This window comes from Sturnira hondurensis, unplaced genomic scaffold (assembly GCF_014824575.4).
Source record: "Sturnira hondurensis isolate 20B ecotype Veracruz unplaced genomic scaffold, ASM1482457v3 Scaffold0003874, whole genome shotgun sequence".
Lineage (NCBI taxonomy): Eukaryota > Metazoa > Chordata > Mammalia > Chiroptera > Phyllostomidae > Sturnira > Sturnira hondurensis.
Window position 1 is genome coordinate 3711125 of NW_028076505.1, and position 122866 is coordinate 3833990.

Genomic DNA, 122866 nt, shown 5'->3' on the forward strand with positions numbered 1-122866 from the left:
TTCTTTTTAGAATTTTTAAGATTGTTTTTAGAGAGGCAGGGAGGGAGATTAACATCAATGTGTGGTTGCCTTTGGAGCGCTTCCTACTGGGGACCTGGCCCATAAGCCAAGCATATGCCCTGACTGGGAATTGAAGCAGTGACCTTTTGGTTTGCAGGCCAGTGCTTAGTCCACTGAGCTGCACCAGCCGGGGCCCGTGTTTAAGTTTGAAGAGCTGCCAGACTGTCACAGCGGTCACAGAATTTCATGTTCCCACTGGGGGGGGTGGGGGCCCCTCTCCAAGGGTGACCTGCTTGTGGCACAGCTTCAGGCCTTTTCAGGGGTGTCCTTCTCAGCCAGCCCTTCCCCCATTAGGAATCACCTGCCTGTGGGTTTCAGGTCTTCAGCCGCCTTCCACCTGGACCCATTCCTCTCTGTGCTTAACACCAGGTACCATACAGCGGTCACATGTCGGGTTAATAATGTTGCAGCATGTTCCCTGCTGTGGGTTCCAAGGATGCCCCTTGTATGGATGCAGGTGACACCTTGGCAGAAGCGACATTGTTGGTCCCCATGTCCCCAGTGTTTTGGGGAGCTCCAACAAACTGCCTTACAAAACTAGCCTCTTCATCACGTAGGCCCCAGCAGCGGAGACTGTCTCCTCATCCTTTGCGCAGAAGTTAAGTGGTCAGCAAGACAGGGGACTCAGCCTCCAGGTGGTCAGTGTTGGGGCCTAGGTTATGGTGGAAGCCGGGGAGGGGCACAGGGAGAGAGACCCCCTGCATTTACTCCAGAGTGCCAGGAGGAGGGAGAGCGGGGCCCCAGTGGGAATTCATGTCACGTGGCCAGCCCCAGCCTGCCCTCTGGAAGGGTCAAGTAAACCTTGAATGGGCATGGTCCCCTAAGCAGACTTCTGTAGAAAGGACAGGCTGGTCAGGTATGGAGACAAAATTGTCAGGGGCCACTCAGCCTGTAAACTAGGCCAACTATTTCCCACACCGCTTTGGCCGGAAGGGGCTGTGTCCGGGGGAGCTGGGTCTCCTTCCCGCTGTCCTAGGGTTCAGAAGCTTCCTTCTGAGGCCCAGCCTCTTGGTGCTGGGGTTTCATCTGGCACCATTCCTTTCCGAGCTGGCGACCAGCCAGATGTGTTCACTCAGGTGGTGGTACACATAGTCTGTCCACTAAGTGCTGCCTGGGGGCCAGTTTGCAAACGGACACAGTGATGTGGCTCTGTCCATTTCATCCTCTGTTGTAGCTGCCCACCTGCTTCCCTGTCATCTCCACCCATCACTCACCTGTTGTCTGCCTCCCTTCCTCCCTCCTCCCACCCCCTTCCTCTTGTCCCTTAGAGATGACCGAGAGTCAGGGTGGCTATTTGAAAGGAGCCCATTCCCACCCAGCAATGACGCTTCTTCCATGGGTGCCCTCTCTCCCTTCCCGAGTGGTACCCCCCCCCACTCGCTTCCTCTGTGAGGTGCCTTGATTGTGTGGAGCCCTCCTCCCTTGTGGTGGATGGGGTGGGATGGAGATCCAGGGATGTTGCTGCTCCTCACCCCTCCCCTTGTCACCTCCCTGGTCCACTCCCATCTGGGCCTGACCCCAGGGAGCAGGTACGGTCCCGCCATCAGCCTCTGGGGAGCGCCTTGGGCATTTCCAGTCCCTCTTCCCTGTGGTGTCAACATGCTGTCCCTCCCTTGCCTAGGTGCCCCAGTGGCCAGCTCCACTCTGCATTCCCCTCCCATCTTACTCTTCTTGGAGTGGGGACTGCAAAGGCACCTTGCAGCTCTGTCCATCCCTGTGTCCTGGGTGAGTGACCAGGGCGAGTGACCAGGGCTCTGAGTGTTCTGTGGGGTCACACTTCTTGGTCGCTCATGCAGCTTGGCCAGCCCAGCAGCCCGTCTTATCATTCCCAGATGGGACACAGGCCTGGAGACCCTTGGGGCCAGGCTTGCCTGTCAGGGAGCCCATGTCCGTACGACTGGCTCAGAGGACTCAGCTGCTCACCACCAGCCTGGCTGGCCCATGGGTGAGGCCCATGTGGGGGGGCTTCCTTCCCAAGGGTTCTCGGGGGCACAGGGTCCCCACCCTGGCTGCGCAGGCCCTGGAGGACACCTCTGGCGTCTCCCTCCAGGGGCCCCAGGGGAGTCTGGGAGAGCTCCAGGAGGCTGTGCTCTACCCCCCAAGTTCCTCACTCCCCACTGCTGGGGAGACAGGCCCCAGAAGACTGCACCCCTGTCCTTAGGCCAGGTAGGCCCAGCCCCAGCTGCCCGGGCCACTCAACCACTGCCCCCACCTGCGGCTCCTGCACGAAGTTTGGTGGGGGTTGGGCCTGAGGGCTAGGTCCCATGCACTAGGTCCCATGCAGACAAGCCCCCGTCTCCCTCAGGACCTGGCACACACACAGTGACGTGGATCCCCTCAGCACACCTGTCACATGTCTCAGTAATTGGAAGTACAGGATTCTCAATCATGACAGCCAGCTGTTGGTGGTACCCGGTCAGATCCTGGGCCTTCAGGTGCTCCCCGCCCCTCCCCACAGTCACCCCTCCTCCTTCTGGGTCCCTCCCCCATCCCCTCCAACCCTCATTGTTGACTCAGCCCCGTGTTAGATGTCTCTGCTGCTGCGTACCTGATGACCGGGCACTGGTGGTCAAGAGTCAGTGCCCGGCCCAGAGCAGTCGCATGTGAGGCTGAGTGTCCTCAGCCCACTTGTCAGAATGCATTTCTNTGCAGGTGCTCCCCGCCCCTCCCCACAGTCACCCCTCCTCCTTCTGGGTCCCTCCCCCATCCCCTCCAACCCTCATTGTTGACTCAGCCCCGTGTTAGATGTCTCTGCTGCTGCGTACCTGATGGCCGGGCACTGGTGGTCAAGAGTCAGTGCCCGGCCCAGAGCAGTCGCATGTGAGGCTGAGTGTCCTCAGCCCACTTGTTATCAGAATGCATTTCTCCGCAGCTGTGGGTCTACAGTCCCTTTTTCTTGCTGGCTATCCCCCAGGGTCACTCTGAGCTCCCCTGGCTGCCCATAATTCCCTGCCCTCTCCCAAGGCTTCTGGAGGAACCCTGTGCTTCCGTGCCCTGTGTCTCTGAGCTGTCCGGTCAGGTCTGGCCCACCCGGGCAGGGAGGGAGTCATGGGGCTGTCCCAGGGGTAGGCACCTTTGGGCACCCCTGAGAGTCCTGCCCCAACTCCCTATGTCTGGGCCTATTTCCTGGGTCTCATGCCTCCAAACTTGACCCAGAGCAGAAGACCCAGGGGCCCCTCCCCTCTTCTGCTCCTGGACAGTGCCCTGCTCTGGAGGGTTTGCCAGAGAGTGAAAGGGGTAGAAAACATTGGAATGTTGAAGGTTCATCAACAAAGCCAGAAAGCGGACACGAACTCCCTGGGTGCCCACGCCGGTCCCTTGCCTGGCTGTGCCGCTGATCCCTCCACCAGGGTCCAGGGTGCTGGGGTCCAGCCTTGGCAGGGTTCAGAGTCCCCGAAGGAGGGACGGTGCAGACGACGAATGACAAGTCAGACACCCGATTGGATGCCGGAGAACAGCCAGCCTCTGAGAGTCTGACCGAGAGCTCTCAAAGTCAGAGTTACACTTTATTTTTATAGGGATTGTTACATGTCATTAAGGAAACAGGTGCATGGCATGATCAGTTAAGTGGAAAAATCAATCAGAGGTAATTAGGGAAAATACAAGAAATTCCACACTCTCTCATGTTACACAAAAGTCATTTTGACCAGGAGAGTCATCAGTCAGATAACTAGGAATAGCTGTTTGTACAAAGCTTCAGATGTCTCATTGATGAGCAGATGTTTATGTACAATTTGGCATGGGTCACAAGGATACGCTAGGCTGGATGGCAGTTATAGGAAACTCACTACGAGGCCTTTGTGGTGTCTAACTTGACTATCTTTCTGTCTAACATGTTGCTTTATGTGCTATGGTTCTGACTCTTTGGTGATTGTTTCTTCCTGCTCAGTTTGTAGCAGCTAACCAGCGTCTCCTGTTTCTTTGTCTAATTGTAATTAGCATATATTCCTGTCTAAGGCAGAGGAGGGGCTGTTGCTCATCAACTTGTGAACATTCAGGGGCTGTCTCGTTAGGGGGGACTTTGTTCTCTGGCCGAGAAATCACTTTGTACAACTTAATTGGAATTGTGTGAATCATTGGGCCTGAAACACTGGTGTCTGAAAATTCCACCACCTGTTAATCTCAACAACAAACCTGCAAGGAGAGACAGACAGGAAATCCAACCTCAGTTGCCTCTGCTGTGCAGACGCATCTCCATCCCGGGAGTGTCAAGGGGCAAATGCGGATTGGCTCCTGACACCAGGGAGTGGGGAGGGACATTGAGGTCACCTCCCCTTTACCCACAACCCCTAGGCCCTCATCTGAGTCAGCACTTCCCTGCTTACACTTTGCAACATCTCAGACTGCCTGTCCTGCCGGCGGTCTCCAGGGCTGGGGTGGGGCAGGGCGGGGCACGCATGGCCCCACAGTGTTGTCTCCTGGGTGTGGGCCCATGTCACCAGGAGGAAAGCCTGTGGCCACAATGCTGGGGGCCGGCCCTGTTTTCTCCCTAGAGTGTGCTGGGTGGGCTCTTGTGCTGGACCCTCCCATCCCTGACCTTGACCTGAGCTTCCCGGGGTGGATCCTACCTGCAGGCTGGAGGGCCAGGCCTGTGTCCCCACCCCTGTGCCCTGGCACCCCTCAGTCTTCATCTGCCCCGCCTCTGTGGCCCCAGGGCTGTAGCATGGGGTGGTGGTGTGTTGGTGGGCCCCCATACTGCCCGGCACCCCATTTAATTTGAGACACTAGCGTTGCCTGCGCCTCGTCCTGGGGTATTTCCCTGGGTGGGAGTAGGGGTAGACGGTCTGGTCAGTGTCCATCCTGGCAGCCCTCACACTCTGAGGACAATGTCCCACTGTCCCCTGAGGCCTTAATGTCCCACAGCTCTGTCCTAGGGCACCCATGGGGAGCAGGGCTTCCCACCCACCAGCCAGGTTCCCCTTTCCCTCACTGCTCTCAGCTTCCTGGTTCTCAGGCCGACAGCTTCCTCACAGCCCCTTCACTTTGTACCAATCAAAATGCTGCTTCAGCCCTGGCTGGTGTGGCTCAGTGGACTGAGCACCAGCTTGCAAATCGAAAGGCTGCTGGTTGGATTCCACGTCAGGGCTTGTGCCTGGGTTACGGGCCAGGTCCCCTGTTGGGGCCGTGTGAGAGGCAACCACACACTGATGTTTCTCTAGCTCTTTGGTGTTTCTCTCCCTCTCTTTCTCCCTTCTCTGTAAAAATAAATAGAATCTTTTCTAAAAAATGCTGCTCCGCTCCGACTGACCTGAAACCCCCCGCTCCTCCCCACCCTGTGATTCACTCCTCGTTCTCCCTCCCTGGGGGGCAAGGGGCAGACTCCGCTATTCTCAGTGGTGACAGGGGTGGTAGCCTTTTAGTGTCATCCTTTTTGTGTCCTTTGTTCAAATATGCAGGCATCCAGGGAGGGGAGGAGCTGCCCTGCCCTCTGCTTCGCAGTCATACCTCTACGGCCTCCTGCTGGACAGCTGGTTTGTTCTCATGACGATAATAGTTGTAATAAGCTGTCCTGGTGCAAATCCAAGATTTGCTTGAATTTCAAAGGTGGGACCTGTGAGTCTGCTTCAGTGAGCAGCCCAGACACAAACAGGCCTAAACCGGACAGAATGAACGGGCTCTCAGCCCCAGAGAGTTCTGGAAGCCTGGCCTCAGGTGAGGTCACCGACAGTCAAGTCCCTTTCTCGCCTGCTGAGCGGCAGCTCTGGGGCTCCTAGCCCTCGGTCAGTTCCACCGGGAGGCTCACCTGGACGGGGGCCACGCTGCTCTGAGCCGCCCTGGTCAGAAGTGGCCCAAGACGTGTGAATGGAGGCGTTGGGCGGCTGAGTGTGGCATCTGCTCCACCTCTCCCACCTGGGCTTTTCCAAGCAGGAAACACAAGCCTTCACCTTTTCTTGGGGTAAAACTTCTAACAAAGTGGAGACACCTGTTAATACTAAGCAGCACCCACCTCCGACAGGGAAGGTGGGCAACTGATGACTAAATTGGGGGCTCGCTATGTCCGGCTCTCCCAAAATGCCCCCTAGTCGCAGGGCACCGACTGCCCGCCTCTCCTCCCAGCGTGCGGGCAGCCAGCCGTGGTCGCAGTGGGGCACCTGTCACGTCAGGCACCTGTGCCTGTTCCAAGGGTTGGGGGGTGAGCCTTCGCGTGGTTTCATGCAACAACTGAAAGTCTGGTGAGATTTTATACTTTGTTGTTTTTCCTTCGGAAATAATTTGTTTTAGAAAGTTCTGGTCAGTGCTCACCTTTCTCTGTATCTAGAAGCTAGGAGCAGCATCCTGCCAGTCCCTCGGAGCGAGGCGTCTGGGCACGTTCCAGCCCGTAGCTGTCTCTGAGGGAGCTGGCGCTGTCTGGGCCTTCGCACCTTCCAGGGGGAGCATGAACCTGTGCGGAGGGTGCACTGTGTAAAGACCTTTAATCACTACCGTGACGGCAGTGATTCGAGTCAACCATAAATGAATGAGACAGACTGAGCTGGAAGCAGCAGGGACGAGGAAAGGCACTGGGAACAGCAATGAGCCCACAGAGTGACCCGAGTGAGAGGCGATGGATTGCTGCTGGAGGGCGGGGGGCAGGCCACTTGGGTCCCTCCCGCTCCAGCTCCTGCAGGGATCGGGTACCACCAGCCCGGCAGCTGGGGTGGCTGACCCAGCGTGCATGCTTCTCGGGTGCCTTTGCCTTCTAGACCCTCCCTGCCCTGGGGCTGGAGGGGACGCAGTTCTGGTCCCAGAGCCCACCTGCCCTCTCCACGGCCTGGAAGAGCAAGGGACCAAGCCCTGTGCCAGACCATGGCCCACCCAACAGCATGGGTGTCCCAGGGACAGATGCACAGCAAAGGGATGCCCCCCGGTTGGACCAGGCTGGGGCTGGGGCATCCTGGTGTGCCCTGGGCTGCCTCAGCGGGGTCTGCTGGGAGACTGGGGTGGAAGGCTGACTGCAGAGAACCCTGACCTCCCTAGGGAGNGGGCGGGGGGCAGGCCACTTGGGTCCCTCCCGCTCCAGCTCCTGCAGGGATCGGGTACCACCAGCCCGGCAGCTGCAGTGGCTGACCCAGCGTGCATGCTTCTCGGGTGCCTTTGCCTTCTAGACCTTCCCTGCCCTGGGGCTGGAGGGGACGCAGTTCTGGTCCCAGAGCCCACCTGCCCTCTCCACGGCCAGGAAGAGCAAGAGACCAAGCCCTGTGCCAGACCATGGCCCACCCAACAGCATGGGTGTCCCAGGGACAGATGCACAGCAAAGGGATGCCCCCCGTTGGACCAGGCTGGGGCTGGGGCATCCTGGTGTGCCTTGGGCTGCCTCAGCGGGGTCTGCTGGGAGACTGGGGTGGAAGGCTGACTGCAGAGAACCCTGACCTCCCTAGGGAGCCCTGGCCCCTCCTTTTCCCCTGCTTTGGGGGTCAAGCTGCCCATGGGTGGGGCAGGGGTCAGGAGAAGGTGACTGAGATGCATTGGCAAGGTCAAGGCCAGATTTTGTGTTTATTTAAGAGTTTGGTATTTTGTTTATTGTTGGTTTCTTTTAAATCCTCACCTGAGGACATTATTTCATTGCTTCAGAGAGAGAGAGGAATGGGGGTGGGGGTGGAGAAAGAGAGAAGCATCAGTTGGTTGCTGCCCATATGTACCCCAACCGGGGATCAAACCTGCAACCTGGGTGTATGCCCTGACTGGGAATGGCACCCACGACCCTTTGGTACATGGGACTATGCTCCAACCAGCTGAGCAACGCCAGCTGGGGCTGTTTATTGTTGATGTTTTGGCATCAATTTTGATTTGTTAAAATATTGTGTTCAAGTATTATTTATCTCCATTGCTGAGTTTTTAGTGCATCTTAAGTTTTTTGCCCAAATGAGCAATGCTCTCCTGCCCAGGCCCACCTCTCCCACACCTGGCCCTGGAGGACTCCAGCCCAGCCAGCCCTCCCTCCCTGGCATCAAAATTTTGGTCTTTTCTACATACAGTTTGTGAGCTGGCCACACCCTTGGGCTTAGTAGATGGCAGGGGCCAGAAGAGAGGACTGAGAAGAGAGGACCCCGCAGTCACCCCCACCCTGTGGTGAAGGGTGAGGACTCCTGCTGTCCCCAGGTGAGCCCAGCACTGCAGCTGGCTCTTGGCCGCAGTGCTGGGCTAATCAGTTCTCTCTCCTAAGCAGCAGAAATGAAACAAGCACTGGGTGAATGAATGCCTTGTCAGGAGACCAGCAGAAGCAGTGAAGATTAATCAGGTAAACTGCAGGCAGAGAACAGACTTCCTTTTCTTTCTTTTTTTCCTGCCTTGAGCTCATCTTTGAGTATCAAAGCCAAGGAGCATAAAGGGGTCAGAGTGTGAGCTCAGCTCCTGAGTATGAGTGTGTGAGTATGAGCATGTGCGAGTGTGTTGGAGCGTGTGAGTACATTATTTATCTCCATTGCTGAGTTTTTAGTGCGTCTTAATTTTTTTGCCCAAATGAGCAATGCTCTCCTGCCCAGGCCCACCTCCTCTACACCTGGCCCTGGAGGACTCCAGCCCAGCCAGCCCTCCCTCCCCGGCAGGGAGTGTGAGTGTGAATTAGCGAGCATGTGAGTGTGAGCATATTTGAGTATGAGTGTATGGATAAGTGTGAGTGAGCATGTGTGTGAGTGTGAGTGTGTGCTGGGGAGGGAAAGAGGACAGTGGGGAGGAGCCCCGAGGGAACGGCGGTGAGGTGCTGTCTCCTTGAGGAGCGTTCCTCTGTCTGTAACAGCCCAGCAGCCAAATTCCAGGTCCCACACTGAACAGAAACGGTGCCTTGATGGGCACTGGCTGTGGTGGGACGTGTGTTGTCTTAACTCGGCCGAGGAGACCTGCCAGATGGGGCATGCCCCCTCCCACAGCTGGGCGGACTCCCTGCTCTGTGTTCTCTCCGCTGAGCCTCTCCACCCCCACCCTGGGGGCTTGGGACCTGACACCCTGGCTGACCTCTGGAGAAGCACGTACACCAGTTGGGGTCCTCAGGTGACAGCACTGGAAGCTCACTAGTTCAGTCTGAAGGGAGTGCAGGGCCCATGGGAAGGCCAGAGAAGCTTCCAGAAGTAACCCCTAACCTTGCTGAGACTTGGCCCACCAGGACCCCCCACTGCAGAACACTGAACCAGGAAGGTCCCTGACTGTGTGTCCACCCTCCCTGACCCTGGATGCTGTGCCCCTAGAAGCAGCCCGAGTCCAGCTGCACCCACAAACTCGAAGGCCACAGGCTGAGCCCAGTCCTCCAGGCTCCCGCCCCAATCAGGACTGGAGCCTGGGCCTGCACCTGGTGGCAGGGGGTGGGGATGACTGGAGCTGTGGCTCCTACCCGGGCACGCCCCCAAAGGCAGACAGGCCTTTCCAAAGACGTGGGCGACAAAAGGAGATTTGACGCACACAGCCAGCTGGACAGGTCTCCAGACATTTTGCTGAGAGAAAAGGCCAACCCACAAGGTTATGTGTGTGTGGTTCCTTTTAGAAAACGTCCTGAAAATGACAAACTGTGGAGCCAGAGGAGGGATTGGTGGTTGGAGGGGCGATGGAGTGGAGTGAATGGGGTCATCGGGCCGCTCAGGGACCCTGGGGGAAGGGGTGTTCTCTATCCCATCTGTATCAAGGTCAGCACCCAGCTTACACCGCTGTCCTGCTGCCCTGCAAGGTGTCATCATCGGGGGAACTGGGTAGGGTGTCCCTCTGTGTCACTTTCTACAACTGCATGTGAATCTGCTCTCAAGATTAAAGTTTAATATCACAACAAAGAGCCCACAGCCAGCCTGGGAAAGACGCCGTGCATGCTGGGTGACCTCCATCTCTCCTGGCTCTTTGCCCGGAAATTTGCAGACTGGGGGCACCAGCTCTATTGCTTGAGACTTGCCCCCACCTCGTCATCTCTTAGCCAGAGAATAGGGGGTGTCACCGGGAAGGCAAGCCCATGCATGTGATGCTGCCTTGATGTCCTAGCTTGCTCTGTGTCATCTGCCATCCCTTCTGGTGGATTCCAGAGTTGCCGTCTTCTGTGTGGCAGAACGCCACCATCAACAGCAAATTGCAGCTGTGCCTCCTTCGCGTGTTGGAGAAGTCTGGCAGCTCCGGAGGCCATGCACCGGCTCTTTCCTTTTTAACCTTCGGTTTGCTGGGGCTTCATGTCTGCTGTGTGTGCAAAGGAGAGTGAGCATCCGGTTCCCAGGGGCAGCGAGGTAGCGAGGCACTACGGGAGGGGAATGCACATCCCTTTGCTGACGCTGGCCATGGACCTAGGGTTCTGTTGCCCCCTTGCTCAGGGAGGAGCTCCCTGGGGGCCCCTGTCTGCGGGGCCCTGCCCACGTCCTCTCTGCAGGAATGTGGTGTCTGCCAAATGCAGACCATCAAATGACTCTGTGTCCCCTGATTTGTGTCCAGCTGTATGGACTCAGCGTCCCAAGCGGATGTCACAGTGCAGGTGAGATTTCAGAGCCTGATGCTCTGCGTTTTTGTAACAGTGGGGAGTTAGTTGTAACCTGCCCTGCCAGTCTTTTGACACTGTTTCCTTAAGTGCTGACTCTGACTAATATGCAGCTTGTAGATGAACAGCTTGCTTGTGTGAGCATCCTAGGAACTAGTTTCAAAAGATACAACCCCGACCCTCAGGCATCCCAGCTCTGGGAGGTTTGCTGACCTTTGACCATGGAGCCAGGATGACGGGGAGGAAGGATGACTAACCCAGGATGACGCACACTGACCGGTCCATCACCTGCCTTGTCAGAGTGGACCGAGCCTGTGTGCACGTAGAGAACCTTTCAACCCCCTCCCTTGACCTCTTTGTTCTGTTCCCCTCTCCCTCCTTATAAAACCTCTCCCTCCATTGAGAGGTGGAGATGGGCTTTCAGACCTGAGTCCCCCATCTTCCAGGTGGCTGGCATCTGCAAATAAACCACTTCCCTTTCCATCAGCACCTGCCTCACTGACTTTTGCAGCGGCAGGCAGCCAGTCCTGTGCTCGGGTGCATTCGCACCTCGAGTTCAGCTGATGTGAGACAGGGACGGAGCCAGAGGCTCACCAGGGACCACAGGGCAGATGTCAGCACAGAGATTTCCAGCCACTGAGCTGGTGAAGAAATGAACAAAAAAAGCCCAGCAAAGCAGTTCCACCCTCTGTTTTCTTCTGGTAGTTTACAGCTTAATCTGCTCATTTTCCCCCATTTATTTTTTTCTATTTATAAGTTTGCTGGCACTGTGTAATTTTATCTGGTTGCAGTCACAAAGAAGAACTGAGGGTTTGATTTTAGAACCATCGGTAGAACAAGAGTCACTGTCATCTGGTGTGTCTGTTCCCTCCGCTTGGGGCCAAGCACACGTGGGCAAGAAGCTTCCCTGCATTCATAGGGGCCTCCCATCCCTGGAGAAGCCCTCGGAACATGAAAAGGCTCTCCTTGTCTTTCATCTTAGTTCTGTGTGTGTGTGTGTGTGTAGAGAGGGTAGAGTTTGGAGAGGGTGAGGAATATAGGTTTTAGAATCAAAAGTCCAATGCTTGACTTTACAATTTACCTGCTATTTAAACTTTTGGGTTCCTAAACACTGTTTGGGAAGGTCACTTCATGTCACAAAATGGCCACTGGAGCTCCAGCCATCATAAGCATATCCCAGGCAGGAAGAAAGAGAATGAATGGGGGAAGAGCATGTTTCTCAGCTGAGGCAGTCCTCTTTAAGGAACTTTTCTAGAGTCTCAGGCCATTATTTACATCTCGTTAGCAAAGCCCATTGTAAGGGGAGCTGAGAAGCATTTTCAAAGCTGGGCTCATGGCTGCATCACCAATACTGAGATTGTGTGGCAAGGGAGATGGGAAGAATGGATGTCGGACAGGGCGCCCCTGGAAGGAGCCCCCACAGGAGTGCAGTGTGTTTGCTGAAGGAGGGGCTCTGAGCCTGCCTTGTGGGGACAGGTGGGTGGAGACCTGGAGCAGCGGGGACTAAGACCTCCCTCCCCCTTCTGGTCCTTGTTCCCAGCTGGGATCAAATCTCTGGCCCTGGCTGGTGTAGCTCAGTGGATTGAGTGCGGGCCTGCGAACCAAAGGATCGCGGTTCGATTCCCAGTTAGGGCACATGCCTGGGTTGTAGGCCAGTTCCCAGCAGGGGACTCACGAGAGGCAACCATACACTGATGTTTCTCTCCCTCTCCCCTTCCCTTCCCCTCTGAAGATAAATAAATAAAATCTTAAAAAAAAAACAACCCAAATCTCTGGCTATTGTGTCAGGGTGAAGGTGAGCAGGACTCACCCAAACCCTCTGACCCGGCATGTGCTTGGATAACAACTTGGGTGTGGCCCCAGCTGTCACTGCTGTTAAGAAGGAGGTAGAATAAAGTGGGGGTCCACCAGCCCTGACCAGCTTAGGCTGGGACCCTTCTGGGGTATGGGGGACTTGGCCTCCGGTGTGCACAGTCTGGAAGTAAGCCGCCATCGGCTACAGCTTAGATTTGTTTTCAGTCCAGAAATTTCACTTCATTTCAAGTAATGTCAGTGGGAGGCACGCGGGGTTTCATTTTTAGTTTCTATTATTAACCCATGCTCATTGAAAACAAAAGCCGCATTTGTTCTCAGGAGTAACCACCATTTTTTTAATAGACTTTAATGATTTTGCTTTAATCACTCACTTGTCCACTGTGGTCTGAGCGTTGAGCTGGCTGGGTGCAGAATGCAGATCCATCTGCAGGGGCAGATGCTGCTGGGGCCAGTGGGGGAGGTGGGAGGGGGTGAGGAAAGGGTTGTGGGGCCAGAGGAGAAAGGGGGAGGGGCAGAGGGAAGGCCCAGCTGGACCTGCGCAGGCAGGCAGTGCCTGCAGGGGGCCGGAACTAGGGGAACCCGACACCCCCAGCAGACCCCAAGGGAGCGTTTCCACTTCCCTAGCACAGGCTCCCGGTGACGGCGGGGCCCCTGTGGGTGCGGCCCCTGTTCCTCCGGTGCTGAGTGGCTGTGGCCCCAGGCTTCTGGCCATCGGCACACCCCTGGTCCCCACCAGGCAGGCATCTTTGGGGAGCCCCAGGGATGAAAACGCAGCCCTGAGAAACAGAAAAGGCCAAGGCTGGCAGGGCGGCTGTCCCTGCTCTGAGAAGACAGGCTTCCAGACCCTCCCGGCGACAGTGTCCGGCAGAGCGTGGAGACTGACCTCGTGGCACAGAAGTCCTCGTCTGACTCGAGGTCCCAGTCTGCCCTCCTGCCTCAGGGGCCTGCTGGCTCCCCATCTGGTGGGCTGCCCGTGCTGAGCTGTTGCGCGTGGGCCTGAGAACGGGTTCCCCAGAAGCAGCTTTCAGGCTGTGGAAGGGGTACCGACCAGGCACCCCTCCCTGGCTGTTCTGTTTTTAGGTTGTTGGGGTGGAATGAGCTCTTCTGTGACCTGGCACTTGGGTGCTGGGGAAAGACTTGCTCTCTAATTACAGGGAGGGTATGAGATTAGGACCCATGCAGAAGCTGCAGGGCCTGGCCCCCCCAGACACAGGTCTTAGTCGGGTTCTTTTCAGGCTCCCAGACTCAGTCCCTGTTTCTGCCCCCTTCATGCAGAAGGTAACCCAGAGAGAGACGTGGGTTAGGGCCCAGGGCCCAGGGCTCTGTCCCAGGGCCCTCAGTCATTGGGCACTGTCGGCCAGATTCCAGGCTGTGTCCCTACCCAAGAGGCCTAGTGGGTCCTCTGCTTTCTGAGGCCCCCTGACTCTGTCTGTCCCCAGGCAACCTTGGCGAACACCCTGGGGTCTGCTGAGAGGGCTGCACAGACCCCCGAACAGAGGGCAGAGCTTTCGAAGCTCGGTCCTTCCCCATCAGGGCCCTGTCCCTCTCAGGACCCTCTCTCAGCTGTGTCGGGAGATGGACAACACGGGCCTGCCTGAGGGGGCTGAGCTAGGGGCCTCTGACTTGGGGACCCGCCCCTCCTAGCAGCCTCACGGGGCAGTGCTCACAGGGACCACCTGCCCCAGTGGGCATCTGGCTCTCCCCACAGCCCTGAGGATTTGGAAGGAAGGCTGGCCCTGCTCTGACCCTCCTGAGCGCCGGCCCTTGGGGTCTTTCCTCTTCCTCTGTGTCTGTGACAGCCTAGTCAGACTCCTCTTTAGAAACTGCTTTCCAAAGGAACCCAAAATATCCATTTCTAGAAGTTCTGGCATTCAGAGCTAAGGATGACTCACAGCCCAGCCAGCGCCTCCCTCCTCCGGGCCCACACGGAGGGCCTATTTCCAGCCAGCTCAGCGCTTGCAGTGTGGAGGAAGCCTGGACTGGCCAGCACTACCTCCTGACCAGCCCGCTTCTCCTGTGGTTTGTCCCAAGTGCAAGGGGGCTGACGGCCGACGTTCTTTCTTTGCTTTTTTTCCTTTCCTTTTTTTCCCTCTCTTTCTCTTGCTTTCTTCCTCACCTGAAGATGTATATATTTATTTTCACTGATTTTAGAAAGGAAAGGAGAAAGAGAGGAAGAGAGAAGCATTGATCGGTTGCCTTTTATATGGGGATTGAACCTGCAGCCTAGGTATGTGCCCCGACCAGGCACTGAACCCACGAACTCTGAGCGTGTGGGATGATGCTCCAACCAACCGGGCCACCTGGCCAGGGCCCAGTGTGCTCTCTGGGTGATCAAAGAAGAGTCTTCAGCATTCAGTGCCCTCTGCCCATGTGTCGTAAGTGTGTTCATGTCCCACAGAGTTTTGTGAAACGGGCGACTGGAGTGTGGACATAGTCACGACAGCCTCACGTTGCGTCTGTGCGCTGTTGCGTCTGTGTGCTGTTTCGCTGTGCGCTGAAGCTGTGCACATTCTGGGCCCTGGCACCTTCCGGGGGCCACGGCGGTTGTCAGCATCCCTGCCCTAGAGATGAGGAAACTGAGGGTCAGAGTCCTCACCTGCTTAGGTAGCAAGGGGCCTGCCAGCTCTTTCATCCAACCGAACCCACTTTTCTCATCAACACAGTGAAAAATAATCCTTGAAAATAATAATGCTTATCTTTTGGAATTGTTTTGAAGAGACGCTTTAGTGGTGACTCACCGGGTGACACAATAGGCACTTAATGTGTGCAGACCCCTCTTCTTCCCCTGTGTGTGGCAGTGCCCCCCATGTGGACTTGGCTGGGGTTTCAGCTTCCTGCTCTGCTCTTCGGAACCTACAGGGCCAGCAGGACAGGGGCTGCTGGTGGCTCACACCGGCCCGGGCAGGGACTGGGCATGGGGAGGAAGGACGTCCAGCCTGAGCTGGAGGTCGGGCTGAAGCCATGGGATCGTTTGAGGTGACCTTCCCGGCCAGCAGTTGCTGGGCTATGCATGCTTTGGCCACAGGGAGGGGAAGCCGGTGCTCCCAGGGGCCCTCTGGGGGGCTTGCCAGTAAGAGACACCCGTCGGGGAGGTTGGGGAGGAAGTGCAGGGTTCCCTGTTAGAGGAGAACCTCGGACAACCCAAGAAACTTCGTGGGAGCAGCGCGTCCCATGTGACATCTGAGACATACTTGTGCTAAAAGTTTATTTGTGGTTTTCCTGGAATTCCGGTTGAACAAGGTGTCCCGTGTTTTCGTTTGTTAAACCCTGGGCAGGTGGGGCTGTGCAGGGGAAGCCAGACACAGAAGGACAAATACCGAACAATTCCCTGCCAAGGAAATGCCCAGACAGGCAAATTCGCCAAGAGAGGAGCAGGAGGGCAGCGGCCAAGCATGGCAGTCAGGAGGCGGGGTGACTGCCCAGTAGAAAAGTTCCGGAAGCAGATGGCGACCAGGGTAACACAACACTGCAGGCTTTTCGCGCACTGCCTCATGCACCTTGAAAGGCGTCTTGCTGCTCTCCCCGCCCAACTGTGGCAGTGCGCAGAGACTCCCGTCCTTGGGAGCGGGAGAGGGCCAGGCTGCTCCGCTCTCGCCAGACCACCGAGGGTGAGAGACCTGGCACACCTCCCGAGGCGGGGAGAGCCCCCTCTCAGCCCCTCTCAGCTGTCAGAGCCGCCCCAGCCGCCATCCTCTCACCCCCTGTGGGTGTGGATTTGCTCCTTCAGGATCCTCCTCGTTACAGCTGGGCCACCCGGGGGCAGAGCCCTGGCCCTCGTCTTCCATCTGGGGTGAGAGTCTTCCTTTCCCTGCAGGATGTAGGTCACTGCCGTGGATCTGAACCCATGAACACTGCTTGGGTGTCTGTCATGAGCTGGCCCCGGTGTAGACACAGTGGCCAAGGGCAAGGTCGGTTCTACCTTTCCGAGTCTGCAGTCTGATGGGGCGCCCTGGAGGGGAGGCCCCCCGACCCCAAGGAGTAATCCCCCGGCAGCCCTGTGATCACCGAGCCCAGGGAGCGGAGGAGAAAGCAATGAGCGTGCATGTAAGCGGAAGGTGCATCCCTGGTCACACGGCCGGGGCCCAAATCGTCCTGCTTCTGTTGGCCCCAGCGAGGCTTTAGACAAGTTATGTCGGCTTCTGAGCCTCCGTTTTCCTCACTTGGAAAATGGGAGTAGGACAGTGGAGATCAAGAGATGAGACCTACTCGTAGAGTTTGTGTGAGGTGTGTGCTCACATCCGCGCCTCACAGCCCAAGCTGCCTGTGTGTGTATTTGGATGACCAGTCCTGTCCTCATGCAGGAAAGGCCTGGGGTCTGACAGGCACTCCCGCCTGCTCCCAGCCTTGGTGTCCCCAAGCCTCCTGCTGTCACAGAGCACTGACGGGACCTGGGGCTGAAACTGGTCCCAGCCACTAGAGTAGAGGGGTCCTCACCTTACAGACGGACTGACGCCTGGCGTCACATGTCTCTTCTCCAAGGGCCCATGTGTGAGTTCCTGCCGATTTTGTTACAGGAGAGAAACATGTTTTTGTTTGGACAAATGTGTTTCCCTTCGGGTGGTGGAAGCCGGAGTCTGTGCGGCTGCTGGCATCTCTGCCTCAGCCGCTGGCAGCCACACCGCAGAGGTCACGAGGGCCACTTCAGCTCGGGTTCCCGGCCTTTCTCTGATGGAAACACTTGCTTTATAGGCTTCTTTTCCACCTTTCCATTTTGGTTTTGTGATTGGTTTGCTTTCACTTTTAAAAATAATTCTTGTCCTGGCTGCTGTAGCTCAGTGGATTGAGCGTGGGCCTGTGAAGCAAAGGGTTGCCAGTTCGATTCCCAGTCAGGGCACATGCCTGGGTCGCAGGCCAGGTCTCCAGCAGGGGACTCATGAGAGGCAACCACACACTGATGTTTCTCTCCCATTCTTTCTCCTTCCCTTCCCCTCTCTCTAAAAATAAATAAATATTTAAAAAATAGTTCTTAACTAGTTTTACAGACACTGTCCTTGTGAAAATTTAACAGTGAAGAAATGATAGATCAGGGAGCTCCTGGGGTGGCGGAGCATACGGATGCTGGGGGGCAGCATCCCAGGTCCACAGGAGCAGAAAGCCCCCACCAGAGCTTCCTGGGGACCTCACTGAGGGCCTCCCCTCTGGCGGGTCATTTGTATCCTTTTCAATGAGTGGGTCACGTGACCCATCGATTGCCGAGCAGGGCTGTCCCAGTCCCCGTCTCTATTCCCTCTGACCTGGGAGGCTCAGGGTGAATCTTCCCAGCTCTTTCAGAGGCATTGGTGTAGAGAAAGATGTAGGCAGAGCAGGTGTGCGTTATGCAGACAGGGCTTTTCCCCCCATAAATGATGTCATACACATGTGTCATTTGGATGCTTGCTTTCTGTGTTAACTCCCTTCCTGCCTTGGAAGTCTTCCCAAATGTCAGGTAACAAGTGACGTTTGGAGTGATGCCGACAGAGTTAACTCAGGGTCGGGCCCCCTCCAGGCCGCCCCACTCTGTGCTAGTATACGGGGAAGGTCTCTGGGGAGTGACACAATCTTGCTGGCACCTCTGCTTCACCTGGTGTCCCGAGTGTGTCCCCGTGAGGCCATGTTCTCTGCGGACCGAATTGTGCCTGCATCCGACCCTCTCCTTGACGCTGAAAGGAACATTTGGTCAAAACAAGCTGCAGGAACCAGGTGACATGGTGAAGTGCGTGATTGGACTCAGAGGGCCTCTCTGGTTCCTGTCCAGCCTCGTGCTGTGTCCCTGCTGGGCAGGGGGACCCTAGAGTCCTGTGTCACAGGGCAAGGCCTGCTGGCATGCTCTGTTCACAAAATCTGTGTCTGAGGATGGCTTGGAAAGCCCAAGCTCCAGGGATTTGAGTCTACTCGTGGGGTGGGGGGGGGCATGAGCTCACAGGCAGGTCCTGGGGGCTGGAGTCAGAGACTCGAGGGCTGTGGGTGGCCTCCAAGAATGCTGGACACAGGTGACAGGGCTGTCCAGTCACAGGACCAGGGGAGGCGGGCAGGAAGACCTCTCCCCCCCTAGGCATGGGGATGGTGCCAGAGCCTGGTATGGATAGCAGGAGGCCAGCTGGGTGGAAGAGGAGGAAGCTGGGGCTGGATATAGGATTCTCATTTTTCAGGGAAGCTCAATAAAAAGCCTCTGTCCTGAGAGTGCACTGGCCTGCGTGGGTTCTCACTTGGTGTCTGTCGTGGGTGAGCTGTGGGAGGGTCTGCTAAACTGGGCCCCACCCAGCCCCTCCCCCACTGAGCACAGGTTCCACTGCTCGGCCAGGAATCTAGCACAGAGGAGCCGGCGAGTAACCCCGTCTCTCAGGGCCGAAGCCCTGGGCTCCCGGTCCCTCGTGTATTCTCGGAGGCCTACGGGCTGAGGCTGCCCCTGGATAACAGAGCCAGACCTGGGGTAGGGCCCAGATCACGCCAGACCCATGACTTGTCAGGTGTGGCTGCAGAAGGAATTAGTTCAGGTGAGGTCGGGCTAGAGCAGGGTGGGCTCTGGTCCAGGGACTGGTGTCCCTCTGTGGAGGCTGAGCCGTGGCACAGACCCCGGGAGATGTGACAACGGAGGTGGAGATGGGGTGACACAGCTACTGCCAGGGACGTCTGGAGCCACCAGAAGCTGGAGGAGGCAGGAAGGAGCCTCCGGGGAGCACAGCTGGCCACGCCTTGTCCTGGTGCAGGGACCTGCTCTCGGGCCCCCGGCCTCCAGGACTGGGAGAAGCCAAGGTCAGTTGTGGTGAGCCGCCCGGGGTGTGGTGCTTTGTGGCAGCCACTCCAGGTAATGTATTGGGTGGCAGTGACATCCCTGGCTTCTCCAGACCTCGTCTACACCCCTGAACGTTCCTGGAGATGGAGAAGGACCGAATAAAGCTTTCCCCGTAACCTGTCCCTTTACCTCAAGGCCACCAGACTCACAACAGAGCAAACCAGAAGCAGCCAAGCAAACAGGAAGCCGGGGGGTGGGGTGGGCGCAGAGGCAAACTCGTTTCCAAAAGAACTCACCCTATGGGTGCCTTCTTTCTTCATCTGGCCACAGCGCTCCAGGGAGGCCTGCAGCTTGGTGACTCTCTTGGGCCGTGGGTGGGCCTGGACCTGTCCCTGCAACTCCTTGAAGTTTGGAGCTCCCACTTATCTGCCCTGGGGGAAGGGGGAGATCACAGCTTTCTCCTTATCTGGGCCTCACCTCCGTCTGCATTGGGGCTACCATCTTTCCTTCTGGCTTCCTTGGTGCCCCATGCAGGCCAAGCCACTGGCCATGCGCTCTGTGGCTTCTCAGCTGGGTCCTGGCAGCCCTCTGCTCCCCACCCCCATCAGCACAAAGCTGGGGCTTTGCTGGTTCACCTCTGTCTTGTCAGAAGTTGTCCTTGTCCATGACATGAATGTGCCACTGGACCCATGTTACCACGAGGACAGCGGGGGGCCGCAGAGATGGAGCAGGCCCCTCAGAGGCCTGTCAGGTTGGTGCCCAGGCTCCAGCCCCTCAGGGTGGCCCTGGAGGGGATTCTGGGGGCACAAGTAGCCCACCAGGCAAGGGGGCGGGAAGGGAGGAGCCAACGTGAAGCAGAGAGGAAGGGTCTCTTCCAGGAACCGTGCCCCAGCTGAGGGGGTGCCCTTGACCGGAGGGTCTGAGTCAGCCCCTTTCCCCGGGGAGTTGGCGGATGCTGCTCTCTCCTTCCAGAACAAGACCCCCGGGTGGAGCACGCAACTCAACCCCCCAGGGGCTTTGGTGGCCCTCAGGCTCCTGAGCAGCTCTGACTGAGAGCCGGTGCCGGGAATGGCCGCCTGGAGTCCGAGACCTCACTCCCCTTCGGAAACGGCCCTTCACGCCCGTGGCTGCCACGGATGCACACACGTGTGGGGCGAGGGCATCTTCACTCTAAGAAAGCGGCTTCACCTGGACCTGGCTGTGAAGTGGCCGCAGGAAGTGTGCACGAGTTCCTGTGCTTTGCCACAAATAACCCGCGTTTCTGGCCCAAACCTTCAGGAAAAAAATCTTTTGTTGCATTTTTAATTTGATTATTTATTTCTATTTAGATACTTGTTTTGAGTGTTATTAAGAAATTTTAGCATTTATTTTTGAGCCTATTATGGTACCAGAAATTTTATTTGACCAATCACTACAAAACACAAGAACACAAGGTACAAGATACTTTAGGTGCTGGGAACAGATTGACGGCACTTGCTTATCGTAGAAGGCCAAGAACCCTTTGGTGGTACTGCCCGTGTCTAACATCCTTATTTTCCCCTCAAAAATCTGGGCAAAACAGTGCACATTATACACAGCAACACACGGTACTTCCCTGCCCAGGTCCTTCTCTAGCTTTCCAGTGGCACTAATTACTTTAGAAGTAACGATGTTCGTGAGAGCAGATACTAAACAGACACCAGCAATCTCACGTCGCTAAAGGCAGTTTGTGCTTTGTGTTGCAAATTCTCTAAAATAAACGCCATTTCATACTCAGTGCCTGACAAAATGTAACGTGCTGCCCCCCAGTGGCTCTTGCGAAGCTGTGCAGCAAGAATCCAGTGCAGGTGGCTTCTGAGTCAGGCAGCCTTCAGAGGGGGTCGGCGGGAGTGCTGTCAGCTGCTCACAGGAGCACCAGGAGGGGTTGGGGGTCAGGTCACTCACGAGCCATGTGCATGGGTGGCGCTGAGGGGCCTCGTCTCCCACCCAGGCCAGGCCCAGGAGAGCATCCTTTCTCCGCAGGTGGCACTCTCCTCCTGCTCAGCTCGGGGTCAGAGAGTGTCACCCAGCACCTGTGTTGTGTCCGCATCTCCAGCTCAGAAATCCTGGGCACCTCCCCCAGAGGGCGAGGGGCCCGTGTGATGTCTCCATCTAGACAGTCAGAAGGCTGGCTGTTCCTGGGTGCTCGGGGCTGAACTGTGCCCTCCTGCAGGCCAGATGTTGAAGTCCCAGCCCCCCCCATGCGACCTTATTTGGAAATAGGGTGGCTGCAGGCATCGTCGGTCAGCACAAGGTCTTACTGGAACAGGGTGGCTCCTAATCCAACATGACTGTCCTTAGAAAAACAGGACCTTCGGACACAGACACACAGCGAGATGAGGCCGTGTGAAGACAGAGGCAGGGTTTGGGGTGATGCTTCTACAAGCCAGGGAACCCCCAGAACTGCTGGGCGAGAGGCTTGGAATAAATCCTTTACTAGCACCTACTGGTGGAACCAGCCCTTCGACACCTTGACCTGGGCTTCTAGCCTCCGGGACCATGAGAAAACAAGTTGTTGCTGCCTGTGTCCCGCAGCCTGTGTCCCGCAGCCCATGTCACTGGTCGTGGCAGTCACGGGGCACACACCCAGGACTCAGCTGGGGCTCGGCATCAGAGCGGGCGATAAAGAGCCCCTCATGTTTAGCATAGGAAGAGAAAGGACGGGAACTTCCGTTTCCTTTCCTTCTGCAACTGAGGTGGCTGAGCGTATTTATATTTTTAAAATAGAGCCGTGGCCCTCTGGAGGGCTTATCAAAACAGAGCGAGGTGCCCCTCCAGAGTTCCCGATGCCACAGGCCTGGGGAGGCCGGGGATTGGCTTTCCGGTGCCCAGGTTTTGCTCTGGGGGTCAGTCTAGGGCCCACCCTTTTAGAACGACTACTTTATAGAGTTGGTCAGGTAAATCTATCAATATTAATATGATAAAACTGACCCCTGACATGCCGTAATGAATGGGGGGTGGAAGAACAGAGAGAGATGGTCGTCGACCCTGCCCTGTGTCACCCGTGCGTTGCCCACCCCTGGGGTCGATGTGGCGGCTCCCCCACACCAGATGCTCCGCCCCACCCTGTTGACGTGAACTCTTTTGGTCCTCACAACACTCCTAAGTGGTAGATACTTTGATTATTCCCGTTTGAAATTAGAAAACTGGGGTGCAGAGAGGTTAAGAAACCTGCCTAAAGTCACACAGCTGTAAGTTTCAGAGCCAGGATTCAAAGCTGGGGCCCCGGCCCTGGAAGGGTGGAAGCAGGTTGTCGAAGCTCTCGGGAGCCCATTTCAGGGCGGGACACGTGAATTCTTGTGGAAGCCAGGAGGGAGGAGAGGGCCGAGGGTCTACGCTACCTGGGGTGCCCCGAGGTGCCCTGTGTAACTGAAACCCCAGCTGATTCACCTGCTGGGCAGTGTCTGCATTTTTCCTGTTTCAGTCACGGGCACCTGCCAGTTCCGGCCAGTGTAATAGCGTTGATTGTCTTAGTAGATTGTAATTATTTATAATTAGCATTTCAATTCCTGTGAGTAGACTGCTTCTAAATTGCTTGAAAATAGTCCTTGAGTGTCTTAAATTCCCTCCACAATTCTGTTTACTCTGTAATTTTCAGTAAGCTGCAGCACCATGCCGAGAAGTGTATGTGCAGTGTGTCGACCCCGTACCTGGGGGGGAGGGCAGAGCCCTGAGCCACCCAGCCCTGGCCATTGGGTTTGCTGGGATGTTGAACTGTGGAGGGGGGTTTCCATCGCAGAGAGCATTTGGGGGTCTCTCCACAACCACAAGGTCACAGAGCGAGGATCACACAGAGTGGAACGATCCCATGCCTCAGCCGACCCTGGGCTGGGGGCCTGAGCGGCTGCTGGCTGCATCCTCACCCTTTAGGGTGCTCAGTAAAGGCATGCTCAGCAGGGAAATGAGGGGACCACTGGAGTGGGGGACGTTGCCCATTGACCACAGTGAAGGGAAGGCAGGTGTGAAGCTGGTGGACAGAGCCATTCAAAGGGGCAGGAGACAGAGGTTTGGAGAGGACAGTGTCACCACATTGAGCAGCGTGACACAACAACACCACAACCAGGAGGGTTGAACACAGGCAGCTCTGGAGGCTGGACGTCCAAGACCAAGGTGTGGGCAGGGTGGCCCCTCCTCAGGCCTCTCCTCGGTGTGCAGACGCCATCTTCTCCCCGCGTCCTCACGTGGCCGAGCCTCCGTGTGAGTCTGTCCTGACTGCCTCTTCTCGTAAGGACACCTGAGACCTGACCCAGCAACCTAGCCACAGCAGCCAGCATGGACTGTACCCACATCCCTCCTGTCCCCTCCTGGCCTCACTTCCTTTTCCCTCCCTCCAGCTGCCCTGGGATGGGACCTGCCAGTTGGAGCACTGTGGGCAAGCCTCCCTCAGTTTCCTCACTCTGGGACCCCAAGCCTGGACTGCTGGTGTGAGGGGTTTCACCTGCCCCTGCATGGGGGCTCACTGCAGGCTTCTGGGTGTGAGGGGATCTAGCTGGCCCTCGGGAAGGCTACTCCAGCCACGGAGCATGGGCTGGGCCTGGATGGGCTGGAGTGAAAGGTGCGGGGAGGCCCAAGTGGCCATCGCAGAAACTGAGATCTGCGTGATGGGGGCAGGAGGGGACAGAGGGGCAGGGGAGGGCGAGGCTGCAGAAGGAGGCGCCCTGTGACTCAGCACTGGAGACAGAACCCAGGACTGCGTTTAGACCCACTGCCAGCTGGGCTGCTCAAGCCATCCTGGTGCCCGACACTCCCCGTGTGGATCGGCGCGGCATGTGCACCCCCCCGGACCTCCTTGTCCCCAGCTCCTGGCCAGCTGCACACACAGCATGTGGGCACTGAGCGTGCACTCCAGGCTTCACACTCAGTATCGTGTTGGGTGGCAGCATGTCTGTCTACAGCTGCTGAGGAAGGGGCCAGTGAGGGCTAGAAGGGAGTCTGGGGCCCATTGCATTCTACAGCGAAGAGACACCCCTCCCCAATTCCCAATTTGATAATTTCTAACGCAAAACTGGACTAGGCTTGTGGAAAACTGAGTTCAGCAGGTTTGAAAACAGCGCAGTCAGACTCTCTCTACCTCATGTTTCTACAAGATTACAACCCTCGCAGCCCTGACTCCAGCAGCGCCCCCTGGTGGGTTAGGGTAAACGGTTCCATCTCTCTTAGATTAACAAACAGGAAGGTAGCACAAATGCCTGTCGCAGTTGGAAACGTAGCAGCTCTTCGCCGCTACAGAATAACGAAGATGTTTATTCACGGAAACATTCGGTACTGGTTATGGCTTCCCCGTGGATTTCGGAAGAAGGATGTGCTGAGGACTGTCTGGGTTTGAGCTGGCAGAGACAGTCATTTGCTGGGTATCAGTTAATCTATAGCCGTGTGACAAACCAGCATGAATTTTAGCATTGATAGCTTAAAATAACCTTTTCTTTGGCACTTGATTCCAGGCATTGGTAGTTAGTCTGGGCTCAGCTGAGTGGCTGTTCTGCTGGTTTTGGCTGGGTGGCCAGCGCCTGGAGTCAGCTGGTGTCAGTGGCCTCCCTCTCAAGACTGGTGGTTGGCTGGGGTGACAGGTGACTTGCTGTATGCCTCGCAGTGTCCACCGACTGTCCGTTCATTTGATGGGATCCTGGCTTGCAAAGAGCAACAAGACCACAAACCCTAACCACATGCAAGATCTTTTAAAGTTACTCCTTTAAAAAAATCCATTTATTTGTTTTTTTAGTCATACATAACATAAATGTATCATTTTGGTCACTTCTAAGTGTATAGTGCAGTGGCTTTGTTCAGAGCCGTGTCTTCCACTATCTTTGCTGAAGTCCCGTCGGCCAGAGCACATTGCAAGAGCATCCCAGGGTCCAGGTCTTGGGGGAGAAGTCCACCCCTTGATGGTAGGAGCTGAGCGTCATTGGGGCTACTTGTGCCTGCTCCCATGGCGGGGGCGGCAGACGCTAAAGGCCACCTTGGAGGGAATGTGGCACGAGGTGGCCCTCACTGTGTGGCTTGCACAGCAAAGATGTCTGACAGAAACGGGGCAGCAGGGGCCTCGGGCGTGGCAGGGAGATGACAGGCATTTGGATACAGAAATAGAGCCCACGCCGGAGGCACGACCCCTGGTCCGCTGTCCTGAGGAACAGGCCCACCCACCCCGGCCAGTGGCCAGGGTGCCATCGACTGGCCTGGTGCTTGGAAAGGTGCTGCAGCCTGTTTAGGAGCAGGTGTTTTTCATAGACACTCGCCGGATGCTGGTTCTTGTTTTCATTTTTTAAAAGATTTTATTTATTTTTAGAGAGAGGGGAGTGGAGGGAGAAAGGGAGAGAAACATCAATCAGCTACGTAGGCCCCCAACTGGGGACCTGGCCTGCAACTCAGGCATGTGCCTTGACTGGGAATCGAACCAGTGGCCTTTTGGTTGGCAGGTGAGTGCTCAACCCCCTGGGCCACACCAGCCAGGGCCAGTTCTTGTTTTCTTGAGTAATGACAGTCAAAGGCAGAGCACAGCCCAGTCGTGTGCATGGTAATGGAAGAAGACGGGCAGGAGGCAGCTGCTGAGCAGATACGAGCCCAAGCCCAGGAGGGGGCAGTGTGGGGAATGAGTGTGTTCCCCGAGGCATCTGGTACCTGTGGAGGGGGCACAGGGGGACCTTAGAAATCCAAACCTTGTGTTTGTCAGGGCAAAATGGCATTGGAAGCAGGACCTCTCCATCAGGCAGGTTATAAAACAGGACTGCCAGCCTTGCTATCAGATAGCTTGACTCCAGGTAGGCACCTGCTGTTTTGTTCATTGGGGTTTGATCACAGACCGCCTCGTGTTTGTGCCCAGCAGGGGGCGTGCTCACAGGAACAAGGGTGCACACCTGGGGCCTGCTGGACCCCAGGGAGGGAGCCGCCTCTGCCCACAGCACAGCCCATGGCCCACTCTCATTCCGAGTTTGGGAAGTCCACAGCCTCTCTGTGTTACCTGAGATACATGTGCATTGCAAAATAAAAAATAAAAATAAGGAGAGAGAGGGAGAGATAGGAAAAATATACACATCATGCGCCAAGCATTTGGGGGGCTGTGCCACCCCAAGTGTGCATGGCGAGGCCTGCACTTAACATGTGTTGAGTGGGACATGTGTTCTTTGGAGCTGGTGAGGGCCGATTAAAGTAGTAACTAAGGTTAATTGAGGCCATGGGTGGGTCCTTACAAGGAGAGGAGACCGGGAGGCAGACACCCACGGAGGGGAGAAGACGGCCATGTACACACCGAGGTGAGAGGCCTCAGGCAACCAGCCCTGCCCACAGCCCGCAAGCCGGCCGCAGACCTCTGGTCCATGTGACTGGTCCGTGTGACTGTTCCTGTTGTTAGGCCGCCCAGCCTGTGGCCCTAACAGACCAAGACGTGAAGCCGAGAGAGTGCTGCCCCCTGCAGACCCGCTGCCCAGAGGTCCCCAGGGATGCCCTTGGCTGCACAGCCTTCCAGGGGCGAGAGCCTGTTGCACAGATGGTGGTGGGCACCTTGCAGCAGCCAGGTGCTGCTCAGGGGCCAGGTGGGCACCATCCTCATGGAGCGCCCATGCTGGGGTGCTGGTGGGGCCACAGGCTAGGAGACAGTCCACAAGGAAACAAGCAGGCTGGCTCGGATAACTACGGAACCTTTGGTGGAAGGATGATACTGGGGAGACTGAGAAGGGGGCAGGGCCGGAAGGTGCCTGGGTGGTGGGGGGCAGGTGAGAGATGGGGGCCGGGGTTTCAGAGAAACCTCAAGCCTTTCCCTGTGTGGACTCACCCGGGGCTCCCAGAGACCTTACGAGGCAGGGAGGGGTTTCACTAGTGCTCTTTGAACATGCAGTAAACTGAGGCCCAGAGCAGCAGGGCGACCAGCTTCACCCGGAAGAACCCTGTCCCTGTCCCTGGAGTGAACCAGTTGAGCCACAGTAAGTTCCAGGGGCCTCCTGGGATGCCCATGCTGCACCCCCCCCCCCATCACTCTGTGTCTGGAGGCAAAACCTCAAAGCCCTGACTTGCCCTGCGGAAAAAAAGAGGAACCATGGATTTATTTTGCAACTATGAGGTTCAGTCTTCAGCCCATCCTGATGCTAATGAATGAGGGTTTGGTGGTTGGTTGGTTTGTGTTTGTTTGTTTGGTGTAATGATGAGAACAACGAGGCTAGGAAGCCAGCCAGATGAGAACTGAAGCTGAAAGGGAAGAAGCTGGTGGTCCTGTCTCCTAAGTCTCCATGTGACGCTGGCCCTGTGTCCAGGGCCCTGGGGGTTGGCAGCCCAGCTTCGTCACCGGGGCCGGAGCAGGAGTTGTGTGGTCCAAGGGGGCTTATGCATGCACGCTTCCCTTTTCCCCCCAAAACAACGCTTCTTCTGTTATTCTGAGTATTGGGGTTTTACCCATTTTATTTCCAGTCCAATCATGTGAGGATCTTGCACCTGGGTCTGAATCTCCATGCCCGAGGCGTTCGGTGTCCCCCTGCTCCCCTGAAAAGCCATGGAGCCACCCCTCCCCTTTGTGCTAACCCGCTGGGCTATGTTTCCTGGGAGCCTTTCCTTGATCCCACGAAGAACAGTCCTGAGAAACGCCTCTTCCTATTTCTCAGGAATTTGACGGCCCTGTGGGCCCATGGGCAGGGTCAGCCTTTTCCTGCCCGTATGAGCAACACTGAGGTGGAACAGGTGGATTTTTAGAAAGAGCGTGTACTTTTTTTCAATCCCAGAGAACATTTGAAAAAAAATTATGCTAAGAAAAAAATTAGTGTTTGCTTGCTGTGTGCATGCATGTGTGAGGTGGGGTGGGTGCGGCAGGGAGAGACTTTCTTTTGAGAGGTCGCATGTGCTGCGAGTCTCTGGCCCACGGCTCTGTGGACAAAAGCCCGCCCAGGGCAGCTGCTCCCTCCTTTACAAGGAGCCTGGAGCACGTCAGAGATTGGCAGACCCACGACCAGAGGGACATGCAGGTGCTCAGAGGCCCGCCTCTATCTGCAGTCGGGGTGCAGTCCTGGGGCCGGGAGGGCAGTGTAAGGCCTGTGAAAGACTCAGGGGGCAGGACTGGGTGGGTGAAGCCCCGAGCCGGATGCAGCCGGCAGAGGCTCAGAGCACGATTGCCTGTTTGGGGTGTCCAGCCCCAGCACCCTGCCTGCTCCGACCAGCTGGGGTGTGGGGTGGGGCTCAGGTTGCACCCCACAGCCCTGTTCTGGCCCCGCTGCCGCTGCCTCTCAGCCTGCCCTCTGGGCCTGCTGCCCTTGCTCTTGGGCAACCCTGACTCCTCCGTGGGACTCACTTCAAAGGATGCTGATGATGGCTCAGTGGCTCTGGGTGAAGCAGGCTCTGTGCTCAGGTCACAGGTCCTCAGGCCCCACGAGGGGACAGCTGCCTACAGCAGTGACTGTGTGCAGAGCAAGCTGGGCACTGGCACTGTAAGGCACACCTGCCCTCACAGCCAGTGCAAGGGCACCAGGTTCGAGTCCTGTGTGCATGGCTTCCCCACGTGCCGCATGTCTGTCCGCCATCTGTCCTCGGCAGGGCACTGGCTCCTCCTGCTCTCGTGACCTTGACTGGGACCTCCAGGCTAATCAGGCCAGGCTTCTCTCCAGAACCCTTCTGCACCAGGTCCCTGTATTCTTGGCTGACAGAGCTGAAGGATTTCTCAACACACTGTGTCTCCTGAACTCCTGTTACGTATTCATCAAAAGCATGTAACATCTCTCCACTTGAGATTAGTGTTCACGTGTCGGACTTAGAACTCTCCGGCAAAGTTATCTTTAGTTATGGTATATTTTTATATCTTGGGTAAATGTAAAGTTCACTTTAGACTGTTAAAAATGCCCAAAGTGGCCCCAGGGTCATGGCTGTCTTGGCCTATTCTCAGGAATCCGAAAAGTCCCAAAGGGGAACTTCCTTGTTTTACAGAAAAGGAAACCAAGACCTGAAGGGGTAATGACTTCGTCCAAGGTCACAGTTCAGCTGGAAGCTGGCTGTAAGTTCCCTGGGCAGTGGGAACAGCTCGATGTCTGTGCCCAGCTGCCCTAGGAAGCCTTCCCTGGGGTCATCCGCCAGCCGGTGTGCTCTCCTGGGACACAGCCAGAACCACACCTCTGTGCCCCTGAATGAGCCTTATGGGGAAGGCTCTCCAATGAGGGTCTCAGACCTGGAGGAGCCCCCATGGGCTCGGGGATGGGCAGCTGCCTGCCATTTGACCTTGGCATCACCTCTGGGGCTCTTACCTGAGAAACGGGAGCCTGGCAAGCTTGCTCTAAGAGTTAGAAATCTCAAACCAGGTGTCCCTTCCCCAAGGCCCAGCTCACACGATGGCACTAAAATGCTACTCTCCTTCTCATTCACCGCAGAAACCCCCTCACTCTACAAATCTGTGTGGCCAACACTCCAGGCAAGAATTGCCCTTTCCCCATTTTAACTTAGGAAACTGAGGGCCCAAGTTTCTTTCCTAATAAGAAAGCATCAGTCACTACTGGGGTCAGAAGAAGCTCCGGTCCTGTGGTCGAGTCAGGGGGCCCTGCTGCCAGCTGTATTCCGCTGGGAAAGCTAGGCAGCTTTGCTGTGCCTCAGTTTCCACAACTGTAAAATGGGTGCCTACAGTCTCTGCCTGAGGCCTTGTTTCCAGAAGGAGCTGAAATGCACACACATAATAGGCTCTCAGCACACCTGAGTGATGACCCCATTCCCGTTGCTCCGAGCACCGAGGGGCCCGGCCAGCAGCTGAGGGCTGGCTGGCGGACTTTCAAGTTCCGCCGCAGTGTTTACTCGGTTCCTGTGCTCAGACAAGCTTTTCCAAAGGCCAGTTCCTGCTCGGGTCCAGTGTGAGTGATCATAGATTCTGACTGAATAGAGATTGGCTCTTACTGATGGCACTTTACACTGTGGAGACCAAGGCAGTGTTTTGGGGTGGTTTTTTTTTGCTGATATAAAAGCTCCAAGTAACTATAAAGAGGCCATCAAATATCTAAATGATGAGGTGCTTCTAAATTAGCTTTAACAAGTAATTATAAAAATGTGTGCATGTGATAAACTTGACCTGACATCACCGCCTAGCACATGGCTAAGGCTCCTTCCGTCTGCCTGGGCGGACACACGTGGGTGGGCAGGGCTCCCCCCTCGCGAAGTTTGCTGCGAATGTGAACACGTGTCCTGCTTTCTCATACAGGAAAGGGGTCACAGCGCCCCCATCGCTCTGTGTCTTTAGTTTTAACTTGCATCCTGGAGATTATATAATAGTATGCACAGGGTTGCCGCATTAAATTTGTGTAGTGTTTTAAATTAAAAATACTACTCAACGACTCTTCTGGAGTGTATTTAACCAGGTCTCCGAGTCTGTGCTGTCAGAAGGCTCCCCTGCACACGCCTTCTGGAGCTGGCGGGGTCCGTCTGCAGCAGGAGTGACTGGAAGTGGCTGGGCAGGGCCCGAGGTTGTACCAACGTTCCATTTCCACGAACATTACCAACCACAGCTTTCTATTTCAACGACAAGGGGCTTGTGAGGCGAGCAGGCGCATGCACGTTTATTTCAGTCTGGGTGTTTCATGAACTAATTCGAGGAGGCTCCAAACCAGGCACAGCCAGCAGTAACTCCGGCACCGGGGGCTTTTAAATAGCTCTCGGGTGGAACTTGTTCCAGCTCCAGAGGAAGAGGTGGCCCTGTGGCCCTGAGCAGGCGTCAGGTCACGTCCAGGACTCAAGTAGAGAAAGCCACATGGAGATGACCCTCTGCAGTAGTCATCGGTGGACAAGGCCGTCTGGGGACAGTCCCGTTAGCTGCTCCCTCTACTGGCTCAGCTGCAGAGCAGGAGCCCTGCTGGGATGCAGAAACCTCCCCCTCCCCCTTCCTCGGCCAGGCCAGGAGAGGACAGGGGTCAGTGACCACATACAAGCAGCTGGGCTAGCGAGGCCAGTTCAGGGCCATTGCCACCCCTCTCCCCAGTGGGGGAACTTCCGCTAGGGTCAAAAACCAATACAACGTTGCAAGCCGGTGTCAACTATAAGTCAGAGGACACCGCGCACACGTGGGTCAGAAAGTCGATCCTTCAGCGGAGCCAAGGCTCCCAGGACGCTCCGCACCGGGCCACCACCCGCGCGGTGGACCTCAGACTGCCACCTGCATTCGGGAGGGGGAGCTCATGCCCAGAAACAACCCCCTGCCCTCAGGCGATTTTCCCAGGGAGGTAGGGGGAGTCTAGGTGGGGTCGCAGGGCCTAGGGTGCTGTCTTCCTCCCCCGCCCCCCCCTCTGCCCGACCGTCCCCACCACGCTGTGCCCCTGGCCCTAGGTCAAGTAACGGCGCCTGTGCCCCCGCGGGCTCGCGTCCCTGCGCCCCTACTCAGGCCGCTCCGCGGACCTCGCTAGTCCCACACCCCACGTGGCCCTCCTCCCGGATCCCGTCGTCACCCCTGCCCGCGTGTCCGTTACAGGGCCCAGCGGGTCCCTTCCCAGCCGGCGCCCGCCCTGCCCCCACCCCACGCCGTGCCCCTCCGCGATTCCTGCCCCGCGTGCTCCCCAGGACTCTAGGCCCCTGTCCCCCTGAACGCCCCCCTGTCCCCGGCGTGACGCCCCTGCGTGTCTCCTGTCCCCCCACGGCGTGTCCCGTGTCGCCCCCCCGCCGCGTGTCCCCCGCCCCGCGCGCCGGCGGAACTGTGGGATCGGCGCGCACAGGAAGTGTCGGGGCGGCGCGGCCGAGGGCGGAGGGCGGCGGGCCGGGCGGGGGGATGGGGGCCGGGGGCGGCGGGCGCCGCACTCGCTGAGGCCCGACGCAGGGCCGGGCGCCCAGGGCCGGAGCGCAGGCCGGAGCGGCCCGGAGGCTACGCCGGGGCCACCCGCGCGACGAGCAGGTGAGCGGCGCGGCCGCTGCGGAGGTCGGGTCCCCATTCGGCCGCCCGAGGTCGGCCCCCAGCCCCGCCGCCTGAGGTCGCCCCCTCCCGCCCCGGCCCCGCCGCAGTGGGCCAGCTGCGCGCCACCGGGCGTGGGGCCTTCGGGACGACGGGGCTGAGGGGTCCGCGGCCCGGGTCCCTCCCCGGCCCCACCACCCGGTCCTCCCCGGGGCCTTGCCCAGCGGAGGCCCAGGCCACTTTCCCACCTGCCTGCGGTGGCTGCTGCACCCAGTGCGCTGGGCCCGGGGAGGGGGCACCCCAGGCGGGCCTGGCAGCTGGCCAGAGGGCGCGCCACCCCCTTCCCTCCCCTCACCCCGGACTAAGAGGGGTGGAGGCTACGCTCTGTCGAGAATGCCACGCGCCCCCCACCCCTTCCCGTGTGGACGAAGCTGGTGACCCGGGACCCGCGGGGTGCACCCCTCCTCTGAGACCCAGCACGCGGCGTCTGGGGTTGGTTTCACTCTTTGCCGGCTGGCCGGCGGGGGGAGGGGTGGGGGAGGGCCGCAGGTGTACTGCAAGGGAGGGACGCGCTGAGTTTCCGTTTGGACCAAAGGCAGACTATGAATTTCCAGGGTTCCAGTCAGGCGGTGGGTCCATAACCTCAGAGCCCTGGGGAGGAAGCCACCCCCATCCCAGGGCCACCCAGAGCACTGGGGACCCGTGGAGCTCCAGATCCCCGGGACCGGAGGATTATTAGCAGTGGATGCTACCTTGAAAAAATTGTGCAGTTTTTTTAAAACTTTGAGAGAAGTTCAGTGAAATAGGAAAAATGCTTTTCTAATAAATGGCTTCCCAGGCCTTAAAAAAAAAAGCATAATGTTAAGTCTTGTCTAAGGGAATACATGAGCAGTTGGGTGTCCTTTCATAGGGAGTATCATGTATGAGAAGGAAAAATGAGGACTGTTGGCCTTGAGACAGGTTGGAAGGAGACGTGGCCACTACATTAAAAGTGAAAATCATCCCAGAGAGGGCCCGGATCAGTGAGGGGGGGGCTGGTGCTGATGGGCCGAGCGGTCACCTCTAACCCAGAAGGCCCCCTGCATGCTCAGTTACAGCCCTGCAGACAGGCCCTGCTCATCTGGGGGTTGCTCAGCAACGTTCTTCCTTTAAGAGCTTCCTAAGAGGTCTTGGTCAGACCCTGGACATTCTCTAAGTTGATCACTTGCTTTCTGTTCCCTGCCCCCTTCTCTGTCCCTCCCTTTCCCCCCAGCCCCACCCCAAAGGTTCAGAGTTAGCCTGTTACAGCTCACTTCTGTATCCATTTCTTGTGACCCCTCACAAATTGTCTGGATTACATTGTTTGAAAAGGAAGCCGCGTGTGACTGACATTCAGCGTGCACAGGGCCTCTCCTTGGCCTTGGGAGGTGTAGGTGCCTTGATGTTTGGAACCAAACTTCATGTGCTTGGCTGGAGCCCCTGGTCACCCGACCTGCAGGGGCCCTGCCTGGCATCTCTGCGGAGAAGCCTGCTTCTCCGCAGTCACCTGCAGTGTTTGCGAGAGCAGGGCCCAAGTCAGCACTGTGGACGGTGCAGGTGGACTCAGGAGGGGTCCTTGAATTGCAGAGTTCTGGTTCTAGAAGTGGCTCAGGGCTTTGGGGGGGGGCGTGCTGCGGCCACCCCTGGGCCGGCAGGGTCCTTCCCATGTCTGTGCTCCCACTGGTGTGCCAGGGCTGCGGAGGCAAACTGGATGTTGTTTTATTTTGGAAGTTAGAAAGAGAGCGTCCACTTGAGTGACCATTGTCACTCCTCCTTCCCCATTAACTAGCAGGCAGTCTTGATACCCTGGGTTAGCCCCTGGCATGGGCTACCTCTGGTCAGCCGTTGATCTTGTACAGAGTGGTCTGTGAAAACAGGGACGGTCAGTTACCTGCTGGAGGTCACAGATCAGCTCGGTGAGAATTTAATCTAGGCTGCACAGACTCTCGTCTTGTCAGACCCATTAGTCTGCTAGAAGTCGGTGACTTTTGTCTCTGGTTATATCCGGAGGGGGGGGGGGTACGACTGTGGAAATCCCTCCAAACACGGGAAATGAAAAACATGTGTTTGAGAGGAGCCAGATTTACTGGGGTTTTGGCAGGGAGGGTCTGGGTGATTTGGTTGCATTTGACCCCCAAACACACACCTTCCTTTGACCTTCAACCCGATTTCACCGGAGACCCGGGAGGGGGCCGGCCCCTCACTGTAGCAATTCCCCCCTTGTCACTCTCCGAGCACACCTGTGGCAAAAGTGGTGGCTTCTGCTCCCATCCTTGTCTCCGCTCTCTGGCCTTGTCAAATACTCTTAATGTATTTACCGTTACAAGGTGCTGCTGACTGATGTCGGATTGATGTTGAGAGAGCAAAGCATTGGACAGATTGGTTACATTTGTTTTCTGTTTGAATGGTTTGTGTAACTGAGATCTTTATTACTTAGTCTTCTCATTAAGAAAATTTATAGTGCAGTAAATTTTGTAAGATGGTTGCAAAGAAATTTATGGGTTTTACTTTGGTAAATTATTCTTTGGTCAACCGAAGAATGCTTGACGTTTTAAATGGGTTGTTTCCTGTTGAAAGGCGGAAGGATCGTGACTGACCTATTGTTCCTAAAACCATTTGACAATCGGTTTAAAATTAGCCCTAAGTTACTAATTTTAAAATGCTGCATTTTAGGCAAACACATTAGTGGTTCATCCTCTGACAGTCTTTTGTCTAGTTACTTGGAAGAATTCGCCGTGTTTGGTTGTCTTTATAAAGCAATGCGCAGGAGCCCCAAACACAGATAACCTCGGGGGCTGTCCGTGTGTTTGTCTGCAGGTGGGAGCGGAGCGGAGGGAAAGCTGGCTAAGTGCTTACTGCAGGGACGAGGGCCCTGAGTGGCCCTGGGCCCTGCGGTGGCCCTAGCCAGGTGTTTTCCCTGGGAGCCAGGAGGGTTGCAGAGATGTGTTCGAGGGTAGTGTCACCAGACTGAAAGAAAAATGGGTCCTTGGACGTGTGACAGGCAGAGTTCCTCCTGGCCAAGCGCTTCACGTTGTGGAGGAACAGCAGCCGAAGCTAGGCGTCCCTGCCTGGGCAGCGTGGCCATAGTGGGAGGCCTGTCCCTGGGCGACTTGGCCAGCCATGCATCATTCATGTGCGGCGTCTGGACTCCTCCCTGAAAGTGGGAGGATGGAGTCAGTCATGAAGAACAGCAGTGCCGGCTTCCAGCACAAGCGGCAATGAACTCTGCTGCCGGGGGGGGGGGTGGGGGCGGGGGGCCCTCGCCCAGACCTGTGCTCACAAGGACCCGCTCCCCTGTGGTCGCCAGCCAGGCAAGGGGCTGGGTCCCCGAGCACCAGGGGTGGCAGCTTTCTCCCTTCATCATGTGGTTTGTTGACCTGAAAACTTTCCAAGTATGTGCTGCCGTGAAATGTGTCCCCTCCTGCGTAATTTAGGCTTCATGTGTTGTGTTCGTAACAATAGCTACAGTTCTTGCAACTGTGAGGTGTTTTATGTGCTCATTTTGTTGTTTAATTTCAAAACAGCACTGTAAGGACAGTGGTGTTGCCCCATTACACGGATGAGAAGCTGAGGTGGGTGAGCTGGGCCAGGGCCGCTGAAAGAGCAAGCGGTGAATCTAGATCGCAAATGGAGGTGTGATTGAATCAAATCTCCCCGATGCTCAGGAAACTCAATGTCTGAAAAACCTGTGTTTCAGAAACCAAGACTGAGCAACTGGCCTCAGAAGCATTCCTTCACGGACTCCTCACTTGCAGAGGGCTGTATGTGAGGAGGGGGGTGGGGGGGTCAGGAAAGCCTGTCTGAGATGATAGAGACAGACAAGCGCCAGATGTTGCATCGGGAAGAATAGACATTCACTTTTATGCAAATTCATAGTGCTCAGCTTTTCATTAGATAGCAGGTAGGATGGAAATGAGGACCTGTCCATTGACAAAAGTTGCCGGGGAGTGCGTGAACCTCTCCATAGAGGTTTCACTTTGAATATAGACGATTGGCCTAGTCTAATTGGAGTGATCGATTGAACGAATGAAGGAATGTATCTTTGATTAGGAGGATGCGCATAATCCTTATGTTCAGAGAGAAATCCCTTACGTGGTAGACTTTGCAAAATACGGTCCAACAGTAGGAATTTTTGCCAAATTTTCTTATGAGAAGGTTGCCTCAGTGTGGGTTCTTCAGGAGGCAGATGTCAAGGAGGGAAGGACCAGGTTTATGGGGCGTCTGCTGTGGAGGCTGAAGGGGGAGAATGGGAGGAGGCGGGGAGCCCTGGCCCGCCATGCTGCTGTGACCCCTTAAGGGGACCAGGAAGGGTGGGGGCCTGGGGAGGGGCCTCCGCCTGGGGTCCTTAGGCCAGGATGCAGCCCACCCCACGAGCCCCACACCCCTCAGGCCCAGCCCTGCAGGAGTGCCCCCTTTCTGAGCTCCCTGTGGGGGTCCTGGAGGCTGGAGGCTCCCCTCCCACCGTGTGCTGGGGTCTGAGTGACAGAGCTCTGTGGCTTCCTCAGAGACAAGGTTTAGTGACTCAGTAATCCACAGAAACGGATGGGCACGGTGGAAATAATCTCAGCTGTTAGCAGTCGCATGGCATCGTGACGTTCGGTCGGCTTTCAGAGAAAGCCCGTGGTTAGGGCTGGTCTCCTTAAGCTGACACTTGGCCCCTTCCTGCTCTGTTTGAGTGTCCCGGCGAAAGAAGCAGGTGCTTCCAGACAGGTGACAGAGATCGGCACGCACGTGTCGCCGTGTGAACGTCGTTTGCAGTTTTCTACACGGAGGCCCGTGCCACCATAATGGAAGTTCTAGAACGTCTGGGTGCAGATGTGCCCAGACCAGCATGGCCTTGTCCTGAGGCCACGCCCGCTTTGCCCCTTTCCCTTGTTCCCTTCACATTTGAGAGAGTTACTGGGTGTAGCGGTTTCTCTTTTTGGTGAACAAAGCTAGTATATGTGAAAGTCGTGAACGCAGATCCCAACCAGCTGGGCAGGAAGGTGAGCCAGTGACGTGGCAAAGATGGCCGCCCGGACTCGAGAGGTGGCCGAGCGCCTCTCCTCGGGCCCACTGCCTAGCCCCAGCCCTGACCCCCGCCAACATGACCGGGCAGGCACAGGCCCAGAGCTAACGGGTCTCTGGCTGCCGCGACAAGCCAGAAATTTGGGTTTTATATGCAAGTATTTTTAACAGACTGTGCAGGCAAATAAAAAATGTTCCTGTTTGAATCCAGCCTGTAGGCCTCTATTTTTACAACCTCTGGTCTAAAATATTTGCTTCATTTTTTGAAACAAAGTAACTGGGCTAATTGATGAGGATAAAACTGTCACGTCCCAGATACATCAAGAGGCGCAGGAAACAAATAGCAGAAACCTGCGCCTTTACCTGCAGATGAAAACCAAAGAGCTGTCCGACCCCATCACACTCGGCAGCTGGAAACAGGATGGGGTTCTGGGGTGACAGGTGGAGGAGAGAGAGGATGGTGCCGAGAGCAGGTTGGCCAGGAAACAAGGGGCCGCCAGGTTTCTAGGAGCGCCTCCTGCTCGGTCTTGGTTGGTTTCAGCTCCCACCTGTCAGTGCACGTGGAGCGTCCTATGTACTGGGCAGCAGTGCAGACACGCTAGAATTCACACGGTGGTGCCGGGCTGTTTCCTGGCTGCCTGTCGTGAGCTCCACAGCCCCCCACGGTGTGCATGGTGGGCCCTCGGGCTCTTCAGCACCTGCTGTTGTCCCTGATTTTCTCCAATAGAATGAATGCGCACATCGTGCCTTAGTTGTGGCTTTGATTCCCCCGGAGGATGCTGAGCATCTGTTTTAGCTGCGAGCCATGTGTGTTTCCTCCTCTGTGCTTCCTTCACCCACTCCCACTGGGTCATGTGTTGTCGTTTGCATTCCTGACCTACAGTTCTGCTTGCCATGCTTCCTCATACAGTTGTGATACTAATCCTGTGTTGTAACGTGTGCATCACATGCCTTTTCCCAGTTGTGTCTTTTTTTACTTTATTCTGATGAACAGAAATTCTTAATTCAGTTCAGAGTTAAATCTTTCTGTAATGGTAACGCCTTGTGGGTGTTGCTAAGAAGTTCTTCCCAACCCTGGGGTCTCCCGTATTTTCTTGTAGAAGTTTTCGAGTTTGCCTTCCACGCTGAAGTACTCTCGCCCCTGGAGTGGACCTTGTGTGGTAGAAGTGGGCAGCCCAGCTCTGTCCTGTCCTCACACCAGTCCTTAGCTGGTGGGTCCCCCTCCCCTGCTGACCCATGGTGTCCAGGCTGCCTCCGCCTGGTTGTCCATCCCACTGGTCAGTGCATTTGTGTGGGCAGCACCCTGCTGCCCAGCTCGCCACCCGCCCCACTGTCTGGACGCCCTCCCCTGGGTCTCCAGAGCCTGGCTGTTCTTGCTCTTTGCTTTCCGGCGTGAGTGTTAAAATCGGCTTGTCAAGTGTTGTGGAAAATTGTGTCAGCATTTTGATTGAGATGGCATTGACTCTGTAGATCTGTTTGGGGGCGTTTTTCATCCTTACGCTCTTCAGCCGTCCTGCAGTGAACAGGAGGACGTGTGTCTCCATAATAAAGACCTTACGTGACTTGCAGTTAGGATCTGTGACAGTCCACACACTGTCTTAGACTCTATGGAGATTCTGTGCCCCCCAGGCACCCTTATTGTTTTTGTTGCTTTTGTAAGTAGTATTTTTAAAGTTTATTTTTATTTATTTAACTAATTATGCATTTATTTATTTTCAGAGAAGGGGAGTGAGGAAGAAAGGGAGGGAAATATCAATGTGTGGTTGCCGCTTGTGCACCCCCTACTGGGGACTTGGCTCACAACCCAGGCATGTGCCCTGACTGGGAATTGAACCGGCAATCCTTTGGTTTGCAGGCCAGCACTCAATGCACTAAGTCATATCAGCCAGGGCTAAAGCTTATTTTTAATGAAAAACTTTTCCAGCTCCTTGTTAGTGTTATATAGACAGTCCCCTTACCAGTGTCAGTTTCTCGTCATTGGTTTGTACATTTCTGGGGTTTTCTGTGCAGACATCTGTACCGTCTGGGAGTCAGGGTGGCTCTGTTTTGTCCTTGTGCCTTTAATGTCCTTCCTTCCCATTTTACTGCCCGGGCCTTTCCAATGATGGGAAGCATGACAGGGAATTCTTGTCTTGTTCCCCTTGTTGTGCTGGTGTAAACACAGGTGTTTGGCTCTGAATTGCCCCATTGCTCCGCTCTGGCTGAGAGGCGGATGGATGGAGAGAAACACAAAGAGATTAAAGACTTACCTCCATGGGTCACCAGGGACATGCCAGAGTACAGCCACAGGGAGGCGCTGGCCTGCCCACCAGGGTGGCCCAGCACTTCAGAGACTTTGCAGCTGGATCTGCAGAAGAGGCCATCTTGAGAGCAGGCCCAACCTGGGGCACATGTCAGGACCCTGGGCAGGATGGCCACCTGGCTCTTTACAGTGGCCGTGTCCTGGGGAAGAACAACTTGGTCCGTGAGCTCTGTCCGGAAAATGTGCAGCCACTGTTAATGTAACGAGAATGGTTTGTGCAACTAAGGCAGCTAAGGTGAGTGGACTGGATACACATGTGTGAACCAGGATGACTTCACTGTACTAGTCAGTGGGGGCGGTAGACGCCATTGAATGAGCATGTGTATGGTGTGGCCATCACATTCAAAATGACCGAGTGAATAGAGCAACGAATCTGCATCAAATTTTGCATTGAGCATGGATATTCCTCTGCAGAAACTATTCGGACAATTTAGAAGGCCACAGCTATGGGCAACTGGTGATTGGCACCTTCATTACGGTAATGCATCTATTCACACATCTTGTCTCATGCAGAGTTTTTTGGTGAAACATCAAATCACCCAGGTGACTCAGCTCCCCTACAGCCCAGATTTGGTGCCCTGTGACTTCTGGCTTTTCCCAAAACTAGAATCACCTTTGAAAAGGAAGAGATTTCAGACTGTTGATGAGATTCAGGAAAATGCGATGAGGCAGCTGATGGTGATTGGGAGAAGTGTGTGAGGTCCCAAGGTGCCTTCTTTGAAGGGGACTGAGGCGTCATTGTTTTATGTACAACGTTTCTTGTATCTTCTTCAATAAATGTCTCTATTTTTCATAGTACATGGCTGGATACCTTCTGGACAGACCTTGTATACACACAGTGGAATGTTATTTCAAATAAAATCCACACGATGGGAAGGAGACGAAGTAGCTGCAACTGTAGGCAGCAGACATCTGTGGATCTTACAGGTGTGCTGAGCGAAGGCTGTGAGGCAGAGATGTGTGCACAGCCTGATCTGTGGATGCGAAGCACAGAAGCAGGCGAAACCGGGGCGTGCTGCCCGGGGTAGGGGTGGGCCCAGGGGGACACTGGGGACAGGAAGGGAGCACGCCAGGCCTTGTAGTAGGGGTGCTGGGAGTGCTGTCTGTCCTGACCCAGGAATTGGTTACGTGGGTGTGTTTGGTTTGTGAAAGTCTGAGCTGTGCACTTAAGGTGTGTGCACTCTTCTGTGTGTGTATTATGCTTGAAAGTCTTGAAAAAAGTGTTAAAGAAACAACGGCAGACATGGCAGAAGGCAGGAGTCCAACGTCTGTGCCAATAACCTCTTGAACCACATGCGCGCAATCAGGAAACCTGGAGAATGTGGCCGGCAGTGATTGAGGCCGCCGCCCCGGGAGGCTGTGCTCAGGCGGAAGAGCCCGTCCGATGGGTGCAGACGGGCCCTGTGCCACCTGGGATGGCGACCCAGATAGAGAGACCCCTCCTAGCAAATGTGGGCGGCCGAGAGGGGGTCACCCCTCAAGGAAAGAAAAGCAGGTGGCCAGCGACTCGCTTACAACACGTCGAATGCCCGTTACACCCAGAAGAGCCTCGGGAAAGAAAGAGGAGGCTGCAGACTTTGTGTCCGGCCAGGCTGTCCCTCCAGTGCCCATCGGAGTTCAGGGAATGGGTTGGTAAGGGTCCTTCCAGGGACCTTCTAAGGGATGAGTGCCAGTCTACCTCGAGATGACAGTGAGTCTGGCAACATGCCGGTGGTGGTGATGGGAGGCAGGCCTCTCTTGCTGTGCACAGGTGCCAGGTAGGTGGCAAAGGGCTGTGAAGGTGGCAGGTGCTGTCCTGTGGGCACAGCCGATGTGGGAAGGGAGGGGTCAGGAGAGTGGGCCTGGCTGTGTGGCTGGGAATTGGGGCTGACAGAGCACGCCATGGCAGCGGGGTTTTTTTTTGGGGGGGGGCTTCCTGAAAGAGAAAGAGAAAGTGACAGTGTTTTTAACTTCATCCCGGAGGTGAGCTTTCATTCCTTGTGCTGAGAGCCAGGCGGGGACCACACAGGGTGCGACCCAGGGGCATCACCTCAGAGCTGCCTCCCACGGTCAGCTCCCGCACCTGACAGTGAGCCTCCTTTTCATTCCCAGGTGGCTGTTGCCCCTCTTTCTCCCTGCCTCGCCCCAGCAGAGGTTGGGCTGCTGTGTTGCCAGGGCAGCGCCCACTGCTGGCTCTGCGGACCGGCTCCTTCCTACCCCCAGCCTCCGCGTCGTTGAAGTCTGCTCTCGTGGCCTTATTGCTGTCCATGCCCCTTGAGTTTATCCTGTTCTCTCTCTGGGCTATTGAATTGAAAGCTTCACCTCTTTTTTATTTTCCCCCAGCAGAGACCCTTAGTTGTCAGACTGCACTTCTATAGTAAGCCTGCAAGGCTGCACCTGCCCTTCTGGGTCCCGGTGAACTGGGGGCCTGCGCCTTTAGTGGGAGGTGACTTCGTTGTTCAGTTCTCGGCACTTAGAACTTTCTGACGTGGTTCTTCTGTGACCCATGAGGGCAGTAGAGGACATTTTTATTTTCTGAGTGAGTGGGGATTTCAGGTTATTTTTTAACTCTAGCTGCCTCGTGGGCACAGGCCACGGGCTGTGTGGCACTGGCTCTGTTTTCGAGACTTGAACTGTATCTGGTTACTGTGTCCGCGCTTCGTCCTGGTGCTGTTGGAGCCGGTGGTTTGCTCCCCTGCCCCCCCCCCCCGGCTGCTCCGGGAGCCTCTCTGTCCCGGGGTTCTTCCATCTTAGTGTGTCTGGCATCTTGGAGTGGATTTCTTTTAATTTTTTTTTTATTTTTTTATCCTCACCTGAGCACATTTAAAAAAATTGCTTTTAGAGAGAGAGAAAGGGAGGGAGAGGGAGAAACATCGATTACTTGTCTCCCCCCCCACCCCATACATGCACTTTCTGGGGTCACAGGCACCTGCGCCCGGACCAGGGATGGAACCTGCAACCTAGGAGTCTGCCTTGACTGGGAATTGAACCCGCGACCTTTCAGTCACGGGACAGTGCTCCAACCAACTGAGCCACGCTGGTGCCGGCAAGAGTGGGTTTTATTTGTTTTGCTTTGGATTCGTTGTGCTTCTTGAAGACACACTGTGTGTCTGTCAGCGGTTCTGGAAAACTCTGGGGCACTGTTCTGCTGCCTTTTGCTCCTGCCTTGCATTTGACTTACACCACCCTCCCAGCCTCTCAAACTTTTTTCCTTGTGGTTTAGTCATTTTCTTTTGCTGCATTCTCAGTAATTTCCTTGGCTTTCTTTTCCAGTTTTCCAGCCCTCTCTTCATCTCTGTCTAATCTGGGATTTACCCGTGCTCATTCAACTTTTCATGTCGATGATTATCTTTTTCTTTCTTAAAAGTTCTCTTTGGTTCTTTCCAAATCCACCTTTTATTCTGCTTCATGTTCTTTGCTTTGCATGTATTTCAATTTCCTCTTTTATCTCTAAATGTACTTATACACTGCAACTGATGATACCAAAATAATAATAATACCAAATGTAATACCAAAGTCTAAATTTCTGGGGGCTTGCATTCCATTGCTTGTTCAGCTTCCCGTCACTCCCCGAAGCTAGTCTCCCATGTGCTCTGCAACTTCGGGCTGCAGAGTGTAAGTCTGGGGGGGCTTGAGGTTCCCGTGGGGCTCGTGGAGCAAAGCCGCCCTGGAGAGGCTGAGCTTCTGTGAGGAGCCCAGGAGAGGGACTGAGCTGGAACCACTTTAGGTTAATTTTCTGGAGTCACAAAGGGACTTCTAAAGATGCAATTGACAGAGCAGGAAAGAGACCCCCCCCAAAAAAACTCCTAGAGTGAAGAAATGGCTAGTGGTTGGGTGAACCTATAGAAATCGTGACGAATAAAGCAGCAGTGAGAGTTGAGGGAATGTCGTAGACTTAGGTCTAAATGACTAAAGTGAGTGACTAACTTGGGGGAAGCACCCTGACCTAAAACTGCCAGGTGTGGGAGACAAATGTGACACCCCGGCGTTGGAAGCTGGAAGACCCTTGCACACCCGGGACATCAGGATAACTGCTTTAACCTGCTTGGGACCCAGTTGCAAAACGTGCCTCAGACTTCGTCCTCAGTGAACTTAGCTTTCTGTTAGCTTCTCTCCCATCCGCACAACAGGTGATTCCTGCCCTCTCAGCACAGAGAGGCCACCTCACTATTTAAAGAGTTTTCTTCAAATAACTTTGATTTTTTTTATCTTTTTTTAAAATATATTTTATGATTATACCATTACAGTTGTTCTATTCCCCCCCTTCATTCCCCTCCACCCGCACACTCCCTCCCCCACCATTCTCCCCACCTTAGTTTATAACCACGTGTCTCAAGTCCTTTAGATTCTATATTTCCCCCATTATTCTTGCCCTCCCCCTTATCTATTTTCTACCTACCATCTATGCTATTTTCTGTGCCTTCTCCCCCCTTCTCCTCCTCCCACCCCCCTGTTGCTAACCCTCCATGTGTTCTTCATTTCTATGGTTCCACTGCTGATCTAGCTGTCCTCTTGGTTTGCTTTTGTTTTAGGTGTGGTTGTTAATACCTGTGAGTTTGCTGTCCTTTCACTGTTAATATTATTCATCATCTTTTCCTTATATAAGTCCCTTTAGCATTTCATATAATAAGGGCTTGGTGATGATGAACTCCTTGAACTTGACCTTATCTGAGAAGCACTTTATCTGTCCTTCCATTCTAAATGAAAGTTTTGCTGGATAAAGCAATCTTGGCTGTAGGTCTTTGAATTTCATGACTTGGAATACTTCTTTCCAGCCCCTTCTTGCCTGTAAGGTCTCTTTTGAGAAATCTGCTGACAGTCTGATGGGTACTCCTTTGTAGGTGACTGTCCCCTTATCTCTTGCTGCTTCTAGGATTCTCTCCTTCATTTTGGTCTTGGCTAATGTAATTATGATGTGCCTTGGTGTGTTCCTTCTTGGGTCCAACTTCTTTGGGACTCTCTGAGCTTCCTGGATTTCCTGGAAGTCTATTTCCTTTGCCAGACTGGGGAAGTTCTCCTTTATTATTTGTTCAAATAAGTGTTCCACTCGTGGCTGTTTCTTTCCCCCTTCTGGTACCCCTCTAATCCGGATGTTGGAACGTTTAAAGATGTCCTGGAGGTTCCTAAGCCTCTCCTCATTGTTTTGAATTCTCATTTCTTCATTCGTTTCTGGTGGGATGTTTTGTTCTTCCTTCTGGTCCATTCCATTGATTTGAGTCCCAGTTTCCTTTCCATCGCTATTGGTTTCCTGGACATCTCCCTTCATTTCAATTAGTTTAGCCTTCATGTGTTTCTCTAATTTGTGACTGTAGTCTACCAATTCTGTGAGCATCCTGATAAATAGTGTCTTAAATTGGGCTTCTGAGAGGCTGGCAATTTCCTGGTCGCTTAGGGTTATTGGCTCTGGGACTTTGAGTTCCTCTTGCGCCATCTTTTGGGCTGGTCGTGCCTGTTAAGTAGCAGGATCGGAGCCCTAGGTTTTCACCGGAGCAGGGCAACTCAGTCGCTGGGTTGTGACGTTTTATGTGGGGGCGGGGTCAAAGAGGGATGATGGCTTCCCTCCGCCGTGACCCCCACCGGCACCGCAGCCACCACTGTCACTGGGCCCATGTGTTTCGTTCCACTGCACACGAGTGTGCGCTGTCGGCCCTCCACCACTGGGTTTGCCCCCTGGGGCTTGCGTGGTCTGTCTCACTGTGCGCGAATGTGCGACCTTGGTTAGTCTGCCCCGCACCCCGACTGGCTTTGGGCTGCCCATGCGCCTAGCGCCTAGGTCGGGGGATCTGTCCTGCCCCACCCAGCTCCGTTGCTGGTTCCGCCTCTCTTACCGTCCCTGTTGAACGGTTCGTAGCTGTCGGACTTCCGTATAACTCCGTGTTCTGGTCTTTGGGTGTGTTCTAGTTCTCCAAAACTTTTGTTGTAGTCAAACTTGGTTGTGGGAGAAGGCACAGTGTTTCCACCTATGCCTCCATCTTGGCGGAAGTCAAATAACTTTTCTTTTGCAGCTGAAAAACAACTGTATGTATGGGACATGCAGTGCGTAGCAGTAACAAAGAGCGTGACTTTTTAAAACAGTGGTTCATAGTAATGAGTTAGAGAGTATGATTTTGCAGGGGGAAGATGGTTATGACATCTTAGTATGTCAGATTTCAAAATTGGAAAGTAAACGTGAAGGAAATGACGATTGGGCACCAGATGGTGTTACTCGTGGGGCTCCATCTGTCCAAGGTTGTTGTCCTGCTGGGGGCCTCCTATCCCCACCCTGTTATTTGATTTTCTGCAGGGTGGTGGTCCCAATTCTGCCTCCCTGCTTGGTTCTGATTCTTCAACCCCAGGCCCGCAGACTCCACGGCACCTTTTGTGAGGCCCCCGTTCGCAGCAGGCACTCTCCTGCCCTTCCCACTGGCCTTCCTCCCATCCTCCTGTCTCCTGCAGCGAGGTCACTGTCCACTGGAGTCCACGTCAGACCCCTGGGCTGTGCCTGTGACCCCCTTTCCTCTGTGTCCCCCACTCTCACCCCCCCATCCACTCACGGGCTGAACCTCGCTGATTCCACTTCCCACGTCATGTACTTAAGCCCCGCCCTCGGCCCCCAGATGGGCTGCACTTGGTGACTCCAGTCCCCACCGAAGGCCTCTGTGCCCCAGTTCCGCTCCCATCAAATGTGTCCCCTGCCGTGAATCGGAAGTTGTATTTCAACAGCCCAGGTTTGGTCCCTGCCACCCTGGCTCTAATCCCCTGTGGTGACGTTCCACGGATGCCCTCTTCTTCCTCATGGGCCATGCTCCCGCCACAGCCGGACCTCAGGCTTCGCCCCCAGCCGAGTCTGCCCTGGACCTTGACACGCCTTTCTCCAAACACTCTTTCCCCCTTTGCCGGGTGAATTCCTGCTCATCTTCCACCTCGGCTGTCACCTTGCTGGGAGGCGTTTCCCTGTCCTGAGTGTGAGGATGCACACACACACACACACACACACATGCACACGCTGTTTAACGCAGAGATGGACTCACTTCCTGAGTGCTCTCTTTGCAGCTGGATTTCTTCAGTTTGTGGTGCGCAGCTGAGCTGTGCCACTTGCCCTTGTCCCTGGGTGAAGGCCATGGGGGTTACCCTTGACTCCCTGTCTGGCGGTTGGTGTGTGCAGCCAGTCCTGCTCATGGTCACTGAAGCTCTGTCCCTCCCCATTACCAACAGGGCAGCCGTCCTTGTCCAGTGCAGCTCTGGTCAGCCCGCCCAGGGCAGTTCTGCAGGTGGACTGCTGAGCAGTCTGCACGTCTAGAAGACTCGAGGCCCACGTTACTGACTTACCCTCTGAAAGGCTCATGCTGTCTCCACTCATCCCAGTAGCACTAGAAAGAGTGATGCTCTTCTAGGTGCTTAGTACTTCTTTTTGTTCTGTTTACTTTCTCGTGTTTAAATCCAGCACACTACGATGTCATGTTGCCGCATCTCTCTGGGAAACGTGACAGTGTCACAATCGATTCTGTTAAGGCCAGCTGTGCAAATAGGTGGCGGTGGCTGATCCCTCCCCTCTGGGTGATCATCACATTCCTCTGGGTGTGGAGGTGCTGGGGTGCGCCATAGGCTTGAGGCCAAGGTCACAGGTGACAGTGGCTCCGGCCGGTGACTTCCCTGCTCCAGGTCATGGCCGCTGCTGATGTTCCCCCAGAGCCTGTGAGGCTGGGCAAGGTCACATGTGAAAGTGCTCTGTGAAGAGGTGTGTGCACATGACACACCTCATGCATGTCAGAGGTGGGACAGAGAGTGGGCGTCACACGTGGTGGTGTGTGGTGAGTCCCAGCCAGCTTGCCCTGGGACGGCAGCACTTGGGCAAAACGTGGCCCAGATTGGCACGTGCTGCAGTGAGCAGGGCACAAGCCCAGAAACAGGACAGGGCTCCACGCGGGTGGCCGGGAGCCCTTGGACACCTGACAGGGGTCCCACTTGCCCCTCATGCTCACTGATCTTGGCTCTCCTAGTCTTCCCTTGGGTGCAGACAAAGGGGACCGTGGGTTTGTCCACCCCTAACATGGTTTGCTCTGGATGGAGCGTGGGGGCATTACAGCCGGTGTCTTGGTGTCTGGTGCAGCTCTGGGGCACGGCAGTGGCCGGTGTGTTGGCATTAGCTGTGCTACCCACCTGCACCCACACTGGGTGTCGGCCTGTCTTTACTGCACGGTGCTGCGTTTCTGTGCCAGCTTTGGACTGCCTTGTTGCTGAATCATTTCATGGCTCAGCATATCTGAGAGTAGCATCTCTTCCTCCCACTAAAGCGAGCAGTCCGAGAGTGGCCGCGGTTACTGGGTATTGAGTTCCCTTTGTGGCAGCTGGGTGACTGGCTGGCGGGAACAGGTAAGGCTCCTTGTCCCTCTGGTCTCCTGTCCTTTCCTCTGGGTGTGAGGGCTGTGTCCCTGGAAGAAAGCTACACTCTGGACTGTGCAGGGTGTGACTTCATGTTCAGGCTCCCTGTGCGGTGGGCCTGCCTCACTTTGCTGTCTGGGAGGCGATGGGCTCAGAGTGGGTAATCGTTCCTTCTCTGCCATTTTGTTCATTGCCACCCGCCTGTGGGGGAGGGGGCCACATATATGTCCATGGCTTTTTTGAAAATTACTCTTAAAATCTGCCATCACATTTAGGGTAGGACAGGTTTATTTAACAACAGCGGTTTTGCCAGTCACTCTTTTTATTCCTACTCTCACACACGTGCCAGAAAATGACACAGCCGGCAAGTGGAGAGGGGCCCCGGGCCTCCCCTGAGCACAGCACGGAGTCAGCAGTGGCCCCCTGAGCTTTTCAGATAAGCTTTGTTTGACATGGTGTTTGACTCGACACTTGTGACAAGTAGTATGTTCACTGTGCATGGCGTGTGACTGGGCCAGTGGCTTGATGACAGAGCTGACCCTTCCTAATTGTGGGGTGGGGGGAACTTGGCATGGGAGACAGAGAGAGAGACAGGCTAGAGTGATAGACAGAGAGAATCTAAATAAGAGAGAGGCTTCATATAAATAAGAACCATTTTTAGGAAAAGAAGAAAAAGGAAAAGGAAGTGAGGGTAATTACTGCTGTTTGTACTTGGTCTTTCATTGGTCGTTTATACTTCTGGAAAGGGTTCAGCTTCTTCTTCCAAAGTTTACAGAAGAAATAGGAAGTTGAGAGCCTTTAATAATGTTGCCATTGTTTATTTTGTAACTTGTTATTATATTGTATTTCTGGGAATGGGTTAGCCTCTCTTTTTTAAAAAAAATGAAGAACTGTAAAAACATAAATTATTGAATTCCCCTACCTACCATACAGTGGAAGAATTAACCACTGTAGAATCATTTGAGGCCAAAGCGGTGGTAAAACTAAAAACTTCTAAAATTCTTTTTTTTTTTAAGATTTTATTTATTTATTTATTTATTTATTTATCTTTAGAGGAGAGAGGGAGAGAAACATCAATGTATGGTTGCCTTTTGTGCGTCTCCCTGCTGGGAGTTGGCCTGCCCGGAACTGGCCTGCAACCCAGGCATGTGCCCTGACTGGGAATTGAACCGTGATCCTCTGGTTCATAGGCCTGTGCTCAATCCACTGAGCTATACCAGCCAGGGTAAAAACTTCTAAAATTTTTAACTTGTAAATGGAAAAGGGAGGTGGGAGGGAAATAAGCATCAGAGGGGGTGTCAGGCCCGAGTTGTGCTGCCCCATGGTGGGGCTGGGGGTGGGGCTGGGGGAGCCGGGCGCTGTGGTGGCTGGTCCCGGTTAGAGGCGCTGTCGCTGGGACACACGCACGCATGATGTTGGGGAGCACACACTCTGTGACCTTGGGCACGTCCCCCAGCTTCTCGCCACTTTTATCCAACACTGTGCTAGAAAAGTAAGACAGGAAAAGGAAGTAAGACGCATACACAATCGGAAGGAGAAGTGAAGTTGTCTTTATTCACAGATGTAGAAAATCCTAAGAAATCTGCGTTAAGCTACTAGAATTAATAGGTGAGCTTAGCATATTTACAGGATGCAGGTAAATATAACAAAATAAGTCTGATTTCTGTATACCAGCACTGGACAATTAAAATCTCTAATAAAACACCATTCATGGTGGCATAGAGAATAGGAAATTCTTAGGGATCAGTACAGCCAAAACAACACGCCAAGAGAAACTAAAGAAGACCTATGTACAGGGGGAGCTTTACTATGTTCATGAGCTGGAAGACTCAGTGTTACCAATATGTCAGTTCTACCCAAACCGACATGCAGATTCAGTGCAATCGCATCACAATCCTGACATGTTTTTTTAAAAAAGAAACTCACATGCTTAATCTAAAATTTAGATGGAAATCTGAAGACCTAGAATAGCTGAATAATTTTGAGGAGACAGACAAAAGATGACCTGGTTTTAAGACTTTCTCTCTTGCTTCTGTAATCTGGACGTTGTGGAAAGGTGAACCTGGAGGGGATGGTCCCAGACCCAAACCCACACGCTCCTAGTCAGCCAGTTTCCAACAGAAGTGCCAGCGTAATTCAGTGAGGAAGCGATATAAAGGGTGGCAGGATTTTTGGGCACTGACTTGCAAAAACACTGAACTTTGTCCTACTTCCTCCCACTTCATAAAAATGACCTCAGAACAGGTCACCACCTAAATGTGAAAGCTAAAACTGGAGGATTTATAGAAGAACAGTGTGGCGTATACATAGAATGGAGTATGATTCAGCCTTAAAAACAAATATGCTTAAACGTGGATGACCCTGGAGGACACCAGGCCAAGTGAAGCGAGCGAGCCACAAAAGGTCACACTCTGTGTGGTTCCGCTTATATGTGGTCCCTGGAGTCATGAGATTCCCAGAGGCAGAAAGCGGGTGGTGGTGCCAGGCGCTGGGGGTGGGGGGGGTGGGGAGTGAGTGTTTAACGTGGGTGGGGTTTCAGTTTGGGAGGATAGAAAGTTCTGGAGATGGAAGGTGGTGACCGCTGTGCGACAGCGTAAGTGTGCTCAATGCCCCTGAGCTGTGCACTCAGACATGGTTAAAATGGTGAATTGTATGTATATTTTTACCACAATTTAAAACAAACTAAAACACGGGCTAAAAGTGGCCAGTGGACTTGAGGTTTTGCTTTGTGGGCCACAAGCCGAGGCCGGGCTGGAGGGAGGGCCGGCTGTTCCGGAGGGGGCGGGGCGGTTTCCAGGGGTTTGGGAGGGAGGAGAATGCAAATGAGGAGGTGGAGCTGCTGTCCTGGGAAGGGCAGAGCCGGCTTCCTGAGGGTCAGAGGCCTGGGGGCTCTTCTGTTCCGGGCGGTGCAGAGCTTGGCGGGAGGAGCCCACCCTCAGCTGCTCCCAGAGCCTGCGGGAGGTTGAAGTTTCTTTGCTGCCCTTCCTGGGGTGTGTTCATTTGTGAGCCATCTGTGGGGCCTCCTTATCAGGCCGTTGCAAGTAACAGCACAGTAAGGCCCTGTCTAGGCCACGTCCCTGGTGTTTGCTGAAGGTAGTGGACTGTTCCGTTCATGGGGAAATAGAGGTCATTCGGAATGGTCAGTTTCCCTGGTGTGCAGGGGTGTGGTCACCATGTGTCTTCCCGCATAAGTACACATGTCTGTGCCTTTCACTTCCAGGCCTCCAAGGTGGGACCCTCTGAGGACGATTGTGTCCACTGGCTGCGCTGACCCCGGGCCTCGGTGAGTTGGGAGAAGGAGGCATCTGACCTCAGGTGGCCTGTGTGCCCATGTGTGGGCTCCTGTGTTTTCCCTGGAGCAGCCCTGGGGTAGGTCATGCCCCATGACATGGTCCTAGCTCTTGCTGGCAGACACAGAAGTCCACCTGTCTTGAGAGCCAGACTTGCCAAGCTAGCTTTAGTGACACCAAGGACACCTTGTGGGGCACAGCTGGGCTTTCCTGCGCATTGACTGATTTTCTTAAAGGGGTATATATTTGGAAGTTTTCTTACAACCAAGAGAGATTTATTGATCAGTTCCCGTTTGTCCAAAATCCAAATGAAAAAGTTCAGGTATATGGTCTCCCCTTCTGTTCTGTCCTGGAGGGATGTGCTGAGGGGCCAGGGGGAAGATGCTGCTGGGTCCCGGGGTGTCCACGGGGGTGCAGCCATGGGAGCCACCCCAGCAGAGCTGGACGTGGCTTTTGTTAGCAGACCCCGAAGTCTGAGAGTCTCTTTGAGAAGGACGTAGCTGTCCAGTTTAGATGCCCAGGGGTGACATGTGACCCGAGGTCTGTGCATGTCTGTCCAGAGCTGGGCCCAGCCAGCCGAGGGGCGGCCTCCAGTCACCCCAGCCCCCTCTCTTGTCCTCTGTGTCCTGGCTCTGAGCAGTCTGGTTCCTCCTTTTAGGGTCCGTGCTGACCAGCTCCTTTTTGCGCCCACACTCATTCTCAGGATCTATTGCTACTGGGCGAGTGAGCAATAGGTCTCTCTATATGAATCACGCCTTGGCCAGATGGCCTCTTGCCACTTGTTCTTTGGGCCTGGCGTCTTCTCTCTTTTAAAGAGCCCTCTGTGAAGAGCGGGTCCCCGTCTGCACCTTTGACTCGTAGTTGCCAGTCCTCCTCAGGCTGACGATGTAAGCTCCTGTGTGATGGTCACAACACACAGTGTGCTCGTAACTCTTCGGTAAAAACGAACAACTTCCGGGGTGCAAGGAGGGCTGATGCAACCCGGTGCCGACGCCACGCTTTTTCTATTCATAGTCACGACTTGTTTAAAACAATGCTCCTGAAGTACATGAACTGAGCACTGCCTTCGTCTTCAAATTAAAACCACTTTGTCGAGTGTTGCTTTAGAATTAAGTATTTTCTCACACGTGCCTACTTGGCAACTGTTAACATAAATGTGATGTGAGCGGCACTTTCCAATACTCTGAGCTCTCATCTCCAATGTTCTGAGTCAAAAGTGTATTTGCTTTGTTTGCCCATTACTGATTTAATAGACAGCTTATGGTTTGGACTGCTAAATTGTTGCGAGCTGCTACTGTGTGCAAAAGAATGTCAGTTACATTGTGTCCTAGGGCTGAGCTCTGAATGCCTTCCTTTCTTTCCCTGTCTTATCACCTGGCAATGGCTGGAGGATGCCTGGGGCGGAGAGGATTCTCTCTCGCACAGCTACCAGGGGTGCTGGAGCCCCCGGCGCAGCCTGCCATGCTGCAGGGGTTGTGGGTGCCGCCCGAGTGTGATCTGTGAGGCACACTGCATGGTTCACAGCAGGCGTGAGTCCTCCACCACGGTTTGTTTCTGTGGGAGAGTGGCCTAGGGTCACTAGTCATGGGCCAGACATCTCCCAGGAAGATGGAATTTGGGCAGATTGGAGATGGAAATCAGTCTGGTTTCCCTGGTTTTAGGGGCTGGAGCCCTCGCTGTTCTGTAACAGTTCGAGGGTTGGGAAGGAGGAGGGGGAGAAAGGAATGTCAAGTTGGAGACGTCGTGCTTTTTAGGGACAGGAACAGTCACGGGGTGACCCTCAAATCAAATTTGTAACCGAGCATCTGGTGAAGTGAACTCACATTCACACGGCGGACTGCCTTCGGTTGTACGTATACATACAGCTTCTTTGCAGAGGCAGGAAAGAGACAGCGAGACTGACCAGCAGCCCCCACCCTGCCAAGCCAGTAATCGTCGGTACTGAAGTAGAGCCTAACACCCATTTATGGCTGGAACTGGTGCCGCTCAGAAGATGTCCGAATGTCTAGTGAAATCTGAACAGGTGTGCAACTTAGTCATTAGATAAGTGACAATTAAAAGCCATGGGGTTGGCTACAGTGAAAAAACAGACAGTGGGGAACTCACACTGTGGTGGCTGTGTCTTGGTCCAGTCGCTTTGGACAACCATTATTATGATCACGATGGTGATGCTGCAGCATGTAGGCTCTGGGCGGGCACTCTCAGAGTCCCTCACCAATCATTCGGTTCTCTTCTCATCTTCATGGAGCAGATCTGATTATCTGTGTTTTTCAGATGAGGACATAGGCTCAGGATCAGCATTTCAGGATAAGCTGTGCTTACACCCCAAGGGGTCACTCTGGGCTTCGGAGCCCCTGTGCTCTGCCCTGTCCCTGCCGGACCCTGGTGCCCTAGTGGGCCCTGCGCATGCCGTCATGTGGTGTGCCAGCCTGCCCACCAGCAGGGAGAAGCTGCTGCCCGGGGCAGGAGGGCCTCAGCCGGGCAGAGCTCGTCCGTGGCCTCATGGAGGACCTGGGACTCCACTCAGTGTCACAACCTCTCGGGTGGCCAGTGTACGTCATCCCTGTGCTTGTGGTCCCTTCACTGACAAGTGATGGGATAGATTGTGTCACTGTTACAGCAACTTCAGCTCACACTTGTTTTCCACTAATTTTTCCTACAAGGTTTAGGATGACTATAAGGTTCTCCTGAGTCTTAGGCACTAACACTGGAACGGGGCCTGCCCTGCGTGCTTATTTCACAAGCTCCTCTCCCCATTCTCTGCCCGTGTTCGGGAGCTGGGCTTCCCACCTGCCTGTCTGGCTGTGGTCTGTGTTTCCAGAGCTTCCTGGCTGGCCCTGGACCTTGCTCGGTGCAGCCGGAGGGGTGATGGGGCAGGGAGCAGGGGACCCCTCTCCTTCAGGCAGTGTGAGGGTGGAGAGAGAGCCCCAGGGAGACCTGAACACTCCCTGAGGAAGGCGAAGCTGGGACATGATGCTTTGGCCTCACGACTGAGACAGGCAGTGCTCCCTGCTGCCGGGGCCCCACTGTTCTGTGAGTCCTAGAGTGAGGGGAAGCCCTGGGACGTAAGGGAGGCAGGGTCTGTGCCCCCAGACCCTCTCTCCCAGGTTTGGTCCGTGGCCAGGGCGGGCGTTTGTGCCAGGTGTTGGAGGCCAGGCTGGTCCTGCCCCCATCCCGTGTGTGCTGTGAGCCCCAGGACAGTGCAGGCGCCACACATGGCTCACACCTGACGTAGCCTCAGCCCCAGAGCCCTCTCAGCCAGGGCCTGGGTGGGCCGGGGTGTGTGTCTCCCCTGCTTACCTGGCAGCCCATGTTGTTGCGTTTGAGCTTCTACTTGCTCTCTGAACCTGGGACAAAGGGCTTGGGCTTCGGCCGGGCAGCTTGAGTCTAGAGGATGCACATCTCTGGCAATGTAAGCTTTTTTCCTTAAAAAACAAACACAAACAATCAATCAAACAATCTGCCCTGGCCGGTGTGGCTCAGTGGATTGAGTGCCAGCCTGTGAACCAAAGGGTCACTGGTTTGATTCCCAGTCAGGGCACATGCCTGGGTTGCGGACCAGGTCCCCAGTAGGGGGGTATGGGAGAGGCAACCACACATTGCTGTTTCTCTCCATCTCCCTCCTTCCCTTCCCTTCTCTCTAAAAATAAATAAATACAAAACTTAAAAACAATCCAATCTTTTCAGTGTTCAGGATAACTGGTTAAGCTGTCCTGATCGCCGTCCAGACAGAAGGGGCGGCCTTAATCAGCAAACAAGGTAATTTTTTCTTAACACTTACATTTTAATTATAAAAGCGGTATGTGCTTGTAAAAGTTAAATGCAGAACCAAATTTAATGCACAGTCAAAATTTCATTGTCTGGTTCATCCCAGATCCCACTCCTTCTCCCAGAGGGAACGCCTACAGACGGTGTGTGGCTCACCCCTCCAGGGGGTGTAAAAACACACTGGGGGACAGGCGTGCCTACTACGCAGAGCTTCTAAAAACGCACTCATGTCATAATGCTCACCTGGGCAACTTGGCGTAACGTGTCTGGAGGACTTTGTAATCGGCCTACCTCGTTTTCTGTGCGTGCCCCGGAAAGCATGTGTGGCTGTGCCTGCAGATGCACACACGTGTCGTGAGACATGCCTGGGGGACGGTCTCAGAGCACGGCTCCCTGGCAGCCCCTTTCCGAGGACAGGGTATGTTTTCAAGGCCGGGTGTGTGTGTGGCTTGGCAAGGTGGTGAGACTGGCACACTCGTTCCCATACTGGAGGGCTGGCTGACACCTTGGTGACAGTGTCCACAGAGAGGGTGATGACGGCCCTGGTAAGTGCCCCCTGGCCCAGGCTCTCGACCCCTGGACGGCAGACTTTGACTCCTGCTGCCATGGAACTCAATGTCCCTTTCTGCCCTGGCCAATACTGTTGATGAGTTGGCAGGGTGCCAGGAGTCTTTTTGGGAACATCGACTTTGACCAGGTTCCTTTCCCAGGGAGGAGCATCTGGTTTCTGGAACATTCCACAGTGTTCTCCCGGAACCCACATAAAGCACTGTTGTTGTCAGAGACATGAGTGCGCGTGGGCAGAGCTGCCCTCGTCTACGCATCTAACATGCAGGTGCAGCAGAGGTCCCCTTGTCAGGGCACTGTCTGGTCTCACAGAAACCGCGTGCCTGGCAGCTCCTTATCTCTTGGGGCCTGGAACTAAAAACGGAAGCACACCTCGAGTGGCCGTGCCTGGGAGCACCGGAACCTCCTGTGCTGTTGGCTTGGCTCTGTGCCGGGGGGTTCTAGTTGGACAGGGTGGTGGAGCAGGGCATGGGGGCCACGTCACAGGCAGCCCGAGTGGTCTCAGCCGCCTCCTTGACTCAGCTCTTGGAACCGTCTGAGCTTTTCTGCCGCTCGCTTTCACGTGAGCTGAAAAGAGGAGATGGGACCCTGGGCCACCAGGGCTGAGCCAGGAGGGCTGGTCCAGCCCCAGCCGTGGAAGGAGGGAGCCAAGCAGCCTGGCACACTAGTAAATGCCACGTATGTGTGGCCCCCTCTCATTGTTAGTGCCACTTTGCTGTCTTCCCTGTCCCTCCAAAATGAACCTCCATCCAGGAAGTGTGCTGGCCGCCGGCAGACCTGGAGGAGGGCAGGCAGCTGCCACGGGTGGAGTGATGTGTTCCACCTGCAACCTGTGTGACTCATCCCCCTCTGAAATTCGCCTCGAGCCCTTGGGCTCCCAGTGTCTGCAATCACGGACGGCATCTGGGAATGACTGGAGCCCTGTGGTCCTGGTTTCTCTTGTTCTTCCCTTGTCCTTCCACGGCGGCTGCAGTGACCCTCAGTGGGGGACGGGAGCTTAGAGGGCGACATCCTCAGTCCTGGGCCGGGCTGGACTCCCTCGTCTGCCTTTCCTGAGTCCAGTGAAGTAGGCTTGTTCTCTTTTCTCCTCTTGTCAACAATTAGAGTAATTGATTTTCTGCAGTAAACTGTTTCTGTGCCCTGGTGTGAACCTAATTTAGTCAGCGTGACTTTTTTTTAACTGCGGGGCTAATGAGCCTGCTCACGGACACATGCTGTGAGGGCCCACCTGTGTCCGTGCCCGCACTGGCTCAGTCGTGGGCCCTTCAGGTTGCCTCTGCGGCCTCTGGGAATGCCTCCTGAGTTCCTCCTTCAGGAAATGCTGACTCGGCGCTGGACATTGTCACCTCCCAGGCAGGCAAGTCTGTAGTGGGTGTGTCACCATCAGGGGACACATATCATGAGCGTATCTAGTCTTTTAAATTGCCTCTACTTTACGGAGTGTTTTTTTAAAATCAGGAAGTGAGGTTGGATTTTGTTAAATTACCTGACCAGTCTTCTCTTTAAAGAAGTACAGTGAGTTTTATTAGTAGGTATTTTCCCCCCCAAAACCATCCTTGTATTCCTGGAACAGTGTGTGTGTTGTCTTTCGAATGTGCTGTTAGGTCCTGTTGGCTGGTTTTTAGAGGAATGTCTGTGTTTGGCTCCTATGTGAGGAGCAGGGGTTCTCAAGCCTTGGCTCTTCCCACACTTAAAACATTACTGAGGGCCCCAGAGAGCTTTCGGCTTTGTGTTGTGTCTGTGTGGGTCTCGGCCGGGGGATGTCTGGCCATGCCAGGAGATGTTTTGGCTGGTACAGCTGGTGGTGGTGGTAGTGGGGGGGTTGCTACTGGCCACCACCAGTGGGAGCCAGGGAGCTGCCTCACCTTCTGCGGTGTGCAGGATGGCCCCCACCACCAGGCGTCGGGTCCAGAGTGTCAGCGGTGCCTGGCAGAGAGTCCCTGCTGCCTGTCTGTGTAGTTTCGGGAGTAACACTGAGGACGTGTGGAAATATTTAACAATGCATTAAAATAGCAGCAATAGCTCTCTCCCGTCTTTTCCGGGGTGAGGAGCCGTGAGCAGCAAAGCCCCTCGGGGGTGACGCCCTGTGCGAGGTGGCGCAGGAAGTCCTGAATGGGAAGCAGCTTGAGCGCAGGATGCATTGGGAGCCGGCGGAGCTGCGGGTCGTCTTGAAGAATTGCGGCTGCAGCAGGACAGATGCTCCTCGGTTGTCGCCAGGCTTAAGTCCACTCCCCAGCCCGAGTTCTCCGGTGTGTTATGCAGGACCAGCTGCACTGTGATGAGGCCAAGGCTGTGGGCGTCCCCCACGTGGCCATGGAGGCACCAAAGAAACTCAGCAAGAATGAGAAGCTGACTAGGAAGCGGGAGCCTCTGGCTTCAGAGCCTCTGGTGAAGCAGACGCCCCGACTGCCGGGCCTAGGCCTGAACGGGGTTGGCGAGGTCCCTTCCTTGCTGACCCACAGGGGCCGCTTGGGAGGAAGTTGAAATCCGCAATCGGGTTCCAGATGAAGAAGGCGCTATGTCTGGCGGTGGCTGTCGGCCCCGGGAGGACGACAGATGATGAGCTTGCGCACAGCATCCTCTCAGCTGTCGGTTTCCTGGTGTTGCTGTTCAGGAGGAACTGGTAGGACGTCTGGTCTTCACACATCAGGAGCCCCAGTGCCTGCACGGGGGCACAGCTGAGCAAACCACATGGCTACCACTAAAGAAAAGAAAACAAAAATTTTTTTAAAAAGCAAGAAACCTACTATATCTTAACATAAACAACATTTTTTAATAAAGGACACTACATTTTTCAGAACTGGAAAAAATGCAGTGGAGGCAGGGGCATTGTTGAGTGTTTTTACAGTGTGATCGATCCGTCTGACATGGGACCTGCTGGGAGGCAGCTGAGAGGATCTGCCTGTGCTCTGGCTGAGGTGGCCGGAGAGACCTGCTTCGCCCAGCACGTGCTTGGGAGGCTGAGGACACTCGGGTCCCCTGACCGGGTGCTCCCATCGCGCCTGAGCACCACGGACTAGACAGAGCTCCTCTGCATCCACCCTCTCACGGTGACCTCAGTGTCACTCCCACTTTGTACAAGGCATTTGAGAGTTTTCTTTCTTTTTCCATGTTCTGGAAAAGGTCACATAGTGTGAAGATTACCTGTTCTTACAGAGTGGGTAGCAATCTCCTGTGAAGTCGTTTGGGTTGAGTCTCTTTCATTAGATATGATGAATACCTGTTTTAATGCTATAAAAATAGGTCTTTTTCAGACTTTGTGTCTTTCCTATGTTCATTTTTTTGTGAATTTTTTTCTCCTAGTATCCACTTCATCAACATTTTCAAGTTTATTTGCGTGGCGAAGTGCAACCATTTCTGTGATTTAAAACAGTATTTTCTTTTGATGGTTATTTCCTCTTAAGACTTTTATTCTCCTTTGTCTTGATTCGTTCTTTTAAAATTAATGTAGATGACTTCCCTGTTTTGTTGATTTTTTAAAAAGGAATCATCTTTTACAAATGTATTTATTAATTAGAATGCTTTTTTTATAGTTCATTATATTTTGCTTTTCCCTTTATTCCTTCTGTTACTTTTTAATTTTCTTCTAACTTTTAGTATTGGGGGCTTAGCTCTCTTATTTTCACGCCTTCACTCCTAAAGACATAAAGCACCGAACGTGGTCAGCTCTCCTCTGAGCACTGCTGCGGTTTTCCTGAAGTTCTGCGGGTTTGGTTTCTGCTTCTCCTGGCCAGGAGTGGAGGAGGTTTGCATTTCAGGGAGGGAGCGCTCTTTCTGTTTTGATTGTGTTATGGATTCTAGATAATATTGTTTTTGTTATAATCACTGTTTGGAATGTGCTGAAAATTTCCTTGTTGCTTAACATATAGACGCTGTTTGTGAATGTTCCCGTGAGCGCCCTGGAGACCTAAGTTCCCTCCAACCAAGCGCAGGTCGGCCTTGTGCCTCGCGGGCCCACTGTGCTGGTCTTGCTGCAGTGTCTTCTGTGGAGCCCTTCTCGTTCCTGAGCCCTGTCCTTTCTCAGACGGGGACATAGTGAGGTCTCCTATGGTCTGCACACTGTGACTCATTTCTGTGGCATCCTCGTCATTTCTGCTTTGTAAAATGTGCTGCTGGGCTATTGAACACCTAGATATCAAATCATTATACTTCTTTAAGAATTCTAGTTCTAGCATTGTAAATATTCCTGCTTCGTCTCATTTATTGGCACTTGGCCTGATATTTTATTCTCTGATTTCAAGAATTTGAACCCTCTTTTTATTTGCATTTCCGCAGTATGCGTCTATTCATTATTTTCAACCCTGCTGACTTGCTGGGTCAAGGCACTTCTCTGATGTGTAGCTGACTGGGTTTTGTTCTGTAAAGCAGTTCCCGTTTTTAGTGGGTGGGCTCCACCAGTTTGAGTCGATCAGCATGGCCGTGTGTGTGATTAGTGCTGTTGGTGCTTGTGTGTTTGGGGGTCACAGATAAAACGCGTGCCCGTTCACGAGCACACGGATGGTGCACGTGGCCCCTGCTCCTCGCCTTTCCGGCGGCTGTGTTCCATGCCGTGCGGTGTCCTGGCGCGGCTGGCCTGCTGGCTGGGGAAGCGTGCGTTTTGTGCTAGTGGTCACCTGGTCGACCTGGCCCGGATGTCCTTCCTGTCAGATCCTTTGTTCCCCTGTTTTGGAAAACGTCTGTTGTTTCTGTGCTAAGAGCAGCAGTAAAGTGTCCTGTCCCTGCCTCTCCCAGGCATTGCCTTTCTGGGCGCCTGCCCTTGCATCTCCTGCACACCGGAGCTTTTCTGGTCCACCCTGCTAGCTGCTCTGCCCCCCACCCCCCACTGCTGGGTGGTTGTCAGAGTGTGGGGCACTCAGTGCTCTGCTCAGGCTTCTTCCTCCAGGTACACACATCGTAGTGATTGCTGGGCCTTGGCGCCTCAGGTGTGTCCCCAGCTCCATCGTAAGCAGAGCTGCGAACTGCTAGCAGGTGGAGCCACTTGTTGCTGTGGCCCAGCCCTGTGCATCTCCCCAGGACCTCTGGCCTGCAAGTCTATTTTGCCATCTGACTTTGTTGCCCAGCATTTTTTTGTAGGTGTTTGTATGTATTTGCCTTGACTTAGTTTCCATCTTTCTGTGCTATGCTGTGTTAGTTTTGTTTGTCTCCTGTGAGTCCAGCAGATGGCAGGATTTTCAACTGCTGGTTGTACTTCCTCTGGTTACTGATGTAATTGGACTTCCACTTGATTGTCATTGTTGGTATCTGGCATCCTTTCCCTTTGTGCTCCTGCCCCTCTTGAATTTCACCTGTTAAATCTGCTCACCTGTTTCCACTGTCGGGCGCGCCCTCACACCACAGGGAGGGATGGACCCCGTGGTGGACCCCGCTGAAGCAGGTTGCTGTTGCTGTCTCTGCTTTCCTCCCAAACGGTGTGAAGGCCTGAGAGCCAGGACTTTGGTTCCACAGTGTTTTCAAACCCGCATTTCCTGGGCATATGCCACACGGTGCCGGCCTGCCCTGGAGTGCACAGCCTGGCGTCCTTACGAGATTGCTTCTTCGTTCCAATGCCACGCAGCTGTGCTGCAGCAGGCCCAGTGGGCGTGGGTCCTGTCCGTGCTCTGGTCTGTGTCTCCCTGTGAGGGTGGGACTCAAGGTGAGAGGGCAGTGAGCTGCTGCTCTTGTCCCAGCTCAGGGGACGCTAAGAACTTGATGAGACACTGACTGGGTTTTATCAAAGTGGCGAATAGCTTTGGAACAGTTCGGTTATCAGGTGCCTTGGATAAGTTCTCAGTGAATAATAAAAGGATGGGTGGGCGCCCAGCCTTTGTTAATTAGTAATTAAGTCCACGCTGCTGACTGTCTGAGCTGACTGGTCCAGGGCAAGCGCTCATCACTTTAGACTCCGACCTCTGTGGTTAGGTATCCAGGTCTGGGCCGGGGAGGGCGGGTGTGACCTCCCCAGAGGACGCTCCATAAGCACCAGGTGCGGTGCTGGGTGACTTTTTGCTGGATTCCCTGTATCTTGATGGTGTTTCTGTGAAGGGTCAACAAATACTGGGTAGGTTGTTCTGAGAATCTAGACTTCTTTATTTGAGATAAATGCTGTTTAGTGAAGAAGATTTCCTTTTGGTAGTTAAAATTCTTAGCCCTGCTGTCTAGGCAAGGAGTGGAAATGTGGGGTGAGGGGAGGTTGAGAGCATCAGTGGCAGGAGGATGTGCAGGGGGGGGAGACACTCACATGTGGGTTCGGGTTTTTTTTTTCCGTGCTGCAGGTACTGAAGGTTGTGTGTGCTGAAAAAAGCGCCGTAACTAGCAACAGGTGTTTTTTAGGAGTCACATTGGTCATAAAGAAGTGTGGGTTTAAGGCCTTGGGGACCGGGTAGCTCTTAAGAAAGACAGAGAAAGTACATTTCTGGGTTGCTGGAAAGTTCCATTCATCTTTGGTTTGGCACCTCGGGGTCCGTGTGGTTTGTTGGTGAGGAGAGGATGTGGCTTCTGCAGCGAGGCCCCCGGGGGGTGCGGCCCCAGCTGGTGGGGGTGTGCATGGCCCCCTTCATGCCACCGGGCAATGTGGATCTTACTAGATAATCACTCACTCTAGTTGGGGCCCCACTGTGTGCCAGCACCCCACTTGGTGCTGCGGGCAGAGGTGACCAACCAGTAGACCTCAGTGCCTGTGGAGGGAGGTGACGTGAACTAACGTGAAATGTGCATGAAGTCCTGCTTTCAGTCCATTTGTTCTTCATGGATTTCCAAAGCCCTGGGAGCTACATTTTTGTGGGCAGTAGGGGAAGCAAGTTGACAGAAATAAACAAACACATGAGAAATGCCAGGTGACACTGTTGGGAGGAATCTAAGGGGGTGTGGCAAAGTGATGGGCTCAGTGGGTGCTGAGAGAGAGCAGATGGCCCCTCTCAGGGGCTGGCAGGGAGCACGTACTCCCAGAGCTCGGCAGGCAGGCAGGCTGCAGGCAGGCGGAGGAGGGCCTCCTGGTGGAGGGCCAGGGAGCGCGGACTGTAGGCCAGGGTGCCCGGCTTAGTAGACAGGCAGGGGTGGCTCTTGTTCTTGGTTCAGTTGGGGCTACCAGGGCCGTCAGGGCCTGGCCATGGTGCAATCCTCAGTGGGCAGAGAAAGCCCTGGCTTTACCATGGGTCGCAGGGAACAAGGGTGGACGTCAGGAGAGGTGATGGGGCTGGCGGCACAGTGGGCAGAGAGCAGGCCTGCTGGTAGGTTGAGTGTGCGTGCAGGCGTGCGATGTGTGTGTATGTGCCTGTGTTTGCCTGTGTGTATCTGCACGTGTATGTGCATGTGTGCACATGTGTGTCTGCTGACCTGTCTCAGGCTGACAGAGGCACAGCTGGGAGGAACACACTTGTCTGAGTGAGCTTCCTCACCTGGGGCCGCCCTTTCGGAGTGTGTCTGTCTTAGACCTCATGCTGCTGCTTGGCAGTGCGACGGTCACCTTCAGGGACAAAAGGCTGGAGCCTGGCACTGGCCAGCTGTGGGCCCTTAGCCTCAGCGTGTAGTTGGGTGTTGGGGTGTCTGTCTGCCTGGCCTTCAGTTGAGGCCCCAGGCTGGCAGCACTGACTCCTCAGGGTTTGCAGACCTGCCCCCTCCCCTCCCACCAGCCATGACTAGGAGGAGGGGCAGGGTGTGTGCCTGGCCTACCTCTTCTGCCATGGTGGGGGTGGGCAGCCTCTCACTGGTGTGGGGCATGTGGCGAGGGCCTGAGAGCCCCCATGGCACTGGCCGGGCAGACGGGACGCTGTGCAACCCATGACCAGCAGTAGGAGGTTGGGCAGGAAGCTCCTGCTGTACAGACAGACAGAAGGGTGCACAGGGTGGCTCCAGCTTCAGGGCACCATGGGGTCGAGGGAATGTACCAGCTCTGCGACCAATCTGGGAGGCAGCTGGAGCAGGGCTCCCGCACCCAGTTTGTGTGTCTGAGATGCTGTTTATACCCACAGCACATTCACACACACACTCGCATACACGCCACACACTGGGTTTGGTTCTCCAAAGACACAGCAGAAGCAATTGTGGCAGATGGGTTATCTCAGTGGTGGGCACTGGGCATCCAAGACCCTGCTTTTGGTGTTGGACTTTTTAAAATTAAGAATACAGAGTCCAGCACACATAATGCCCCCTTTTTTATTACAAAATCGTAAGCATGTAATTCTGTAACATAACAACATCACACCCAAGCACACCCTGTGACATTTTAGGTGAGATGTTCAAATTAAAACTACAAACTGTCACACCCACATTGTCACCCTACCAACCGCACTCAGGCAGGCATTACTTCTGCCAGACCCTGCACGTGTAAGTAAATGAGAGGGACACTGGGAAGTGTTCTTGTCCTGGGGGCAGAGCTCTCCTGCGGAGGCTGCCGGAGTCAGGTGAGAAGACAGTGCCAGCCAGGCATTAGGTGAGGACAGGTGCCAGCTGAGCCCTGGTGCCGGCCGACCTTGGGTACGGGGGTTTCCCATGTGGCCTGCAGGCTGGCTGGTGGGGCAGAGCCCAGGCCCCGGGTCTGTGCATGGAGGAGCCTGTCCCATGTCACCTTCAGGGACAAAAGGCTGGAGCCTGTGTCTTTATGACTCGGGCCCCGGAGTGCTCCACACGTGGCCGGGCCAGGCCCTGGTTGGCGAGTCCGTCTGTCCTGGGACCTTATCCTTTTGGCTGAGCCTATGCCTGCCTGGCAGAACATCCGCCCATTGGTATGGAAGCAAGGGACAGCGAATTTGGGACTGGCAGTGTGGCAGAGAGGGGAAGGTTTCTTCACCCGCAAGGTTCTTCTGGCTGGTGCGATACTCAAACAGACAGATCAGCAATGGACAGTGACCAGACTCAACACCTGTGTCCACGTGAAACCCCACGCACATGAGAGGCTCGGAAAGGGACAACGAGGGACATAAGACTGTCAGAGGCCAGGGGGAGGGGAGGTTCTGGAGGACGTCAGTGGGTCGTTGCTGAGTAACAAGAAGAGCAGATGTTCAGTAGTTTGTAGTTCGTACCTCCTCTAGAGAGGTCAGAAAAGGTCACCTCTGATCACCTGTAACTACGGGCTAGGTCTTAACCCAGAGCTTGCAGGTTGGGGGTGGTCATGGGGGTGGACAGTTTTCCCTGAGCCCACAAGGTCTCAGTTGCCTTTAGCTAAAAAGACTCCACACAGGAACATAACTCGGGGCTTGTTCCGAACCCCTCTAGCGTCCAGCTCGTTCCTACTGCTTCCCAGGGTAGTCAGTGTTACAGACACTGAGCTCACTCTGGCCGTTGACCTGGATGGGATAGGAGGCATTTTACCTATTTCTTTGGACTTCCCTCTTTGCTCCACTTGGCACGCACCAGTTGTTCTCACCGCATTTCTGCTTCTTACGTGGTGGCTGGACAGGCCCCAGCTTTCAGCCACTGTGCAAATAGGAAAAGGGACAGATCCCAAGCGGACAGCCACTGCCCCAAGCAGGACTCCTCCCTAGTCGCTCCCCTGCACCGAGTGGCGGCCATCCCGCTGGACATGGGCAGCCGGCACTCTCCCCTGCATCGCGCAGCGGTTGCCCCAGGCTGCCCATGTTCCTGGCTGCTTCCACATTCCGGGAGAGCAGAGGCTCTAGGTCAGAGGCTTTTAGAAAAGGAGAGCTCGTAGCCCTTGCGAGCCCCTGGCCCCCTGCAGATCCCCACTCCCCGACTGGGAGGGGCTGAGGACAGGATAAGAACAGGGCCACCTCCAGGGAGGGAGCCGCCCTGCAGGTCTCACAGGTAAGACAGGTGAGTGCAGGGCTGTTCTCCAGCAGAACCGCCCACCTGGCTCGGACAGACGGACCCAGGCATGGCGTAGTGGTGGGAGAGAGAAGAGGAGTTTAGGGCCGTGCATCTCAGACCCCGCCGTCTCTGGCCACAGAAGAGCCGACGGGGTGAGTTATTTACCCTGGACCCCTCCGCCTTGGCTTGCCTGGAAGGGCATCTGTCCCTCTTTAACATGTGGAAGTCCCCGTGGCTGGCGTCTGTCCTTCCTCCCCCTGAGCTAAACTGTCAACGTAAGAAATGTCTGAACCCTCAGAGAAATTTTTGTGGTAAGAGTCGACTTGAGCAGAACCCATGACATGTGCTAGGGAGCAAGACCCCAGTGTTCTGGGGGATGGAGGTAGGCGGCTTCTTGTGTTCTGGAGGTAGGTGGGGAGCAGGGCAGGGGCTGGATTCCAGGGCTGCTGACAAGATTGGGCGTTCCCTGGAGGGTTGGCACCCCCTTCCCGGACATCGCTATTGGAGTCTCAAAGGTGTGTGAACCTGGATGCAGAACCACGGAACCATGGTCGGGGCTGGCTCCGAGCCTTCCACTCGAGAAGCCGGAGGCCCGGGACCTGACTGCCCACCCTGAGCTGCCCTGCTAGGAAGCTGTGATCAGATCAGGCTGTGCCCTTAATTCCCATGGAACCCTCTTTCTCGCTGGCAAAGCAGAGGCAAGCACAGGGTGACTCAGATGTCTGGTTTGCGTCTGTCGCCTCCGGGGCTGCCGCCTCACACTGCAGTCTGTCAGGCGGTTCCAGCCAAATGATTTCTGGGACGGTCATGCCTCCCTGGTCAGGGTGGTCAGAAGCTTTTGTTTGCCGCAGATGTCATATGACCACCTGAAATGACAGAGTCCATGGTCCCGGGTGAATGTCCCTGCCCAGAGTGGCTGCTGGGGCCTTGAAAGCAGAGGGGCCGAGTTGAGAGATGGGGAGGGTTCAGCACAGGGGAATTTACGGACTAAAAGGACTAGCAGACAAGGCCACGTGGAACATCCCACCAACGTGCTTTCATATTGCTCGCATGTTGGCGTGGTGGTACTCTGGCTGTCTTGGGTTCAATACAGCACATTGCGAGAAAGCAGTTTTACTCCTCCACGTTTTCAGTGTGGCCCCCAGAGCAGCGAGCTCATACACGCGGCTCTTCGTCACTGGCGCTCGGCCTGCTGTGGGGTTACGTGTAGACTTTTGCCCGAGACAGACGCCTGCTTGTGACATGCACTGGCTCCGCTCTGCAGGGGTTGTGAAATCTGGAGGACTCTTAAGTGGCATGTTCATCTAGAAGGAAGGTGGCTGTCGCTCCTGCCTGTGGTGGCCGGGCAGGCCGTGTCTCTCGGGATGACCCTCAGGTTAACACCTGAGCAGCCAGAGGACGCAGTTCTGGATGGGAGCGTATGTTCAGGTCTGTGTGGTGGGATAGGAGGTGCGATTTTATCTGGGTGCCCAGGGTGGGTTCTGGTGTTGGGCTCTGAGAACAGGCCTGTGTCTGGGGACTACACCTGCATGACAGTGAACTTGAACCAGAAAGTTCATTGCTGGTTCCTAAGTGTGGTGGGTTTTAAACTACAAAATAAGCACCCAGACACTTAAACAGAGGAGTCCTCTGTGGTCCTGCTGGTGGTTTAGTTTCTGTCGACTGGGTGTGCGGGCATGTTGTGCAGGGTGAGACCCAGGGACCTGCCCAGCAGTCCCATGTGATGCCAGAGTGGATGGGCAGGTGGCCAGGCCAGGGCCCAGAGCGCCTGGCATAGGCCCCACCTCGGGCACAGGTGGGAGGAGGTGGGAAGATTTCCCTGTGAGTTAAGGTGTATGCCTGGCTCCGCCTGTGGACCTGCTGGTGACCGAGAGAACACTCGTCTGTGGCAGTGGGCAGTGCTGCTGCCTTGCCCTGTATTAGCACGGTGAGAACTGGGATCGGGGGCCAAGGCTTGCCCTAGTAACGACTCAACCTTTGATTTGACATCCATCCATTTACCCACTTCATGGTTAGCTATCTGGTCACTGTCACTGCCAGGGCCTGTGGTGGGAAGGGGGTGCAGAGAACCATAGGCAGTGGGTCTCTCCTCATCTGTCAAAGAGCACGTGTGGTCTTGGGTCAGCAGCCACACCTGAGACCACACGTGTGGTCTTGGGTCAGCAGCCATTGCCTGGCATGGGTCAGCAGCCACACCTGAGCTCCTGCCAAAGTGCACCAATAGGCACTGTCCAGCCAGGGCCCTGGGAAAGCGGGAAAGATCTTAGAACCTGTGTCCAGTGGCCACAGGCAGCAGAGCTGGCTACCTGAGTGAGGGTGCTGGAGCCAGCTCTGCTGTGGTCTGCATACACCCTCACAGGAACCCCCTTGATGGAGGAAAAGGGGGGGCCTGGACAGTCCAGCCTCTGGCTCCCGTGGCTATTGTCACCATCAGCGTCCACCCGCACTGACCACTCTATTCTGGCTTGTTGGAGAGCAGGGAGCACTTGCAGCTGCCCGGAGCTCAGGAAAGGGTCCTTCCCAGCACCCACTTGTTTTACCCTTCTGGCAGCTGACCCTCTCCTCGTGACTTGATGGCCAGCTCCTTGTATTTACAAATATTTTCCAAGAACTGAACCTGTGTAAACAGGATGACCACTTCTGTTTCCACTTTCCGTACTATTGCCAGCCTCTGTATTATTTCATTCGGTCACAAAGCTGCAGAAATGGTGGCTGTGTGGCAGGTCTGGGGCCAGACACTGTGATTCTGAACTTGGAGGTGTGGGAGCCAGGATGTGAGCTGCAGGAGGCAATGGGGGTGTGTCGGCAGCCCCGGGGGCCCCCAGGGGTCATGGGAGTTGGGTTGGGGAGTCTCCACTGTCCATAGAAAGTGCTTGGGGGCCCTGGCAAAGGTGGCTAGGTGAGTACCTGAACACTCAGCTGCCACAGGTAAGATGTGGGAAGGCACTGTGTCCCCCAAGGAAACCAAGTGACAGAGTGTCTGAGCTCCAAAGCATGGTAACTGTCTCCTGGGCCAGAGACAGAGCTGAAGTGCTGAGCATTGGGGGCAGCCAGGCCGTGGCAGTGGAAGTGCCACCCGGAGGCCCCGCCTCTGGAGATGACAGGGTCCCAGGGCTCTGTGTGGGAGGGACATGCATGGCCAGTCCATGCTGGAGGCAGGGTCTGGCCTGAGGGTACCTGCTGGCCAGAGCGGCCAAGGTGAGAGCGAGGGAGGGAGGGAGATGGTGGCTGTCCGCCTGGGTCAGTGGCTGCAGCCTTCTAGGAAGCTGGGGGCAGAGAGGGCAGCGAGCGCACAGCCTCTTGACACTCAGAAAGAGCCGGGTCATCAGCTGGCCTCAGTCTGTGTTGCAATGTCCCCCATGTGGCAACACAGCAAGAACCCAGGTGCTACCTGGCCCCTGGTCTGGGCGGAAGGCCTCAGATGGCCATGTGGAGGCGGCTGCACGTGGTGGGAGAGAAGTTTCAGCAGAACCGCACCGCACTCTCAGAGCCAGGGTTCTCCAAGTCTGACCTGAAGACAACGTGTACCGTCTGTGCCGGCACAGGGTTTTCCCCAGGTGGAACTTGCTCGGTGATGCCTTTGGAAAGACACTGAAGAACACACCTTGTAAGTGTGCTCAGAGGGCTACTTAAATGACCCCCATCTCCTGTTCCCCCCACCCCCCTGGTCATTCCATCTGCCGGGGGCCATGTGGGTAAAAGTAGTGGGATTTTACGCACAGAGCTGGTCTGCATTCTGCTCCCATCTCCACCAGGAGCGGGCTTGGGCTGCGCTTTCTCCCTTTTCCAGAGAAATGGGAGGTTGTGCCCCCGGGAAACAAGGGGGCGACGGGCAGCTGCTCCCTCGTGACCCTGCACCTGCACCTCAGAGCCCTGAGCCTGGGCTCCAGAGGCACCCGCTGCTCACAGGGACACAGGGTGCCCAGCAGGGTCCCCCAGCTGTCACAGCAGTCATCTCTGCCTGCCTCCACGGAGGAGGGCCCGGAAACCCGCACCGCTGGTCAGACTGGAAAATCCCCAGATGTGGCATCTGCCGCTAGAGGCACAGGGGCTTTTCTGGTCTTGCTCTTTTTTGAAGATTGTGGAAATAATGCATCCCCATTTTCCAAGATAAAATCCATAAGGCCTTCTTAACTGGGGGCTTCTGAGCACAGGACCTCAACTCTCTGAGCTGGGGGGTTAGCACAGGGAATGCACTTGCCCGTGGATGGTCTGGCAGCCCTGGGACGCCCCCGGGGTGCTGGGGCATCTGATGTACCCCAGGGACTCAGCATAACCTTGGCGGCAGAGGCACCGTGGAAACAACTGGCTGGCACCAAGTTTCCTTCTGGGGGTACAAGTTAGGGATCACACTGAGTCTGTAATTATGTGCATGATTCAGGGGACGACTCTGCTCTTTCATATTTTTTCTTGATCTCTTTTATTGCTTGGGCAGAAATTTTTCTAAGAAAAAAAATAACTCAGAAATAACTCAAAAGTTTTTAAAACTTTTTATTTTGAAATCTAAAGAATGTTTTTTTCTACCCCACCCTGAAATCTAAAGACATTCTTATTAGAAAAACCAGACGCAGACTGACTCCCAGGTGTTAAGGCTGACCTGGCAGAGAGCCAGGTTGGAAACCAGGCAGCTGAGAGCTTCCCCTGTGTCGAGTCCTGCCAGTAGATGGCCTGCGTGTCCACTTGCCTTGTAGAAACCATCTCTACTAGAGAGTTTGCTGCACGCCACTGAGGGAAGGTGGAGAGACCCTGTTTTTCAGGTTGCACTTTAAAGCCCCTGGTCTCACACTGTTGTCCGTAAAGGCAGGTGTGGCTCATGCTGGTGTGCCCAGCTGGGAGCCCGTGGGGGAGGGCGGAAGGATCCGGGCCATGCCCCAGCCCAGCCGGTTTGACGGTTTGACGATTTGACGACACTGGCTCAGCTTTCAGTTCTTGAAGGTTGGAGCAGGGCGGCCTGAGCAGCGTGGGGAGCCTGCCCACTGCAGAGGTGGTAGTGCGGAGAGAAGGCGGCGGCGGCGGAGGCGGCTGCACGGAGCCGAGTCGGGTAGGACCTGCAGAGAGCAGGGGCTGGGCCTGTGGCCCTCCAGGGGACACCACTGTGGGGTGTGCAAAGGTGTGGTTTGTGTTGTTGGCTGTAGTTTATGTTTCTCTTTACTTTTCTGTCTCAGCCTTTTTCTGTAAGGTAAAAAAAAAAATAGATTGCCTCCTCTCAGGAAAAGGTCAGTGTCAGTTGACAAGGTACAGGTCAGTAACATAATACCAGCCACCGAAGTGCCCCTCCCTCTGCACTGTGCCTCAGGGACAAAGGCGGAGTTCTGGAGGCCCAGGCATCCCAGGCTGCTCCCTCGGGACCTCGGGGTGCTCACCTTGGAAACCAGTCAGAAGCTTCTCCTCTTCCCAGAGGGACTGCACAGCCTGGGCAGTCCCGCCTGTGGTGTCATGCACAGGCTCATGTCCCCAGGTGAGGGGTGGTGGCCCCAGTGTTACAGAGCTGGGGAGAGGCCAGCAGGCAGGTGGGACCTGGGGCTGGGTGGTGGGGCAGCGTGCCAGGGCTGGGAACCCCGAGGCCTCTCCACCGCCAGGCAGCCCCCCTGCCGGCCTGGAAAGGAGGGGAGCAGACCCTATCTGAACAAGAAGGCTGCTGAGGCTAGAGTGGAAGTGGATTTAGCTGGTGGGGCCACTGCAGGCCACTCATTCCTCTCCAAGGAGGCTGAGGGGATGGCCCAGAGTCACAGTGTCATACCAGAGGCGGGCACTCAACATCTGAATGTCCTCGAGAGGAGAACGATGACATGCTTTTTAATACATCTGCAGCCAGTCTGACATGAAAGGAAGCAGTGATGGGGACAGTGACTGCACTGAGCCCTGGGCCAGCCCCTGGTCTGGAACTCCCCACAACACACTCATGCAGCCCTCCTGACTGGGTGGTGCGGGAACCGTGTCCCCACTCGACAGAGGAGGCCATGGGGCTCAGAGAGGGTCAGCGCCTTTCTCCAGGCCACCCAGCTCAGTGGTGCAGAGGCCAGGATTTGGAGCGAGGTGGTGTGCTCCTGCTCTCTGCTGCCTCTTGCAGAAAGGAGAGGCGGGAGCTGACCCAGAGGCTTTTCTGCCCGAGTGTTAGTCCGTGCAGGCTGTTCAACAGAATGCCGTAGGTGGGTGACTTTAAGAAAGCAGACACTGATTTCTCATAGTTCCTGAGGCTGGAAATCCAAGATCGAGCCACACGTGTCTGGAGAGGCCTGCCTCCTGGTTTGCAGGTGTGGCCTTCTTGCTGTGTCCCCAACAGAGTGGAAGAGACAGACAAACTCTCTGGGGGCCTCTCTTAGAAGGACACTCATCCACTGGTGGGGCTCCACCCTTGTGGTCTAGTCACCTCCCAGTGGCCCCCCTTCCAGTACCACCACGTGGGGTGTTTGGTTCCAACATAGGAACTGGGAGGCGGGACCCAACCATTCAGTCCGCAGCACGGAGTGCGGTGTCAGGGAAAGCAAGTTAGAGTCACAGAACTTCTCCTCGTGAGTCGCGTCTGAACCCCCGTGCATCCGGGGCAGACACCAGGTCCGCGGCAGCCCTGGGAGGCAGGGCAGTGGTGAAGTGGATGAGGTGACAGTGTCCCTCTGTGTGGTTTGAGATTTTTACAGCAAGAATGTATTACTTTCTACTAACTCAGAAAACCTCATTATTTCATCTTTTTAAAAACATAGTTCAAAAACTGGGGAGTGCTTTTGCTAGAAATGTTTTACTTGGGTGCAGAACAGGCAATTGGTCCACCCCAGGCAGTGGGTGGCTGCAGCGTCTGTCTCCCAGGGGGGGGAACAGGGGGCCTTTGGGGTCCTTCCTCAGCCGCCTCCGTCCATGTGGACCTGATGTGAGAAGGTAGGGAAAGAAAGCTTCTACTCCTGTCTCCTCGGAGCCCTGCTCCCACGTGTCCTTCTCCTCCCTTTGTTCACCGCAGCAGGCTCCTCTCTGGCGTTGAGGCTCAAAGCTCTGTCTTTCAGCGGAGATGAGAGAACGGCAGCTTCCAGGGCATCTGGGTTGGGTTTGACTCCTGGGCTCTGTAGGACCCAGTCCTGTTTATGGAAGAAGCTAGAGTCCTGATTCTGCCACCCACTCGCTCTGCAACTCTGGGCTGGTTGTTTAACCTCTCTGTGCCTCAGTTTCCTCACCTGTGCAATGAAGCTCCTAAGTGTGCCCCCCTCCTAAGGGTGTGGTGAAGAGTGGATGAGGTGACGGTGACTAGTATGTATCACCCTGTACAGCACTGTCAACTCTAGCTACTGTTAGAATGTCCTGCCTGAAATTCTAGAACCTGGTCTCCCTCTCCAGGAAGCTGGGGTGGATGGGGCCCACGTCGGACCTGGTGCGTCCGCTTTCAAACTGCTCTCGGAGTTCTGGGCCGCCCAGACAGCCTGCACTGCCTGCTCTCAGAGCAGCAGGAGCCCAGCACAGCCACTCAGCTGGCGGGGAGAACAGTGCTCTCTGCAGGTGGAGAAGAAGGGTGGTCTGGGGGCTCTGGAGCCCGTGCGGTGTGAACCCAGGCTCAGCACCCACGTGGTGGTGGTGGCTCCTCGCTGGCTTCTGAGCGCATCCCCAACACAGAGCCTGCTCTGTGGAAGGAAATGTGGCCGTGCTGAGTGGGAGCCTGCGGACACCATATCACACCGCACACGCCCTGCGCTGGTCCCGGCAGCCACTGCCTCACCCCCTTGTCCTGACAGGGAAACAGCCGATGTTTCCCCGCCCCTTCCTCCTTCCCTGCCCCCTCTCTCAAATAAAAAAATAAAAAAACAATAGTTTAGAAAGGAGATTTCGAAGAGTAGAGTGACATCGCTGGAGGGTTGGGCACGCCCCCGCCTAAGAAGAGGGCGCCCAGGCTGCAGTGTCCTGTGTCGATCACTCAGCCTGAAGGTGTGACAGACACTTTAGCAGTGATGGTGGTGGAAACGACAGGGAGCAGAGTGAGCTGGCTCATATGAATTTCAAGGTTCACGGCAATGGTTCAAAGAGGCTTCGCACCTGAAACTGGGTTTTGTTTGAAAGCTGCTTTCTGGGCAGGAGGCCTTTTTTGGGGATGGGTTTCAAGAAGGCGGTGCTGGTTACCGGGTCGCTGTCCGAGTGGGCGGTGCCTGTAGGTCCAAGCCCCCTGCTGATAGTTCCCAATGAGCTAAAACCCGTCTGCGGCCTGTGCCCCTTTTTGCCGTACTGGGATTTTGCTTCTTTAAGGACCACCAGGTAGCTCTGGCAGGTGCTTCAGAGCTGTGTGCACCTGTCTTCCTCACTGTCATCTACCGCCGGACTGTGACTGCCTTCAGAAGGCTGCCTGCCCATCCTCACCTGCAGAGGTGGAAAAGAACCAGTGGGTTCATGTTGTCTGAACTTGCTGGGTGCCAGAGAAACTGGTCACACGTCCCTGGGGAGCTTTATAGGCTGACCCCCAGGTCTTAGAGTGAAGCTGTCACCTCTTCATCTACCCATAGCCGGGGCATCCCCAACCCCCATGCAGCAGCAGCAGCATCCCAGGACACCTGCTGCCAGTCACACCTGTGCGTGGTCCTCCCAGCGGCCTGTGTGAACACCTCCGAGTGACTGCAAGCCAGCCAGGCAGCATCTGGAACGGAGCTCCTGACTGCGCTTCAAAGCACTTGAGACTTGGCCTCTGGCCTTCCTGGGCTCACACCTCTGCTGTTTACTTGTGTTTGGTTTGCATAGTAACCTGTTCCCCTCGTGTGTCCCAGTGTGGATTGAAAGGACATTGTATCAGCTGGTCCCTGTGAGCACCCGCCTCGCTCCTGGAGTTTCTCATTTACCCAGTGTGAGTCAAAGCAAAGAGCCTTTCCACACGGGGAGCTTCCTTTTTGTTAGTTACTTACTTCTTTGGGTATTTAAGGCTGTTTGGGTATTTATTGGGAGGGCCAACTGGCCGAGGAGTGGAATACAAACTTCCTGCCTCCAGGTGAGGGAAGTCACTTCTGCAGGTGCCCCCCTAGAGAGGGGTCCCAGCCGAACGGGACTCAGCCCTCGGTTGTGCCCCCCGGAGCAGAGTGGCCGTGAGCAGGACTGGAGAATGCTTCTCTGAGACACGCTTGGGCGGTGGACTCTGTGTCCTCTGCTTCTTCCTGGGACCAGAAGAGACAGCTCTAAAGACTCGTAACCTCTCCAAAGGCCGCTGGGAAGTACCAGGAGCTCCAGTCCAAGCGGTCAGTGGGGAGGCCGCCCTGGGCATAGGAATGAGGTGTGACGGGGGAACTCACTGTCAACAGTGAGGAGCCCAGTGAGGCCTCAGGGCCGGTGGTGGGGGGGGGGGGTTGTTGAGTGAGTGCATTCAGCAACTTTTCTTCTCCTCGAAGGTCCAGCAACGACATGTTGCTGGCATCTGAGGGTTCTCTTTGCTCCTAATGCTGAGCTCAGTCTGGGTAAACAGGCTGGTGAGATGGTGTGTTCCCAGTGGGCGGGCGGCATCTCATTAACCTAATAAAAGCAGCAGGGCTGCGTGAGGGGGTGCCTGGGACAGACGTGTTTAGCAAGTGCGGAAAGCCAGGGGCATAAAGCAGAGCAGTAACTTCCGCAGCTCCTTGCTGCCGCTCTGTGGGTTAGGCAGGACACATTTTCTTGAGGCCCAGATGTCAGGAACTGATACAGTGTTTTGGGGGAAATTGTGGGAAAGAAGGTGATTAACTGTGAGTTAACAAGAGTCCGAGGGGTGGAGAAGTGGGGACAAGCCCCAGGAAGCCCTGGCTCCTGGGAACTTCCTGGATATGTTCCTACTTAGGAAGAAGCCACAAACCATTCCAGGGGGATCTAGGTCAAACCAGCTGCACAAAGGGCAGTTAAATGCCCTGAGGCCGGTATTGGCTAAACTTGGTTTCTAAACTTGGATTGGCCAGTTATTGGTGACCCTGTGCAGAGCTTATTTGGAGCTGGCAGTGGTACCAGGAGATCAGGGCTATTGTGACCATTAAATGAATAATTTATGTCTCATATGCACCTGTCACTTAGTACGACCTTGGCATGGCCTACCTAACATCTCCCCTGCGTGTCTGGTGTGGTCTCCCCGGTCTGTCACCAGTGTGTCTCACTGGGGCTCTTGTAGCCTTTCTTAGTTTCCATGTTGCCTGCCCACCCTTTCAGACCTCAGTTTTGATGTACAAGCTGTCAGCACCCAGATCTGGGGTGTTCCCAGATGGGGTCCTCCCCGGAGGGCCAGGACCTGGGGGAGGTGAGGCTGGCAGAAAGGTGACCACACTTTCCGGGGGAACCTGCTTATACCTGGACTGCAGGCGAGCAGAGAGAACTGGCTGGGGAAAGGAGGAACTCAACAGAAGAGACAGGAGGGGCACTGGACTTGGGCTCACAGTCGGGGCTGCCCCTTCCCTGGAGGCAGGTAGAAGGGATCATAGATGTTTGTCTGGAAGCTGGAGAGACACACAGCTTGCTGCACAGCTCCTGCAGGCGCCACCATGGAACCTGTGATCCCTGGTGGCCCCTGCAGGCCCGGTGGGTGGTCCCCAAGGCAGAGCTTTTTCTCTCCCTGCTCAGGCACCTCCCCCTTCCTGCCCTCTCCTGGTCTGGAGCTTCACCGCCCTCCCCTGCTGGCTGGCTCCCGGTTTCGGGGCAGGGCTTGGGGCACTAGGCGGATGCCGTAGAAGCCGCACCTGGCTGCCTCCGGACCCGACGGCTGACAAAGGGGTCCTTTGCGGGATGAGGGGGTGTCTGTGGGACAGGAAACGAGTTTTTTTTCAGAACTGCACAGTAATGCAACTACATGTTTATCACTCACGCATCCTCATGTCTGATGGCCTCAGTAATCATACTAGTTACACAGGGATAATTAATCACACCTTGAGTTCTCTCAGTTGTGGAAGAGAGTGTGGAAATTTCATGAGAAACTTAATGAGCCTGAAGAAAAGCTTTAAGTTTTTAGAACGTGCCTGTCATGTCGCCGCTCTGGGGACACCTCCGGGAGACTCTGTCCACACACTCCCGCTGCTCTCGTCTCGTCGTCAGTGTGTCGCAGCTGCTTTTAGGCCCAGGGCAGTGATCTGGGGATAAAATGCGACATTTTCTTGTGTAATATGTTCAGGTTAGCTTTGTTCTCTCTAACTTCAATGAGGGACTGGAGACTGAAACTGAATAGGGGTCAAGGGGTGAGCTTGAAGTCGCATGCGGGGCTCTCAGGATGAGGGGACCCTCGTGGTGACAGGTCTGCGCCGTGACCAGCCAGACGAGCACACCCCGAACCCCACGGGGAGCTCCTGCTCAGCAGAAACACGGCTGGAGGAGGGTGAGCAAAACTCTCACACCAGCCTTTACTTCAACATAAATAAAACCAAGATTCCAGACCTAGGTTTGCTGAGTTTTACACAAAAAATGTGAAGAATGTAGTGAAAAGAGAACTATCTCACCATTCCTTATCATTAGTAGAGTGAAAGACAGGCCTGGGGCGTAGTTCTGGTTCTGGTCCAGCCGAGCGAGAAACCTTGGGTGCTTCTGCCACCTCTGCCAGTTCATCTCCCACGGGTGCGGCACAGGAACCATGATGTCATCATTGAGAGCTAACCATTTTTGGCATTTCCCGTGCCAGGCATTGTTTCAGGTGCTTTTCCTGTACCAATCCCCTACCTGTCACCACCCCCTCATGACATGGGTAGAGCAATGGTTGCCACTTTAAACAGCTTGGACGTGGGGGCAGGTGCGAGGGTCCGGGTGCAGCCTGTGCCCGAGGCTGCGCTGTGCGCCTTCTCCCCAGGGTGAGCACAGCAGCCTCCTGCAGTGTCACCTGGAGAGAAGGGAGTCCTCCTGTGACACACAGAGGCAGGGAGCGGTTCGGATGTGGACTGACTGTCCCTCTGTCCTCCAGCCGAGCCCCACCTCGACCAGGGAGCTCTGTGCACAGGCCCTCGTCGGTGCTCCTCAGGGTCCCAGGGTCCAGCAGGGAGCAGAGAAGAGAACCCAGCACGGCAGTGGGTGCCATGGGCTGGGTGCTGACGACAGGCCCAGAGGAGCCCCTGCGGGCGCCGCCCGGAGGCCAAGGGCCGGGAGGGGTCTGTGGCTGTCTGGGGGGTACAGCAACCCCGCAGGCCACCAACCCACTTGCCCACTGAGGGGCTGGCCTGGCTTCCACTGTGCGAACTGGCAGGAGGCGGGGGATGGGGGCAGGATGTATCTCAGAAGTATCTCAGAAGCCTGCAGTTGGGGAGGTGGCAGCTGGGGGGCGGGCCATGACCTGGTTGCCATTGCAGATGGGTCTTTCTGGCTACCTTGAGGAGGAGAGGGGCTGGCATCCTGAAGTACTGGGGGTGTCAGCAAACAGCCTACCCAGAGGAAGGCAGGGCCACCCCAGTTCCAGAAGGTCCTCACCAATAAGGACCTTCTAAATGAGAACTGGCCCCAGGGCAAAGGTCTAGCCCAGGTGCTGCCATTCAAGCCAAGGGCACCTGCTGCTCTTCATGGGTACCTGAGAGACAGAGACCCCTGCGCTCAGTGATGGGCTTTACTACCTCGGGGCCCAGCGTCCTGAGGCTCAGATGCTTGGAGGGCCACCCCGCCCCCACCCAGGGTTCCTTTAGGCTGTGCCTGTTGGCTTGGGAGGGTCATTGTGCAGATGTGGAGCACCTGGCAGCTTTCTGAGAGAGGGGGCTTCTTGTCTTTCACCGTTTATTAGAAAGGCAGGGGTGCCGATACTCAGCCGGCGAGCAGCTTGGTTCTCAGGCCCTGGGTGGCGGGGGGGGGTGGGGGTGGGGTGGTGAGCACCGGCCTTGGGTCCAGGCGAGCACGCACAGCCGTCTACGCGCTGCTCCTCCCAGTCAGCACCTCCTCCAGCCATTCTGGGGATTAAGGAGGTGGAAGATGCTGTAGCCAGCAAGATGCTGCTCAGAGCAAAGCCCCTTCCTGGGGGCTAAGCTCAGGAGTGATGACCCGCCTTCCATCCTGACTGCTTCTCGGACCACAGGCCAGAATGTCAGTTGTGGCCGGATGCCTCTAAAGGGATCTGACAGTCACTGCCCAGAGGCCGCAAGCCCAGTGGCCCAGGTCACACCACAGGCCCCTGGTGGAGCCCAGCGGCAGGGCGGGCTTTTCCCGCCAGGGGCCCTGCCACCAGCAGGACGCAGGAGCAGGGGGCTGGAGTGGGCTCGGCCAGGCAGGGTGGGGGCAGCGGGGCCATCACCTGTTTGGGAGTGGGTCTTTCGTGTCTTGTGCCCGGAAAGATGCACAAGGCAGCGACTTCCCTGTCACCTCAGTACAGCATGAGGACCCCTAAGGAAGGGGTGTGGCCAGAGAAGCCTTGAGGTGCTCTCCCAATAAATCTCTCTCTTCCTGTTCTTCATGTCTCTCTTGGGGCCCTCCTGCACAGGGAGCAGGTTTCCAGGGGGACACTTCTGTCCCTGCACCACTTTATCACATCTCAGGTCTCTCGTGCAGATTCAGTCTCAGGGTGGGGAGACGTGAGAGACAGCCAACCTTTGCCCATCTGCCGTCCACTCGTCCAATCTGTTTAGCCCCATTTTCCAGGGAATAGGAGGACTGACTCCTCCCAGAGTTCTCCACAGGGCAGTGACCAGAGCGGTCATCACCAGGTCTGGTCTTGGAACTGGGTTTTGCCTATGGCCTCTGGGATGTGGGGCTTGGCAGCCCTGCTCTGGGTAGGGGACCTGCTTGTCCCAGAGAGAGGGTGACCATCACTTGGAGGCCTTTCAGGGGTTTCCCAGCCTGAGGCTAAGACTGGGGTTCCCCTCACTGGCTCACCCCATGGGTACTGTAGGGTTGTAGTGCTCTCGGGGTTTCTGGCAGCTTCTGGGTCTGAGGACCAGGGTCAGGTGCTGGGGCGGGGCCCTCTGACCTGCGTCCTCTCTAAGCCCTGTGATGCCACCTGTTTACAGCAGCTCCCAGTGAAAGCTGCTTATTGGATTAGTGGGTGCCCAGCACCCCACAGGGGCTGAGGAGAGGCCCTGCTTTCATTTGATTTGGCTTCCAAGACAGGCAGGGTGCTTCTGGGTCAGAAGCAGTACCCCAGAAGTGCGTGTTGCCCTCTTTCCGCTGAGCTCTTAGCAGCGAGGCCCATCCAGTGTGGGTGATGTGGGCCTGGCCATAGTCCCTCTCCTCATCCTCCGGCTGAGGTGACACCCATTCATACCACCGGTGTCCTCACCAACGCACAGAAGCGCACGGGACAAAGGCTGTGAAGATGCTGGTCAGCTACTCTACCTGCCTGTTCTCAGGGGTTTGTGCCGCCCTGGTGGCTGTGGCTTTGGCTTATTACTTGTACTGGTGAGCATGGCTGGCGCCTGGTCTGGGCCATCCTGGGGGAGGGGCCCCCAGTGCTGTGGTTTGTCCCCCTCTGTCCCCGCAGGTCCACAAGCTCTCAGTCCCCACCTGCGGGAGGGGGACTCCATGGCAGGTGGGGAAGACGGCCACTTCTGGAGCATGGCTCATGTGGTTCCCATGTCATGAGGGTCTCTGGGGGATGATCCTGGCCCTCCGTGAGTGCTTTTTTTGTAAAGAACACTCCTGAAGAAGGTCACTGGGTGCTGGGTGAATGTCAGAGGAAAATCCCTGCACCCAGCACTCCTCATCTCTGTCACCTCCCAGCTCACGGCTTCCCCAGGGTGGGTGCAGCTGGGGCTGCTGACCCACACAATCTGTCAAGTGAACAGACAGCAGGTTGCTTCCATCGTGCCCACAGGAAATGAGGCCGTTTATAGGGAGTTGCCGGTGCCCCTCTGCAGCAGCCGTGATCAGAGCGCATGCAGCTCTTGCTGTGAGCATATGCGGGGCACTGGCTGGGTGCCCTAGACCATGTGGGCCTGGAGGCTGGGGGCTCAGTTCGATGGTAAGTGGGGTGTATGTGCTCTGAGCCCCGCACATGCTCTGTTGTGGAGTGGGGTGTCGGCCCTGTCTGTGCATGTGACAGCCTATGTTCACCTGTAGGTACAGACGGCCCCATAGGGCTGGTGCCCACCTGACCGTGGCCATTGTCAGGGAGGCTGTGGGGAAGCCCTGAGCCCCAAGGCTTGGGCATCATTGTTGGCTGGAGCTGGAGAGCGAGTGGGCGGGTGGTCTCTGCGCAGAGAGAGGGGCAGCAGCTCTGGGCTGGTCCGCCCTGACTTGTTCTGTTCGCCTCCCACGCATTGGGGTGGGGCAGGGACTCCAGCTACCCCCCCCCCCCCCGACGTGGAGGCTTTCTCTTCTCTAGATCTGATTAGTGCTTTTGGTGACACTGAGGGTGCTCTGAGAGGCCAGGACACCAGGTGGGTGGGGCGTGCCCACTAGCTCCAGGCCCCTGAGACCCCCACCAGCCCCCCGGGCCTCAATGGCCCTTTCCTGCTGCCGAGCCCCCTTCCTCCTGTACTCTAGTCATTTACTTCTTAGGGCGAAGTTATTCCCCTGAGGTATTTGCATCTTAGGTGCTATGTTAAAATGATACACTACACAAAGAGAATTACACAGACCCAAAGATAAGTAGGTAAATGTGGGAGTTAGAGGAGGAATTAGTCCAGGTCCGGAGAGGAAGACTTGACCCCTTGGTATTGACCCCTGTGAGTAGGGGGCAGGGTCCTTGTTGGTAAGGAAGTCCCCAGGTCCCCATGGGAGGAGCAGCCCTTTGTCAAACTGTGGGGTACTTTTGAGAGTAAAGGATCATCGACTCAGGTGCGCGGCACCAGGGCCCACAGGTAGCCGCCCTTGTGGGCCGTCCTCCGGTGGGAGGCAGGTGTGTCAGCAGCGAGGGGTCACTCCTGGGCCACCCCCTGTCTTCGGTGGCCAGTCGAGGCAGGGAGAGGCAGAGCAGCTTGAGGGTGTCCTGGCACTGGCCAGAGGTGGCTGGACCCCAACTGGGGCAGGCAGGCCAGGGCAGGGGTGTGCTGCCCTCCCAGTCTCTCCTCAGCCGCTTCCTTCCGGCTCTTGTCCAGGCCGCTGAGTAATCCTTGATCTGCAAATGGGGAGAGACCCTGTTCAGAGAGCCTTCTCAGAGTGAGCTGTGGTCTGGCCAGAGGAGCCAGGCGGCCCGGCTCCACCCTTCTGCGTCCCGTCCTCATTCCCAACCTCAGAGTGGAGGGAACATCGAGGTTTCGGGGCTGCAGAACTGTCTCCTCCCCAGTTGGGACTGGATGTAGGTGCTGCCTTCTGAGCTGCCACGCCTGCCTATAACCGGTGTCCTAGCTGGCACTTGTCAGAGTTGGCATGGCCAATGGGAGGGCAGTCCCCACCCCACCTTACAGGCCCCCCGCCTGACCGGCACTGACCCACAGTTCGCTGCACAGGCTCAGCTCTGCTCCACCATCCTGGTCCCATGAGGTGCTCCATTCTCCTGAAGGTGCTGCCACCACTTCGTAGACTTGTCTGCACTCCCCGGAGGGGTTCATGGCTCCACTGGGGTGCTCGGCTCCCACTGATGGGGACAGTGTAGAGAGTCTTCAGGAAAGACAGCTTCTCTGGTGGGTTCCCGATGACCACAGCTGTGGTACTGCCACCCATGGCTGTGTCCTGTCCGTGTCTCCCCAGCAAGGACTCTCTTCCTCCTGCCTCACGTGAACCTGTCACCAGCAAAGGGCTGGGGTGCAGGGCGGCTCTCTGAGGGGCCGTCTGACCAAGCTGCAAGGTCACAGGAGGTGTCACACGGAGCTTCTGGCTAGCCAGGGAGGGCTGGTGGTCTCAGCCTCACTCCTGGAGGTCCCTGCAACTGCCACCTCTGGGCACAGTGGCCAGGAACAGAGCCATGCTCTTCTCAGTGAGCCATGCATCAGATTTGGTATAAGATTCCAGGACCACCTATGACATGTAAGACAATGGTGTTTCAAAGCCCCAGCTACTCAGGCAGCATCCCTTGCAGGTCACTTTTCTTTTTATTCAGCGACGTCTTTCAGTTGCTGCTTTCAGATGTGGCACCATGACAAGATTCATTATGAAATGCACGCTGGGCTATAGCATCACAACGTGCATCTTTGAATTGTTGAGCAACAGTGAGGTTAGCGCAACCTGCCCACCCACATGCTGCCTGGCGTGGCCCCAGAGCCCTGTCCCACCCACTGTGGCGGCCCCGTCCTGCCACCCAGGGGTGGGGTGGCGTGGCTCAGAGGACGCCCTGAGTGGGAATGCATTCTCATCATCTTGGCTCAGTCAGTAGGCCTGTTATTGGAATGTATGTCACAATTTGAAAACATTAGTCTAATGGGAGGCAGTTATGTGGGAAGAAGGAAAGCCGAGCCCAGAGAGAACTGTAATTCCGGGTGTATGTCCCCCACGGGGACTGGACAGAGTGCCAGGCGCCTCAGGCACTGTGGCCGCGAGTGGCCCTCCTGGGTTACAACTTTGCAACAGCAGTGCCAAATGCGAGAGGGAGAACTTGGAGTTTCCATGCCAATTAGAAGGAATTAAAAATTGAAAGCAATTAAAAATTTTTAATGTTGCAAAAGTATTCCTAAGCCGGTGGCGTTTTTCAGATAAAAGATGCTGTGTGTTTTTGAAAGGCTGACTTGGCCGTCGGACCTGTGTGCTGGCCTCTCAGGCACTGCAGTGCCCCTTTTTCTGAATCCACTTCAGGAGCCAGCAAGTGCGAAGTTTTTAGTGTCATTTAATCTAGAAATCACTAAAACTAGTGCAACAGATAATCCCCCTCGCAGTGGCAGAGCCAGCGTGCCCACCTCGGTAGCGTTCCGGTGCCTTTCAGCGTCCCGCCTTCTGCCTCCTTCCTCCCCCGCCGCCCTGCAAGCAGGCCTCGAGAGCCTTCCCCAGGGGATGGCACTTCCACAGACTCGCCACTTTGCTTGGTGGCAGAGGGCTGGCCTAATAGAAAGAGCCATTTCATCAGAAGACACAGCTGTAGAGTGAGGAGAGCAGCTGGAATCAGTGGCCACCCTGTGTGACAGGCCACGCCGGAGCCACTGGCAGAGGACAAGCCTTGGTGCTGCCCGTGGCCCATGGGCGGGCCCACTGACCTGGGCTCAGAAACGACTCCCCAGTGACGGTGCTGGGGTGGTCTCACCCGTAGCTGCTCTTAATAACTCCTCAAAGCCATTTTTAACATCAAGGGTGACTTTAAAAAAATACATTTTTTTTCTAATTACATAAGTAATAATTGTTTCATGCCAAAAAAACTTAAAGGAACAGCAGAAAAGTTTCCCAAGAAGTCCATGTTATTTCATTACCAGAGATTTCCCCCACGGCATTTTGGTCAGTCTGTCCCTGGCACGTGTGATTTATCGTGGTGCGTGTCTCCCGATCAGCCAGCCGTGCAGTGCGTGCGGCGAACTCACTGTCGCTGAGTTCTCTGCAAGGCTCAGTTCTGAGGGACAAATGCACCTAGGAAGGCTCGCTGTCTCGACGGGCCTGCTCTTGTGCCTCTGGTTTTCGGTACCGCCCAAAACTAAGCAAGAGTCCTCAAACTTTCACCTTCCTCCCCGTCCCCCAGTTTCCATGGGGTTCCTTCACGTTGCACCTCGGGGCTGAAGGATGGGCCCCTAAAGGTTTGTTGGACTGTGCCGGGCTGGTTGCTGGGCAGAAAGGCCTTTCCTGGGGGCTCTCACTTCCCCGTGTCTCTCTCGGCTGACAGCAAGAGTGAACTTGCCCTCTGCTGTGCACCTAGATCTCGGGGCACGTGTTACTCACAGCATTTCAGGGCTCGTGGGGCGTCTTCCGAGTTACAAAGGGATCTGAGCTCACAGTGCCACCTGGAAACTTCCAGAACCCATGGGCGCGTGCGGTCTCCGCTAATCCAGTTTGACCTGGAGGGCTGGGTGGGTGGGTTTCTGGGGACAGGGACGCTGAGGCTCAGGTTGGGTGACTGGCCCTCGGTAGGCAGATTCTGTGGTGGGCAGCCCTAGGGCTGTTAGGGAGGGACATGGACATCCGTGTGTGCAGGGTGACCTTGGCCAGTTCCTTCACAGAAATGGAATGGAACACTGCGTGAGGTGGCGCAGATACCACGTGCCCTGGGTGACGCCAGCGCTGCCGTGGCTGTCACTGTGGAGTCCGTGGGGTCTCGCATTGTGAATTTGTTGGTATTGAGTGGATATTGGGGGGCTGCTCACTCACCACCGTTTCTCAAAGTGCCAGGCGCTGTCCCCGGTAGCAGGAACATGGAGGCCATGAAAGTTGTCTCTGAAAGGCTGGGTCGCACTTCACAGTTCTTCCTGGAGACACCCCCTCCCCTGGGGTGTCTGTGGGTGCCAGTGCGACACTCTCTAAGTATTGGGGTTGGGACCAAGTGCCCTGTGCTCATTTCCCAGTGGGGAGAGAGGATATATAACGAATAGCTTCTCTTATTAATCCTGCTGAGCTGTTCTCAATGGCCCAGAAGGAGGAAGAAAATCCAGGCCGGGAGGGCGGATGCCTAGCCAATGGTCAGGGACCTTCCCCACCCCCCATGGGGCCATGCCTGCAGTGGTCAGCCCTCGGGGTGGCTCCTGTAGTTTCAGGTCCCTGAGCCGCCCAGCCCCCCTAGCCTGGACTTTCCACCTTCATCTGGGGTGGGCGGCATGGCCTGCAGAAGAGCTGTTTGGAGGGGAAAACAAGGGCAGAGCCAAGGTCCTGCCAGCTGGCAGGTTTCCGTGTCCGTGGGGCAGCGGTAGCAGCTCACCACCTACTGAACACCGTAGCTGTCCAGTAGAGCAGGGTTCTCTTTGAGACCAAGCTCAAGAGCACAGCAGGGGCGAAGGTTTCTGTGTTGTGATGTGTGACAGCTACACCCCCACCACCCTGCCCCGAGATCAACACCCTCGGAGATTGAGCACCTTGTGAGCATTAACTGGCTGAGCCCAGGGACCCCCAGGGGGCTGGCCAGGCTGCTCGGAGAAGGAGGCCTGCATGGAGTTTGAACCTTGACTTTCCCTGTCTTCCACACACCCTATTTTTCTGTTGACCTCAGCGCCAAGTCTGAAAGTACGCTTGCAGCACAGTCCCTAACATTTCACCCACTTGGCAGACTGCTGTCCCCAGTTCGCTCCTGTGACCAGATGCCCCAGAGCTGTGCTTAGAAACGCAGGCACAGGAAGGCCCCTTGCAGCTCTCCCGCCCACGGGCATTTTTATGGGATATTTTTATGCTCCGGAGGCTCATGCGGAGTGGCCTGGGCTATCCCTGCATCCTGCTGGCTGAGTCCCCCAAGGGAAGGAGGTAGGGGGCTGGGGTCTAGCTGTCCTCTCTGCTCACCCTGCAGGGTCGCTGGGGTGGGGGAGGAGGGGCAGGACAGCGGGCAGCTGGGCTGCTGTGGATCCCTTTGACTTTCAGGCTAGGCCACTGTGGGCACAGCTCCTGAAGGAAGGTGGATGTCCTCCCTGTGCCAGTTCCCTGAAAGGGGCACAGAAGGCTTGTTCTTTTCGGGGGCCAGAGCACCTCTCTGATTCCTTCTCTTCTAACATCTCTGGGCCTCCATGGGGAGATAGCTGGGGACATTTTCCAAACCACAGCTGGGCCAGGGGCTGCAGTAGGACCGTGAAGGGACATGTGGGGGCTCTTCCACAGCCACGAGCAGAGGCCAAGGGCGGGCATTTGAAACCCAGTAAGTTTATTCCGTTTTGAATAGCTAACTTTTCAAAAATCTACGTCAAATTTTTAAAAAGTTTTATTTATTCATTTGTAGAGAGAGAGTTGATGGGGGAAGAGAGAGAGAGAGAGAGAAACATCGATTTGTTGTTCTACTTAGTGATGGACTCCCTGGTTGCGTCTTGCGTGTGCCCTGACCGAGGTCAAGCCCCAGCCTTGGTGTGTCTGGATGACACTGTAATCAACTCGGCTACCCGGCCAGGGCAAACTCTGTTAAGTGTGTGAATCACAATGCCTCTTTAATGTCAAATGTGACATTTTTATCTTTGTAAGTGGCTCTGTCCATCCTTTAGAGCTTGTGCTCTCGTTGTAGAGGATGAGAACACATCCTTTAAGGCTTACGTGTTCTCCAGTTTGTACAGGAGACGCCTCCCAGGACTACCCTGGGTGGGTGTGGAGGAAAAGCCTGCAGGAGGGTGAGACCGCACCTGCAGCTCTGGGACCCACACTCTCCCAGCCATGCGGCCCCCACTTGACCATGGCCGTATCAGCTGGACCCCCTTTAGCAGCATCCTGAATCCGACCCAGGACCCTAGGGCTCAGCCACTCTCTGCAGGTGCTTCCTGGCCCCACCTTCCTTGTCCTGGGACTGCAGGTCTCTGGTGGGACCAAGGAAAGGCATGAACTTGCATTTTGTCTGGTTTACCCTGTGGTAAGGCGGGTGTGATAGGCTCTCTGTATTCCCAAGAGGGAGCCAGGAACCCCACGCACCTCGTTAAATTTAAAATACATCATACCTGCCAAAAAGTGCATCAGCCACCAACTGACTGATAACTGTAGAGCAGACTCCCGTCTGCTTCTCAGTAAAATGTCCTTCTCACAGTGGGTGCTTCGTTGTCACAAAGTTCGGTCCCGGCCACATTAGCTGTGACTATTTTTGTGTGCATGCATGTGTGCACAATGTGTGCATGTGTGAGTGGGTGTGCAGGTGTGTATGTTCTGGAATGTGGCCCCCACAACCTGCCCCCTTAGAGAGCTCTCCAGTGCTGTGGCACTGCCAGCCTCCGTGCTGTGTCCTGCAAGCCCAGTGGCTCGTCACAGCTCTATTGTGCAGTCATCAGGCCCCAGGGGCTTTGCACACCCCTCCCACCTCCCACCTCCCACCTCCCCCCCCCCCCCCGCAAACACCACCCANCCCCCCCCCCCCCCCCCCCCCCCCCCCCCCCCCCCCCGCAAACACCACCCCTGCTCAAGCCAGTAAAACCATCAGAACAACCTTGAAAAGACCGAAGATTCTGGGGCTCAGAGAGTTGGGGTAGGTATGGAGTGAGGGATCCCTGGAGGGCACCATGGCTTCTGCAGCCCTGGGGTTCTGCCCAGGCCCCCACTGTCTGGAGAGCGGAGTAAGCCTTGTACCTTCCGACCAGGGTTCCTCTGCAGTTTTCACGGTGGGAACAGAGCCAGTCCCGTCATTGACCTGAGTGGCGCCTACTTCCCCTCAGACAGTGGCCAGGGAGCCAGTGTCTCGCTTCCTCCTGTAGGCGTCTGGGGCCCCGGGGACACTTTCCTCCACGCAGCTCCTCCAGCAGGCTGTGGTTGGGATGATGCTGGCTGCCTGGGCTCCCAGGCACCCAGAACTGTGTGTCTGCCCTCTGTCACCTGGAGTCACCCTGCATGTCTGTCTCCAGTGAGAAGGACCGGCAGTTTTGAGAAGGACCGGCAGTTTCCCGCTTACTGGGGCCAGTGCCACTTCCTCCTCCGGGCCTGGTCAGGCTCCCGCCCAGCAGACCGGCCCGCAGTGCGTCTGACGGGGCTTCGAGGTTCTTGGACGAGCTGGTTGGGTAAAGTGCTCCATGGGCTGTCCTGTGACATTGTTCTTTCAGGAAACTGTTACTGCGTTGGCTCCTAATGACATGCGAGTAGTATGAGATTAAGGAGTCCTGCTGCCACTTGTCACAAATGTACATGTCGTAGGTGCGAGTCCTCTGTCCAGCAAACTCTGTTACACGCCGGGGCCATGAGGATGACAGTAACAGCAGAGACAGTGTGCCACGGGGGGGTGTGGGCTGCAGGTGACAGGAATGGTGGTCTAAAGACTTGACTCTTGTCCTCTGCCTCTTGAAGTGGCAGCTGCTGGCATGGTTTCTGCTCTTAGGAAAGCCGACACCTTGCTGGGAGCCCCCACAGACTCCTGCGTGATATCCCACTGCCTGGAACTGGGCCATGTGCTTCTCCCTGGGTCAGTCTCTGGAAGAGGTGTTGGCATCCTCATCATGGCTGAGATAGGAGCTGAGACTGCCTCTGGGGTCCAAGGACATGCACCCATTCACTTGAAGGATTCTCAGATAGAGTGGGGGGTGGGAGGAGCCCACAGTGACCACCTGCTACAGACACAGAGTTCTGTTATCGACTCCAGGAGGGGTGGCTTATGTGTCTTTTAATTGTATCTTCATTATTCACTGGCAAAGAAAATGCGTGATGCTAAAAGATTCCCATAGTCCAGTAATGGTTTTAAGTTAATTTTGTATTCTATTTATTGTAACAGTACCTAAATACAATAGAAAAACAAATTGGCCCAAGTGTGGGTCAGTGTGTTCGGGGGATGTGTTGTTTCGTAGCTTGTAGCAACGTGCAGCCCACGTGGGTCCCAAGCCTCCGACCAAACTGCAGGGCCGCTCCTGTTGCAGGGCCCAGGGACTCCCCGAGGCCTCACGGCTCCCTGGTCTGTATGTCTGCTCATGGGCCAGGACCGCACTTGTAATCACTGAAGCTTCGTGGTGTGTTATGGTCTTTTGTGGGGCTATTTCGTGGTTCTTTTTCATGGGTTTTTGTGGGGTTTTGGGGGGGGCTTTGCTTTTCTGTTTGTTTTCCATGTGAACCGTAGGATCTGTGTGTCTAGTTCTGGGAGTGAGGGGTGGGGGACTGTTCTTTTAATTAGCATTTAATTACATTTATAAACTTAGGAAGTATAGTTTGTATATCATTTATGTAGTACTGTCTAACAAACTACCTCAAAATGCAGCAATTCAAAGCAGCCACTGGTTCACAGTCCTGGGCTCAGCAGGGTGGTTCTTCTGCTGGTCTCACTTGCAGTTCTTCATGTGTCTCAGTTGGCTGGCAGCCAGCCCGGGGCTGCGGGCCCCTTTCTTTTCCATGTGAGCCCACCGTCAGGAAGGCTGGTCTGAGCTTCCTCACTCAGTGGCTCAGGGATGTTGCAGAAACTTTGAGGCCTCTGAAGGGCCATACTCTGGAGTCCAAGACGTCACTGCCACCACATTCCGTTCCTGAAGCGAGCCCTGAAGGGAGCCCCGGGCCCACGGGCCGGAGCGACTCCATGCTCTGCCAGGGCCTTTAGTGAGAGCAGAGACGGCAGTGCTTGCCACCTGCTGCACAGTGTTTTTCCATTTTTTTTAGTTCCGCTTTTGTATCTTTCAGGATGTTCCAAGATTTCTCTGCATAGGCTTTGCTTAGTTCTTCTGAAGTTTTGGATTAAGTATTTTGTATATTTTATCACAGATGTACACACTGTCTCCTCCACTATGCCTTCTGTTTTGTGTGGTCACGTGGAGGCGTGCCCACTGGGCTGCACTCCCGTGGCTGCCTGGCCATGACAGGGCCACGTGCCCTCATATTCCAGGTCGCTAAGCACTTGAACTCTGAGTTTGTTCTCTGTGTGCATTAGAGGAAACCCCTGGTCCTGACTTCCGGTTGCTCCCTTTCTGCCTGCTGGAGAGGGACAACAAAGCCACCTGGGAAGCCATGCACTGTAGACGGGGCAGCCTCGGCAGCCTGAGTCCCAAGTGACCCCACATGGCAGAGCTCCCGGGCTTCCCAGAGCACCCTGTCCTCCGTGCACAGCTTCCTGGTGGCTCTGTTATCCTGAATGGCCAGGTAGGCGGCGACCTGGAGCTGCCAAGTCAGAAGGAAGTAAGCTCTGCCATCTTCGTTTCTTCTCATTACGTGCTTCAGTTAGAGCTGATTAATGAGCATCATTAGAGTTTGGATTTCTGCGTAGTTTATGCTATTCCTTTCAACATTACTGTCCTCTCTGGTGTTCTGGTGTCCTCACTTCACATTTATAGTAGCAATTTGGTTGCAGTGGGTCTCTTGGGCCTAAGGACACAAAACTATCTGCACAGAGTGATGTTTTTATTTCTAATTTTTCTCCTTTCTAATTTTTAGACATCTTGGTGATTCCAAGTGCTGATGAGGTTGGGCTGGCAGCAGGTGATTCTTAGCAAAGAAATGTGCCATGTTTTTCAGCCTTATTGAAAGATGAGGACTCACTCTGGAGTGAGTTTACTCAAGAACTGAAGCTAACCCCTTTAAACCTCAAAAAATAGGATTCTGTTTGTCTCGTCTAAGATTTTATTATAGTTGAACTCACAAAAACACCTTTCCTGATTTCCAGCCTTTTTTAAAAAAATAAAAGCGCAGTGAATGTGATACAGCCCTGTCTCAGCAGGTCTGGGTGGGCCATAATTGCTGTATTATGTTCTCATCCGTGACGTCATCGAGGGGCTGCTGGGTCTACAGCCCTGCCTCCAGCACTGGACACCCTCGGAGGTGGTGCCTTCCGAAGCTGCTGGCTTGTTTCTGTGCCCCTGCGCCACCGTCAGTAGGATGTCTGCCCCCAGTGTCCACCCTCCCCTGCTCTGTGATCAGGAGCATCCCATTGGCTGTGGGCCAGGAGACCACCCATTCTCACTTGTCCAGGCTGTGCTCACAGCAAGAGAAAGGAGGAGCTGGGCGAGGAGCGAGGGTCCCGTGAGTACAGTAGTTACTTCTGTGACACCGAGGCTGGCTGTTCCGAAAGTGTCAGCGGTTTATTCCTGGCTCTTGGCTTGTTCTGAAGAGTAAACATTGACACCTAAATGTTTCCAGATACTTGGAGAACATCTGAGGGAACGTTGTGTCTCTGCTGTCTGTTGTTTCCATTACTTGGTCGAGTCTGTAGACTCTCCTCTGGTGTATCCCGACTTGGAAATGACGGAACTACCCACACAGGTGCAAAGCTTGGGGCTCACTCACTTCAGTCTCTTGTGTTCCGCCAGCCAGCACAGCCTTTCAGTCCTGCCGCCTCATAGCAGACCGGGTCTGCTCTGCACACTGCAGATATAGGCACTCACATATGGGGTGGGTGGGCAGGTGAGTAGGTGGGTGAATATGTTGATAGTTAGATGGGGTGGATGGGTGGGCGGTGAATGTGTGGGTGGGTGGATAGATGAATGGATGGGTAGATGGGTGGATGAATGGGTGATGGATGGATGGGTGGGTACACGGGTGGTAGATGAGTGGGTGGAGGAGTTGAGGGATGGTAGGTGGGTAGAAAATGGGTGGCTGGGTGGTCTGGAGGAAAGGAAGAAGGAAGGGAAGTTATCAACCATTTCTTGATTCTCCTTCATTATGGACTTTGAATTTAGATCATTGAAATCCACGAGTGACCAAAAGTTATTTTCACCCTGTAATTCAGTCCTTCGTTCTGGAACATCACAAACCATGAACTTGCTGTATTTCAATGTCTTCTCACCTCACCCACCACGATCTGCTCAAGGTTAGACTTGCTCTTGGAAAGATCACTTAGATGGGACAAGGTGAGGCTGTGGGGCTTTGAGCATGGTTCAGAGGGGGTGACGGGTCCCTCGGTGGTCACCTCTCTGGTGTTCAGGACCTAGGGCAGCAGGTCACCTAACGTGGCACTGGCCAGCTTCTGCTCCAACACAGAGCAAGACATGTGGCTCTGGGGCCACCCTGATGCTGTTGGTCATGGTGCAGCGTCAGGTCCCCCTGCTCCCCCAGCTGTGTGGTTGGGGCATTGTTGGTAGAGGCGTGAATGGCACCCAGGTGGAAGGACTGACATTGACCTTGTGTGTAAATGAAAGAGCCACTGTCCACATGCAGAGAAAGTCATCAACTTCTCTTCAGAGAGTGAAGACATGGCGATGCCTGGCCACCACTCTGGATAGAGTGGAGGGGGGTGGAATTGTGACTTCATATACGTTTCTGTGGAAAGGCTTTGTTGAAAAGCTGTGTTTCCACAAAGATCCTCAGAGGGTGTCTGAAGGTCAGACCATCTGCCTGGCTAATTCTTTAGGAAGAGGGACAAAGGGACTGGTACTGGGCAGAGAGGGCCCTGTGGGCATCTGGGGATGGACTGTGAGGCAGGGAATGGGGTCCGCCCTTGAGCACACCCTTGGCCGGGGTTCACTGGCAGCCTCTGGGCCACCTAGGCAGCAGGGCCAAGTCCCCGGTGGGACATGGGAAGGGCGTGTGGAGAAGGCCTGTGTGTTCATCAGGAGTGTATTCATCTGCTGGGCTGCTGTTACAGGGCTGTATGTGGGGGACTCAAGCCACAAAAATGTATCTCCTCAGTCTGGAGGCTGGAGTCTTAGATTGGGGTGTCATGGACTCTGTCCTTGGCTTCTAGATGCTGTGTTCTCCGTGTCCTCACACCGCCATCCCTCTGTGTGTCTGTGTCCTAATCTCTTATAAGGACGATTGTCATGTGGGATTAGAGCCCACCCCAGTGACCTCATTTAATGTGATGACCTTTGTAAAGAGCAAATTTACACCTACAGACACATGCTGAGGTGCTGGGGTTAGGACCCCAATGTATCTTTTGGGAGGATGCAATTTACCCCTCATGAGGTGCCAGACTCAGGCCTGGGCAGAGCCGTGCCAGCGGGTCAGGCCCCCTGGCTGATGGTGGTGAGCCGGTCCACAGTGTTCTGGGCTCCCCGCTCTCCCAGTCACTGTTCAGCCTGAGCAGGAGCAGCTGGATGGCAAGGGCCACAAGCACAAATCTGGTAGAAGCGCCTGGAGGGACAGAGCATCAGGACTTCTCAGGGGCCTTGCTTCTCAGGGGCTCTCAAGCTGGGAGGAGGGTCTGGTTAGGGCCAGGTTGCTGCTGTAGGAGGCTTACCTGCTGTGGAACTATTTTTAACACGGCCTCACTGAGCCACCTGGCTCACCCCCCCCTCTCTGAGTAGCCAGCAGTCTGTCCCTGAGGGGGGTGACACCACCCTGTACCCCTCTTTGGGGAGGGAGAGCATGCAGCTTGTCCCCTGCCCTGAGAAGGTGGGTCCTAGCAACTCGTACAGGGGCCATGAAACCTGGGAGGCAGCCAGCTCAGCCGAGGGACCAGGTTGTGCAGATGCCAGGACCCTGGAACCGTCTAAGCCTATTATCTACTGCAGAGACTTAGAGACAGGCTCCGGTTTCCTGCCACCTCAGCAACAGCGCCTGAGCATTAATGAGATGGCGCCATGCGAATGGGCTGGGCCTGCTCTCCCGCCTTCCAGGTCCTGACCTGGTTCTTCTGCCGGGGTACAAGGAGCAGCAGTGTCTTCTGAGGCCCCAGGAGTGGGGGCCTTGTCTGCCTTGCCCAGGTGGTCGCGGTGATGGAGGAAGGTGATGAGCTGGGCCCTCACCCTTTTCTTGAGGGAACCCTTGTCTTTATGCATCAGACGCACACATCAGGGCCTGTTGTGGCCTCGCCTGTCTTGAGCGGCGGCCCTGACACCTCACGGGTTTGGCAGGGCCTCAGTTTCCCGATCTGTAATGAGGGAGGTCAGAGCTCATGCTTCTGCATGTAGGATTCCTGACATAATCATCAGGAATATCCAAATTAGTAGTTCTGTATGATACCCTTTTACATGCGATCGGACGTAAGCCTGGTCTCTGGAATGCCATTTGCTGATGGTGGCCGTGGGTGTTGGTAGAATCTACATGGAAACAGCTTGGCATCATCTAGAAAAGTCTACATGGATGCAGTCTATCACCCGTGGTCGAGGTCTGAGGTCTGTCCCCACAGTGCACGCAGAGCGCCCCAACTGCACGTCCCTCACGGCACAGACCAGAAACAGCCCACTGTCCCGCAAGACCCGGGCTCCACTGAGGCCATCCCCACCCCGGGCTCCTCTCCTGCATCACACAGGAGCCACAGGGCCCGTGGCCATGCGGAGGGATTTTAGAAACAAGATTGAACAAGCAGCAAATTAGAGAAGAGTAAAGTTCAAAAAAATAAGGCGTGACGCCGTCTTGCCTGGGGTGTAAGACGACTCTAAGGAGTAATGGTGGTTACCTTGGGGCGGTGAGGGGAGGGGCGAGGGAGGGAGCGTAGCTTGCATCAGTCTGTCTGTGCCAGAATGGGTTGTGCTCTTGGAAAGCTTACCCTGGCCATCAGGTGAATGGCCATGTGTGTGTTGCAGCAGTTTTGAAGCATCATGTTTGTGGTGTTAAAAATAATTTCAATACAGTGAAAAAATTAAAAAATAAAAGATAAAAAAGTTAAGGACTGAGTCACAGTATTAGATGTATCTCTTGTTACACTGGTTACATCTAGTGCAGCCTTTGTTGCTTATGCTAAATACATATTTTCAGGCCTTTGCTGTTTATAATAATAAATATTTTTGGTTGATTCATTCACTTAAAAAATAATTATAAGGGGTACACAAGCCGGCACTCTTGAGGGCTGCCGAGTTGAGCTGTCCCCGATGCCGTCCTGTGCTGCCTGCCTGTGGGCCTTGACGGGGAGGGATGCAGGTGTGGGCTGAGCGAGCGGGGAGCAGGGCATCTTTGTACCACTGCCCTTCTGCAGGGGAAGGAAGGTGGGCCTGTTCTGGTAGAAGGTCCAAGAAGTTGGCACATGTGGCATGCTGTCAAGGTGATCTGGCACAGTGGGGCCAGGTGGTGTCCCCGAGAAGGTGACGTCCAAGCATCTTCCTTCCAAGGTGACATGGCTGGCACTGGGTGCTCTTGTGGGGTGGGCCTCCTGAACTGAAGCCGGCTGACATGCCTTAAGAAGGGTGGCCCATTGTGAGTGATGCCCACCCCGTGTCTGGGGCATCGGCAGCCCAGGCAGGTGGTCAACAGCGGGAAAACGTGTGGGAAGAGGGTTGGCCAGATCGAGAGCCTGTGACCAGGCTCACTCCCAGGTGCCAGGGAGCCCAGCGGGCAGTGGGCAGCAGGCAGCGGGCAGGCCCATCTCGTCTTTCTCCTCAACTTGCCTGTTGCCACGTGGAGTATATTTGGTTCATCACGGTGCTGAGTGGTGAAATGGGAGCATGTGATCCAACAAATATACATAGCTGAGGGCAGCTGAGATCGTGTGTGGAGGAAGCTGGGATCCAGCCTGGTTTCCACTTGCGCCTGGACGGGCAGGTGGTGATTGTGGGTTACCCAGAAGGCTGGCAGTCATTACAGAGCTCCAGGCCAGCCCCACACCACACCTTGGGCTCTTATCGAGGCTCCCAAGCAACCCCAGGGGCGTGAGCTGTGGAGGCGGCCGCTGGACCCAAGACCCCACATTCCAGGCAGGGGTGGGAAACTACTACTGCTTGCTATGTGACCCTGAACATGCCACTTAACCTCTCTGTGCTTCTGCGTGCTCACCTGTCAGCTAGGCAGGCCCCAGAGTGTGGTCACACATCTAGGAAGTGCCTTTGCTGTCCCCGTTGTGTTTTTCCTTTGCGCTCAGAGCAGTGTATTGGTCACACTCATCGTCAGATTGGTGATTGGTTTTCTGATACTGTGTAGCTGATGACCCCACACATGGTGGTGCAGGACAACACCATACCTTCCTCACCTTCACATCTTGGCTGGGTGGGTCGGGGTGCTCCTAGGCTGCGGGCGTCTGAAGGCATGGCTCCCTCTCCTGGCACAGGTCTCGGCTCCCTCCTGTGCCCGGGTCCTCCCATGGCAGCTGCTTCCCCCCGCCCCCCGCCAGCCAGCTGCACAGGGGACCCCAGTATGACTCAGCATTGAAAATCCCACGGCCATTTCTGTGATTTGTTCTCCAGGCACAGGAATCCCGAGTTTCCTCGCCAGTCCCTGCTGTGCTCAGCTCCCAAAGTGCCGCAGCGCCCACCCTCGGGGCTGAGGGGGCCTGTGCAGCTGTCTCCAGGGCCAGCTCTGCACCTGCCCCCGCCCACAAGGACCAGGAGGGTGGCCATCACACTACCCCCTGCCAGCTCTGAACTTGCCAGGGTTGAATCACAGCTTCCTGAGTTTCTCTCCTGGGGAGTGGGGAACCAGGCAGCACCCTCCCAAAACAGGTCCAACCACAAAACGTTAACGTTAGCGCTGCCTGGAACTATGAAATGCACGTTGAAGAAAAGGGGAGAAAAACTGGTTTAAGTTCTTGGGGGAGTGGCTGCTTTTATGTTAAAAACCAAAACAAAAGCCTTTTAGCTTAAAGATGTCCATGATAGCCTGGGAATTAAAGGGCAGTTAGGAGTTGTTACAGAGATTTCATGTGCAGTTTTAATCTTTTAAGTTAGATGCTAAAAAAATAAAAATTACCTATAATGCCTTTACCTAGAGAGAATCGCTATTAATATTTGGGTGCATTTCTTCTAGTCTTTCCTTCCTTATATACATGGGGGTGTGTTTGGTTCATGTGTGTGTGCGTGATGTGTGTGTGTGGTGTGGTGCATGTGTGTGGTGTGAGCATGTATTAAGTGATGCTTGTCAGGTCCCCTGTCTGCCCTGTATGTCACCTGCAGAAGGAAAGCTCTTAAATCCACTCATTCTTGGGCGCTGCAGATCCGGGGCTCTTGTGTGGGGACCATGGGTTTCTGTTCTGCCCTCAGCTCTGGTGTCCCGCCTGACCGCTGTCCCCACCTTTCCAGGACGGCCGTTCTCAGTGAAGGACCTTGCACTCGCTACTGAGTAGCGACCATGGGCCTGCTTGCCTACCTGAAGACCCAGTTCGTGGTGCACCTGCTCATCGGGTTCGTCTTTGTGGTGAGCGGGCTGGTCATCAACTTCATCCAGCTCTGCACCCTCGTCCTCTGGCCCGTGAACAAGCAGCTTTACCGCCGGCTGAACTGCCGCCTCGCCTACTCGCTCTGGAGCCGTGAGTACCGCCGGGGGTGGGGAGGGGCTGCTTGCAGAATGGAAGATGTTCAGCAGGGCCAGGGGGTTACTCCACGCAGGGGATGTGCAGGAAGGTGCCCAAACCCAAACTCGCCATTAGGGTGGACCTTGTGACGTTTTGACACCTGAGCACTGGGACCCACTGCGGTGGTGGTTTCGTGTGGTTCGGTGCTGTGCTTTGGGACCCGGAAGCAATCATACACTCAGCCTGCCATTCGCATCCTTCCAAGCTGCCAGTACCTGGCCCGGCCTGTTCCGCTGTCCCCTGGCAACCCCTCCCCAGAGGGTTTTGACTCCTCCCTCGGGTGGCCTGTCGTTTCGCTTGCCTGTCTCTGAAAGGAAAGGACCCTTATCTCTCTTGATCAAATATCTGTGTGTGGATGTATTGTATGTGTGTTTGTCCACACGAAATCAGTCGTCATCTGTCCAATGGACAGACTGAAAGCTGTTAGATGGCATTAATGTCACATGCTGTCTGAGTGCAGGGGAGTCCTGCCCTGCTAGCTTTCCCTGGCCCCATCCCCAAAGGCTGGGGCCCACACAGAGGGGGTGGGGCTGTGCTCTGGCGACCCTGAGCCTCAGCACTGCTCTTCCTGAAGGGTGAGGTTACCCTTCTCGGGACACCTGGCTGCGGTGGGTGTGACCTGGCTGGCAGTGGCTCCCGAACAGCTGTGGCCGCTGTCCACAGGGGGCCCGGGGCTGGCCGTGTGCCCACAACCCCCATCCTGTGGATGGAATGTGTGATAGTCCCTAAAACCACGGCTCACATGGGAATCATGACCAGGCTCAGGATAATCATCCACAATGCTGGTTTTCCTGTTTCTTCCATCACTTTCCAAAAGTTTCCTTTGCCTTCTCCCCTGCTTTTGATTAAAGAAGGTTATTATAAATTAGGAAAACTTATTTTAATAAATGTAAACTGCCAAAACGCATTTCTAGCAGAAAAGCCCCACCCGAATCAGAGCTGGGCAGTCTGTGCTCCCTGACCGGAGGGAGGGCCCGGCCTGCATGTGGCCCGCCCCCGCCGACGCCCCATTGCCCTGTGTTTCCCCAGAGCTGGTCATGCTGCTGGAGTGGTGGTCCTGCACGGAGTGCACCCTGTTCACCGACCAGGCGACGATGGACCACTTGGGGAAAGAGCACGTGGTCATCATCCTCAATCACAACTTCGAGATCGACTTCCTCTGCGGGTGGACCATGTGTGAGCGGTTCGGCGTGCTGGGGGTGAGTGACGCAGGGGTCCCAGGGAGCTGTTGCCGTGGGTCTGGGTTTTCTCCCCTCTACCTTTAGCCCCCGGCACCCTGAGCTCGAAGTCCAGGAGCATGGCTCATCCAGGGCGACTGAGACCACAGGCGGCCCTCAGCTGCCCCAGGGCTCCCCTGGGACTGTTCCTGACTTTCCTCCCGTAAGCCTTATATGTTGTCCTGTGAGTCCCCAGTGCTCCTGGGGGAGCCGTGCACTGCGATATAGTGTTAACACCCTGGGCCTGGCCAAGGAGCCGCAGTGCAGACAGCACCTCCGGATGGTGCTCCCACCCTCCCTCCGCCAGGCCTGCGCCTCGGGCCCTCATCTGTAGCAGGTGCACCTGCACTCTTGGGTCACGCTGGTCCCAGCGGTGCCACGCCTGGTGCCCAGGTCTTACCTCCACACTCAGTGTCAGGGTGCCCCTGCGGTCAGTGAGATCACCGCCCACCAGGCCGGTCTGGGGGCCTCGTGGCCTGCAGCGCACTACCTGTCCCCCCCCCCCCACCCAGAGCTCCAAAGTCCTGGCCAAGAGGGAGCTGCTGTTCGTGCCCCTCATCGGCTGGACGTGGTACTTCCTGGAGATCGTGTTCTGCAAGAGGAAGTGGGAGGAGGACCGGGACACTGTCATCGAAGGGCTGAGGCGCTTGGCCGACTATCCGGAGTACATGTGGGTGAGTCTGTGTGGGCACGTGCGCCCTGGCAGGGGAGGCGCACTGGCTGGGTCCCCCTTGACATGTGAAAGCGACCTGAGTCACGAGTGGGAGGGCCAGGCCAGCAGGAGGCTCTGAGTCCCAGTTCACAGCAGGGCCTGGGGGTGGACTTCCACCGCCCCAGCTGAGAGGCAGAGCCAGGAGTGGGGTGGGGAGGTCAGGCGTGGCCCTGCTCAGCAGAGTGGGGTCCCCTTGGGCGGTGAGTGGGTGCCCATCCAGCGCCCTGGCTGAGGAGCTGCCTCTGCAGGGGGGTTTTACTCAGAGGTGGTGCCATCACCAACCCCAGGGACCTCTGGCCAAGCTCCTCCCTCAGGACATAGAAGAGTCACAGGGCACTTGACGCCTGCCTGTCCCGGCAGTCAGGGCCTGCGGGGCTTGGGGGCTTTTGAACCCCTCCGGTGAGTTTAATGGGCCCCGGCCCAGAATCAGTGGTGTCAGTTGGTTTAAATCTCTGGTCTCTCTCTGCTCCTTCTGTCTGGTCTCTGGGAGTCCTTTGAGAGCTGGCTCCTTACTTAGCATTTCTACCTCGTGCACATATTTGCAACTCCAACCAGAAGGCTGCTGCCCAGGGACCTTCATGTGTCCCTCTTTCTGGAAGGTTCTCTATTGCGTTCTTTGAGAATAAGCACAGTGCTGTTAGCTGTGTGGTGAGGGGATTTGTGTGGCCGGAGTGCAGACTGCAGCCCTGAAACATGCCACAGGCTTGTCACTATTGCGGTGCTGTCCCTTCTGCAATCGGGCAGCAACCATTACGCTGCCGGTAAGGTCAGCCCGTGCATGGGAGGCGTCCAAGCCCACCTCCCTTTATCTGTGCTCTAGTTTCTCCTGTACTGCGAGGGCACGCGCTTCACGGAGAAGAAGCACCGCGTCAGCATGGAGGTGGCCGCCTCCAAGGGGCTGCCTGCCCTCAAGTACCACCTGCTGCCTCGCACCAAGGGCTTCACCACCGCGGTCCAGTGCCTGCGAGGGACAGGTAAGGGCCTGGGCTTACCTGGGGGGGCCACCGGTCCTCTGGTGAAAAACCTGGAGCGGGGGGCACCGATCCTCTGGGCTCTGTGTGAAGCCAGAAACAAAAACAGCAAAAACTACACGAGTGAATTACATGTAAAATACAGGCCAGAAGGGGAGGAGAACCAAATTGGTGGAGTTAGTATGTTAAGATTCTTGTACCATTGTCAAGGTGATAAAATGTTACTTCATGGAAAATAACTAAAATAATATCAAATATATAACTGAAAAACTTCTAAAGAAAAAAAAATATTTAAGTAACCTGAAAGGAGGTAAGGTTAAAAAAAAGGGGGGGGGGGCAGAGAACAGATAGAACAAGTAGAGAGCAGCCAGAGTGGATTTAAATGCATGCACGTTAGTAAGTAGTTTAGATGCAAATCAGCTGAACGCCCCACTAAAAGGCTAGAATCAGAGAGAAAACAGCCCCTGTGAAAAACTCATTGGGCTCTGCATGGGGTGAGGGGCGTGGGCGAGGGACAGCGAGCAGTGGGTGGCGCCAGGCTCACTCCTGCACCCGGGCCCCACAGTCGCTGCCGTCTATGACGTCACTCTGAACTTCCGGAGAAACAAGAACCCGTCTCTGCTGGGGATCCTCTACGGGAAGAAGTACGAGGCGGACATGTGTGTGAGGTGAGCTCGGTGCCCAGCAGGCACCCCATCCTGCCTGGCACCCCCTCCCCATGCCTTCCCAGCCCCCACAGGTGGCCCTCCACCTCCCTAGCTGCCCTCAGGTGGAAGCTGCTGGAGCCCCGCCCTTAAGGGTGGGCAGACAAGCGACACACAGGGGCATGCACCATTGGCTCTCGCACAAAGTGAGCAAGTGGCTGTGGGGTGAAGGCAGAATGTTCCAGACGGTCCAGGGAGGAGTCACCCCCTCCTGCTGGAGGAGCACAGGAGCTGTTTGCAGGAGGCTGAGCTGAAATGTGCACCCGGACGAGGATATCCACAGGCGAGACCAGGACAGCATCCCAGCCCAAGGGGGACTCCATGGTCCCCTTTTCATGGTTAGGGCTGAGGTTAAGAGGCAACCCAGAGAGAAGGGTCAGGGCCACAGCTTACCTCAGCCCCACTGGGACTCCCACTTCAGGCCACCCTGGGGCTGAGCCCCTCGGGTTCCACCGCACTGGCTGCAAGCCTGTGTTCAGGGTTGTCCTGCTAGAGGGACGTGGAAGCGGGTCCTCGCAGAGCTGCTCTATGGCTCGAGGAACCCTGAGAATCCAAGACAGGAAAGTCAGTCTGAGGCAGGGCCCCATGGAGCCCTAAAAACATCCAGCATCCTCGGGTTATTAGAAACAACTCCTATTAATTGTTCAGTGAACACGTATTGAGTGTGTACTGTATGCAAAGCAAGAGGCTAGAGGCAGGGATGGGGTGGGCGAATAGAAGGACCAGAGAACCGAGTGTCTGACCAGCATGTACTGGTGGAGACACAGGGAATGTGCTCAGTGTGGCAGAGGGAGCGGGATGGCTCCCTTCAACCCACAGCAGGGCTGGTCTGAAACCCTGCTGTAGGGGGCTGAAAGTGGGGGGTCTTCTCCAGGCCTCCCTGTAGGCAAGGGGTACCTAAGGGGTCGTCTGGCAGAGCCGAGAAAGGGAAAATACGAAGGGAGACCCTCGTTTTGTTCCAATTTTGTGTTTCACTCCTTTTTGGGAGGTTGTCAGGCTAGAATGAGGGGTCCACATACCACCTCCTTGGGAGCCCATGTAGCGTGCCCACGCCTTGTGGGGTCAGTAGTCCCCTGGGGCCTGCAGTCACATGGCCTGGTGGACAAAGGGGACTGACCTTTCCCCCGGGGCAGAACCAGATCTGCCCGGAGGCTGGCAGTGCCGGCTGTCCCACAGAAACTTCCAGCTGGAAGCTGCGTTTCTGTGACTTCTGTTGGCACTGGCGATTTCAGCCCCAGGATTAAAGGGACCTGTGTCTGCAAGAAAAGGAGTTGGGGAGGAGGGTCCGTTTTAGGTTTCATCCCGAGTGGTTTCCGGTGCCAGCAAGACGAGACAGGAGGGAGGTATCCAGGTGTTCCGTGCAGAGCCCGGGGCTGTGTTTTGAGATGCAGGCTTGGCCTCACATGCAAAGCGACCTTCACTTCTGAGGCACAAGGTGAAGGTCAGAGACCAGGAGGGTGGTCACACTCAAATGGCATGTCTCCCTGCCCACCCTGACTCTCCCAGTTCCTCTGCCTCAGGGTGATCCACCCAGGAAAATCATGTTCAGGTAAAACAATCTGGGGACCACTCTATTAATCAAGTGGTGTTGGGACTTGGACTCCAGCTCCAGACGGAAGCCCAGCAGGACTTCCAGGCTTTCTCTGCCTGGGCCATCCTGGCTGAACTCGCCAGGGTCATTGGGTGTGCCCAGGGAGGCAGGCCCCTCCCTGGTCATGTGTAGATCACACGGAACCCTCTGTGTCAGCACCCTTGTCTGCTCCCGGACCACTGGTGACTCATTGACCATCCCGGTGGATGTGACTGGCAAAGGCTCGGGCAGACCCTTTCCATGGCAGCCGGGAGAGCTTGAGGCAGTAAATGTTTTTTGTTTGTTTGCTTACTTGCTTTTGTTTTTAAATGCCACCCAGTTCTGGCCACACTATAAGAGATTTCCAGGAATAATTTTGTGAACATAATAAGCTGGATGGGTTTTTCCTTCTGAAGTTTGCAGTGGACTGGCTCAAAATAGGTACAGGGTCTCTTATTCCATCCTGGGATTGGGGAGCCCAGGGTCCCCACCCTTAGATCTCTAGAACCCCCGGCAGGGGGCTGACCTATGTGGCCACCAGGGACTGGGTGATCTCTCTGGGCCCTGGATAGTCCTGACCTGGGAAAGCCAGGTCAGCTCTCTGCGGGCTGCAACTCTGGTTAGGACGGGGATTTGGTCCAGGTCAGGGACAACAACGGTGGTGGGCTTTGTGTCAAGTGTTTGATGGTCTTGGAGGTGGATCTTGCTCTTGTCCTGGGTAGCTGTGGTCAGAAAGCCTCAGGTGGCAGGGGGCGGAGCCGGGGAGGCCACTGGGCCCAGCTTAATGTGGATGCCCACAGCCACCCCCAGGCTGCACGGCGCCTCCCCATGGACATGACCGCAGCTGGAGAGGACTCGGGCTTCCATCTGCTCGTCTTCCCCTTTGCTGCCGAAAGCATAGGTCTGTAATTCACGTTAATAGACACGTTCTTAGAACTTCTAAAGCCTCAACTTACTGTTTTTGTCACTTACCCTTTGGGTTTTGAGTGAAAGCAGTGTTCTGGGGAGTCTAAAACATAGTTGTCATCCTGTACCCCGAGGCTCTGGCAGCCCAGGCAGGGTGCGGGGGCAGGGGTGGAGTTTTGCCTCATTCTCTGCGCCTGCTGGTGGAGTCCCCGGGGGCCTGTGACTGGTCAGGGCTGGGGCTTTGGCCATGGCGGCTGAGGCAGTCCGCGCTCCTGCTGGCTGGTGTCCTTAAAGTGGCTGAGTCAAGTCTGGGAGATAGGTGCTCATCTTTGTGTTTATTTTTGCCTCACTTTAAATTCTCACTGTATGTGTTTCATAGTGCATCTGACATACACAGAGCCTATGTGTGGCATGTACACTATGGACATAATTCGGGGAGAACAGTCGGCTGAGTTTGACGCCTTAGGGAGTCATCTTTCTGTAGGTAAACCCCTTCCGAACTTTGCTTCTTACTGGACTGGTCGGTACCTGGGGCAAATCCTTTATGCGCCAGTTCTCAAGGTGTGGTCCGGGGCCTCCTGGAGATCTCCAAGACCTGTTGGGGTCCACGAGGTTACACTGGTTTTGTCTACTGGGAGGTTTTATGCCTTCCCTTCCCTCGAGTGTGTGCTGGAGTCTCCCAGAGGCTGCGGTATCTGACAGTGTGTGAGCCTATGAAGTCAAATGTGGCAAAGACATAGGTATAAGCCACATAAGCCAAAGTTCTCCATTTTTAGAGCACAATGTTTGAGATATCTTAAAACACAGAGATTTATGTCTGTCCATGGACATTTCACCTGGCTCCTCTTTCCCCACGGGCTGGGCTGAGGCGGGCAGCCGGGGTCCTGTGGGGGCCCACGCCCTGCCGGTCAGTTACACTAGCTCACGTGTGCGCTGGCCATCTTGGGGTAGGACAGTTGCCATGGAAAGCGGTTCCTGTCCTGCTGATCTTACCAGGTAGACACCGCCACTCATGGGGCTGGTAATCCAGCTGGTTGACTGGGTTTGTAAGTAAGTTAGGGTCCCGACCAAAGTCAGCTGTTTGTTAATTGAGATTAAAGTTCTTAATCTCCATGGCTTTTCATATTTGGAGCAAGTAGATTTCATTTGTGACACACACAATCTCCTTTGCCTAATGAGAGACTCTGAGTCATGATCATTTCCAAAGAATGAAGCATTAAGAGAGACCAAAACTCCTGCTGAAGCTAATAAATGACCACCCCTCACAGAGGCACTGGGAGTGCCATCTGCCCATTGCCCTGCTCAATGGGTCCCTCTGAAATGCCTCTACTACCCTCTGAATGCAGATGCCTCTGGGCGCCCCCACCCCCAGCCACTAGGCCCGCCCTGCAGAGCCCCAGGCTGCCTCTGGGGGAACGCCCAAGGAGAAGTTACTTTGATGTTTGTGTTTTTGGAAGTTCAGAGTGAGACTGATTAGCAGAAGCAGGCCAGCGAGGAGCCTGCTGCACCAGTTTCCCCCACTTTCAGTTCACTGTCATCTCGTTCCTCACTCTGCTTCTGATCTTCTTCCTCAAACAGGAGGTTTCCTCTGGAAGAGATCCCACTGGACGAAAAGGAAGCAGCTCAGTGGCTGCACAAACTGTACCAGGAGAAGGTAAAGGCATGCCCCCCCACCCCATCCCCACCGGAGTCCCAGGAGGGGGTCGCAGGGGCGGCCGGTGGCGGGGGGGCGGGCTGCTGGTGTGCTGACTTCCTCTGGCATCAGGACTGCTGTGCCATTCTCACATCCTTCTTTCCAATCCTTCTTCTTTCATTTTTCTTAACTTTTGAGAAATGAATACACTAGAGAAATGTATAAGGGTATCATAGTGCTTCTGTAACCATGGAGAATAACACTTGATTGCATCTGTTTAGTTTTCCATGTAAAAGAAACTATAGATATATAACAGACATGCACATGTATATGTGTTTGGTTTACAAAAGGAAACAGAATGTAGATGATGGGAAAAGGTCCTCGTGGCCAAACCCAGCTCCACTCCATCCCCCACCCCGTAGCGTTGTCTCACCACGACTCTGAATTCTGGTTTGTTTTATATGTACAAACCTACAGGACAGTCGGTTTTTGTTCTCAGCACTGAGGAAGGCTGAGATAATCAGAAAGTCCTTTCAGTGGCTGACAAATATCCTCTCGAATGCATTGACCAGCTTGTGAGAAAATAAGGGAAATCTCTAGGGGTCAAAAACGGAGATGGAACGGAAGAGCCGTGGTAAGCCTATGGGCTCTCCTGCTGGAGTGTGCTGGTCTTCTTGACCAAAGGCTTGAGTTGTAACGTCTCCCTGGAAACAGAGGCAGGGGTTTGACCCCAGTCAAGGCCAAAGTTAGAACTGGAAACCCTGCATGAACCTGGACACCTCTGAGAGGCTCACCCTCAGAAAGGTTACACAGAAACCATCCACCTGCCGGCGTGGGGAAGGGGCCTCTAAGCGCTCCTTTCTCAGTCTCCAAACGGTGCCCCTGGGAAGTCAAACAAGCCTGACTGGGAACAGGTGTGAGGTGTGAATTTGCACTAAGGACATGGCTCAACAACAAAGACAACCTAGGGACGCGCAAAGTGGCTCCAGGCCAGTCTCTGGAGCCCCTTCGAAAATTGGGGGAACGCGACTGCGCACCAAGGAATGGGGCAGAGCTGGTAACCATAGAACTCCCAGAACTGACGAACGCAGATTTCCTCAGGCTCAAGAAATACAAGCCTGGGATAAGATAAATGAAAAGAAATTCACCCAGCTTGGCAATGAAATCACTAAACTCCAGAGACAAAGATCTAAGAATCACCAGAGAGAAAAGACATACTGTCCACGAAGGACTGACCGTGAGGCTAATAGTGGGCACATCTCTCACTGGGTATCAGAATCTCTTCGAAAGTCTTACACATTTTATCCTCTTAGTAACTGTACACACACACACACACACATGTATACATTATACATGCACACACACATGCAGATAGGACAGAGTAAGCCCAGAGTGTAGAACACAGAAAGAATAAAAACAGCATGAATTATTGTAACAGAAAGCAAAATTACACAGGATGAATCAACTGCACCAAAAGCTTGGCCTTAAGACCTCTTACAAAATAGAAAACCTCGGGCCAGGCTGACCAATTGAAAAAGAGGGATGGCGCTAATAGGGATGAAAAAGGCGGTCCAGCCAAAGAGCAGGGGTGAAAATCCTGTAAGAGCGGTACAACTAGCTTCATGCTCCCACCACTGAAAACTGAGATGAAACACACAATTTCAAAGAACAATGTAGCTCTCTCCAGCAGAAAGAGCACGAAGGGAAGGGAGCTTTGCATGAGCCCCAGGCAGGTGGGCAGACAGGCCTCGTGCACACGGGCGGGGGTGGGGGCACATCTCGGAATGTCTGTCAGGTTTACAAGTTTGAAACTGTGTAAACAAAGGGGCAGGGTTTGCTCAGCGAGAAAAGAGAGCTAATCTGAAAGTGTATCAGGTATTTGTGTATTCAGTTAAAATAAATAAACTACATATTATCAGCATAACTGAATCTGGAGAAAACCGCGTGAGAAAAGCAGGTTGCAGTGTGTATATGCTGTGACTCTTACAGAAAATTGGGTGCGGCGCTCTGGGTGTCACTGTCATGGACACGCACCTGTGGGGTGTGCGGGTAAAACCGTGGTGGGAACGGAAAGCCCAGGTCAGGAGCAGGCGACTTCCTCGGAGGACGGGATGCAGGGGACTCCTCTTAGACGGTTCACTTCCTGAATAATCCCATGCAAGTGCGGCTAAGGGCAAGGTGTGACCTAACCAATGGATTTGAGTATTTTTATACTGTTTGCTATGCTATTCTATAATATGGAATTATGTAACATAGCATTTTCAGTTTTTTCTTCAATTTATTCAGGGGACACCATGCTGTGGTGTTTTTCTATGCTGTTCTTTTTGTCTGTCACCATTGTTTTTCCTATCTGCCAACAGTGACATAGATGGGTTGAAGTCACCCCTTTTAGATGCTGCACTGTGTTCCAGCGAGTGCTGACACCCTGTTCCTCTCTGTGAAATTACCATGTGTCCCACTTGGCCGGGACTGGTGGGGGTGGGTACATGTGGGACCTGTCTGTCAGAGACACAAAGACTTGGGTTACATCCCCCTGCTGAACCTGAGACGCCCCTCCCCCCATCCTGTGGTTACCTGCTACCCCACTGCCCCCTGCCAGGAAAGATGCAAAGACCCTGTAGGGACCAGACTGGGAGCTTCTGAGAGCCACAGTGCCTCATGTCTTTGGCAATTACCAATTGCCAATTACAGTCTCCCTCTTTCACAGATGTAGACACTAAGGTCCTGAGAAGAAAGGGACCATCCTCTGGGGGGCCAGGCCAGAAGTCCCCAGGTCCCTGGGCCTCTGGCCTGAACACTGTCCACCACACCTGCTACCCAGTTGAGGAGTGACTGACTCCCACAGGTGGCCGGTGTGTGGGGGAAATGGGACCAGGTCCTGGCATCCAGGGTTCTTGCTTCCTGGCCACCCAAATCACCATCACAGAGCTGGGTGGGGGCAGAGTAAGTTTACAGTTGTTCATATACGACACCTGCAGCGCACGGCTCGCCCCTCTCTGTGGCCCTTTACAGGTTGGGCCGTGTTTCACTGTCAGCACTACTGTCTCTCTGTTAAGGGGACAGTGTGCAAAGACACTGCTTTTCTTGTGGACTCTTGCAGGATGCCTTGCAGGAGGCGTATAACCAGAAGGGCGTGTTTCCAGGGGAGCAGTTCAAACCTGCCCGACGGCCGTGGACGCTCCTCAATTTTCTCTTCTGGGCCACAGTTCTCCTGTCCCCTCTGTTCAGCTTTGTCTTGGGCGTCTTTGCCAGTGGCTCTCCCCTCCTGATCCTGACGTTCCTGGGCTTTGTTGGGGCAGGTAAGGCATGTGAGTGATCTCACAGCTCAGGGCCAGGGTCTGCCATGTGCCTGCTGAGGCACCCGGGCCTGGAGATGACCACAGCACCCTGGAGGCAGCAAGGAGCCAGGGTCCAAGCAAGGCCTTGTGGGCCTGAGAGTGGGCTCTGGCCACTCTGCTGCAGAAGCTGCCTGGGCACGTGTGGGGCAAAGGGAGGAGCGGGCGTGGGTCTGCCTGCCACCCACATGGGCCCCCGACACCAGCGTTCCCAGTTGATCCGTCTAACCTCACCTTTCTCCTGTTTTAAAGCTTCCTTTGGAGTCCGCCGACTAATAGGAGTAACTGAAATAGAAAAAGGCTCCAGCTACGGAAACCAAGAATTTAAGAAAAAGGAGTAACTAATGGCTGCGGATTGAACACATGTAACCTGACGGTGGTATCCGATTAACTCAATTAAAAACAGGACAATATATATGGAGAGGAAAAAAGACACTTAGAAACTATTTTTCTTATTAACTGGTGACTAATATTAACCAATAAACTTGAGCCAAGAGTAAAGAAATCGGAAGGCCTGCCGGATGGAGACAGCCGCAGCCCATGGCAGGGCCCACCTGTCACCGTGGGAGATGGGGTGGGGGTGGCATCCGCTCTGGGGAGGTGGCTCCTGGGACACCAGGTCTCACCCAGCGTCATCTCTCAAGGACTCTGCCGGCCAGAGAGGGCCTCTAATGCTTTCTCTTCCTAAAGTTAGGTCCTGTTTTTTTGCTTTTATCTGTGGGAACGAATGTCACAGGGTCTCTGGCCCCCCAAGGCGGCCAACACCTTCACTTCCAGGCAATGGGGTTGGGGAGCTAGTGGGGGCGAGGATGCTGCTGAGAGAGTTAGCTGGGAGATGAACACATTCGGGATGTCAGGGGGACTAGGCACCCGCGCCAGGCTGGTGGCGGGCACAGGCTGTGCAGGTCACTCCCTAACCCTGTGCAGAGGTGCCCAAGGACTCACCGAGATGTGGCATTCTCCCCGTGCCCAGAGCTCCTCTGTCCCTTGCTCCCTGTGGCCTTGACTGAGTTCCTCTGCTGGGTGCTGGGGAGGAGGCCACACTGGGCTGGTGTCCTCTCCCCCTGTGACCAGGAGCCCAGAGCCCAGAGGTGCTGAGTGTGCTGGAGGGAGACCTTTGCCCCATAACCCCCAGGACCTGCGAGTGCTTCTTTAACAGCAAGGTCGCCACCCAGTCTGTCTCTTAAAGGTGGTTGGAGACAGCTGACACAGAGCTTGTTGGCTTTTAGGGATTTTGTTTTTACAGCTGATCTTTTGGTGGCTGTCAAGGCCCTGATGAAAACTAGAGGTGGTGAGCCTGTGTCCCTCCTGTGCCACCCTCCCTGCCCTGAGCAGGCACAAGTGTCCCTGGGGAGGGCCTGCCTCTGGCCATGTGGGTGGCCTCTTGGCCTGACGAGGCCCACACCCACAGGTGCCCAGCAGAATGTCTTTTCAGGCTCCCAACAGCCTGTGCTTGGCCGGTCCTCTCAGCATCCTTTTTAGGCGTGGCCCTAGAGAGAGGCATTTGATCTGAAAATGAAGGTTTGATGCACTGGGGCCAGGCTGGGAGCTGCTGGGCAGGTGGAGGAGTGGGGCTGATGGCCTCCCTGCCTCCCCACCTCCTGGTGGGGCTCAGCTCAGTCATTCCACTCCAGCCCACCTGCATTGGACTTTCTTCTTGCACTTTCAAGTTGGTTTTTTAAAGCAACATTCCCCTCATCTTTTTTTTAGCAAGGGAAAGAAAATAACGGGTGTTCTCTCTGATACACTGTAACCAGCATTCTGAATAGAGGCGGGTTGAATTTTCTAGAAAAACAAATAGAGGAAAGAGACATGAAAAACATTAGAAAGTATATTGGAAACATAATAATGTGTTGGCCCTAAGTATCTATTTTGGGAAGATTTATCAGGGTGGTATCAATTCTTCCTGACAATGACACGCTCCTGAATATTGGGTTTGGTGACAGAGGTGTTCTTGCCTCTGTCCTAAAGCACATCCTCCTGCTCCCTCTGGGCCGAGTGGCTACTGCAGACTTGATTTGTCTTCACACACGTGCTGCTCATCTGTTTTATGGGTGTTCGTTGGCGTCATTCGCCATGTCACTGATACCTAAAACATTTTAAATGAGACAAAGAAGGGAAAGGGTACCCCTGGGCAGAGCCATTCCCCCACCCCCCAAAAAAAGCAAATTTAGATCTTTTACCAATTAGTTAGTTACTAGCCCTGGTTTCCCAAATAAGTTCCTTCCCCTCGAAATTAATACATAATGTGTGAGTTCTACAAGTGAATGAGCAGTAAGACTCCTCTGTAAACGGAGACCAGGACCAGGGTGTAGGTTTCAAATCTCAGTGACTCCTGATTTAACACAGAGCTGCTTGTGCATCGCGCACCAAGTCCTTTGGGAGCAATAAAAACTACAGCACGAATGTTCAGGCCGTTTTTTTCCTTTTTTTTTGAGAGGGTGCATCTTGCCTTTCATTTACTTCAGAAGAAAAGGGGGAGGGGAGCTCTTAATTTTTTACAAATTAATTGTGGAATAGTGCTTTTCCTTGTTCTTTGCCTTTACACCCACTCCCGAGCTCCATCTGTTGCTGATGTTGTCATGTCCGATTCAGCTGAGCGTTGGAACAGGCCGTGCTGGTCGCTTCTGCTGGCAGGTGCCATGGGCCTTGAGGGTGCCCTCTTACACCCGCTCTGGGTCAGTCAAGGGCTGGGCAGTGTGGGCTGGCCCTCCCTGCTGGGGCAGGCTCTGTTGCTGGCAGTGTGCCTCTGGAGCCAGCCCCCTGATCTTGCGGGGGTGGGGGGAAGGGGGTCACTGGCTGCATGTTTCTCAGCCTGGGGCAAGGCCCCACTCTCAGGTGCCAGGTTCTGAGTCCTCTGTCATCTTCCACCTACGTATCTTGGCCCTACCCAGTACACAGAGTTTGGCTTGTGGGCCTAGCCCATGCGTCTAGCTGGGGAGAAGGCTGCAGTTCTCTGGGCCTCCTCTTGGGGGTTCCAGGGGCTTCTAAGGTGACTGTGATATTTCCATGGTGACTTTGTAGCAGCTACCAGCACCTGGGGACTTTCTGGTTCCCCTCCACAGGGTCTTTTTGATGGCATTGTAGGCAGTGACTGTGCCCACTGCTTGCAAGCAAGCAGATGCTGGGGAAAGGCTGGGCCGACCATAGGGACAGCAGGTCATAGATTTTTCTCTTTCTGTGTGCCCTCTTTTTCTCCAGCAGGCCTGGTGGAGCGTTGGAATCGCTCCCCACTGATGAGTTTTAACCCAGAGAAGGAAGTAGCACGGGGCACCCAGTGCCTGGTGGCAGCGCACCGCATGCACGGCCCTGTCTGCAGTGCCGCACGGTCTCGAGAAGCACAGGATCCGGTTGAAGTGACAGGCTCTGCTCACAGAAACCACTAAATGATAACAAAGCAACAATGTCCACAGCACATTCTTATAAAAAAACCACATTAATGCAGGTGTGGTCACTGATCAATTCTGACTCTATCCCGTCTGTCCCTGTCATGCCTGTGCGCTGAGGCAGGAGGACCTTCCTCACATTAACTAGTCATTGCGCATGATGTTGGTCTGAAGAAAACAGCGGGTGCAGGCACGTGCGATTCGAGAGCTGTTGCTAGGCCGTCCATACCCACGTGACTAATTGTCAGATGTGGGGTGAAGAATGAGTAACTCTCTGCATGTTGCTTTGTCTCTGCCCGAGACACCTATAGGATAAGCCAAATAGAATCTTTCAGCCCAGCTGACTTTCAGCTGAATTGTTCAACCCTGAGCGTGAGCTCACGCTGCGAACCTCTCACCAGTAGTGCATGCTTCCCCCAGCATGCAGCACTTAGTGTCCAGTGGTGTAAGTCGGCTTCCAACTCTCCTGCCCTGTAACCAGGCTCAGGACCGAAAGAGTTGGGCCTGCTGTGCCCACTTGCCTTCTCTCTGGAGACAGCACGTCCCCGGCCCACGTGCCTGCCCCTTGGTCTAGTGAGTTAGCTCACAAAGCGAAGGCCGGCCTCTCCGGATGCCCAGGCCTGGGTCCTCCAACCCCACTCCTGGCCATACCACCCACTGGGCCTGGGCCAGGCTTTGTCCCAAACCCTGCTTGGGCTGCCAGGGTGCATGTGGACATCCGGATTTTACCTTCTTGCATATCAGGGCCAGGACGCAGAAACACAGGGACAGTGTTTGGGTAGAAGGTGTCACATTGCATTCTCTTTGATGGAGGGGGTGGACATGTGTGAATTAGGTTTTAGCACAAGCGGTTGCCACTAGCTGATTCGGCGAAAATGGCGGCCTTCTCACAAACCACTCGGGAAATTCAAGGACAAGATCATTCCAGGGAACCCGGAAAGTACCAGGGAAGCTGACCCAAGTCAGCCCCAGCGGCAGCCACAAATTCTTCTCCAGGACAATTGGATTGCTTTAAATTTTTAAGCTTTGTAAATGACAAGTTCACCTGGAGTTTTGTTTTCTCATGAACTTTTTCATTTCTTAACTTTTCGTTGGGTAAGTATTTGGACAGAAGTCAAACTGTGAATGAAATACTGAAATGCACTAAATTGTATTAAACTGGAGTTACTTGATACAATGAAGAAATGCATCTGATCTCCTTGTATTTATTGTCTCAGAACTGTTACATCGTGACAATCAAATGTTACTCGCCTAAATGCCAGGAAATTCAGCTGGCTTCTTAATCATAAAGACTGTCAGCAAGTTTCGTACGACCAACTGATCATTAAACATGAAGACCATCAGCAAGTACCATTAACGGAAATGAGAACCTCTCTTTGGGAAACCACACAAACCGTCAATCCCAGTGCGTGTGACAGACGTTGGGGTCTTTTACTATTGTTGACAATCTGCCATAGCTGACCATTGGCCAGTTTCAAAGGGTGACACATTGTCTACAGGGTGCAAATATGTTTATGGACGTTCCTTTTGTACACTTCATTTTTACAAGTTTGCTACTCACAATCTTTATGTAGTTGAAGATAGAGGTATTTTTGGTCTACAGGAGCCAGGGGAGGGGGGAGCTAACTTAGATCTTAAAAGCCTGTGTCCCCAAAACCTGTTTGCCATGCTCCGTGAAGATCACTCTGTACACGGGCGTGCGTGAGCCTGCTGGAGCGGCGCTGTTTTCCAGACAAAATGCTGCAGGTGTCGTACTTATTTATTAAAGTTGCTGCTGTGAAAGAGAAGGATAAAATATCCACAATATAAGAGAACGTGACTGTCTCCTGTTCCTTTGTTTCCAGTCTGCATAGATTTTTTTCCCCCAGGGAAGTACAGGACCTTGGGCGCTCACTGGCCTACCGGTCTGGCAGCTGCAGGGGTGCCCTGCTTTCCATCTTCCGGGCTGCTTGCTCCATGCACTTGCGAGCCTCCCCTTTTCCTACTGGTTGCTGTTGGAGGGGAGTTGGAGAAGGGGGCCACCGTCTGGAGAAAGGCAGTTGGTGCATGAAGTCTGTGACATGTCTGCCTCTGCCTGAAACAGGCCTTAAAAGCCATCGAGGACAGAAGGGTTTCCAAAGTAGGCATGTATACATCAAAAGCTATTTTTTGTAAAAATTTATTCTGTGGAGAAAACCAAGGACTCCTTTTTCTTTCTTTCTTTTTCTTTTCTTTTTTTATAAAGAAGAACACTGGTTAGAACCGTGAGCTATTACCGGGTTGCACTGGTCTGTCTGAGGAAAAATAAACTGAGCTAACAGATTCCTGGTTTCACTTCTGCTCTGGGAGCTGCCGTGGTCATGCTTCTGCTCTGTGCGGGGTCCACACTCAGCCCCTGAGGACTGGAAAGGCCGGGTGCAGACAGGCCATCACATCCAGCTGCACTTCTATTTAAAGTATACCTTGAATCCAGAGCCCACATGTACCAGCACATGCACACATGTGTCCATGCATCTGTGTGCACAAGCATGTGCACACAAACATGCATAGGTGTGAAATTTGGGGTGACGTGACGCAGGAGATGAAACCTAAAGGCCCTGGTGCCCCTAGGTGTGTGGGAATGGGAAGGTGGGGTCACACCCTTGACCCCTGTGTGAACCATTTAAACGGCTTCACTTGGGCTCTTGGCCCTGTTTGAGCATGAGTATCCCTGGGCAGAAACGGGTGGCTGTGGAAGTTACCCTCAGACCCACAGACACGGGACACCCAGGCAATGGGCTGAACCCGCCTGCTGCTGCTGCCCAGACCCAGCCTCTGCTTTGACCCTGCCGGGGGGATCTGGTGCATAGGGGTCTGCCCCTGGCCACCTGCTATGATGAGAAGTGTGTGGGAGCACAAACGTGCTGGTGAACACACATGCTGGCGCACACACACCAATACATACGCATGCACGGGCACATGTACAAAAATCCATGCGGGTCCACAGCGCACACCTGTGCATATACACATAGGCCCCTTTGTGCTTGTATGCACACCCAGACATACACACAGGTGTACATGCATGTACACACACCAAAAGAGTAGGGAGAAGTGGGGTCACTTCAGAGCAACCCCATAGGAAATGGGGTGGAATCACAGGCCCAGGCTCCTGAATTGTTCTCACGTTTCCTCCCAGTACAGTGATGGAGGTCACTGGGGTGTCCAGGTGGTCCACGTGACAGGGGGACTTGTGGAAAGAACGAAGCGCTCCCCAAAGACTAAAGAAATCAGACTGTCCTGTGACTTCTCCGAAGCGTTAGTGATGTCTCCTGATCCAGCCCCCGGATCCACCAGGAGTGGGGAGAGCACTGCACCCACAGATACGTTAGCCCAGGGACACATTTTATGGAAAGTGGGCAGGGTATGGAATGCATGGGCTGTGTGACATGTGGGGGCACTGGGCTGAAGACCCACCCCTTTCCAGGGAGAATCCTGCATGTAGCTTATAGGGGTTCCCCAGCTGTGTGGAGCCGAGCCTGATCCCTTATGATCACACTGTGGGGGCCAGCAAGGCCCTCAAATGGCCTTCTAGAAGGGTGTGTCTAGCAGAACAGGTGTGAGCCTATGGCCAGAGATGGCTGCTCCGTCCAGGAGAAGCAAGAACCCAGTGCTGTCTCAGGTCTGTCCTCCTCTCCTCAGGGCTGGAGGGTGAGGTGAAGTTTTGGAGGTCAGGTGAAGGGATTCCAGGGACCCAGAGCACTCCAAACCAGGAGGTGTCTGCAAGAGCTGGGGGTATCCTTGAAGACTTTAAACAGGGGCTGGGATGGATGGGAGATGGCAACAGCCGGCTCTAGCCAGGTGTGTCCAGCCTGTTTGCAAAATGACTGTACAACCTGAGCCCTTCACCAGCGGAGCAGCTTGAGGTGGGGCTCTCCTTCTGTCTGCCACCTGCCATGGAGGGACAGGGGCTCAGATCTTACACCAGGGGTTCAGACTTAAAAGGATTTGGGATACTGTTCATCCTGCCAGCCACAGGGCCAGGATGCAGCTCTGCCCCACTGTCTGCAAAGTGCTGCACACCTGTGCAAGGTTCATCCAGCTCCCCCCAGGTCCTTGGTCTCAGTTCAGGACCAGAAAACCTCCAGAATATAGACCGCCCCCCTGCCCCCGCCGCAGACGGCTTTACATGGTCTCATTTCCTGGTAAGCGTTCTGATACGTCTCTAATTAAGTGGTCAGTCCCCTGCCCAGGACTTTGTAAGAAACCTGACCCCTGGGGCCAGCCCAAGGCCATCGGATGGACCCTCCACCCTTATACAAAATGAGGAGGTGGTGCTGCCCCCGGTGACCCTGCCATGCGGACATGACGGAGAAACTGTGCATCTCAGGATGTGACCTTCAGTGTCGGAAGACAGCAGCGCAGGCATGAAGCACCATCTTCTCCTCCTGCTCAAACCCTCTCCTGCTGCTTCCAACCAGAGAAGAGCATCCCCCTGACCAGCGATGGCACTTGTGGGGAAGGAGGTGTGCCCACCTCTCCGGCCACAGGGGACTCTCCGGGGTTGGAGGGTGTGAGGTTCTGCAGTCCAGAAAGGACCTCTTGGGCCCTCCTGGTCCACCACTCCCGATGGACACAGAGCTCCTGAAACCCTTGTCCATTCCTCAGTGATAAGGGCACTAGGAGCACTTTGTTCTAATGAGGTGACACTGGGTGGACTCCTGATGGGGTCGGTCCCCAGAAAGACTAGGCCATGATGGGAAACTTGGAACTTCCAGGCCCTCCCCCATTCTCCAGAGAGGAGAGAGGAGCTGGAAACGGAGGCAATGAAGCCCCAGGCCTATGCAAGGAAGCCTCCATGGAGTCCTAGTAGTACGGGGTTCGGGAAGCTTCCAGATTGGTAGACGTATCCACATCCCAGGACTGTGAGGCATACCTTCAGCTCCCATCAGAACCATGCCTGCCCAGCTCTGCAGCTGTTCTGTCACTGTGGTCTAGAGCTCCCGGTCCGTTCTGCCAGGACCACTTGGGCCAGCTGACCCTTCGAGGGAGGCCTTTAGATCCCACCAGAGCTGGGCTGAGGCCTGCAGGTGCTCGGCCAGGACAGCCACCCAGCCCGCCTCAGAGCTGCGGCCCTCACACGTTGTTCCCACACTCCCTGAAAGGACCCAGGGAGCAACTGGGTCTTCTATTTATAACCATTAAGTACTCCTAATGCTCCAAACGAAGCATTTATTATAGGTGGTTCTGAGCTAGCCAAGTTCTGAAGCAGCATATTAAACATTGAAATAATAAATGGATCATTGATTTTCAGTGACCAGGCCAAGGATGCATCTGTTTGAGGCTGTTGGGCAACTGCGGTGGCCCTCTTGGGGCGGGACTGGGCAGTGTGCGTGGGCCACAGGACCACAAGCAGGGACTCAAGGTTGGGGGTGCAGGTGGTTTATTTGCAGGTGGCCCCAGAGAGGGGAGGAAGGGAGAGGGGAGGGGGAGCAGGGAAGGACAAGGGGCCACAACAGTGCCTGTCATTGCTGGTTGTCCCCGTTGGCTCAGCTCTGCTGGGCCTGCTCAGAAGCTGTGCACAATGCACACTGAGCACAGGAAGCTTGGCAAATTTATCTACCCACTTGGTGGGGAAGGACCTGGTGGTGCCAATTCCCTGGCATTGCTCAGCCTGCTCTGCATCCCTGGAGAAGGTCCCCAGCCTTGGGCAGGAAAGGGGAACCCCCCAAATCCCAGAGCCCCCGGGCCGCCCCATAGCAGTTCAGTCAGAATGAGCTGAGGACACATGGCTTGGGCACCCCGTGTGTCTGCTGGAGTCTGTGCGCACCTGCAGGCCACTGTGACTGGACGCCCTTACCTTGTGCCACTTAGGTGGAGAGAGATGCATGGAAGTCCAGGTGAGCTGACACCACCCTTCCCACCTGTTCCAATGAAGATTTGGAGCCCTTGAGGTTGGCATTTTGGGCAGTCCAGCCTTTAACTTGGCCTTCCCTTCACCTCTCCTCTCCCTGCTCCTGTCATCCTAATATTAGATGTGTCAGGGGCTGGCACAAGAGGCGCAGGCCCTGCACCCAAAAGCTAAGCCAGGCTACAGCTGGCTTCTACCATCAGAACAGGGGGTGGCTCCTTGGGCTTGAGAATGGCCTGAAAAGGTGGGAGAGGACAGGCGAGGCTCGGCAGCAATGCTGTCTCCTCTGCTCGCTGCCTCCCACCCCCACTGAGGAGGGACACCAGTGAGGAATGGAAGCCTTGGGCATGGACAGTCTTCCTGGAGGAGAACCTCAGCTTGAAAGGGGAAAGCAAGAATCCAGGCTGTCAGAAAGCCAAGGAAAAGGCAACTGAGCTAAAAAATAGGAGCATTGAACAGAATGTCCAGAGAGGCCCTCTATGGGGCCAGGTTTGATTTCATCATTGCTAATTATTTAAGTCACATAATGCAGAATCGAACCTGGGAAGAGGCCATTGTTTCTGTACCAGTAAATGTGGAGAGCGGGCTCTTTATGAGACTAACACACAAAGACCTCAACAGTTAACCGTGCTGAGGACTTGTGGGCCTGGGTTGCATTCTCACTGTGCCCTTCACCTCTTGTTGGCTTCAGGTTGACATGAGCAAGGAGCTCACTGTGTCCCCATGTGGCTGAGCCCCGGGCTCTGCTCCCTCACAGGGGTCTGTGTCTCCATGTCCCCTCTGTGAAACGGAAATAGGTATCTTGCAGGGCTCGGCTGCGTGGGTTACACATTTTAGAAGGAATGCTCCCTCATGAGCCCTGCTTTCAGACGAGAAAGCTGAGACTCCGAGAAGGGAAGAGTGCTCAGTGTGGCCGCCTAACCACAGTGCGCGCCCTCTGCAGGCAGTCGGCTCCTGCAGACCAGCAAAGAGTGCCGAGTGGTGGGATGGAGCGGGACAAGGTCCCCTTCAGCCCACGACAGTGGCTGCCAGCATGTTGATGCATTCCTTTCCCTCTCTTTTGAATTTTTGCTTTTATGTGGTTGTGATCATATCTATCACCTTTCACCTTCTTTTCCATGTTTATTCCTTTCAAAATGCTCAAGAGACTTTAAACCAGAGGTCTGGAGAGGTCCAGGGTGCAGATGAGATTACAGGCAGGTGCCAGGTGTTGTTTTCTCCGTTGCTAAAGCCTGAATTTCAACCTGTTTGGTTCTCTGCTGTCTCGATTCTTCTGGCTGGGCAGTGGTGGGTTCCTCTCTCTCTGGCAAACTTCCACCAAGGTGGCCACTCCAATAATGACAGAAAAACCATGGCAGCAGCAGTCATTGTCACTGCCAGGCAGGACATTTTATGATCCAGAGATCGACTTTTCCCAAGTAACATTATAGGTATTTCTGAAATTGATATTTATTTTAGGTCATTTCCAATTTTTAGCTGATGCTGCAAACGATGCTGCAAAATGTGTTTTTAATCCATAAAGGTTTGGGGGGGACTCCTTAAAGAGCTCTAGAAGTCCAGGCTCGGGGACAAAGGACAAAAGTGTGTCACTATCTTTTAAAAAGGTGCCACCTCAGAGTCTCCCGAGGTGCTTGCCCACCAGCCTGCTGCTCGGCTGGGTCACCACACCCTCCCCTTCCTTAGTGCGTCTTTTTTTTTCCTCCCACTTTTTGATAATTGTAGGGAAAAACGTTTATATGGCATTTCCTTGATTACTCATGAGGCAGATTATTTCTGTACATAATTGTTACATATTCTATTTTCTTTGTGTATTATTGGCCTGTCTGAAGGTATTGATTTCAGAAGGCTTGGTTAAATGTGCACATTAAATGCATTGGAAGATGACCTTTGACCCGGAGGCCCAGCAGTATGCTGCCCCGGCGGGGATCGAGGTGCTTAGACAGAGAGGTGAGTGACACACAGGCTACCTGGTGCATTTTTGGAGACTCATACATTATTACTTTAAAGTCAATTGGGTTTTTTAAATTAAACTTTTACTTTGAGATAATGTAGGTTTGTGGGCAGTTATAAGAGGGATCCCGGATTCCGCCAGGGGTGAGGTCTTGCACAGCTCCAGTTTAGCATCACATCCGGGATGCGGACACTGATAGCGTCCCCACAGGGATTATCCATGCTGCCTTTACAGACACACCCCCTCCCACCTCACCCTACACCCTCCTTAACCCTTGGAAAGCACTAACCTGTCCTCTGCCTTTACAGTGGGCCACTTCAGGAATGTTTTATAAATGGAATCACACACTATGCGCCTGTCTGAGGTTGGAAGTTTTGCATTCAGCATCATTCTCTCAAGACTCACTCAGGTGGTCATGTGCATGAATAGCTCGGTCCTTTTGATTACGGTGTAGTGTTCTGTTCCATAGTGTGGGCGGACCACAGTGCATCTCACTAGTCACCCGTCGAAGGGTGTCTGGGTTGCTTCTAGGCTTGGGCCATTCTGAACGAACGTGCTGGGGACGTTCGCTGGCCTGGTAGAGAGGGCCTGAGCAGCAGGACAGAGCAGACACAGCACAGGCTGCATCCCAATACATAATTGAACAGGCTCTTTGCAGCCTGGACACAATGTAATGGGCTACCAGGAAAGGCCATCCGGCCTCAGGTTCCGGCAACCTTTAGAGAACAACAAATGCTGTCTTGAACAAAAGAGTCTGAGAAAAGAATGGACATTGATTAATAGTAGTACCACCATTTTCACCAGGATTAAAAGGAATTGCTAAGGCAGTATTTGTGCTGAATTCAAGCACTTTCTAAATTCCCATGTGAGAAAAGAACATGATAGCTCTGCTCAGAGAGCAAACAGCCTAGGAGTCTTCTTACTGCCCACAAGCCTGGGAATCACCTAAAACTGAGTGGGAGAGCTTCACCCTGCCCTTGGCTCCTTCCAGAAGGGAAATGCTTCCTCCCCACCAGAGCCAGCCCTGGGGAGCCAGGACACAGGGTCTGGGCCATCACCAAGGAACAGCTGTGTGACTGTTTTCTCAGAGGCTCTGGATGACTCTCTGTGAGAATAGACCCATGACCTGGAGACCTGGGCATGGAGGCTACATTTGCTGCTGTCAGGTTTTTAAAAAACAAACTACAGCCCTGGCTGGTGTGGTTCAGTGGACTGAGCATGGGCCTGCAAAACAAAGAATCACGGTTTGATTCCCAGTCAGGGCACATGCCTGGGTTGCAGGCCAGTTCCCAGCAGGGGGCGCATGAGAGGCAACCGTACATTGATATTTCACTCCCTCTCATTCTCCCTCCCTTCCCTTTGTCTATAAAAATAAATACAATCTTAAAAAAAAACTATGTTAGCTACGTGAGGAGATGCAAAGTGAGATGCTGTCGCTTGAATTTGCATTTCTGTGGTATCTACCGGTTGCTGAGCCTCTTTCCATGTGATGACTGGCCATTTGTGCGGCCCGCCCTGCTTTTTCTTTGTCCACTGTTCCTTTCCTGCCTCCCTTTGGGTTAATGAAATGTTTTATGTTTTTCTCATTTTACTTCTACTGGCATCTTAGCTGAACCCTTAAAAATTTTTTTGTTTGGAGTTTTCCTCTAGGGATGGGTATCTTTGCATTGAATTCTATTTCCAGCCGCTACTATATTACTCCAGTCTTCTCTCCGCATACGAGAGCCTCCCCAGTGCCCACTTCTCACCCCTCACTCATCACCTGAAAGCTCCTACTTCGCAGGTACAGCAGACTCCAAACGTGCGAGTCCTCTGTGCACCCTGTCCTTGCTACGGTCACTGCTATGTCTTATGTGTACATTGTTAAACCATCACACAAACTTACTAGGTGTATTTTTTTCCTGAGGAAATTATGGGAAGAAAAAAAGCATAACAATGACATGTACCATGTCGCTGACTGCTTGCAAGGCTGACCTTTCCTCCTATACATCCACGTGTCCTTCGGCCATGAAGAACATCCTTTAGCATTTCTCGTACCTGCCTGCTGGCTGCAGATTCTCCCAACTTTACCTGAAAGTATCTTTATCTGACCTTAGTTTTTAGAGTATTTTTTCTGGACATAGAGTTGTGGGTTTGTAACATTCAGCACTTCACTGGTTTATACCATTGTTTTCTGGTTTCATGGTGTCAGGTGAGGAGACAATGGAAATCCTTATCCAGTTCACCGTGTCTCCGAATGTACCGTGTCTTTCTTGATGGGCTGTGTTCAAGATTTTCTCTTCGCGGTTTCCAGCAGTTTGACTGGGATGTGCCTTCGTTTCTCCTTGTATGAATTCTGATTTTGCTGGATTTCTTGACCTATAAATCAATCTTCTTCATGAATTTGTAGATATAGGCCATTATTTTTTCAAATAAAATATCTGCCCTATTTTAAGTCTCTTCTTCTGAGACTCTTATGACACGATATTAGGGCCTTTATATTGTCCCAGATCTCTGAGGCTCTGTTCATTTCCCTTCAATCCTTTTTCTCTTTTTCAGATTAAATAATTTGTATCGATCTGTCTTTAGGATTACACATTCCTTCTCTTTCCAACAGGCTATTAAGCCAATGCAGTAAAATTTTCATTTCAGTTGTACTTTTCAGTTTTAGAATTTCCATTCTTTTTTATACTTGCTATCAGCTTTGTGGTGAGTCCCTTTCTCTTTACTGATTAAAACCATATTTTCGTTTAATTCTTTGGATATATATGTATTATAGCTGTTTTATAGTCTTTATCTGTAAAACAGTATCTGGACTATCTGGGAGGTGGTTTCTATTGACTAGTTTTTTTTTTTGAGAGGGAAAATAAATAAATAAATTTTATTTATTTATTTTTAGAGAGGGGGGAGGGAGGAAGAGAGGGAGAGAAACATCAATGTGTGGTTGCCTCTAATGTGCCCCCTACTGGGGATCTGGCCTGCAACCCAGGCATGTGCCCTGACTGGGAATCGAACCCACAACCCTTTGCTTCACAGGCCCGCGCTCAATCCACTGAGCTACACCAACCACAGCTGACTACTTTTTTTCTTGACTGTTTCTACTTTCTGGTTTTTGCGTGTCTAGTACATCTTTTGGTATATATGGGACATTGGTAAATTATAAGTTGTAGCAACTCTGGATCATCTTCCACAGAAGAGTCCTGGCATTTGTGGTAGTTGGAAGTTCAATTACTGTCTTTATCACTTTGACCTTGTATAGGCTTGGCTTTACTCTTTGTTAGGCTGGATCTGGGGAATGTCATAGGTTCCCCTACTTGGCAGGGTTCAGTGTGCACATCTCTCTTGCCAGTCTTGTCAAGACTTGGCTTCACGTTTCCTTAAGGTAGGCCTAGAGTAGGCCTTATTTTAGGGCAGGGGTTAGAGATGGATCACAGACCACCCTTGGCCCTGGCCTGTTTTTGTATGGCCTTTGAGCTAAGAATAGTTTATATAAGAATATATTTAATCCTCACCCAAGGATATGTTTTCATTGATTTTTAGAGAGGGAGTAAGGGAGGGGGGAGAAAGACATTAGTGTGAGAAACATCAGTTGATTGCCTCCAGGGGAACTGAACCCACAAACTTTTGGTGTACAGGACAACACTTCAACCAACTGAGCCAGCTGGCTAGGGCAGTTTTTATATTTTTAAATAATTATTTTTTAAAAATCCCAAGAAAAAAGCGTGTGACAGAAACTGTATATGGCCTTAAAGCCCAAAATACTTACCTGGGCCCTCCCAGATTGAGTTGGCTGACCCGGGCATGTGGCCCTCAGTGGAGTGCCCCTGTTGAACTGGGTGTTAATGAGGTATCAGTGAGGTCTTCCCTGTAGCCTTGTGTGACCTCTCATCTTCCTGCCATTCTCAACTTTGTAACAGCCTCTTCCTGGTAAGCCACACGGATGCTCATTCTACACATTCTGAGTCCAGCAAAACCCAAGGACTTACAAGGACCCTGCACAGATGCTGGCTCTTCACCCCTGCCTAGCCCCTTCTTCCCAGTGCTCTGCCTGCCTCACAGGTTCCAGTCACCCTAGCTCTGACCTTTGCCTCCCCACCCAGCTACCGTGCACCAGGCAGCACTACCCCCACATACCTGGCAGCTGTGTTCACACTCAGACTATTTCTCGTGTACATTTATTTCATTACATTTGCAAAAGTTACCCTAGGCGTACTTTCCTTACACAAGAAACTTAAATGCAGTTGAAAGTAAGGTTCCATTTTGTGGCATTCCCCAAATGTGTACCATTGCCTACTCCATGATATCGCTGTGTCGCTGGGTTGGGAAGGGTCCCCGCTGGAGACAAAAGTAAAAGGCATGTCCCTAAAGTGAAAATGTTTACAGTGT

At 54.6% G+C, this 122866-nt stretch overlaps 1 protein-coding gene across 2 annotated transcripts; it reads left to right on the forward strand.

The window, feature by feature from the left end:
* The first annotated feature begins 50726 nt into the window (after positions 1 to 50726).
* Positions 50727 to 109079, forward strand: AGPAT3 (1-acylglycerol-3-phosphate O-acyltransferase 3). Of its 2 annotated transcripts, none has more exons than XM_037043070.1 (9): positions 50727 to 50792; positions 95979 to 96205; positions 97280 to 97449; positions 97980 to 98141; positions 99000 to 99153; positions 99716 to 99818; positions 103909 to 103984; positions 107064 to 107262; positions 107551 to 109079. In XM_037043070.1, the coding sequence occupies exons 2-9, from the start codon at positions 96028 to 96030 to the stop codon at positions 107637 to 107639; spliced, it is 1131 nt and encodes a 376-aa protein (XP_036898965.1). In that variant the 5' UTR covers positions 50727 to 50792; positions 95979 to 96027; the 3' UTR covers positions 107640 to 109079. The 2 variants fall into 2 exon arrangements, with proteins under 2 accessions (XP_036898965.1, XP_036898964.1); XM_037043069.1 differs by lacking the exon at positions 50727 to 50792 and adding an exon at positions 78849 to 79137.
* Positions 109080 to 122866: the final 13787 nt, after the last annotated feature.

What these genes read in the sequence shown, in the direction of transcription:
- AGPAT3 (XM_037043070.1), top strand. Translation starts at nt 96,028, where the DNA reads ATGGGCCTGCTTGCCTACCTGAAGACCCAGTTCGTGGTGCACCTGCTC. An exon ending in CCAGTGCCTGCGAGGGACAG is followed by an intron (nt 99,154 to 99,715) that starts GTAAGGGCCTGG and finishes CGGGCCCCACAG; the next exon opens with TCGCTGCCGTCTATGACGTC. An exon ending in ACAAACTGTACCAGGAGAAG is followed by an intron (nt 103,985 to 107,063) that starts GTAAAGGCATGC and finishes GGACTCTTGCAG; the next exon opens with GATGCCTTGCAGGAGGCGTA.